This window comes from Globicephala melas, chromosome 16, assembly GCF_963455315.2.
Source record: "Globicephala melas chromosome 16, mGloMel1.2, whole genome shotgun sequence".
In the NCBI taxonomy this organism is placed as follows: Eukaryota; Metazoa; Chordata; class Mammalia; order Artiodactyla; family Delphinidae; genus Globicephala; species Globicephala melas.
Genome location: NC_083329.1, coordinates 53,658,439 through 53,760,276, shown reverse-complemented (window position 1 = coordinate 53,760,276; position 101,838 = coordinate 53,658,439). Strand labels below are relative to the sequence as shown.

Here is a 101,838-nt window from a genome sequence, read left to right as displayed (position 1 = left end):
TACAGCGGACGTCTGTCAGGCTCTCCTTCTCTGGCTGGCGCCCATCCCTCCAGTGCTGAGGGTGTTGGCTGCCAGCAGCTCACTTCTCTTCACCAGACAATTGTCCTCAGCAGACAGGGACCTCCTTGCCTGGGATGTCACCCACTCCTGCCCCCACACATGCACCCCTGTCGAGGGTTCCGCAGCCAAAGACTGATTGTTAAAAGCTGCCAGATGACAGCCTCTTTGCTGCAGTGTGGGTAGCGTTCCCTGTGGATCGGGTCAGGGTTGGACTTCACCTAAGGCCAGATGCTTACCCTCCCCTTTCCCCTTCTCTTCACCCTCACTGTCTCCTTTGTAGGTTTCTCCTGAGTGCACTCCCTCAGTAAATCACGGGAATCTGAAGGCCCATTTCAGGCTCTGCTCCTAGGGAACCAGACTAAGATAGTGGGTGCCAGGAGGGGGCCTGGGAGGCAGCCTCTGAGAATAAGACGCTGGAGGCGGGTCACTGACCAGATGTGAAGGAGGTACCATCACTGGTGACAGTCGCGGGCATGGGGTAGCCGTGCCTCTGCTGTGATCTTCACCTGTAGTGACCTGGGGTGGCACATGGGTCAGGGGGCTGTGCCAGCTGATGCAATGTCTCTGGCATTTGAGAGGTGGGAGGAAAGAATAACCGTTAGGACTGTGCAACTGAGTGACTATTGCCAAGTGTCACTGATTCATTGGAAAAAAGGATATGACAGTCCCAGATCTCTTCATCAGCCATTCAAAACAAAGTGTGAGTGGGAATTCCCTGGCGGTCCAGTGGTCAGGACTCCGGACTTCCACTGCAGGGGGCACAGGTTCGATCCCTGGTTGGGGAACTAAGATCCCGCAAGCCACGTGGCAAGGGCAAAAAAAAAAACCCAAAGTGTGAGAGTCCACGGAAACCTCTTGGCAAGAAGCACTGAGCTTATCTTCTGCAGCTGGAGGCCAGAAAGAGCAAGATGAGGCGTAGACTTCATCATAGGCAGAAACTCAGAAAGGCTGGATGCCCCACCGAGGCCGTTCTCCTGCACCAAAGTCAGGCCCCTAATAGGGAAGAAGTGAGACCCTAAGACTCGGATGGTGTGGTGCCCCAGCACCTCCCTTTGGCAGGTATCTATTGCCGCATGGAGGGCTTGTTATAACCAGCTGGCAGACAAGGAAGAGTCCTGAGCGTGGTTCACAGATGAGGCCACTTTGTATGTTGGTGCCAACCACGTGTGGACGGAGCCTGCACTACAGCCCCACTCAAGGGTCAGAAAGACTCCCGTGAGAGGGCATTCTTCCAATGGGCAGAGATTTGGACAGTGAGCCTGGTCTTCTATTCTGCACGGAGAGAGAAGTCACTGAGAAAAGATGCACACGTGCTCGTGGGCAGGGGCAAATAGCTTAGCCAGCTGGTCAGAGGCCTGGAGAGAGCAAGCATGGCCTATCCGGGATGGGAGGACTGGGATAGAGGCATGTGGTTAGACCTCTGGGAGTGGGCAAAGCGTGAGGGTCCACGTAGCACATTTTAACAGATGCCAGGGAGTGTCCAGTGCAGAAGAGGCACCAAACAACCAAGCAGGCAGGGTGACCTGGCCAGTCTCTGTCCCCACCCCTTGCTCTCCATCTCGTGATTACACAATATGGGCCTCCAGGGAGTGCCATGGAGAACAGAGTATCAGGAAGACAGAGATCAAGTTAGATATGAGTTAGATATGAGCCCACAGCTTGGGCTCCCTGTCACCAGGGCTGATCTAGCTACTGCCACTGCTGAATGTCCAACCTGTCACCCACAGAGACCAAAGCTGAGCCCCTGATACAATAACATCCCACAAGGAGACCAACCAGCCACCCGGTGCAAGCTTACTACATAGGACCCCTTCTATCATGGGGAGGGCAGTGATTCGCCTTGACCCGAATTGATACATCTTCTGGGTATGGGTTTGCCTCTCCATCTTATGGAACCTGAGGACAGCACCCTTACCTGAGGGCTCACAGAGTGTCTGATTCACTGGCATGGGCTCTCATGCAATATCGTTGCAGAACAGAGGTCCGAATTGCAGAAAAGGTTGTGTGGCCATGGGTCCATAATCTTAGGTTCCGCACCACACAAAGGCTGCAGACCTGAGAGATGGTAGAATGGCCTCATAAAGATGCAGCTGAGGTACCAGCTTGGAGATGACACCCTGTGAGGATTGCCTGCTGTCCTTCGTGTTGCCCTATACATCCCAAACCAATGACAATTCTTGTCTGTCAATAGGCAGGTGAGATCAACTTAACCTGAGAGGCAGGTGGGTCTGAGCAGTGCAAGAACTGTAGGAAACACTGTGGTGTTCTGCCCACATCCCTCTTCAGGGTCGAGGCACCCACCCCCAGCTGCCATGAATGTGGGCTCTCAGCCTACATCCCCCCTTTCTCTAGAAAAGAGATGGTTCTGAGGCAACAAGAGCTGCCTCATCTGGGAACTTACACCCCTTAGGGGCAGCCCACAAACAATGGATAGTACAGAGTATAAAATGCTGGCCCTCTGCCTTAAGGGAAGACGTCACTGTGGTATAGTTTATGCTCCAAAGCCCTTGATCTGTGACCAGGCCAACGCTAGCCTCTCCCTGCTTCACCCCTCCCTGTCTTTCAGGTTGTTCTGAATAGCAATCCCTCAATAAATCAACTTCACAAGGATCCCAATCTCAGGCTCTGCTTCTGGAGAGCCCCACCTAACACAGCAACACTGGGTTCTCTAGATGTTGCTCTTGTGCCCTTTCTCCGTCAGCAATTTCTTCATCCCACCCATGACCTGAACAACCGAGTCTTGATGACTTGACTTCCTAAATATCTCTTTAATCTGACGTCTTCTCTCCATCCCTGATGCTTTACGGTAATTCAAGACCAGAATATAAGTACCCACGTCAAAGCCTCAGTTTTGCCTCTTGGCCCATAAAACATAAAGAATGTATTATCTGGCCCTTTAAGAAAAAGTTTGCAGGGACTTCCCCAACGGTCCAGCGGTTAAGACTTGGCCTTCCAAGGCAGGGGCAGCAGGTTCAATCGATCCCTGTCAGGGAGCTAAGATCCCACATGCCTCACAGCCAAAAAAACCCAAAACAGAAGCAATATTGTAACAAATTCAATAAAGAGTTTAAAAATGGTCCACATCAAAAAAATCTTAAAGAAAGAAAAAAAGTTTTGCAGACCCTGGCTTACACGGTAGGGCTCAGGCACCTGGGTACATTAATTTACAAACTCAGAAGCTGTAGTGGGAGAAAGATTTCCTCCAAAGGAAGTCAGAGTGTTGTTAGGAAGGGGAAGAATTGTGGGAGGCCAGACATGACAGAGGTGTGTATGTGTGTGTGTGTGTGCCTGTCTTCAAACTGAGATGTCTCCCCATCAGTTCTGTGGTCTAGGAAGAAACTGAGGAATTAAGTGAAGTGATTTGGACAGGATGCCCTTCATTGTCGTTGTCAAGTTAACAGAAGACATGTGTTGCAATGCAATTCATAGTAGGAAGGAGTGGTAGCTCCACCTACAGCAGGTGCCTAATAATTACTTGATGAATAAATGAATGGGTGAATGAACAAATGAATGCGCAATCAGAAGAGGGGTGAGAGAAGGCTGTCAGGTGAGCTGGACCATAAAGAATGAGTCAGAGTGAGGAGGAACAAGGATTAAGAAGAAGACACAGTTTGTGCACAGGCTCAGAGGTGTGACAGTATATAGCACACCTGGAAATGGCAGAATTTCCACTGCGCCTGTAGAAGAGGGAGAGGATGTTGATGAATCTGGGTCTTTACCTTGAGGACACTGGGGCGCTGCAGGGGGCAGCTGGCTAGTTAAATGTGGTGGGCTTTGTAAACAGCTTTATGGAGATACAATTCACAGAACATACAATGCACCCATTTAAAGCGTGCGATTCAATGGCTTTTAGTGTATTCACTGAGTTATGAATCATCACAATCAACTTTAGAACATTTTCATTACCCTGGAAAGAAATCTTATGTCCATTAGCTATCATCCCTCAGCCCTCCCATCCCCTCAGCCCTAGATAAGCACTCCACTTTTTGTCTCTATAGATTCGCCAGTTCTGGACATTTCAGGTAATTGGACTCATACCATATGTGGTCATTTGTGACTGGCTTCTTGTTTTTTCTCTTTTAAATTTATTTATTCTATTTATTTATTTGTGGCTGTGTTGAGTCTTCATTGCTGTGCACGGGTTTTCTCTAGTTGCGTCAAGAGGGGGCTACTCTTCTTTGCGGTGCACGGGCTTCTCATTGCGGTGGCTTCTCTTGTTGCGGAGCACGGGCTGTAGGCACATGGGCTTCAGCAGTTGTGGCACGTGGGCTCACTAGTTGTGGCTCATGGGCTCTAGAGCACAGGCTCAGTAGTTGTGGTGCACGGGCTTAGTTGCTCTGCGACATGTGGGATCTTCCTGGACCAGGGACTGAACCCGTGTCCCCTGCACTGGCAGGTGGATTCTCAACCACTGCGCCACAAGGGAAGCCCCTGTGACAGGCTTCTTTCGGTTAGTATAATGTTTTTAAGGTTCATCTGTGTTGCAGCATGTATTGGTGCTTGATTTCTTTTTGTTGACAAATAATATTCCATTGTATGGATTTACCACAGTTTTTTATCCATTCATCAGTTGACAGACATTTGAGTTGTTGAGATGCGGTTTTTAAAAAGATCCTCTGATGGCTAAAATGAACAAGACTGACAACATCAAATGTGGTGTGAATATGCAGTGACCAGAACACTCATCCATTACAGGTGGGAGTTTATAATGGTACAACCACTTCAGAAAAGTTTAGCAATTTCTTATAAAGATAAATATATATCTACTCTATATCCCAGCAATTCAACTTGTAGACATTTCCTCAAGAGAAATGAGTATATATGTCCACACAAAAACTTATAGAATTTTTCATAATAGTAAAAAAAAAAGAAAACACTGCAAACAGCCTAACTGTCCATTAACAGGAGAATGGATGAACAGGTGGAGTTATGTTCCTAAAATGGAACCTTATCCAACGAGTCCAAAGACGGAGGAGGGTAAAACATTATGTTGGATAAAAGAAGCCTGACATATAGGAATAAGTCGTGCATAATCACTATGAAATTCCATTGTATGTGGAATTCAAGAACTCACAAAACTCATCAGAACAGAGATTGTTTTGCGTGTGGGACGGCTGGTTGAAAGGGAGTACGAGGGAACTTTCCAGGTGGATGGAAATGTTCTATACCTTGACTGGGGCTTTGGTTGCATAGGATTATACATTTGTCAGAGCTCTTCAAACTCTACTCTTCAGATCCGTGCATCTCACTGAATGTAAATCATACTTGAATAAAGTTAGGGGTGGTGTGGAGGGCACCTCCTGGAAGCACTGAGGAGGTTTGACTGAGGTGCTCAGGCTGGAGCACGTGGAGAGGTCTCCTCCAGTCTCTAAGGTGAGGGGCTGTGGCCTGGACCTGGGGCAGGGGTCGTAGAATGAGGAGGGAGGGTGGGCAAGAGGGATGCTAAGGAGGTTGATAGAGCAGGATGGAGAGGACACCCCTGATTGACAGGAGGGGGGCAGTGGGGAGAGGAAGGAGACGAGTGTGACTCTTGGGTTCCTTTCTCTGTACCTGTGACGCTTTGGTCATCAGCCTATTCCCGCTCCATCCCTAGGGCTTCTAGCTGCCACCTGTGTCACCATCTTGTGATGCTCCCTGACTCATGGGAGAAGAAGCTCAGATGACTTCAGCTCTGTGAGGTCCACAGAGGGGGGCCCTTGGGGCTGTCCAGATGTACTTGCGGCACTGTGGAGAGGAGGGTGCAGGCCTGGCAGGCCACCTCAGCTCATGAGTGGTTTGGGGCGCCCAGGGAACCATCAGAACTTCGCCCAACCTCCCCATGTAACCAAGGAGGCAACCAAGGTCCCAGAGGGCAGAGGAGTAGCTCAAGGCCTGCCTTTCTCCCACCTCCTCCTGAAATGAAGCAGGACCCTATGGTCCATGCCCCACATGTCCTCAGGCTGCCTTTTGTCTGTGGGAAAACTTTAGCCAAAGAATAAGTTTAATCCGAGAAGTGAGAAAATGCAGAAACAAAGGAAATCACTCAAAAGAGACCAAATAATAACAGTTTAGTCAGTAAGCACAGTCAAGGACCTTTAGTTCCTGCTCAAGGGCTATAGATAATATTCTGAGCCGTATCCTGTGAGCTGTCTTATAGATACTGAAACCCCCGCCCCCAGGAGGAAGAAGTTAACTACGTGATGACCAGACTGTAGCCGCGACATAAGCTGCCGCAATTCTGAGAACGGGCCTCAAAGAAATGGGAAAAGAACGACCCTGGAACTGAAGACTAAATGTGCTTAAAGCAATCAAGATGATGCTGGTCAGACCACCGATGACCAATTTCAAGATGACTGTCAGCTGACTGTGCTGTTTCTTCTTGTAGCCCCCTCCCTCCGCCTATAAAAGCTCTTGCCCACTGATTGTCAGTGGGGGCGGAATTGGCTTTACATAGGCGTCTGCCTCCCCCGCCAACCCCCCCGGGTTGCCAGCGTCCAAAATAAAGCAAACTTTCCTTTCCACTAACTTTGCCTCTTTACTGGCTTTCGAGTGGTGAGCAGCCGGACCCCACTTTCGGTTACACTCTCATGCACCTCTGATTTCAGCTGGGTAGGCAGCTGCCGGTGCAGTGGCCAACACAGACCCTTCCCTCCCAGAGACCGTGGATGGGAAGCTGGTGAGGAGTTACCCTACGCCTCGGAATACGGTACAGGAGGGTGGGGAGGCACAGAAACCCAGCCCACTCCCTCTGTGGGCCTCAGCAGGTGAGGTGCGTGATGGCCTGGGGCGGAGCTGGCAGGAAAGTCCCAGTTGTGTGTCACTCTGTCGTCATCTCCCCCACCCCTTGGACTTCCCTTAAGAGCAACCTCTCCTTGTCATCTGACCCAGCCCCTGCATCACCAAGGACTCCGTCTCTTCTCAAAAAATTCCTCTGAGATGATTTACTGAGTCCCAAGAACTGTACATATTTGAAGGGCCATGAAAGGGTTCCCTCTGGGTTTCTCCCTTTACCCCACGTCCAGGCAGGTACACTGAATTCTTCCAGAACCAAGGAAACTTGGATATATTTTTTAAAATGTTTTATTGAATTGTACCATAATAATATAATGACTATAATATAAACACACACCCTCAGTGTAGAGTTTGATGAATTTTACACATACATCCACCACCCAGATCAAGATGCAGAGCATTTCCAGAATTCCAGAAGGCGCCTTACACCCCTTTCCCGCTAACCTGACCCCAAAAGTAACCGCTATCTGATTTCTCTCACTTTAGATTAGTTTTATCTACTCTTGCACTTCCTATAGATGGAATCATACAGTAGACACTCTGGCTTTTTTTTTTGCTCAATATAATGTCTGTGAGATTCACCCATGTAGTTGTATGTATCAGTAGGTTGGCTCTTTTTTATTTCTGGGTGGTACTCCATTGTACAGATGTATTCCAACGTGTGTATCTATTTCACTGTTAATGGGCATTTGGGTTGTTTCTGGTTCGGGGCTCTTATGAACGTTCAAATATAGTATTTGTGCAGACGTACATACTCACTTCTCTTGGATATACGCCTAGGAGTGGAATTTCTCCTGGGTCATAGGGAAGCATGATTTTATCTTTAGTAGATAAGTACCAAACAGTTTTCTGAAGTGATGGTACCAATTATACACTCCCACTAACAAGGTATGAAATTTCCAGCTATGCCACATCCTCACCAACCTTTTAATTCTAGCCATCCAAGTGGCTGTATAATGCTATCTCACTGGGGCTTTCATTTGCTTTCCCTTAATGACTAATGATACTGTATGTCTTTTCATATGCTTATGGGTTACTTGGATACCTTTTTTTTGTGAAATGCCTATTCAAGTCTTCGGACCACTGTATACCAGGCTGTTTGCCTTTTTGTGTTGATTCATAAGAGTTCTTTATATTACTGGATATGAACTTTTGTCAGTTATATGTATTGTGAATATCTTCTCCCAGTCTGTGGCTTCACTTCTTTAGTTTATCTAGTTTTGAATTTTGTGGGTTTTTTCTTCCAGTTTTATTGAGATATAAGTGACATACACTGTATAAGTTTAAGGTGTACAGAGTAATGACTTGACTTACATACATCATGAAATGATTATCACAATAATTCTAGTGCACATCCATCATCACATATAGATATGGCTTCACTTCTTTTTTTTTTAAAGATCTTTAAATTTATTTATTTATTTATAATTGGCTGTGTTGGGTCTTCGCTTCTGTGCGAGGGCTATCGCTAGTTGCAGCAAGCGGGGGCTACTCTTCATTGCAGTGCGGGGACCTCTTACTGTCATGGCCTCTCTTGTTGCGGAGCACAGGCTCCAGATGCGTAGGCTCAGTAGTTGTGGCTCACGGGCCCAGTTGCTCCACGGCATGTGGGATCTTCCCAGACCAGGGCTCGAACCCGTGTCCCCTGCATTAGCAGGCGGATTCTCAACCACTGCGCCACCAGGGAAGCCCTGGCTTCACTTCTTTATTGCATTTTCTTATTGATGTCTTTTGCTGAACAGAAGTTATTAATGCTAACGAAGCCTAAGTTATCCATCTCTTATGTTTTAATGCCTTTTGCGTCCTCTGTAAGAAATCGTTGAGAAGCCTAGGTTTTGTGCTGATAAGGGCAGCTTCTCTCTGGCCTCCTCCCAGGGCAGGATTCAGACAGTTATTACTCAGCCAGCCCTGTCTGCGAAGTTGGCTGTATATCAGTTCACCCACCCACCTATCCATCCACCCACCCACTCATCCCCCATCCATCTATCCACCCACGGGTCTATCCTGTGTTCCTTGCCATCACTGTGAGCTGAGCGATGACAGGGAGTGAGAGACTCAGATGGTGGTGGAATTACTGAGATGAACAAGACCCCCGAGGAGCTTATAATCTGGTGGGAAAAACACAACCTACATGAAATCCTTGACAGATTTCTATTTATCCTCACGCTGTCCTAAAATCTGTAGCTTTCATTCATTACTCTCTGAAACGTCCATTTATTTGTCTTTGTTCTGTGACGCTTCTCATATCTGGAAATAGTTCTGTTCCCACAAGTGTGAGCTGCAAATAGCAAAGGTGATTCTCACCTCCCTCATTTTAGGTACTTGGCCCTTATTGATATGGCCTGAGATAGTCAGCAGCCCTGGCCCACCGTTGGCTTAAATCCTGTTTGTGACCAGCCTATACACAGAGAACCGTCCCCTGTCGGTAGGTGGGGACCCCTTCCCCAGGGCTGACAGGCCAGCTATGGATATTTGAAGTCTGGCCCTGTGGGACCAGCAGGTGGCCCAACCTAGCAGCAGAGAAGTGGGCAGCGGGCCCAAGCAGGAGTTTCAATAGTCTGCTGTGCAGACGGGTGGTCTCCTTCCTGGCTGAAGGGGGTGGACTCCAGCTCTCTGCTGCTGGTCTCGGGTTGAGCTGGGGCCTGGGGCCAATAGTGGGGAGGGTAGAGAATTTACACCCGTCCTGGGGGGCCCTCATCTAACCTGTAGCCACCGACTTGGCAAATATACCTCATCTCCCCAGCCCAAGCCTATGCCTGCCTCCCTCTCCGAACTCTTTCTGGGGCAGTGGCTCAAAACCAGAGAAAACAATGAAGAGCCTGCCAGCCCTGGCTCCAACTAGCCAGACCCTGGTCACACTCCTCTGTGATCTGACTGCCCAGAATCCTGCAGGCCTGGCTGCCATCCTGCCTGCATAGCACCTGCCCTCCCGACGACACTGGTTCTTTGTTGGAGGAGATGGCTTGTGGGGAAAGCCCTGGGGAGGGGCACAGCTGAGTGGGCCAGGCTGGCGCCAGGCGGGACTCGGGGGCCCCAGCAAACAAGGCCTCCTAGAGAGTGGCCTGCAGGCCGTGGGCAGGATTGGGCAGTTAGCAGCCGTCCAACCTCGGCGCCTGATGGGGCTGGAACAGGGATTGAGGGTGGGAGGGCGAGCAGTCCCGAGCCCCAGCCACACGACCTTCCCCAGACACACACCCGCAGACACACAGACCCCCTCCCTCTCCCTCCCTCCACCTCTCTGCTGGCGCTCAGCCCTCAAGGTGACTCTGCAAAGTCTGGCTCAGGGGACCACGTCCACTCCTGCCAGGGGTGACTGGACCCGCCTCTCTGATCCCTCAACAGGCAGACAGAGCCTGAGGGTGGCCCTTCTGTTCATTCTTCACTCAGAGCTTAGGGGTGACAGAGACCCCCTGACCTGAAGTCAGTCCTTCATGGGCTCTGTGGCCATGCTGACTGAGAGGCAGATCTGAGCTGAAAAGATCATTTCCACCCTCTCTCTGTGCCAGGCAGGGCGCTAAGTGCTCGACCTGCAGCATCTCATCAGACCCCACAACAACCTGCAGAGGATGTACAGATCGTCCTCAACTTACGATGGGGTTATGTCCCCACAAACACATCTTAAGTTGAAAATATCGTTAAGTCGAAAAGGCATTTAAAAACACCTAACCTACCAAGCATCGTGGCTCAGGCTAGCCAACCTTACATGTGCTCAGAAGGCTTACATTAGCTTACAGTTGGGGAAAATCATCTAACACAAAACCAATTGCATAATAAAGTGTTGAATCTCATGTGCTTTATCGAATACTGTACTGACAGTGAAAAGCAGCGTTGGTTGTACGGATACAGCATGGCTGTCAGTGTATTGACTGTTCACCCTCGTGATCGCGTGGGTGACTGGGAGCTGTGGCCGCCCAGCGTCACAAGAGATGGTCACAACACATATAAACAGCTAGATTAAAATTCAAATTAGAAGTATGGTCTCTCCCAAATGTGTATCAATTTCACACCATTGTAAAGTCGAAAACTCATAAGCGGAACCATCGTTAACCTCCTGTTCTAATAAGAACCATGTCAATTTAGTCCCCTGAGACCACCCAGAGAGTCAGCAGGGAGCCCTGGTGTGAGCTCAGGCTGCCTGATTCCCGAGCCCATGTCCCTAAATAGTGGGTGCAGCCTTGGACGGTGTCAAGTGGGAGGGCGGAGACCTTGACGGTCAACTCAGAAATCTGCTCCTTATCCTGGAGGAGATGGAAATTATCAGTGGATTTCACAAGGGAGAGATGTGTGTTTTAGAACGATGGCTCCAGACGCAGTTTGGGCAGAGGGACCAGAAAGCAGCCTGTCTTAATGATCCAGCAGCCATGGAGGGCGCCCTGGGCTCTCCCTTCAGGAAAGAGTTCTCGGCTCATTGGCAAGGAGTGGGGTGAGCCGGGAGGCCACACTCCTCTAGGCAGCCGCAGCAACAACTGTGCAGAGTGGGATACGCCGGCCTGGCCACTTGAGCCCGATGGGGCTCCCGCTGGGTGGGCCCAGGCTTGGGCAGAACTACGTGGGTTGTTGGAGAGATCAACAGGAAACCAGGAGACACGGCCCAAGGACAGCCTATGGTCAGAGAGAGCAGCCTTCCAGGAGGCTGTGTCAAAGGGTGCCCGCGGCTGCAAGGCAGGGGAGCAGCCGCCGTGGGGCGCCCGCAGCGGGCAAGAGTATGGAGCTCCGTGGTGGAGCGGTATTTTGTTAGAGTATCTATGGCAGCTCTGGCAAACTAACATGAAACCCCAAAGGAGTGAGTGGGAGGTCTGCCCAGACACTTACATGGGGTTCTGGTGCATTGCTGGGGGCACTAGGCAGAGCAGAGACAGCCCTCAGCAGGAGCACACCGGCTCGGGGGTCCACGTGATACCTCCCAGCTGGCAAGGGGCAGGGGAGCTTGAGGGGAACACGGCTGCCGAAGGTCGCAGGACTTGATCAGCAGGTAGAGCGGAATCTGAGACATCATTGCTGCTGTAATCCCCTTTGGCCGTCCTGGTGAGGTCGACATCCTAACTGTAAGTACACAGCAACACTGTCGCTGTTCAGGGAGGGAAGAGGCTACATCTGCGGCAGTGGACCCATGAGGTAAGAGCCCAGTCTGTGTAGGGGGTGTTAGGGGCCTCTAAGAAGCAGATGCCAAGCCAGGATTAGCTGGGAAGGAAATGTATTAAGGGAAATACCTGTGAAAGGCAATGGGACAGGAGAAGGGGGAGGATGGGAAAGCTGTCAGACTGTCAGTCAAGTCTGACCTTGAGTGAAGGATAGAGGGAGGGAGGGAAGCAGGCAGGGGGGAGGGAGGAGGGTTGGTGGGATGGAATCCTCTAGCCAAAATCGACCATCAGAGGGGTCCGCGTCTCACAGGAGAGGGGCTGCCGCCGTAGCACCCCTTCCACACTCAATCAGTCTTTCGCAGGGATGTGGCTCAGGGGTGGACGTGAGAATGGATTCAGAGGCCAGCAGCCTGGGCCAACCCCACGCCTTGCAGACAGAGATCTGAGCCTTCTCGTGGCTGCCATATGAGGCAGTCAGGAAGGGAGGCTGGGCCACAGTGGAGAACCACAAAAAAGCACAAGGCATTAGGGGTAAATGATGGACCGATGCACAAGACTGATGGTGCTAAAATGATATCCCATAGCTCTCGTGGACATTCCTTCCACAACTTCCAGTGCATTCGAACATCCGTTTTCTTCTGATTACTGGCCATTTCTATTTTGCAGTTTGTGACCAGCCTAATCATTTCCTCTATGTGTTTTCTGTTGAGATGCTAACGTATTTCTCGCTAATTTTCATGAACAATTTTTCTCTTAAAGTTACACATACCACATTGATATTCTCCCTGGTTGTTTGAAAGCTCTTTAATCATGTAATGCCTATGAATTCTGGTCCACAAGCCCACGTATGCAAGATACACAACTAAATTTACTTTTCTATAAGTTAATTTCTTTTTTCAAGCTCCTATTTTGGCCCAAATGTCGGAAGCAATCTGAGTAATTTGGGGAAGACCCTTCCCCCATCCTTTCTCTCAGCATTGCCTCTAAGTTCCTGGAGGTTACAGAGTGTCAAAATAGGGGTCAGGGCATCTGTCAGAGCTGTCTTTGCTGATCCCTTGGTGTCTACTGACATCCTTATTTCCATCTGACTCTTGTCCATGCCCTACCATGATCTCCTCATTCAACTACAAGACCTCCAGGTCTTCAGACTTACTGCATCACACTGTGCTCTCTTGGGTCTCCCCAGGAAATATGTTCATTGCTCCTTATGCCACACCACGGCTGGAGGAGGGCTGGGGGACTCACTTGCTTGGACACACCCAGTCCTAGACCCACCAGGGAAAGGGGAGCCTGGGTTCTCGTTCCTTTCTTGGACTCAAGAAACATGGCTCAAAATGTCCCTGCTTCCGGATTCCCCAAGCTCATCTGCAGGTTCTCATGTCCCTCCACGGGTCTAAACTTACGTGCTTCCCCTCCATAGCCTTCCTCCTCCAGCCCCCAGAGTCCCTTGTTGGTTGGGAGTGGATCAAAGTCTTGTGGAAAGACTGGATGAGCAATCATGCACATTTTCTAAAACAACAGGCTGTGTCCTGAGGGTTTTTGGAAACCTCAAAGCCAAGTATTGATTTCTTTGTCATTATTTCTGAAGACTGTCTGCCCCAAAGCATGGAGGGAAAGGACAGCAAGAGATACCTGCGAAAGAAATAGAGGTCGCTTTGCCCCGCTGCGCCCATGGTGCCTTTGGCAGGGCAGATGTATAAAGTATGCCTGCCTCAAAACAGTTCTGTATCTTTCTTTACAGTTCCTCCCATCTGCTTCTCTGCTTCAAAGCTTTTGACCACTTCGAAACCGGTAACCATACGCCAGGATTCTCTTCTGCCTGTCACGGTTTCATGTTACACGTAACTCACCAACATGCCAATCCATGAATTTGAGGTTGCGCCCTGCTCTTTCTGCTCCCCGCTAGCTGCTCCACTTTTGGGGTCTAAATCGCAGAGTCTCAAAATGGAACAGAGCCTCATGGGTTACCTGGTCCACCAACCACCCTGAGTAGGACTCCTCTCTGTGGCATCTCTCCAGTCATGGGGAGTTTACTACTTCAAAGTATCATTATGTGATATCACTGATTGATAGAAAGCTTTCTTGTCCCCAATCTAGCCCCCGCTGGTCCAGCTTCGGGCCAAGGGAGCCCCACTGTGTTCTCTGTCTGTGACAGTCCTCATCACTCTGGAGATGGCATCGTGCCCACCCCATCCTCTAGTGAACAGCCTTGCTAGAGCTGTCCCCTTGATTCCCCAGGTCCCCTGCTCTACTTCCTGGCTGCGTCTTCTGCTGAATTAGTGGGGCCTGTCCACGTGCAACTGAGGCCGACACTGTGATCTCCTGATGTGCTCGGGCCAGCCCAGTACCAGGGCATGTGATACTGACACACTGTCTTAGGAACACAGTCTGCCAGTCTATCAATTTTCCAAGCCCCTGCTCATCTAATATCTGAGATCTTTGTTACATAAATTGAGGCCTCTCCCAGCCTGACCTGTACCTGCTGACCTTTTGTACTAAAATTCAGTGACAACGGAGATTAGTTCTGGAATTAGGCCGAGCTGGGCCAAATACAGGCTGCTCGGCCACTTACTTAACGCCAGAGAAGCCCTGTAACCTTGGACAACTTTCATAACCTCTGCCCGTGGGCCTCTCACTGCTGTGTCCTCTCCCGTTGCGGAGCACAGGCTCCGGATGCGCAGGCCCAGCGGCCATGGCTCACGGGCCCAGCCGCTCCGCGGCATGTGGGATCTTCCCGGACCGGGGCACGAACCCGTGTCCCCTGCATCGGCAGGCGGATTCTCAACCACTGCGCCACCAGGGAAGCCCTTGGAGACCTGATTTTTAAAGAGCAGTTACACTAGTACCTGTTCTTAAGGGCCATGGGAGGATTAAGAAATAATGTAGGGAATTCCCTGGCATTCCAGTGGTTAGGACTCTGAGCTCTCACTGCCAAGGGCCTGGGTTCAATCCCTGGTCAGGGACCTAAGATCCCACAACTGAAAAAAAAAAAAAAGAAAGAAAGAAAAAAGAAATAATGTAAATTCTTACCATGTGCAGTTTATTGAGTGCAGTAAATGATGGCTATTCTTACTGTTATCAAGCATCTAAGACTATAGTGCTCCTCTTAATTGGAAGAAAAAACCAACACGTGGCATCAATGGTGGGCAATCTTGATTACACAGAGGGTAAGTGATGTCGATTCGAAGGGATTCATTGAAATGGAGGAGGAAGAGGTATCAATGTTAGGTAGTAGAGACTGAGGGTCAAGCCAATAGATTCAAGAAAATTACACAGGTCAACAGGAGAAACAAACAGACCAGAAAAAGGAAAAGGGACAGCAGAATTGCAGACCTCTTTGTCTCCTTGCAGCCATAGAGCAGAGACCAGAGCTCAGACCAGGTCTGCCCAAGCAGCAGCATAGTCCTGGCAAGGACTCAAGTCCCACCTTTGGGGAACCTGGCAGTGAGGGCCCCTCCTTAGGATAATGATGCCAACCTGGGCTGGTCAGCACAGGTGGGGGTGGGTTGTGCATGATGGTTAACCTGGACTTCCTTGGCAAGCTCTTGAGTCCTGCCGGTGGCTCCTTTTCTTGCTGACTCTGGGCAGGGACTGCGTGAATAAACTCTGTGCCCGTGTTTATACATTGCTCACCTGTGCTAGCGGACGCCACCCCTGCAGGGCTGAAAGCCAATGGTAGATTCTCTAGGGCAAGAAGGCCCAGCCAGTGGGGGGACAGCACAAGCTTTGAAGTCAGCGAGACCTGGGGTCAGACCCTGTTCAGCCACCTGTTATCCGTGTGGCCTTGAGTAAGTCATTGGCTCCCCGCTCAGGCGTGGAGCTGTCACCACCACGTGGGGACAGAAGCCTCTCCCTTGCGGAGTTATCACAAGGACTAGATGAGATTTCAGGTCTAAATCACCAAGCACAGTGTCAGGCCAGCTGGAAGAAGGGCTGCATGGAAGGGATGGTATCTGGCGTAATTCACCTAAGAGATGCCACTTGCCGCCCACCAACTCCTGAAGGAAGACACACAGCCAAGGGGAACTGGGAAGAATTCCAGTCTCCACTTCACACTAGTGTGACCTTGGAGAAATCATTTACCCTCTCTGGACGCCTATCCCTTCATTTGTCAGACAGGGATAATCCCCGATTTCCAGGTTCCTCCTGAGGATTGGGTTCCTCCTGGGGTTCCTCCTCCTTCCTAGACACGGCGTCTAGGAAGTGCTTAGTTCAGAGCCCATCACGGAGTCATCAAGTGAGGTACCGTTCCTTCCCCGAGGCCACCGGCTGCCCTGGCTAAACCGTAGCTCAGGCCCTCTCGCCGAGGGCTTCCTCCCAACTCCCTCTCTCTCTCAGGCTTCAGGCATTCTCCTTCAGAGGAGTGAGACAGAAACAGCAGCCCTGGGAATTCCCTGGTGGTCCAGTGTTAGGACTCCATGCTCTCACTGCCAAGGGCCCAGGTTTGATCCCTGGTTGGGGAACGAAGACCCCACAAGCCGTGCAGCGCAGCCCCAAAATTTTTTTAATTAAAAAAATACCAGGGCTTCCCTGGTGGCGCAGTGGTTGAGAGTCCGCCTGCCGATGCAGGGTACGCGGGTTCGTGCCCCAGTCCGGGAAGATCCCACGTGCCGCGGAGCGGCTGGGCCCATGAGCCATGGTCGCTGAACCTGCGCGTCCGGAACCTGTGCTCCACCACGGGAGAGGCCACAACAGTGAGAGCCCCGCGTACTGCAAAATAAATAAATAAATATATTAATTAATTTTAAAAAACCCCAAAAAACAAAACAGCAGCCCGGTCCACATCCTCACCAAGACCTGTCAGGCCTGTCTCTCAGGACCGGTTGTCCCTGACGGTGCCCGTGAGGTCTTTGCCAAGAGCTGCTGGTGACACAAGCCTGCTGAGATGGCAGGTCAGTGCTGGGCTGTGTGTGGAGCAATGGGGTCGGAGCTGGGCTTTAAAGGGCCCTGGCTGGGTGCAGGGTGCTACAGGTATTATCTGTCTATTAGTTATCTGTGCTGCATAGCACATGACCCAACACCAAGGGGCTTAAAGCAACAAGAATCTATTATGTCAGGCTTTCTGTGGGTCAGGTGTCTGGGCGTGGTTTAGCTGGGTGCCCTGGCTCAAGGTCTCTCGGGAGGTTGTAGTCAAGGCGCCAGCTGGGCGGCAGTCACCCCAGGGCTGCCCAGATCACAGTGGACAGTAGGTACACTCAGAAGCGTGTTTCCTCAGCTCCACTCTGTGACCAGGTGGCTGGGGGGTGAGCCCTGTCCTGCCCTGCTGGCTGCTCCCCAGGGGCCCACAGCAGCCTGGATTGTACAGGTGACCTTTATTATTATTTTTTTAATTAATTAATTTAGTTTTGGCTGCGTTGGGTCTTTGTTGCTGCGCACGGGCTTCTCACTGCGGTGGCTTCTCTTGTTGCAGAGCATGGGCTCTAGGCGCGTAGGCTTCAGCAGTTGTGGCACGTGGGCTTCAGCAGTTTTGGCACGTGGGCTCACTAGTTGTGGCTTAGTTGCTCCGCGGCACATGGGAATCTTCCTGGGCCAGGGCTCGAACCTGTGTCCCCTACATCGGCAGGTGGATTCTTAACCACTGCGCCCACCGGGGAAGCCCTGCACAGGTGACCTTTAAAGCCCAGCTGGACTCTGAAGAGGAGTTTCTCCAGACCTCCCCCTTGAGGCCGCTCTCTGCTCACTGTGCCCACCACCACCCTGGGCCTTGAGAGAAACCTCCCCTGCCCACCTCTTCCTGACTCCCACAATGCTCTGCTTCAGACCATGCTCGGGACCAGACACACCCATGTTTCCTGGAAGCAGCAGAGGGAGGCTGATGCATTGAGAATGACTTCGAGAAGCCTGGGAAGGCCTCGGGGGAATTCCCCCAGAGAATGACGCGATCACGGTGGCCTGTTAGCAGGCTCTGGTTCACTTTTTGGGTTCTCACCCAAGAACCTCTCTTCTGGGCTCCCTGTCAGCTTCCCATGACAGATGCTCTCCTGGACCCCAGTCCCTCAGATGGAACCAAGATAAATGGAGTCCAAGGCCTCCTACCTAAGGCACATTGTCCCAGGGACAGACACTGGCATTGATCGTTCATGAAAACCCCACCCCATGACCACAGCAGGGCCTCCTTCACTCCCAGCCCCTCCTGGAAGGCTCTTCAGGACCCCTGTAACTTCATACCCTATGGCGACCACAACATTCACCCCTGCCCGGCACACAGGCAGCCTGGGAGAGGCTGGAGGTATTCTGTATCTGAGGGCAAGGCTCAGGCCCGGCATTTAGTAGGTGCTCTGAAAACATGTCTGCCGAGTGAATCTTGTAGAAAGGGCCCTGGCAAGTGTGAAGAGAGGGGTTTGACCACAGTTCCAGTACTTTGAGGCTGTGTGACCATGGGCAAGCTTCTGTCCCTCTCTGAGCTTCAGTTCTCTCATTTACACAGTGGAGATCAGAGCTTATAAACTATTGGCTCAGAGGCCCTAGCTGGGTTGTAAATATGTTGTTTAGGGCTCATTCAGGGTTTAATTTTATTTTAAAATGAGTTCCCAACATTTAAAAGTTGGGAGATTTCCACTAAACATAATGTTTTTAGTTTTTATTGAAAAATGAAAAGATCTGGCTACACTGGACCCATTGTCCACATACAAAAATTGACTGGCCTGGGCAGGAGCTGCCCCTTTAATTGTGGTGTTTGGACACAGTCCCACGTCCACGTATTCCCTATAGCCTTGCCCAGCACACTTCACCCCAGTGTGTCTCTGCCTGGCCCCAACCGGTATATGAGTTTGCAACCCCTGGATGTCAGCATGTCCTGACTGTTCTTTGGCTCTGTGAGGCCTAAAGATGGCATTACAGGGTCCCTGAGTGATGAAATCCATTAACACCCTGGATAAGAAGCCACTCGGGCTGAGTGGAGAGAAACTGCCATTTCTGAGGATGACACAGAGTCTATAAATAGCCATAGAGGCTGAGTGGTGACACCTACCCCATCTCACCTGGGGATGGGCATGTTTCAGTTCATGGCTCAGCCCAGAGACAGTCCTTGCTCCTGATGCCACTGAGGTCAGCACAGGTAGAAATGATTTCACAGCTGAGCCTGTGGGGAAGGTGGAATTTTCTCTGGTTCAGGCAAGAGGGAGTGATGATGTTTGATTTTTCAAAGAGGGTAGAAGGTGTAACATGGTGGGGATGAAGGATTGCACCATCCCTGTCTCCCCAGTACTACCCAACAATGTTAGACCTCAGCCTGGCCTTCAGGATTTTCTGTGATTGCCACGCCCCTTCCCCTGCCAAGCTTTCAGCTCATGGTCAATATTGTAGCCTTTCTTTGAAGATGACCTGACCTCTCCTAGCTCTGGGCTGGCTTTGGCTTATTCCCCCTGTGGAATCTCCTCTCTGCATCTTTTTGTCTCTGCCCCTCAAATGCAGTTGTCTCCAGGCTGACCCCTTAGGCAGAAACAATTTCCCCTGTCCCCTGAGTTCCACAGTCCCCCAGCTAACTCAGTTTCTATCTTGTTGTGTCGTCTGTCCAAGGTTTGTCTCTCTTGCCCTCCCCACCCTGTCCCAATTACCAGCTCCTCAACGATAGTGACATATGCAAACCCTGATCCTGGAGTCAGACGGATTCCTCCCAGCTCCAGCACTCTGCCCTTGGGCAACTCACTCCCCAGCTCTTGGGGCCTTGCTTCCCTATCTGTGCAATGGAACTGCTTCCCAGGCTGCAGTGGAGAGCAGCCAAGCTAAGGGCTAGGCAAGGGCTTTGGGAACTAAAGTGGTTACATGAGTGAAAGCAGTTCTTCCCTGGGTTAGGGCTGCTCGTACTCCATTGGGTGGGAGATAAACTGAGGCCCTCCAGGAGCCGGCTTGAGAGACAATAGGGGACCACTAATATATTTGGCGTAGCTAAGGGCTATGTGAGCCAAGGGCCTGGAACTGATATGTGGGGTGATTCCTCTCTTCTTCTTTTGAATCTGCAGTATGCACTGATACAGGGGAGTATCTGCGAGATGTGCTGAGGGCCCAGATGGGGCAGGGAGCAAGCCAGCTTCCTACTCAGGCCTGTTCTACTTCAGGGAACAATCACAAAAAAAGGAGAAGCCATTCCCCAGAACAGAGTGAGGCCCCGTCCTGGGCTGGGACCTGGGGAGCATCTGGGCTCCAGGATGCAGCTGGAGTATCATTGAGTGCAGGCCCCTCCTGGGCCAGGAATAGAGAAGGGGACTGTGGACTTCCAGAAAAGGGTCAAGCCAGCATTCTCATGAGGTTAAGACACTTTGACCCCTTGAATTGGCTTGGGTCAGCATTTTGCTTCCTGACCCCTTCCCAGGAGTCAATTCAGAGCCTGGGGCAGGTCAGTTTAGAGCTGGTCCCAGCTGAAGTCCACCTGATTCCAAGGCCCAGACCCCACCCTCTTCTCTGGCCCCTCAGAACTCTGAGGCCCTGCAGCTGAGGCCCATTACTGACTGAGCCCCAAACCCTGAGCAAAGACCATCTGGATGGGACTTCCCCGGTGGCACAGTGGTTAAGAATCCGCCTGCCAATGAACTATTCGGGTTCGAGCCTTGGTCCGGGAAGATCCCACATGCCATGGAGCAACTAAGCTCGTGGGCCACAACTACTGAGCCTGTGCTCTAGAGCCCGCAAGCCACAACTACTGAGCCCATGAGACACAATTACTGAGCCCACGTGCCACAACTACTGAAGCCCACGTGCCTAGAGCCCACGCTCTGCAACAAGAGAAGCCACCGCAATGAGAAGCCCACGCACCACGACAGAGTAGCCCCCGCTTGCCGCAACTGGAGAAAGCCAGCATGCATCAACAAAGACCTAATGCAGCCAAAAATAAAAATTAAAAAAAAAAATGACACATACACACACAAAAGAATCAGAGGTTTAAAAAAAAAAAGACCATCTAGACTCTGTCCATCACTGATGCTCATGGCACAGTACTTAACAGCTGACAAAGTCCTCTCTCTCTTCATCTTATCCTTGGAACAGACCTGGAAAACAAGCAAGGTAGGGATTAGCAACACCCCCTATTCTGTAGAGGGGAAACTGAGGCCCAGAAGGTCTGGGAGGACTGGCAGAGGCTGGCTGCGGAGACTCCAGGGTTCCCCTACCTCTAGGCAGTGCCTTCATCTCTCTGGGCCTCATTTGCACATACGGAGAGTGCAAGGTGTTGGCTCGGATGCTCTCTCAAGTCCCCTGCCTGTCATTCATTTCCTGTGGGCCTCCCATGCCCCCAGGCTTCTGGGAAGCCCACCTCAGCACGTGGGGTAAATCCCCCTCACTGTGGCTTCTCCCGCTCAGTTCCCCTTCTCTTCCTGTCTTGCCTTCTGGCTTTTCCTTGGACTGGTCCCTGTGGTATGTTATCTGCAGGTGCAGTTTTGGGGTGAGTGGGGGTGGGAGGGGAGCTAGCAGCCGTCTGTCCTGGTTGCTGGGGATCAGGGCTGTCAGTCTATGGGGTAGGGGAGGAGGAGCCAGACCCAGTCCTGGTGGAGGACTGGGGGCCTGGTAAGAGCACGATAGGCCCAGGCTGAGTCTGGAAGAGGGACTGGTTTCTAGAAGCATCTGGAGACAAGCCCAGGATAGGACGAGGAGGCCGGTGGTCACCATGGGAGGTGCCTGCCTGCCACCTCTCGCTCTAATCCCGCTTCTCATCTCCACCTTTCTTTGACTGACTCTCAGTGACACGGTCTCTCCTGGTCCGCCTGTCTGTCTACAGGGCCTATGGGGCGAGGGGCAGCCGTACGAAAGTCTCAAACGTAGACTTTTGTTATATTCAACGAAAACATATGGATGCTCGTATTTTGGAGTTAACCACGTTTTAGCATTTTCCCCTTTTTTCATCTATTGGGACCCTCGCAAAATGGAACCGGCCTCCTTTTGCGAAGTCTTGTCTGCCCCTCAGGTCTCTGGCCCTGGTTGGGGTATGTTCAGAAGACTTCACGCCCCACCGCCCCACCGGCCGGGCTGCGCTGTCCGCTGGGGCCAGCAGGCGACGCCCGCGGTCAGCCCGGAGGGGGCGGGATGGAGGCGGGGCCACGAGGCCGGCTGGGCCAATAAAGGCGGCTGCACGCCGCTGCGGCTAACTCCGCCCTTTGGGCGCCCGTGACGCTCGCTTCTGGAGTCTCTGTTGGCCCGTGGCTCTCCTGCCCGGACCCGCACCCACGATGCTGGCGCTGCGCTGCGGCCCCCGTCTGCTCGGCCCCCTCTCCGGCCCGCGCTCCGCGCACCTGCGCCTACCCGCGGCCCGCGCTTGCAGCAGCGGCTCCCGAGACCCGTCCTCTTCCTCCCGGAACCCGCTCGTGTACCTGGACGTGGGCGCCGACGGGCAGCCGCTCGGCCGCGTGGTGCTGGAGGTGAGACCAACCGGACAGGACCGTGCTGGACTGGGCGTGGGGGACGGTCGCGGAAGAGCTCTGGACCCCGGGCCGGCGCTGTGCCTGGCTCGCTGAGTGACCTTGCTTCCTGCTCCTGGGCTCTGGGCCTCAGTTTCCCCATCTCTAAGGAGGGGCATCAGATTGGTCTCTCCAGGCCTCCCCTCAGAACTTTGGACTAGTGGAGGCGGGAGGGAGGCCCCTGTGGAGGAGAAAGCTCAAGGTCAGATCGTAGGCTAGGAGGGCCCGCCCCGTTGACCGGGGTCGGGAGGGGCTCCGAGACTTAATGGGGCGGGATCCTAGGCCCGGAGCTTCGAGATGGGTTTCGGGGGCCTCCGGGGTCCGGGCGGCGGGCCCGGCTGGGCGCTCACATTGTGGCCCTTGCAGAAGGCGGAGCGGGCCCCAGCCCCGCCCTCGCCATTGGGCTCTCGGCGTAGCAAAGGTGGTTTCGGGCCGCCTCCTCTCCCAGCAGGGCGGCTGGCCCGGCCTTGGGCTCCAGCCACCAGAGCAGGCATAGAGCTCCTGGAGTCGGGGCAGTGTGCTCTGAGCTCATCGCCACAACTCCATCCCCAGCCACCCTTCCGAGGTGACACTCTGCGTCTGCCCTGGCTCTTTGGGCCTTTTTGAAAAACAGAGCAAGAAACATACCTAGTAGTCCGGAAGGTAACAGAGGAGAAGCCTGGGTGTAGCCTTCAAGCCCATGTTGAACAAAGGGGCCTCAGTTAAGCCTCAGTTGACTCTTCTGGAAAATGGAGAAGACCTTTATTTTAAAGGTTCGGTGCCAGTGTGGCTCTTGCAGCTGGGAGGCAAGAGGCAGGCTTAGATGGGCCTCCAGCCTCCCCTTTCCCCCGCCCCTCCTGCCTCTCTCTGAGCCTCGTTTCCCATCTGCCCATTGAGGAGCTTGGACTGGCTCCTCCCCAGGGCCCTCTCTCCAGGCCTTGAGTCTCTGATGCTTTGGGCCCAGCTGAAGTGGCTCTGCCAGTTCTGCCCCTAGAAGTAGTCCGGGATGGTGTTGGCATCTCTTCTGACAAGTTAGGAAATCGAGGCCGCCTCCTCCCAGCCTGGAGTTCAGGAAGCAGCTGGCAGAAACGATAGCTGCTTAGGTGGCCTCCCACGGAGGGCTGGGAGTGACAGGAATGTGCTTTCCCCCTCTCCTGGGCCGCCGTGCGGGTTGGGTCCCTCTTTCACCTGCCTCTGGACTGACCGTCTTGTCCCTCTTCTCTCCCCACAGCTGAAGGCAGATGTCGTCCCAAAGACAGCAGGTAAGTCAGGGCCCAGGGCCTTCTGAGTCCAGTCTGGATGGAAGAGAGAGGGGCAAGGCAAGGTGGGTGGGGTGGTGAGAGCAGTTGGGGCATGAGAACCGTGACTAGATGGGAGTTCCACGTGTGGCTCAGCTGCTGAGTACCCTGGGGCAGCCACTGGTCCTCTCTGAGCCTTAGGGTCGGCCCCGCCCACCTGTGCAGTAGCAGCCTCTGAATCAGGAGAAGATACACATACATGTCCTCTGGGACAACTTCCTCCCTCCTGGTGCCCGACGGGGCAGGCTGGTGGGTTCGCAGCCCTTGCCTGGACTCCCTGCCCCGCTGACCCGGTGCTGGAACAGCCAGGAGCATGTGTTCCTGCCACAGTGCTCGGACACTGAAGTCAGGGCGCCAGATGACTTGTCCCAGGTCACACAGCCAGCGCAGACCCAGGGGCGGGGGTCTTTCCATGTCCCGGCGGGGCGTAGGTCGAGAGGGCGCCGGCTGGAACAAGTTGTGGCCCCTGGGTTGAGGCCTGGCCCTGCTGACCTGCCTCTTCCTTCAACCCTCAGAGAACTTCAGAGCCCTGTGCACCGGGGAGAAGGGCTTCGGCTACAAAGGCTCCACCTTTCACAGAGTGATTCCGTCCTTCATGTGCCAGGTAGCGGGGGCATCTCCCTGCCTTGGGTTCCTCTTCTCTAAATGGGAATAGTGACGGGGACACCTCGGAGGATTCTCATGAGGAGTAACCAGTGTGCATGTGCCTGGAAAGTACTGAATGGAGGGCAGCTGCGGTCACTCGCTCGGCCTGTCCTCTTACTCCGAGAGGCCGGAGCTTTTCCTGGCTGCCACAGAGCCTTCCCTGCCCCAGGAGTTAAGCGACAGGGCAGGCGGCCGGACGGGCCCTGCCTGGCGGGGTCGGGAGAGTGAAGCAGTGGAGGGAGAGCAGGCATCGGAGTGTGGATGTGCTCAGGGTTAGATCTGAAGCCTTTGGAGGACCAGCACATTCAGACAGTCTCTGCCCATGCCCCACAGTGTGTCCCACTGAGCACTTGGCATGGGAGATAAGGCTAGAGAGGAGGAGGAGGGAGGAGACTGGGCACAGACAAGAACACACAGGTCTGGACTTGGAGCCTCTCTCCAGAGAAGGGCATCTTTCCCGGTTAAATGAGTCTGTTCTTTAGTCATATGTTCTGCCTCTTTTCAAAAGCATTAGTTTTGCTGTGTCAGATGTTTTGCAGGTAGGTGTTGAAAGCGAGAACTTCCCCCAGGGCCAGGACGGGGCCAGGACCCGAGCTATGCTGGGGGTTGTCCTGTGTGAGGTCAGACCCTGCTAAGACAGGGGCTAGTGTCTGAGGCCAGCAGACCTAGAGGCAGGGGCATGGATGTCATGACCTCTTTGAAGTCCTTTCAGCCTGGAATTCTCCTCCCCCCTTCCCTCCACCCCGACCTGGTGGCTGTCATCACATCGTGGTGAGTGGCAGTGGGTTGAATGTGACAAATTCAGGGAGGGGTGAGGGCTGTGGCTGTGAGACAGGCCTGGCCCCGCCCCGTGGCTCTCAGCTGGGCGGCTCCCGGCTCTGCCCGAGGCTGTGGATGAAGCAGGAGCTGAAGTGGGTGTCCCAGCCGGGCTAGGGTCTTCCTCGGAACCACAGCAGGCAAGGGCAGAGACTCCAAAGCTGGAGAGCTCTCGGAGGCATGGGATGGTAGCACCGGGACGCCCAGGCCAGGGTTTGGAATCGTCCCTCTCTGGGGACACGTTGGCATTTGGGGATGCTTCAGCAGGGCAGGTCAGGTCACCCGTGTCACCTGAGGATCCCACCTCAGGAAAACAGCAACGTGACCATGGCCGGGGGCTGGGGCTCTGCCGCAGCTGGCAGCCCCTGGGCTCTTCTGGCCGTGGCTCCCGTGGAAGCCTCAGGCGAGCTGTGAGGAGTGACGCCAGCCCTGGCAGGGCTCTGTCCTGGGCCTGGTGAAGGGGAGGTGCTGGGACAGGGAGGGGGACTCAGTGTGGGGAACTGGCTCTGCTGGCTGCTGCCGCTTCCCACAGACCACACTTGGGAATGAGGGTTCCTGGTTTTCTCCCTATTTACCCTCCAAGAGTTGTGGGTAGAAAATTCTAGGTCACTAAGAAGCATCTCAGAATGGCCGAGATGTTTTTAAGGATGATTTAAAAACTCGCTCAGACAAAAATGAATCATTCGGAAACCAGGGTAGTTATTGTGGCAGAAAATATCTAAGCTTTATCTTATTGTTGCTTATTTTCCTTAGTATTGTATTAGTCCTTCTATCGTTGGATGTTTTCTGACCTCTTTGCCTGAGGGCTTCCGGCTGGGTGGGCCCTGGGTGGGCTGGGGGCTGCGTCCTAGCGCTGGAGTAGCACCCCTCTGCCAGCTCTGGTGGCGACGTCTCAGCCGATGCTCTGTGCTCGCAGGCCGGGGACTTCACCAACCACAACGGCACAGGGGGGAGGTCCATCTACGGGAGCCGCTTTCCTGACGAGAACTTCAAACTGAAGCACAAGGGGCCAGGTGAGTGCAGGTCGCCAGTCCCGGGGCCATGTGCCCCGAGCTATGACCCTGCCTCTGCCATCCCAGCAGGCCTGGAGGCTACAGCCTGATTGCCCAGTATGATTGCTCCATATCTGACGTTGCTCCTTCCTTCCTTCGATGCTCTGGGTGGGCTTGTTGGGTTTTCCTAGAGCTTTTTCATCCTGAGCTCTCAGTTTCTAAACCGAACCTTCCTTTGAGAACCTGGGGGAGAGAGCTTTTAAGCAAAACCCCAGCGTTGTGTCAGACCCGAGGCGCGACATGGGAAAGTCTAGAGTTCAGGGCTGGGGGTCCCGCTCCAGCTCCACCACTGAGAGCTTCCACGAGGCCCTTTTCTCTCGTGGCGGCAGAGGCGGACAGGCCCTAGGGAGCTGCGTCCTCTGGGCCCTGGTTCCCTCTTCTGAGCCCCAGGATCTTCCGGCTCAAGCATCTTTGATGTGGTTTTCCCCATCTGCTCATCTGAGTGACTCCCGTGTGAGATGCCTCCTGGGGGCAGCCTGGTCATCCTGCTTGTGTTTGCAGGTGTCCTGTCCATGGCAAATGCAGGCCCCAACACGAACGGCTCCCAGTTCTTCATTTGCACCATAAAGACAGACTGGTGAGTTGCTTGCTCCCGGCTCCAGGCCCTCTGGGAAGATGGGGTGGCCTTGCAGCTGGAGGGGGAAGCTAGTTTGAGGCTGGACTCTGCTGTGGGACAGTAGCCCTCACCCAGGCTGTGTGTCTGTATGAGAGAAGGAGAAGGTTTGTGAAAGGATTGAGGGAGAATTTGGGTTATTCTTGTAACTGTCTTTATTAAGCTTCCCATTGTTACTGTCAGATGGAGTTTTCTCAGTGTGTTCTGTGCACATGTGCGCGCGCGCGCACACACACACGCGCACACACACGCACACAGAGGAAAGGATTCTTTTACCAAATATATTTGTGAAATGCTGCGGAACATACTAGGCCTCGAGATGGCCTGTGGCAGAAACCTGTTTTCTTGGTCTAACACGCTATTTCCCTGGCTTACTTGACCTTGGAATGCACCGTGGAAGATGCTGCAGGAGACGTTTGGATATCACACTGGACTTCTCATCAGGCATTAGCATGGGCCTGCAAATAGCTACCAGCCCCTTGTATTTTAGGGATGTTTCCCAAGTAAATTTTCCACTACCTAGTAAGTTTCTCTGCCCAAAGTCCCCTGTGTCCTAGCCCTGAGGCATCTCAGGGAGGTGAGGGGACAGCAGCTGGCCTGGAGCTCAGACTAAATAAAGCCCATTTCCGAGGACTTTAGGGAGACCTGGGTAGTGGGGGTTACTAGTGGTCTCTACCCTCCGAGCCAGAGGGACGTGGATGTCAGGGTGGGCAGGTTGGTGCTGGCTCTGCCTGCCCTCCTTCCGTGGAGCCCCTGGTGGATCCTGAGGTGTAACCAGTTTTGGCCTTGCTGGCCCTGCCTTTTAGATTCTTGGGACTGTCTCGGATTGAGAGCCGCTTGGGACTCGCATCGGTTCACCACACGTATTATCTTGGCTCTCACCTCAGAATTTATGACTGTTAAGATAGTTCCATTTACACAGACCTCTTATTTCTTCAGAGTAGTTCAATATCCCTTTATCTCCCTGTGCAGAACGAGAATAATTCGCTTTTTGTAGGTGAGGTTCCCAGGATTCAGGTGCAGTGGCCTGGGATTAGGTCACACAGCAGGCGAGGCAGAACGTAGCCTGGGAGGGAGCCGTCCTCTGATGCGTTCTGGGGGGCTCAGCAAGGCTCGATACCCGAGCTGTGAGAGGCGGGGCCAGCTTTTCGGTGTGGGTTCCTTTCAGAACTGCTGTTTTTGGTAAGTAGTCCCGTGACCAAGGGGCTGTGACCCTGGGCGACCCTGCACCACCCTCGCTTCTGCTTACCTGGCTCACCTCTCCTCGCAGGCTGGATGGCAAACATGTTGTGTTTGGCCATGTCAAAGAGGGCATGGATGTCGTGAAGAAAATAGAATCTCTCGGCTCCAAGAGTGGGAAGACATCCAAGAAGATTGTCATCACGGACTGTGGCCAGGTGAGCTAACCCGCCACGCCAGGGCTCTAGGCCAGCGGCAGCTGCAGGCAACAGGGAGTTGACTCACCCAGGCGGCCGTCTCGGGCTCCCAGCGCAGGGGCCCCTTGGAGTTGCCTGTGCTCCCTCCACCTTCTCTGTGCTTCCGGAAGGCCTCTCAGGAATGTCAGACCTCACAGGACCCACCGGGCTGCTTCCCCAGTGCCTGATCTTCCCCAGCGCCCTGTTTCTGGACACGCATCACGGACACTGTGTCCCTGCTCCTCGTCTGGCGTCTCCCGTGATCGCCCGGCCCAAGTTCACCTGCGCCTTGGACGTTGAGGGTGGTGACGGGTTAGCTCCGAAGGCAGTTTCTGCCTTTTCTTTGGCCAAGGGGGAAAGCCGGTTGCTGTAAAGAGCTGTAATAGCTGTTTAATGTCGTCTTCCTAATCGGAATAATTTAGCAAGACTCCCTGGAGCTGGAGCTGTGGCACTAACTACTCCAGGCTGTGGTGTGACCTCAAATTGGTGGCACAGGCCACGAGCTTGGCCTTTGGAGCACAGTCTGAGCGTTTGTGAAGGTGCCACGGCTGAGATCTTTTATCCCAGTCACTGTGAATCCCATTGGTTTGCTGTTCTTGTGTTTGGGGAGAGCCCATGGGGGTAGAATCAGCTGAACCTGGGGACAGACCCACTGCGAGCTGTGCCTAGTCAATGTGAATTCCCCAGTTGAAAACAGAAATGACTTGTAAGTGCCGTGCGCTCTGGAAGGAAGTCAGTGTGTCTTCCCTGGTGGGCTTTGATTTCTTCTGTGTGTCTTAGAAATTATATCTACTGATTATATACACAATAGACTTCTGGAACATTTCTTTGTGTTGAGCTTAAATGTGAAAATAAATCCTGTTTTCTATGAAAGACTGGGGTCCGTGCTTTAGGAAGCAGTGTCTGTAACAAGTATTTGGAGCTGACGTTTTTTGTTACCACTGTCACTCAGTGCTCCACGGAGGGCCTTTCCGTGGACTCTCAATCCCCCTAGCAACCTATGAGGATGTTCTCATCATCCTGCTTAACAGACAAGGAAATGGACTCAGACAAACTGTCTTAGCGTTCACAGCCCATCAGAGCCCTGGTGCCGCCTCTGGGTGACGGAGCCTCAGTTTTGCTCAGCTGTATAATGGGGTAACAGTGCCCACCTCACAGGGTGATAAGGGTCAGACGTGATCTGTGTAAAGTGCACAGCACGGGCCCTGGCACATGATCTGGAGTGATGAGCACAATATTTCCTGTGTGTCTGGGTCTTAGAGGAGGAGGAGCTGTGATTATCTCAGGCTAGACGTGGACTTTACTACCCTCGAAGTGCCGTTTAAATTTGGAGTTAAGTTACAGGTGTTTCTGAATTCACAGGGAGAGCAGATTGGGGCGTGGGAGGAGGGCTAAAAATTTCCTTGAACAGCCAAGGGAGGCACAGTCCGAATACCAGAAGAATCACAGTGTAATTAGCATTGCCTCACATTGGAGTTCCCTGAGTCTGATGATGTGTGGTCACAGGTCCTGGAAGGCATTCTGAGGTCACAGTGGCTGGACTTGGGTCATCTGGAATATGGGGTTCCCTGAGTTATGTGAGGTCACAGATAGATGTAGTCACTCTGGGGTCATGGCTGGAGTTGGGTCATTGGAGTCATGGAGAGTTTCCATGAAGTCAGTTCAGCTACATGGGTTGGGAACTCAGCCGGCCTAAAAGTTTTCAAACCGTTCTCAAGAGCCTTGGAGGTCGTCAGGCAAGGGCCCCTGAACCCCCTTTGAATCATAATACCCTCTGTTTTCTAAAAGGGATTTCGTTTGAAGAATGGGCTCCTAGGCCAAATAATAATGGGTTGTGGCTCGACCCTTCCAAGCAGCATTTTACAGATGGGTAAACTGAGGCCCTGAGAGGGGACACGGTTGCCCAAGGTGACCCCGTGAGTCAGTTGGCAGAGCAGGGGCTAGAACCCCGGACCTGCCAGTCCAGAGGGTTTTCTGTTGGAGGCCTTTCGGGATGCACAGACCCCTTTGTCCTCAGATCACATGCAGTCAGAGCTCTTCTGATTTCTGAGGTCAAAGCCGTGATTTTGGTCCCAGTGGAGTTTCCTCTTGACCTCTGGGGACTCTAGGGAGGCAGTGGTGCTGTTGACAAGTGTGAGGGTCACCTCCTTGAGGTGTGGCCCACTGGCCCCCTGGTGACTTCTGAGGGGTCTCGGGGTCACAGAACATGTGGGGCTTGTGTTTAGTTCACAGAGCATTTCCTTTCCAATGAGGAGGAAGCACGTGTGCGTGCGTGTGTGTGTGCGTGCGTGTGTGTGTGCGCGCGTGGGTTTGTGTGCGTATGTGTGCGCGCACGCGTGTGTGCACGCACACGCGTGTGTGTGTGTCCGTCCGTGCAGAGGAGTCTAGTGTGGGCTAGCGGAAGAAAGAATGCAGGAATTTCCTAAAAACAGTTTCCTGAAGGTGGGGCTGTTCCCTGCAGTTCTCTTCCCAGAACTCTTGCACAAGGGCCTGAGACTGGTCTTACTACATAAAGCGGGAGCCTGTGTAATATACAGATAGGATATTGACTTCTTGCTGGTACACGGTGCCTAATGCATGAAGGAAGCAGTGAGTCATACGCGTGCTCTCACAGATGGAATCATATGTGACGCCATGTAAATTCACCATGTGTTTAAATATCTGAAATAGCATTTTTATGAGACAACACATGATAGCTTTTCAAAATGACTTCACTGAGGTATAATTTACATACAATAAAATTCACACATTTTAAGTGTGCAGATCAATCATTTGACAAATTCATGCACTGAGTCACCACCACCAAATTAAGTTATAGAACATTTCCATCTCTCCAGAAAGATACCTCTGCGCCTGTTCTATCGCTGTAGATTAATTTTGCCTGTTCTAGAACTTTGTGTAAACGGAATCCTACAAGATTTACTTTTTGTGTCTGACTTCTTTCGTGTACCATGTATGAAGACGTGGGAGAATTTAACACGCTTCTGGGCTTTATAGAATGTTGCTCCGTGATGAGGAATGTCAGTAAATGTTTCCAGGGTCTGCTAAGGCCTAAAGCAGTGCTTCTCCTAGGAATCATGGGGTGCTGGGAAAGCATGCAGATTCCTAGGCCGCGGCCAAGCCCTGTTGAATACCAGTCTCTGAGGGTGGGATCTAGGAATCTGAATTTCCAAATAATAATAATTCAACTAAAGTTTAAGAATTTGAGTGTAGGCCAGAAGGGGCAAGATTGAAAAGGGAGACCACCAGACCACTGGAGTCATTGCCGACGCGCTGAAACATCTGTTCTGGATGCTCCGCCGCTCGTAAAAGATGCTTCACTTGAGGAGTCTGGGTGGTGGGTGGGGCACCCTGTGCAGCCCAGGCTTCGTGGGGGCTGGTGGGAAGCTGTGCTCTTCCATAACTGCTTCCCAAAGCCTCAGCCGATGGAGAGGCCTTTCGGGGGGGAGTTCCCATGGTGTAGCCCTCGGTTCTTCATTTCTCATCAGGAGGAGGGTCTGGCTTTGGTGGGCCCAGACTGGAGAACATTTCTCAGTGAATAGCTTCTGGAGGCCACGAGTCAGATCCATGTCCAAGGTCCACTGGAACAGGGCGGATAGAGAAAGTCTTGGTTCCATGCTGTGTTCTGCTGGTTGCATATATCTGTGAATATACTAAAAAAAATTGAATTATATACTTTAAGTGGGTGAGTTGTATGACACGTGAACAATATCTCAATAAGTCTGCTTAAAAATATGTGTTAGTAAATTCTCAGAATGCTGTGGGTGTGTAAGCTGTTTTTCTGAAGTCCTGTCCCTTGGGAAAATGCTGAGATTTGACCCCGTTGGTGGGTCTTGGGCATTGCCTTTCAAAGCACCTGTCCCAGGTGAAGTTACCACAGTGTTTTTAGACAAAGAAGTCTGTTCTTCTCAGAGACAGAAGGGCAAGCTACTTGCACAGGCAAGGGGGGCATGGAGTGACTGGAGGATTCGAGTTGTTCGTTTCATTTGGACCCAAACAGATGTCTCCATTACGAATTGCAGGATCCCACTCTTTCCCACTGATGCCCTTTCACACGAAAAACTTAGTGAGACTGTGAATTCACATGTTATTGTAATTCAGCAAGCGACACAATTAAATTTTTGTTTGATTTTAAGTGATTATCAGTCTAGGGTCTACAAGAAGTGAGAGATGTTTTAGAGGTGTCACGGAAGCTTTCTGGTTCTCAGACCTTAACGTAAGCTGAGAATTAAAAGATATGAGTTTGTTAACGTCTTTTGGTAAACAGTCAAGCATGCTCAAAATAATTCACCCCACGCTATTGGCCTTCTGGCCATCGATACTGCCATAACTGTCAAGTGTACAGCCACCTGGCCTCCCAAGGCACATGCTTCTCTCGTCACTTAACCACAGGTGACAGCATGAGTAATTGTGATGTCACTGCATGCCAAAAATTACCATCATCCCACTTCCAATTGGCAGGTAGTTCAGCCCTGCCTTCAAGCCCAAGGGCACAGCCAAACAAATCTCGAAATCCCATCTTTGTGGGGTTATCTCCTAGGACCACTGCCTGTGTCAATTCTTTATTGATCAGGGTCCAGACAGGATACAGAAACAACAGAGTAATTCTAACAGGGAAAGTTTATTATCAAAAATGATTAACCGGGGCTTCCCTGGTGGCGCAGTGGTTGGGAATCCACCTGCCAAAGCAGGGGACGTGGGTTCGAGCCCTGGTCCGGGAGGATCCCACATGGCACGGAGCAACTGGGTCCGTGTGCCACAACCACTGAGCCCGCGTGCCACAGCTGCTGAGGCCCGCGCACCTGGAGCCCATGCTCCTCAACAGGAGAGGCCACCGTGGTGAGAGGCCCACGCACTGCAGTGAGGAGTGGCCCCCGCTCGCCGCAAATGGAGAAAGCCCGCGCACAACAAAAACCCAACGCAGCCAAAAATAAATTAAAAAAAAAATTACTGACCATAACGTAGGTTAACCTACTAAAGGGAAACAAGAACTCTGAACAAAGTGTCTCTCCAGTGCCCTCTATTGATAAAGCTTAATATAATTCCAGGTGGTAAGAGAGAACTGTTACAGTATCACAAACAGGGCAACGAAGGGAGGATTTAGAGCTAAGAGACGGACTCATAAGTGGTGGCATTGCTTTCTTAAACAATCTGACAAACTCTGCCATTCAATTAAATGTTTAGGCCACGTATATTTAACTTAATTATCAATATAGTTAGATTGAAATTGACCACCTTGCTATTTATTTTCTCTTTATCCCATATGGTTTTTGTTCCCTTCTCACCTTCTTTTGGATAGAGTTTTTTCCTCCCAAATGATTTCATTCTACCTCCAGTACTGACTTATTAGATTTAATTCTTCATTTTATATTTTTAGTGGTTTCTCTAAGATTTACAATATATAGTTTGACTTATCACAGATTACCTGAAAATAATATTGTACCACTTTACATATAGTGTAAGAATTGCTGGGTTAAATGCCAACTTCACGTTTACCGTTTTGAGGAACATCAAACTGTTTTCCAAAGTGGCTACAAAATTTTAGCTTCTCACCAGCAATGTATAATCATTACAATTTCTCCATGGCCTCACCAGCACTTGTTATTACCTAACCTTTTTTTTTTTTCCTTTTCTTTTGGCCACACTGTGTAGCATGCGGGATCTAGTTCACCGACCAGGGATTGAAACTGTGCCCTCTGCAATGGAAGGGTGAGGTCTTAACCACCAGACTGCCAGGAAGTCCATATCTATCTTTTCTCTTTTTTTTTTGGCGGTACGCGGGCCTCTCACTCTTGTGGCCTCTCCCGTTGCGGAGCACAGTCTCCGGACGCACAGGCTCAGCGGCCATGGCTCACGGGCCCAGCCGCTCTGCAGCACGTGGGATCTTCCCGGATTGGGGCACGAACCCGTGTCCCCTGCATCGGCAGGCGGACTCTCAACCACTGTGCCACCAGGGAAGCCCCCCAAAAGAATTGATTTTTAAAAACGAGAATGCCCGTACTCTTCAATAGGGAATGGATAAATACATTACCTAACAAAAGAGTACAATCAGCTGTTAGTCCAATGAAACAGATTTCTGTGCTAACAGGGAAAGATGATGATGAGAACAAAGCAGGTTACAGAACGGCATGTCAAGTATAATCCTGTTAGGTTAGTGTGTGTGTGTGTGTGTGTGTGTGTGTGTACATTAAACACAAATATATTTGTACAAACAAAAGATTAGGGAAGGATATGGCCAAACTCTGGATAGTGGTGTCTCTGGAAGAGGTTCGGCTACTGAGAATTTTCACATCCTACTTCCTATTTTTGTGTTGTTTCCATTTCACATTGTGCATGCGTTATTTTTATAATCAAGAAAGGAAAACCCAGATATTACCACTTGACAGTTTTACTCAAGTAAAGGTGCACGAGGCCTGGATAGCACTGTGTTGGGGAGATCAGGATTCATTTCAGGTTTGGGAACAAGAACAACAAATTCCCCTTTTGTCCCCTATGCAGGCTTGCCGCCGGCAGGAAGTCGCAGTTCTCAGATTTAGCCACCAGAGGGCAGCAGGGGACCAGCCGATTCCTGCGAGAGGAAAGCGGGGGGATTTTGAGTTGGCAAGGATGTCGGAGGAGAGAGATCTGGGCCAAACTGTTTGAAGCAGTCTCCACCGTGGGGCGGGGCTGGGTCAGGTTCCCAGGGAGAGGAGGACCAGTTATATGCTAGGCAAAGGTCCCTTGCTGCAGCACAAGAGGGAAACTCAGGCAGAAACCTAGTCAGAGCTGAGCTAACACGATGTGGGTGCGTGGAGAGGGAGGCGGAAAGGCCTACAGGCCAAGGACCAGACAGATCAAAGGCCCTTCCTGGGGGCAAGGCGCAGGCTCCTCATCTCCTGCCACCTGGTTGGGATGAAGTTTCCAGAATGCATGGCTCAAGGGCCTGGTAAGTAGGAGGCAGAGGCAGAGAGAGAATCATGGCGGGGGGAGGGGGAGGCCGCAGGAGCTGGGGGGCAGCGTTTCAGAGGCAGCACAGGCCCAGGGGACTGGCACCCCTCCATGAACAGTGCAGTAGCTAAAAGTTCTTAAGCATGTCCCAGGTGTTTAATCGTGACAGTGACCCTCAGGTGGTGGGCAGGCAATACCATTCCCATTGTACAAGGGAGGAAGCCGGGGCTCAGGGAGGGAGGCGACTTTCTCAGCTCAGGATGACAGCTGGTAAGTAGTGAAGCTGCCGTTCAGTGTCCAGCCCATCTGACCCCAGAGCCCTTGCCAGGATGACAGTGGGGAGGCCGAGATGGAGGTCGCGGCAGGTGCCATGATCCTGGATGAACGAGGCAGGACTTGGACCCCAAATTGCCCCACAGGCTACAGAAGCTGGGTGTGGAGGGGCGGTGGAGGCTGAGCCCTGACCTCCAGGAGTGACCAGAGAGGGAGGGGGGATGTTGAGCGGGTGGTAGAGGAGGATGCTGTTCAGCTCCCAGGGTGGAGGGCTCGGGTGGGAGAAAGACCCCCTTCCTTCCCTGGACCAAGAGGGAGGATGTGAAAGGGGGACAGGCCTGAATACAGGGCTCCAGCGGGGGAGGGCCGAGCGCCAGGGAGAGAAGGCACAGGTATCCGGCCTGGCTCGCCCTGGAGGCAGTGGAGGTAGGAGCTGGGCTCCCCCTGCAACTGGGAAAGGGACCCCCTGGGAAGTTTTCAAGGATAGAAGGGGGCTGGGGGCTGTGTTGGGGGGCTTGGCTTGAGTTCCAGCTTCTGCACAAGCCCACGGTAACCACCATGGAGCCTGCACTAGGTGGTTATTGGCTCTGGGCTACCATAGGAAGGCTGGCGGGTTCGGCTGGGCAGGTGTGAGGGGCCCAGGGAATTGGGGGCTGAGGGCAGGACAGCCCCGCCAGCTGGCTGTCTTGGGTGGTTCGCACAGCTGCCAGAGGCAGGGACTAGGCCCTGGACCTGACACTGGGGGGTGAGGGGTGGGAAGTGGCACTGGGAGGGGGCACAGGGAGGGGCTCTGCTTCTCTAGCTGTATGATCTTGGACAAGTCACTCAAACTCTCTGAACCTCGGCTTCCGTCTCTGTGAAATGGTACTCATCCCAGCACCCAGCTCACAGGGTCGTGGTGAAGATCAAGAATGATGATGCATGTAGATCACAGAGCACAGCAGCTGGCGCACTGGACGTTGGCCATTTATTCCACATTTAACCCTGTGGTGCACCAGGCCACACAGGCACTGCAGACACACGGACGGTGGGGGGCTGGGAGTGTGCGGGGTCGGGTCTGGAGGCGCCCTCGGCTACCTTGCCCCATGCACCTCCCTGGCCCGGCTCCCTTGAGCTCGTCTCCTGCCCGGGAGCGGAACACACACAAGTAGAAAGTGTCTCCTCTCTCAACACCATGTGGGAGGCGGGCCAGGGAGCCTCTGGGGTGGCGTTTGGATGCCTGACCTTGTGCGGAGCCAGGGTCCAGCTGTTTGAGGGCAGACAGGGGCCTGACTCCCCACCCAGGCCCCGAGGAGACGCCCCTAGTGCCTTGCTGAAGGCCTGAGAGCGCTGGTGGGAATCCACTTGGAGTCTCTGGTAGGGATCAGAAAAAGCACAGAGCGTGGAGATGGGAGGGTGCAGTGGAGGACCTGTCTGCCAGTCTGGGGCATTAGGGCCTTCCCTGGACCTCAGTTTCCCCACCCGCCATATCGGTCTCTGCCCTGGCTCCTGCCAGGATGGTTAGGAGCATACACATAAGGCCAGAGGAACAGGAGAGACTTGGGCCTGTGGCCAGGGCCCAGGGCAGAAGCCCGATGGCAGCGGGAGCCGGGGAGAGGAGAAGCAGCCAGCACAGGGCCTCCGCTGCAGCCCGGCGTCCGCTGCAGCCTGCAGTGGGTCCCAACTGCTCCAGCTCACAGGTAAGGACACATTCCAAGAAGGTGGTGGTGCTAGGAGCCTTGTCTGGGCCCCACGAGGAGCCCTTGAGTCCCCAGGGGTTTTGGTGCTGAGGTGGGAGAGGGAGTGGTTGAACCCACATGCCTCCCCCCCCCGGCCCCCAGATCTGAGGCACTGTCCAGTCTCCCCTCCCCGTGCCTGGTTCCTTACACCAAGGCCTTCCCGGGCTGGAGCTGCCTGTCCCCCCAGACCACCCCCGCCCCTGGGGCCCTCACTCCTTGCCCCACCTTTGCAACTGTGGGCATAGCACGCTGCCTGGGGCCGAGCCCCAGCTCTGCCTCTGAACCACACACGGCACTGGGAGGTAAGAACTCAGGGTTCAAATCCTGTTCCTCCCACTGGGTGACCTCAAGTGAGCCCCCGCCTCTGGAGGCCTCAAATGTGGGGTTAGGGTGGCGGAGGACACCAGCTTCGAGGAGGGCGGGCAGGGGTGGACCCAGAGTTGGGCCCTCCCCTCTGGGTCCCCCGACACCCCTTTCCGCTGTGGATTCCGCTCTCTCTGCTCTCAGCCACCGCCGGCTGCCCCTGGACATGGACATTAGGTCCAACCGGAAATCCTTCCTGTCCAGGGGAATTACTGGTCTCCACGGCTGCAGATGTCGAAATGCAGGCTGTGTTTGCCTTGGGTTTGTTTTCTTTCCACGGAAAACAAAACAAAACAAATACGGGTGCATGCACACGACACACAAGGGCAGAAAGTCGAACATTAACCTTGACACCTCAGCCCTAGCACAGGGGGTACTCAGCCAGTGAGCAAGTGAACCACGTTCCTGGGTTGGCGGCCTGGCACCCCCTCGGACTCCCTGGGTGACCTCTGGCCGGAGCCACAGACAGTGGGAGCAAGAGATCCACAGCCCCTGGCCTGCCACCCGCCAGCCAGGTGCCAAGCTGTGTGCTGGGCCTTGTGTTCACTGGGCCGGCTTATCTGCACAGTATCCCTGCGGAAGCCGGCGCTCAGAGAGGCCAGGGACTCCGCCCAGGGTCGCCCAGCCAGGGGAGGCAGGGCTGATCTGGAAGCCGGCACCGTGGGGCACAGGCCACTGAGACAGATGGGCTCTGTGTCCTCAGACCTGTACCAGGAGCGCAGCCCTCCCTGGGCTGTGGGTGGAGAGGCCCTCGTGGCAGTGTTTATTCTCTCCCCCGCCCACTCTGCTGGGCTGGGTCCCCTCTCTGCTCACTGCTTGGCTTCACTGACACCCACCTGCGCTCAGGCCAACTCTGGCCCTGCCCACCATTTCATGCGGCCTGAGACCAGGCACCCGGAGGTGAGTCCTTCCTTTGTGCCAACAAGCAGGAAAGGGCTTAGATGGCTTCCAGGACTCGCTGTGCACCCCAAAGAAGACAAGGGGTCCTGCTCCTGGAGTTGGGAGCCTCTGTTCCTGCCTGTTCGCCACCCTTCCCCCATCCATGATCCCTGATGCCCAGGACTTACCTTGTTTTCTCTGCTCCATCTCAGGGGCTGCATGGAGACATGGGTTGGTCCACAGACATGTAGTTTGGCTATTTAATAAACTAACTGCCAAAGTTTAAAGATTGGAGAATTTCACATAACAGCCTAGTCGCCCCCCCACTCCCCACCCCACCCCAGGTGGTGTGTTCTTAGATGGTAGCAACTGGCTGAAGCCGAGGACGGGATGTCTCCCAGTGAGCTGGACGCCCCCTGCCCACGGCCTCCTCCCGGCCATCACTATCCACCCCACAGGACCCTGACGACCATTCAAAGCCCAGTGTTTCTCAGCCGTGCACACTGGACTGATCAGGGACTTTAAGACCCTGAGGACACCCAGGCCGGTTTCTCAAGCGTCTCTGGGATGGACCAAGGCTCCCGTAGGCGATTCTGGTGAGCAGCCAGGTTGAGAACCACAAGTGCGCGGATCCTGGGCCGCAGGGCTCCGTACGCAGGTGGCTCCTTCAGGCCTGCTTCGCCGGGGCTCCAGGCCCTGCGAGCCGTGACTTCCCGTCTGTGGCCCCGGTCAAGAGCCCCACCTTGAGACAGCCCAGACAGGTCCTTGCTCAGAAGAAGGGCCCTCTGTTCCTTCTCCTGGGGACTTTCCAGGAGGCCCTGGACACTTGAGCTTGCTCACTGTGGGATGCCCAGCGTCTGAGGCCCAAATCCCTGTCTTGGCAAGAGGGCCAAGTGGGAGCTGCAGCTGCGAGGCCTAGGGCTGCTGTCTCCGAGGAAGATTCACTCCTATATATGGTCACCAGCAGTCTCATCGCAGAGCTAACTGTGACCTAATGTGCCGACAATCTTGCCTAGTCTGGGGCCCCGCTTAGAGAGGGCCCTCGCCCCGGAGAGAGTGTCCGTTTGGGGACAGGGGGGCTGGGTGGAGGCAGGGCCAGGACAAGACATTCCAGACGCGGGAGAGCGGAAGGGCAGCCCCAAGCCACCCCTACCCAGCTCAGCACCTCCGAATCTGTGAAAACGTTCAGCTCCCTACCGATGCTCCGTGTAAACAAGGACACCCAGGAGCCTCTCTTGCTTTTAAAAGTTCTTTTAATACAGCATGAAAAGGCTATATTTCTATAGGTAGGCCGTATACAGATTCTCCAGGAATAAGGCACACAACGGAATGCCATCCCAAGGGCGGCCCTCGGGAGAGGTCGGGAGGCTTCTCCACGCACCCTCCGAGCTGGCCCACGGGTTCTGTTTGTCTTTTTAGCTGGACGCACACGTATTAACAGATACAGACACGGACAGGGTCACCACACAGGAGTGGAGGAGGTCGAACGGTGAGGTTGGCAACAGAGAGCGATGAACTCCCCCGAAGGCCGGACGCCTCCCAAACTCCAGGGTTAGTTGTCACACTGGGCTACGATGTAGTGATGCTGGATTAAATATTCGTTTAGAGTAGATTCAAGTCCATTAGATGTTGGAGGGCAGGTGTAAGGGCTCTGGGTGACAAATCCAAGTTCAAAGAGCATAGGGCACCAAGGCATGGCTCAGATGGCAAAGCTCCAAAGGGGGCGGCTGGAGAAGTCCGCCTCCTGCTTCCTCTTCCATCCTTGGGCCCTGCTGACCGGGAGCCCTGGACCAGGCCAAGGAGACCATCTTTGGAGCTGGCCGACCGTGGTGGGGCTAGTAAGTCACACGCCCTCTCCTCCCCAGGCACACTCCTGCCCCCCACGAGTTTAATAACCATAATAACAAGATAATAATAAGAAGGTACAAGAGAATGGATTATAATGCTGTGTTATCCTCAGCTGAAGAGGCTCGAAGGGCTCACCATTCCCTTTTCACTAAGTATCTAATAATAGCTTCCCTTAAAAAAAGGCAGTACTTTCCCAAATACACATATGTATAAATACAGGACAAGAACATATTAATAATAAGTCTATGCACTTGAATAATATGCTGGCTACTTAATACTGATATTTGTATCCAGGGATAACAACAGAGAATAACAATAATATGGCTTAAAGAATTGCAAAGTTTTTTTTCCTCATCAGAATTATGTACCAACTTCATATAATAATCTATGTAGACAATATTTCCTTCTTAATGTAATTCAGTTGCAGACTTTTTACAGACCAAAGCATAGTAAAAAATCAACCCCCCCAAAAACACCAACAGGAAAAAGAGAATAGTTCTCACCATAAATATTTTCTTGCAGCTCAACCAGAAGGTTTGCAAAAAATACTTCCAGAAATCTTCATTTGATATTCTATTGCCCTCCTGAAAGCTCTGAAGTTTTGAAAATGCCTCTCTTTTTGTTTACTTTAATCTCAAAAATCAGGCAATCATATTTTTCTTTTCTTTTTCTTTTTTTTAAAAAAGCCCTCAAATATATACAGACAAAAATCACTGTGAAGATTTTTCGGGAGAAGGTAACAAATTCAGTGTTGTGAGAAAAATTGGAAACCATGCAGAAATTTTAACATCCATGAATTTTCGTTTCAAAATACACACATAGTATTTTTTCTTTAAAAAAAAAAAAAGGAATTCTGTGTCAAGTATAACTCAAAATAAATACAAATTCACAAGTAGAACTATTGAATACTTCTTATGGGGTAAACACCGTTCTCTCCCAACTGGATCGCTAGATCTACTAACTGCAAGCGATTGTCCCTTTGAACATACTAAAACCACACAATTTCTTGTCTCCTGGGTGCCCAGGCCCTCTGAGCACTTGATTCTCACAGCACCAGCCTGGACAGCAGTGGCTTTCGCTGAGCACACAGAGCTCCCAAATTCAGCCAAACAGTGCGGGAGGGGGCGGTGTGGAAGGGCTGCCTCATAGGGAGGGCCCAGCCCCTGCGGTGGCCAGCTCTGCACAGATGGCGGGGGCTGCCAGCTGGACAAACCCACTGCAAAGGTCACTTTGGGGTGATATCCCTTCTCCTCTTGGCCTGTGGAAGGCCCTGGCCTCCAGGGGTCTGGAGCCTGGGTTCTTTCTAAGGTGTGGGCTTCCCCCATGACTGCAGCCCAGGTACCTGAGGCCAAGGTCCCCCTGTGGAGCCAGGTCCCTGGAAGGGTCGAGACCTGGTCCTTGCAGCAGAGACCAGCACACTGCCCACCACTGCGAATGTTCTCGTTAGCAGGGCACTAGGATGACTGACAGTAACAGCTTCTCCCTGGGGACAGAGAGCCCTGGAACAGGGTGACTCTGGCTCACCTTGACACCCTGGAGCAGGCAGGGAGCAGCTGGGAGGGATTCCTCAGTGGGCGGTGAGCGTGTTCACAGTCAGGGGCAGGCCGCTACAGGGCTCAGGCTGGAGCAAATACACCCTTCTTAAATGCTCAGAGGGCATGGCCCCCCCCCCACCCCCCTGCCCAAATCTACGCTGCAGCCCTCTGGCTGCAAACGCACTCACTCCGTCTCTTCGACTCACTCCCTGGACCCCTGATTAACACTTTGCTGTAACTCCTCAGTTGTACAAAGCATTTTCATTTGAAAACAAAAGGCAACTGGACACGGGTTGGGTGTCCTTGAGCCGTGGTAAACACTGAATTTCAGGCCCATTTCGTGGTCTGATTTTTTTTTTTCCACAGAGGCATAATGTTGGGGCAAAATCAAGTGACCCAGCTCTGACAGCCGGTTCCCCTGGGAGAAAGGAAGGGTGATACGACAATAAAAATAGGACTTCTCACTGGGGAGGGAGCAAAGAGGAAGGCGATCCCCCCACTAGCCAGGACAACGTCGCCCTGACCAGTGTGAACGCCAAGAGGCCTCCCCCCACCTCGGGAGGTAGGAATCATTATCCCCACTTTGCAAACGAGAGGTTCTGTAGCTTGTCTTGGGGTGGGGGTAACCCCCTCCTTCACGTTTGCAGGGTAGGGGACAGCAGGCAGGGCTGGGCCTGCAGGGGCGACAGGGGAGGACGGGAGCCCTCCGCATGACTTCTTAAGTGACCGACTGACGGGTGATACTGGGGGCACGGGACCTGGGGATACTGTCCAAATAAAGCTTTCTGCTCCAGGAGATGGCACACAGCCAGGCTGAATCCCAGAACATCAGAACAGAAACGGGCCTCTCGGCTCTCCGCTGTCACTCTCTCACTTAACTAGTAGCGAAGCAGAGAGATGAGAATCCTTCCCAGGCTCCACAGTGTGTCGGTGGTGAGGCCAGCATTAAAACCGGGGTCTTTGATCTGCCTGGCCTGTGTCCTTCCTGCCAGAGTGGCTTCCCTGCTGGGTCCTGTAGCCTCCATCAGGGGGTGGGCCCCTAGCGTGGGTGGGAGGGGAGGGAGAGGGGAAGGGAATGGGGCTGACAAAATCCTAGCAAGTGGGGGTAGTAGGTGCTGGGAGAGGGGGGAGGCATTGCCTGATGTGCCCTAGGTCACACCTTGGAACACTGTCCAACATTCAGTGCCTCCCCGTGCCTGACCTCTGGGTCTACGGTGGGGGGCAGGGTGCGGCGCCCAGGTGCAATGCCAGTGACGGCAGAGGCGGTCAGGTTTGGGGCTCAAAGTGGCAGGGGGCAGAGATGCCCGCTCCCCAGCAGCTGCGAGAACAGGTGTCAGCTTGCCATGAGTGCTGACTTAGACAGAAAATTAGGGCTTTCTAAGAGTGGCTTTTCACACGGGGCAAACTGGAAGGTTCTGGGTGGGAAAAGGCGGCCTGGCCGGTCTTGGGGAGACAGTCCCCTGCAGGCTCTGGGATTCACAGTAAATTTAGTGCACTCGTGGCCAATACAAGGCTGCTCACCCCAAAGGGAGTCTCAGAGGAGAGCCTGCGGGAACACCAAGGGCTCTGTGTGGTCTTGTGCGCTGACCTCTGCTTGCCCTATTCCCTCCACACAGACCCAGGGCCCCCCGTAGAGAGTCGCAGAGACCCGGCCTTCTGGGGGCGCAGCTATGTCAGTAACACTGTTTGTCAACATACATGAGCCAAGAGCCCACCCCCTAGACCTGTAAGCCTGCGAGGACGCCCCCGCGCACACAGGGGACGCGCAGGGGTGTGGCGTCTTCTCTGGCTGGCAGGAGGGCGGCGGGGCCCAGCAGGCGGCCGGGTCATTGCACGCGCCGGCAGTAGTAGCCCAGCACCTTGCACTTCTCGCACAGGTGCTGGGGGTGCTCCTTGCTCTGGTCGGACACGTCCAGGCCATCGGGCTTCTCCAGGGGTCTCTGCAGAGAGGAAGGAGGAAGCGGGCCCAAGGGTGGGGAGGAGGGGGCGGAAAGAAAGAAATACCAGAGGAGCAGTGAGAGTGAGGCAGGTGCGGAGAGAGGCAGAGAGTGCTCGAGACAGACAGGAGGAGGGAGACAGACAGGGAGGGCCCAGAGAGAGAGCGCAGGCGTCTGTAATCAGAGGTTGTTTCCCAAAGCGCCCAGGACCCTTCCTGCTTCTCGCTTGCTGCAGGCGACCCGAGCGTCCTGAGTCCTACAGCCTGGGAGGCATAGGCTGAGGCCTCGGGCTGGGGTCAGGGCTTTGGGAGGAGGTCTTGCACACAGAGCCCCAGGTCTTCATGCCTCTTTGCCCCCCAGCTCCACCCCCGCCAGTACTCTCTGGGCAGCCACCACCTGAAGCTCACGAATGCCCGAGACGGAGGCAGCGCAGCGGGGCACAGACATTATCCAGACGAAGAAACTGAGGCCCAGCGCAAGGGAGACCCAAGCCGCATCTCCTGATTCCCAGCATCCACTGCTTCTTCCCAGGCCACTTGTCGCCACCACACCTGCTCCTGCGGCCTCAAGACTCAAGGGGAGTTTAACCTGGACGGGGTCACAGTGTTTCAGGCTTCGGGTAAGCGAGCCCTTAGCTCTGTGACGTCAGCAGCCAGTGTTCTGATGCATCCCACATCCCAGGGCCCGGCACAGTGCCTGCCTCGTTAGTGGAGTGGCTAGGTGTTTCTGAACAGGGAAACTGAGGTCCAGAGAAGGGAGGTGACTTGCCAGACCTCTGAGGCTACTCACTCAGAGCGTGGCCTCAGAGAGCCTCGGTTTCCACATCTGTAAAGTGGGCCATTGTTGCAGCTCGTGTACAGGGCGGAGTCGGATGTCTAGATGCTTGTAAACTGGCGTTCGGCACATGCAAGCACGTTTCTGTTACACAGGGGGCTTCCCTGCTCCCTCTGTACCTCGCATCCTGGCTCTCAAAAGCGAGCTTGTTTCTCTGGAAAATGTACGGAGGTTATTAGGCACACCTCCCGAGGCAGACGGTTTCTTGGCTGGCAGCCGTAGCCCCAGCCCAGAACCCCTACCTGTAGGAGGGTCCTCTGCATGGACTCGGGGGAACTCAAAGGAAGCTGATCAGGGCCAGCTGGGAGCCACTTGCCGAGGACAGGGGGCAGGAACTGCAGGCTGGTGTGGGCCAAGGGAGCCTTGGTGCCAGTGACCAGGGCCCAGAATGGTCCTGGAGGGGAGCTGAGCGTGAGCGCTACCCCCTGGACAGGCTGCAAATTGCTCAAAAGTAACGCACCAACTTTTCTGCCTGATTCTGCAGTGCCTGGCCTGAAGCTGACGCTCAGAGCAGAGAATGGACGAGTCAGAGGGCTCTAGAAAGCGAGTGTACGGACTGTGGGTGGGCAGGTTCTGATCCAGGGTCGTAAAGCCCATCCCTGTGCTTCCAGGCCTAAAGCCACACTGGGAAGACATGGAAATAGGGCAGGAGCCTTGGCTTCATCTCAGTAAGCTTTCAATGACTGGCTTTCCTAGCCAGGGGAAAGGAGAAAGAGTTTGGCTTCATGTCAAACCTGGACTCAAACTACCTATGAGCTGTGTGACCTTGGGCAAGCCACCTGACCTCTCTGATCCTCCACTTCTTCATCTGTAAAAGGAGATGTCAGTAACACTTTTCTCACGAGACTGTTGTCACAACTCGAGGGAGATCACAAATAGAAAGTGCATAGCACATAAAAGTTATTAATGTTGTTTATTATTGTTACTAATAGGAGGGGAATACCAGCTGGTAGAAGGCCACTGAAAGTTGAAGCCACAAGTCCAAGCTGAAAGACCTGGGAAGGTCACATCCCCTGCCCTCCAGACATCTTGATACACACCTACAGTATCCCAGGGCATGGCCTACACACCCCAGCGCCGGAGAGCTCCCTGGCGGCTGAGCTCACCGGCTCAGCCCATTGCCTGCACTTCATGATCTTGGGCTGAAGTCTGGGTCCCTGTACGCCCATCCCAGTGATCCCAGCCACACAGGGGCCATGCAGACTCTCTGCTGGTCCCCATAGGTCCGATGTGAGCAGCTCTGAAGTCTTCCCTCCCCCAGACCAAACCCAGCCTGATGTCCAGCTCCCCTCCCGGACTCTTCATGCTGGCCCGAGCCCCTCCCTGAACCCGTCTTCCAAGTGGGGCCGGAGAGACCAGAGCCAGCAGGCCTGACACCACCCTTGCTCCCTGTGGCTTACACTTTGCAAAGCACCACCACATAAATCACACAACCTAACGTCCTGTGAGGGGCATCTTATCATCCTCATATATTACAGATGAGGAAACCGAGGCTCCAAGACATCAAAGGCCCTGCCAGAGGCCTGCAGCTTTACCTACCTGCCAAGGGCTATTGGGAGAGAACTTTCTCCTTTAGAACCTTAACTTGCCCTTCTGTAACTTGGGCTGGGGGGGTTTAATAACATTTGCTGTACGTGTGATAGGGAGAGAAGTAAGTGAGATGACTGCCTTAAGGTAGTTTCTAACCATAAAAAGCTCTGTAAGACTCTATAACTGCTGTGTGACCTCTTGCAAGTCACTTGACCTCTCAGGGCCTCAATTTTTCTCCTCTACACAATAGGCTAATAAGGGTACCTACCTGATAGGGCTGTTGTGAAGAGTAAATAAGTTAATATATGCCAAGGTTTTAGAACAGTGCCTGGTACATAAAGAGCAGTGTTGATCAGTATTAATATCATGTATTATTGCTATTATTATTATGTAGAGGGAGCAGGCTGGGAACAGGGGAATCAGCTGAGTCCCTGTGGAAATGCACTTGCAACATCCTGGCCATCCCCGCTCCTTGGCCATGACCCTGTCAGCGCCCCTTCCCTCCACGGGTCCTGGCTCAGCCCTGCCCAGGCACTGGGTGGAGGAGCTGGGGAAGCTGTCAAGGCGACTCCCCTCTGCGAGGGAAAAACAGTCAGCAGCTGGGATTGATCACCCCAGGGCCATCCCCACCCCCCGCAGTGAGGCAAAGCCCATTAGTGTTTTCTTCTCATGGGGGGCAGGGCTGGCAGGGGGGAGCCGCAGCTGGAGACTGACGGGAAACAGATGTGGTAGGGGAGGGAGGGGAGGGGAAGTGGAGGGTTCTCAGGAGATGGATACCACACAGGTCAGAGCTCAGGGCGCAGTAGAAATAAAGCAACCCCTCTCCACCGTGGGGGGCAGGGAGAGTATGGGGGGACAGAGGTTCTGAGCCCCTCCTCTCAGCTCTTCAAAGGCTCCTGACTGCTGGGGAGCTCGGCAGGGCCACCACTCCCTCTGCCCTCAGCCCAGCTTGCCACTTCCCTGAGGGAGAAGAGCCCTGTAACAGGAGGTTGGGGGTGAGGCAAGGGGAGACCCGGTCCCAGGCCCCCCTGACTGGCTGAGTGACCTTGCTCAAGTCCCATCTCCTCTCTGGGCCTCAGTCTCCCCGCTGCACACAGTAGGTGCTCAACAAACAAGGGCTGAATGACGAGGAGAAGGAAAAGCAGAGCCACACACACTTGGAAGATTCTTCCTCACTGGGCCTGAGAGACTCTGATCCTGAGTGTGGAGACGGGGAGGTGATGGTCAGGGAGGCTGTGCTTGGACTGAGCTTCGCAGGATGGAGACGAAGCAGGAGAGGCCACTGCCAGCCTGGGGGATGGGGGTACGGCCCAGCATCAAGGAAGGGGCTACGGCAATACAGGGGTGTGGCCAAGGAGGCTGGAGCCACAGTGGAGAGTTGGGTCCTGGTGGACTTGGGTGCGTGGCCTGGGCCCTGCCTCTCTGATTAGGTCACAGAGGTGTGAGAGTCATAAGGACTGAGCCTCCCAGACCCTAGCACAGCCCCAAGCACCATACGTCTGAGCCACTGCAGGAACTGGCCCATTCCCAGCTCCCCTCCCCAGCCAGCCACCCTGACCTGCCCTTGCTGTTCCCCCTGCCCCCGCTTCCCCCAGGCCACTCATCTGTCCCTTCCAGGTTCCATGTTTTCCTCCAGCCCCAAACTTGATCCCTCTTCATGAGTTCCAGCTTCTCTACTGACCTTGGGTAAGTCACTTATGCCCTTTGCCTTAGTTTCCTCCTCTGTAAAATGGGGAGACAATAGAGCTGACCTCATGGGGTGGCTGAGAGGATGAAGGTATAAAATACGCAGAGGAGTGCCTGGCCACCGCACACTGCTGTCACAACTTCCCCAATTCCTGCCAGTCTCCAGTGACTGAGACGCACCTACAGCACCCCTCCTCTCTCCTGTGCTCGGAGCCCAGCCCAGCGCTTTACTCCAGCCCACCGGGTTCAGAGGGCGCGAGCTGGGACACCAACGGAGGCCTGCCTGGCCTCAGGGCCGGGCTCCAGACACAGGTGCAAGTTCAACGTCGAGGCACCACTTCCACCTGGGGGCCCTGGAAAGGCCACGTGGCTTCTCAGGACTGCACGTTCCCTCCCAGTGAACAGGACAGCCGGTCTGAGGGCAGAGAACACATGAAGGGTGTGCAGGGGCTCAGCACACCTGCGACTCAGAAGAGGAGTTCTCTGAACGCCAGTTGCTAACCCTGTCTGATGGAATCCTGTCCCTTGGGTTGCAGAGGAAGCTCCTGGAAAGCCAGGCAGCCCCCTGACCTTCGTCTTCCTTCAGAGCCTGCACAGACCTGGCGAGCAGCCGTCAACAAAGTGTGTCCAACGAGAGAAAGTAGGAACCCCTCTGCCAGCACGGGCCACGCACAGGGGCCCTGGGGGAGCAGAGTTCAACGAGGGCGAGCATGCTGACAGTCAGACATCTGGGGAGGTGCTTTTGAACCGGGGCTCCCGACCAGCCCAGGAATTGCCAGGAAGACTTCAGGATGCAGGTGCCGTGGCTCCTTCACACTGCCCGCCTTCAGCCCCAGCCCCGACATGCTCCTACCACACTCTGTGCATATCGCGTGCCCTGTGCCCAGCCACTGGGTCATCGAGCCTGTCTCGGCGCTCCAGGGCCTTGGTGTCTCCCTTGGTGCCATTAGCTTGTGGGCCAGGCCCCCTGCACTAAGGAGCCCCTTGTCCACTGGGCTGCACGGCCAGCTTCCCATCTATTTGCCTGTGTGCGACAGTGTGGGTGATGGGAACCACGGAAACCCTTGGGGGCAGGAGGATGGAGAGTCTGCAAACAGAGGCAAAGGAGGCCTGCGCGAGGGTCATAAAATCACAAAATGTTTCAACCACAAGAGTCCTCTTGGACAACTCCCAGATGCTCCTAGTAGGATAAAGACCAAATTCCATGCCATGGCCTCTGAGCCAGCCCAAGGCAGCCCGGCCCCTCCTTCCGCACTTTGCTTCACCCCTCAGCTCCTCCAGTGCTCGGCTGGGCCCTGTCCTCTCCTCTCTGCACGTGCTGTTCCCTCACCAGAAGCGCACCCTCCCCTCTCTGCCACTCCCACCCCAGCCCCCTTCGTCTGCTGACCCTCCACTGCCCCTCGGAGCTCAGCCTGACGTCACTGCCTCACTGCCTCGGCGGATCCTCCCCCATCCTCCTGCCTCCCTTTCCCTGTAGCCTCCTCTGCCGCCCCCCCGCCCCGCCCCCGCTCCTGCCATCCGTCTTGGTGACTCAGCTTACACAGGGAAGGCTCGCCCCACCCCCGCTCCCCGTACCCCAACTACCTCACCAGCAGTGACCGTGTCTCCCACCATCCCCTCAGCCAGAGCCTGGACTTGGCCTTCAGAAACCTGCTCTCTGTCCGGCTCTCGGTTCCCGCACTCCCCCCAGCCCTGGCCCCGCCTCTCCATCAGGGCCCCTCTGGCTTCCCTTCCCAGCCGTCCAGCTCACAGCCCAGGACCACACTCTTCCAACATCACACCTGACTCTTTGAACTCTTCCCTCTGAAACACTCATCTGGCACACCTCTGTCCCCGAACCCCTGTAACACCATCTCTGGCCCACACCTGTGCAGTGAACACTACTGGCCAAGTCACAGAACCGGGCTGACGGCTTGGGTGACAGTTATGATCTCGAAGCTCCCCCTGGGCTGGCATGCTGCTTGCCAGTCCGGCTATGTTTCTCTAGTAGGTTCGCTTCCTCCCTTGTCCTTCCCCAAGCCCACCACACCCCTCCTCACTCTGACTTTTAGCTGAAAACCTCATGTCCCATTTCACTGAGAAAACAGAAGCCCTGGAAGTGAGGTCCCCCTTCTCTGCCCCATCAAACCCACGCCCCTCCCCAATCATCCCCCACCTCCCTCCCTCCTGGGCTGATGATAAGGCATCTCCCTCTTGTCCCCTTATCACCAGCCTTTTGCTTTCTTCTGGGTCATTCTCATTTGCCTATAATGTGCTCCAGGCTCTCCCATCTTCAGAACACCCATCTCAACGCCACCGTCCCTACTCTAGCTACTGTCCCATTTCTCTGCTTCTCTCCACAATCAATGCCCTTTGCAAAAGTGGACAGTGAAGGTATTTCCTCTGCGGCCTGGCCCAGGGAACCTCCACCACCATGGACACTGCCCTGGCCAACAGATCCGCTGTGAATTAACATCTCCCGTCCGCCTCACGTCCGACCTAAAGGGCATCGGCTTCAGTGGTTCTCAGAGCTTGGTGGCAGCTCAAAAAGTCCTCCAGGTAAAAGTGATGCCCTCCAAAGTTTCGGGACCACCTCCTTATTACCAAACCTCCAGGGCCCTTCTCCACGGTCATTACACCCGACATCTCAGCGCCCGCCACCACCTGTGCTGCCACCCTCCCACCCCCAGGACTCCACGCTCCTTGGTCCCCCTCCTCGCCGGACGCTTCTCCTCCATCTGACCTCCGAATGCTGGGATTCCACAACACATGGTCTGAGGAATCCCTTCGCTACTTTACCCACATTCTGCAGGCAATCTCATCATTCCCTAAACACCTTTAGGCCAATGGTACCCAATTCCCGGTGAACCACCTTGACTTCTCATATGAGCTTCAGAATACCAAACCCAACTGCCCTCTTGACGTCTCGACCTGGATTTTCAGGAACATCTCAAATGTAGCATGTATTAGAGATCTCTTGCCTTTATCTAGAACACCTCTGTCCCATCCCAACTGCCCGCAGCCCAGGCTGCCCACCTTGGTAACGACCACCTCCATCCACTCAGGAGCTCAAGCCAGAGTGTGATTGTTCTCATTCCTGGATTCCTGGGCCCCCCTCACCTTTCACATCCGACCCCGTGATGCTCTGTGTTGGACCCAAATCCAGAGCCACCACCTTAGTTCAGACCTCCTTCGGTTCGCCCGGGACTATGGCCATGGCTTTCCTGCTGGTCTCCCCAGTCTCCCAGCCCCTCTAGGCCAGTCTCTACACACAACCAAAGCAATCATCTCAAAATGAAGCCGAAAGCCCTGTTGCTGGGGGCTTCCTTGTAGGGCCCCCCGAATTCCTCTGGTGACTGCTCCATTTAGCTCTCCCGTATCTCCCACTCCACTCTCCTGTTCCTTCACTGAGCTTTCAGCCTTGAGCATCTCCAGTCCAACAGTCTCAGGGCATTAGCACTTGCTGTACCCTCTTCCCAGGATGACCACCCTCCCTCTGGTGACAGGTCTAGCTTCCTCCCCTGCTTCAGGCCCCAGAGTAAATGCCGCCTCCTCTCTGCAGCCTGCAGTAAGTGAGTGCTGCCTGGGACGAGCTGCCTCAACCCCCTCCCAGCAGGGCAGGCCGGCCCTTGGCCACCAGCCCCGTTGCACAGTATCTGGCACCCAGTATCCACCTTGTACACATGCGCCAACTGGGCGAAGAACCAACAAAATGCACTTTTCTACAGCATCCCGCCGCCTGCGTATCCCTCTTTGTGTCACGGTTGCAGTTCGTTACTTTCAAAATTCACTGGGGTCTGTGGTCTCAGGGTCTTCGTACAGTTGCCCATTTATCTTCCTTCCCTTCCTTGAGAAACAAGCCCTCTCCCCCCCACTTCCTATGAGACAAGGAAAGAGAGGGCTAACTTGGATAGATCTGGTCCCATCCCCATCGTCTGAGGCTCAGTAAGGGAAAAGCTCCCCCTCCCCTGGTCCTTCTGCCTCACCTGCTCCCGCTCCCCCGCCCCTCGCCCGGCTCACCTGCTTGTGTGGGTACACGTTGATGTGGCACTTGATGCACTCCTGCCCCATATTGGCCCAGGAGTTCCCGCTCATCCATTTTCTCTTGCACTTGGGACACTTGTACTCGCCAAAGCAGCGCTTTTTGCCCTGGTACGGGGTCAGACCCTCGCCTTTGGGGCGTGCCTAGAGGACAGGAAGCAAACACAGGGATTAGGATCCAACAGGCCCAAATGATGCCCCACAGGGGTCCTCATGGTTTCCCTCTTCAGCCTTCATGCCCTGTGTCCCCGTGTGCCAGATACCTTTTGTCCTCAGTCCAGAGAACACCAGAGTCACCCTCAGAGCACACATGGGAATCCCAAGGCTGGGAGACTCGTGTGGGGACAGAGAACAGAGGAGGTGGTGAGTGGCGCACATCTCTTTTAGATTTAAGGGAGCAAAGTCCTCGATGGTGGCTAGGAACTACTCCTTTAACTCTGCCGTCATGAAGGGGCAGCTGGTGGTCACATGACCTCACACAGGTGCTCTCTGGCCCTGGGTGGTGTGGTTTAAATGGCTACTGAAGAGACAACACAGGCAGAATACAACCTTGTACGCAGCGAAAGTGTGTCTCCCCTCACCCCTGCTCCCAGCCATCTGCTGCCTTACCTGGTGGCTATCTGAATTTCCTTTAGACCACCCCAAAGATGGGCTCTCCATTTACAAACATATACACCATATACATACGTACGTGCAGCCTTTCTTTTCCCTCACTCGTATGGAGACAGATTATATACTTGGTTCTACATCTTCCCTTTTCACTTAATAATATATCTCAGACATATATATAATATTTTCCACCAGATCAGTATAAACAGAGCTGCTGTATTGTGTTTGAGGGTTGCACAGTATTCAAATCTATGCAAGGTTCGTAGTGCTTTCCCATCACTACTGCAAATGTCTAGATTGTTTCCACTCTTCTATTACAAGCAATGCTACTATGAATAACTTTGCATATATGTGTGTATGTACATATATAATTTTGCACAGGTGACAGTACATTTGTTGAATAAATTCCTAGAAGTGAAATTGCTGGGTTGATGGGTATGTACAATTTTCATTTAAAGATGACAATTGCCACTACCCGCTTCCACGCCTCCAGCTGCAGGTGTACCAACTTAATGTCCCGTCTCCTCCCTAACAGAGTTTTCATCTTTGCCAACCTAAGAGGTAGAAAATCTTCTCAGAGTAGCTTTGACTTGTACGACATGTATTATGAGCAAGTGAGATTTTTTTTTTTTTAAATATGTTGTCTTCTGCCATTTTTTAAAAAAATTTATTTATTTATGGCTGTGTTGGGTCTTCGTTTCTGTGCATGGGCTTTCTCTAGTTGTGGCAAGTGGGGGCCACTCTTCATCGAGGTGCGCGGGCCCCTCACTGTTGTGGCCTCTGTTGTTGCGGAGCACAGGCTCCAGACACGCAGGCTCAGTAATTGTGGCTCACAGGCCCAGGTGCTCCGTGGCATGTGGGATCTTCCCAGACCAGGGCTCGAACCCGTGTCCCCTGCGTTGGCAGGCAGATTCTCAACCACTGCGCCACCAGGGAAGCCCAAGAGAGAATTTTTGCATTTAAGAACCACTTGTGTTTCCTTTGTGAACTGTTAGTTCATATACTTTGTGATTTTTTTTTTCTGCCGGGGTTTGGTATTTTTCTTGTTGATCTGTAACTGCACTTTATATATTAAAGAAACTGGCTCTCTCCTATATGGTATTTTTTTTAAGCAGGTTTATTGAGATATGGTTCACGTACCCGACATTTCACCTATTTAAGGTGTACAGTTCAGTGGGTTTTAGTATATTCACAGAGTTATACAACCATCACTACAGTCTAATTTTAGAACATTTTTCATTACTCCCCCGAAGAAATTCTGTATTCATTAACAATCACTCACCATCCAACCCCCCACTTCCTCACCATACCCAGCCCCAGGCAACCACTAATTTACTTTCTCTTTCTATAGATTTCCCTACTCTTGACATCTCATACAATAATTGCCCTTTTGTGTCTGGCTTCTTTCGCTCACTGTAGTGTTTTTAATGTTAATCCACATTGCAGCATGTATCAGTATGTCATTCCTTTTTGGTGCCGAATAATATCCCATTATATGGTCGTGCCATATTTTATTTACTCATTCATCAGAGGAAAGACACTGGGTTGTTTCTAATTTTTGGCTATTACGAATCATGCTGCTATGAACATTCATGTACAAGCTGCCTAGTGTTTTAGAGAGTTGAATTTGTTGCCCCATTATTTGAAAGTGCGAGATTTCACATAGAAATATGACCACATTGGTCCAGAATCCTTGCTGGTGATGAGCAGCTGAGGTTAAGGAGTGGCCACCCCATCAGACCGACTGCAATGCATTCTCTGTGTCACCTCTGTTCCGACCAACTGTGCCCTGCATTATGTCACCTGCTTAGCACTCACAGGATTTGAGTTTGAGGCCGGCTTAAATGCAGGCACTACACTGTGACTATCAGTCATTCCTAGACTGGCATCCTGAGCATTGCCTGGGAGCTCATTAGAAATGCAGAATCTCAGGCCCCATCTTCGATCCACTGAATCAGAATCTGCATTTTCACAGGAGCCCCAGAGAATTCATACACTATTAAGTTTAAGAAGTACTGGTCTACGAGGTGGTCTGTTTCCATAGTAATGTTTCCCTGGGTATTTGCCCGTTTCTGAAGTAGTGTATAAAGGTTAAGAACACCAGACTCTGGATTCAAATCCTAGCTCTGTGATCCTGGGCGAGTCACTTCACAAGACTAATGATAGGAACTACCACGAAAGACTGTTCTGAGGATTAAGTGAGGTAAAACACTTAGAACAATGCCTGGCAAATCGAACAGGAGTATTAATTATTATTATTTAATAATATAGAACAATAGCGGTATATAAAATAATAATTTCTTCCTTCAGTAATCATGTCTTTCTTGCCCAGCCACCATTACCACCACTTGGTGACAGCCTACCAGAATTACAGACAAAACCCTAGAAATGGACGTACGTGCTGAATGTGTAAATCTAAACTTAGTGACAACGACGCCGTGCTGGTCTTCTGGGCCCACTGCCTAATGTCTTTTGGATCGTTGTTGGCCTTCCTGGAAGCCATCATATCCTGGGGAGAAGACCGAGCTCCAAGGCAGGGCTGGCTCTCCGCACTGGTCAGGTCCATGAGAGAGGCTAGTTATGCCAAGGGGAGCACTCGGCGTGCAGCCAGGGCCCAGGGTCCAGTCAATTTGCAGTAGACAGGCCACCTAGGACTCTGAAGGCCCTTCGAGTTGTGTTGGTCTCAAGATACGGGGTGTGCAGTGACCCAACCACTTCTGGTGGCACGTTTTTCTACCTGGTGCCTGGTACCCCCAACTTACACAGCCTCCGTTCTGCAGTAATCCCGAAATAAAGTACTAGATGAACTCAGTTTCCTGGTCCCTGTTCTTAAAGTCACTTACATTTTAAAGGGGAACAAGAGACAGGCATGCGGTGCCTCACTAATGGTAGGATTTGAGACTTCTTGGTTGAAGTGGGAAATGTGGGGGCCATCACCAGCCAGACCCACTCTGGGATCTGGTTCTGCAGGCCTCTTGGTTCAGAGACTGATGGGACTTGGCACCTGGCCTCACACAGCCGGGTCCAAGGGCAGGGGTCAAGGCATCTCGGGACACTCAGCAGAGTGAAGGGTGAGAATTGGGGCAAGACTGACAATTCAGTTCCCAAAAAGTCTCTGCTTCAGAAATGAACAGGAAGGAAAGGTACACAAATAAAAAGACACAGCATGTGCAGCAAAGGGAGAAGCAGGAAGGTGAGAGAAGAGCAAGGGGGTGAGTCGGAACGCATCACCACACCAGGTAATTAGAAACCTGGACATTCTGGAGCCTTCCATCAAGGACTGGGAGCTTCTGGGCAGGGACAGGGGCTCCAGGCTCCTGCAGTATCAAACATCTTCAGCACACCATTCCCACACTGCTGTCAGGCCAGGCACTGGGAGGGCCCAGCTCTGACACCCCCCCACAAGATACGTGGCTCAGATCTTAGACTTCAGGGCCAGATGCCAGTGGTGGCATTCTACCTCTGCCTGTGACTATCTGGGGGACCTTCAGCAAGCTATGCAACCTCTTTGTGACTTGGTTTCCACAGGAACCCAGGATGATGGTAATGGGCCAGCTTTCCCAGCGCTGTTGGAGGGATTTGATGCATTCACGCAGATGAAGGTCTTAGCTCGGTGGGTGGACACTGCAAGTGCTCAGTAACCATCAGTGATTTCAGTAGCATTCGCTTCTGGGGCTTGTGCAGGGAGAGGGAGCAGATGTGTTCCAGGTGATACAGAGGCTGGGGCTGAGACCAATGGGCATAAACCGTAAGAGGAAAGTCCCAAAGATGGGAGGGAAGCCTGAGTAGAGGGTGGGCTCACCACCCCTGTGTTGCCGGGGGGGGTGGGGGGGTGGCAAGTAAAATAAGAACAGCATTAGGTGTCTTCACCTTCTGGAATCCTCAGGGGGAGCCATAAAGGTAGAGGAAGGCTGTGGAAGCTCTGAGGATGCTGCTGGCAGAGGACAAAGGGAAGAGTGAAGAGAACAGACTTCTATGAAGGACCACCTGTGAGCTAGGCTTTGTGCTACAGCTCCACGGCCTGTCAGGCTCCCATTCAACTCTCCCCATAACCCTGTGGGGCAGGGAGTATCATCACCCACTTAACAGATGGTGAAACTGAGGCACGGGGAAGGGGAAGCACTTGCCAAAGAGTTTCTAGCATGTGAGGGGCAGGAGGCCAGGCCCAGCAGGCTTTTCCACAAGGCTACACCCTTTCTGTCTGTCACCCCCAAGAGTGTCCCCACCATGAAGCTGAGGCCTGTGCTCAGGAGAAGAAATCCCCCAGGCCCCAGGGCCTCCAGCTCAGCCTAGCCCAGTGGCTTTGCCCTCCTACGGGTCAGAGGGGAGAGATGCCTGTGGGGCAGGGGCAGAGAGGCAGTGGTTGGAGGGAGGGCAGGCCAGCAGGCAGCTCTGGGCAGCGAGCAGCAGCTTCCCGGAAGGGCTCAGTCCCATCATTCTTACGCTTACAGACAAGAGCAGGGCCAAAGGGAGTAGGAATTTTTGACAGAAAGAAGGCTTCTCTGCCCCCCACACTTTCCCCCTGCCTCTCCTCCCAGAAAGGCATGGCCTCTTCTCATAAACGTCAGCATGAAGCAGACAGTGACTACCAATGGCCCTGCAGGGACCACTGCCCATCCCGACTGGGAAGCAGGCCAGGCCTGACCAGGCTCTCCTGACCCGGGTCCCTGCCACACACCCCTCTGGGAAATCACAACTGCCAGGAGCTCAGGCAAAGCTCAGTGGGGCTCAGAAACCAGCCCTCTTAGTACAGACAGGCCCTCTGGGGACCAAAGAGGCCAGGGAACTTGCTCAAGGACACATAGCAAATCAGGGACTGAGCTGAGACGAGGCATCAGGTCCTCTGTCCTCCAGATCAGGCTAGAATCACCATGGAGGGGAGCCTGGGAAGTGAGAGATGGTGGCTGGCATGGTGGTGGGAAGGAGGACTTGTGCCAGGGAGTAACCAGGGCAAAGCTGGGCGGGGAGTGGAAGGAGACATCCGGGCAAGCCAGCAGCTTGGGGAGAGATGTAGAGGATGCTGACACTACCTGGGCACTTTTTCGGGATGGCTCAGTGCTTTCTTCCCAAAGGCTCATGAGATTTCTTGTGGCTGGACGCGAGGTAGTGAGCTCCCTTTCACTAGGGGTATGCAAGCAGAGACTGGGTGAACAACTATCAGGGACATTGCCAAAGGGACTTTTGCCCTGGTCAGACAATTGGACCAGGTAACTCTGAGGGCACTTCAGCTCTGTAATCCTCCCAACTCTTGTTGCTGGTGAAGGCCAACCAGGCAGGTGTGGAGAGGGAACACTCTCAGACGCTGCTGGGGGTGGGCGTGAACAAGTACATTTCCTACTGCATTTCTATAGTGCAACTTGGTAAAGGTTTCAAACTTTAAAAGTTCCATTCCTTCCCTCCCAGCAAATCTATATCTGGGCGACCATCCTAAGGAAATAAAAGATCAGAGGTGCAGACCACAGGGATGTTCAAGGATATCCATCACAGCATTGTTTATGACAGCGACAGGCTGGAAAAAAACGAATGCCTTGGTTCCCTAAATGACGTTACACCCATTGGACAAATGACAACAAAGCCATTGAAATATTTATGAGGTTTTTAAAAAAGGTTTGGGAAAACATTTTAAAAAGAAAGCAGGATAAGCGATTGAATATAGACTGCTCCCAGAGTAAAACTGTAAAAAGGAAAAATGTGCAAGGAAAGGGCCGGCAGGAGATCAGTCAGAAGTGTTCAGAGGTTGCCTCCAGGAGACAGGATGCTCTGCTCTAATTAATGAATTGTCTTGAATGAGTAGGTATGACTTTGATGGAGAAAATTATGATGGTCCATCAGCCGACTCCCTGGCCTGCAGGCCCCTCCTGCCCACAAGGGGGAGCCCTGTGCTTTTCCAAGGTGGTGGGAACAGACAGAGATGGCAGCTCTGTCCATACTTGTCCCCTGGGGCCTGGGTGCCAGGCAATGGCCAACCTCTGGCTGCTGGTTCTGTTGGACCACGTTCATGTCCGTAGAGCTGCCCTCCCCGCCCCCCCGGCCATGGAGTGGACTTCCCACCCCCTGGATCCCATTTGCTCCCTCAATTTTGAGGACAGCTGGAAGTATCCACACCTATCACATGACATAAGAGTCTGGCTGGCCACTGTGCCCATCAATTTCCCTGCCCCTGCTTCCTGAAGTCCCACCAGTAGTGAGTCAGGCTTCAGAGTGAAGTTTGTTTTCCTCCTGGCCCCTTTAAGACTGTCTTTTTTAAAAATTTTTGTTTATTTATTTATTTGGTTGCGTTGGGTCTTCGTTGCTGCGCGCGGGCTTTCTCTAGTTGCAGCGAGCGGGGGCTACTCTTCATTGTGGTGCACAGGCTTCTCATTGCAGTGGCTTCTCTTGTTGCGGAGCATGGGCTCTAGGTGTGTGGGCTTCAGTAGTTGTGGCACGTGGGCTCAGTAGTTGTGGCACGTGGGCTCAGTAGCTGTGGCGTACAGACTTAGTTGCTCCACGGCAGGTGGGATTGGGATCTTCCTGGTCCAGGGACTGAGCCTGTGTCCCCTGCATTGGCAGGTAGATTCTTAACCACTGCACCACCAGGGCAGTCCCTAGACTGAGTCTTTTTTGCAGGGAGATGACATTGTCATCGTTGGTAGCTTGAAGGAGAGCATCCCAGGGACGCTGGCCCAGGAGGGGGCAGTGAGGTGGGGTGCTGAGGACCTGAGGCCATGCCCTGTGCATCATGGCTCCACCCTGGCTTCTGCCCCAGGACACATGGCCTCTGCTCTCTGGATCACGGTTTTGGCTATGGGCCCCAGCTGCAGGCCTCAGCCCCAGCCCTGGCCACACCACCTCTGCCTGCCTGCGCCCGGCCAAGCTCTGGGACACAGTAATAGCCATACTCGTTGGGTGTCTTGTCAGAGCCAGACCCCCTTTGTACAATCACCTTATGAGTCAAGTATGCTTAGTCTCAGGTTTCAGATGAGAACACCGAGGCATGAAGAGGTTAAGTAACTCACCCAAGGATATACTATCAGCAGGCGGTAGAGTCTGCACTTGAATCCAGGCCGCTGACTCAAGCCCATCCTCTCAATTGCCCCGCAGTGTGCGAAGACGATATTAAGATGAGGAACCCATCCGGCCAGGATGGTGAGAAACAGGAAAGTGTTGCTACTGTCACAGACCCTGGCATGCTGGGTGGCCCAGGGGGCATCCCTTCCCCTCTCTGGGCCTCAGTTTCCCCATCTCTCGAATGAGCGTGGCACTGACCACTGGGCAGGCTCACTTTCCTCCCTGAGGCCCATAGGACAGCCTGGCAGCCGCCCTCACGCTCCCACTCTGCCAGGGAACGCTAGGCTGACCCCACAGTGCGTCCAGCTGACAGGCACTGGCCGGGCCAAGAGAAGCAAGGGAGGAACAAGGAACAGACGGGCTCCTTGCTGGATCCCTGTGCCCCCGTCTGCATGCTCTCCTGTGGCCAGGCGGCCGAGGTTATCCTGGCCTAGAGTCAAGAGGGAAAGAGCCCTGGATTTGAGATGCCCTTTCCATAGATGAAGACACAGAGAATGAAGGGCCCAGGACTCTTTGTGCGTCCCTGCTGGCCCTTCCTGGAAGGCCCAAGAGGGTTCTGGGGACCCTTTCTAAGGGCTGGGGGCTCTCCCTGGAGGAGGCAATGCCCCTCTCCCAGAGTCTCCTCTCTTGAGCCCCCCTTCCTCAGGCCCACAGGTACCCCCTTGCCCTCCGTGCTGTCTCTCCTCTCAAGCCTGGACCCATGGGGAGTAAACAGGGGCTGCGGTCAGAGGCCGGGGCTCAGCCCTGGCTCTCCCAGGCCCAACCTGGAACTTCATCTGCCGAGTGTAGGAGCTGGGGCGCTAACATTTCATGAGCACCTACTATGGGCCAGTCACTTGCCAACCTGTCACTCCAAAGCTCTTCCATTCTATGGGAGAGCAAACAGAGGCCCAGAGAGGCCCAGCAAACTGTGCAGGGCCCCACAGCCGTGGAGCCAAGACTTGAACCCGGTCCGCTGACACCACAGCAACACCCCCCCACCTCATGCACAACCGCTCCTGAAATGTTTGTGGGAAAATGAGAGAACAAGCCTGCTCCTAGGACCACGACTCCACCTCTGAGCTCCGACCCTTGGCTACCCCTGCAATTATTCATTCATTCAACTAACATTTATTGAGCACCCGCTCTGCCCCAGGCTCTGTGGAACATTCCAGGAATATGGAAATAAGCAAGACAGATGAGGAATGCTCTCACAGTCTGGGGCCTTCCAAAGGGACCAGCCCTGTGTGACCCTTTCACCAAGCGTGGTCCACACCTGTCACAGACACCCTCGGACACACATTTTCAGGCTCTGGCCCAAGTCAGACTCACACCTGCAGAAACACTCTTGGACCCACGTTCTCAGGCAGAGGCTGCTCTTCACCCAGTCCTCCTAGGTGACAGGCATGGGGCCAATGCAGGACACGTGAAATGATCTCTAATCAATGCAACAGCCCTATGAAATCAGCACTCTGAACCCTACTGACAGATGAGGAAACTGAGGCTGGGGACGGGGTAGCACTTGCCCAAAGTCACAGAATCAGTAAGCGGTGGGGCCTGCATTGGAGCCAGGATCCGGGCTTAAGCCTGTTCAGTGCCCGGACTCATGCTTCTCTTTCCCCTGCGCCCTGTGACACTGCTTTAGCCGCCCTCCAAAGACCTCCACACTCACGTGTCCACACACACGGCCCGGGGAGGTGGGCAGGAGGGCTGCTTCAGCCTCTGCAGCCTGGTCCCGGCAGCTGCGGGCTCGGCGGAGGCCCCAGAGGAAGCAGGCGATCAGAGGGACAGGTGGGCTGGACCCCGTGGCCTGCAGGCTGCTGGGAGGGAGGAAGGACGCGGCAAGAGGTCCCCCTGGGTTTCCTCCGGAGTCTCAAGGGCCCCCTTGTCTGAGCACAGGCGTCCTGGCCCCCTCCCCCAGGCCCCCTCCCCTTTTCTGGGTTCCTGCCGCAGCCCAGCATGAGCCCAGAAGGCCCAGCCTCCTCATTGCCCGCCCCCCCACCCCGGCCCATTCCCAGCCCAAAGCCACCGCAAAAATGCCATCCTGATTCCACAACACTAGGGTTTGTCCAAGTGCAGGGGAACAATGACGCTTTCACAGTGCCAGGAAAAGGTCTCAGGAAAACCCTGGGGAGGGGGCATGGAGTGGAAGTGTGGAGACAGGGAAAGGGCTGAGATGGAGAGGAGAAGACAGGGGGAGGCTGGGAGGCAGGGGCAGAGCAGTCAGGAGTCAGGGGTAGGGAGCCAGGAGACTGAGAAGACAGGAGGGCAGGCGGGGGGGAGGAGTGACAGACGAGGGGAGAGAGGAAGCAGGAAACGAACCAAAAGGGAAGGAGAAAACAGATACAGGAGGGACGCCCCGACAGAGGCCAAGAAGCCCCTCCAGGACCCAGAGCGGTGTGGAGGCCCCTGGCACCCCACAGGCCTCTGGGCACTGTGCCCCTAGGAGCCCCTCCCCACCACAGGAACCCCTCTCTCTGAATCCCACCCCAAGGCCAGGCAATTGGAATTGCTCTGAGGCAAAACTTTTTGGAAAGCAGAGACTTTGTAATCACATGAACAGCCACTCCCTAAGCTATCTGCTTCCTGCTTCTGGCTTTCCTCCATTAGCAAACCGCACGGATCAGAGCTCAGGGGCGGGAAGGGAAGGGGGGGGCGTCCAAAGGGGTGGAAAACATCCGAATCAGAGCGATTGCAAAAGGCCTGGGTTTTCCTCCCCTCCTGTGACTGAGGAGGGAGACAGCTATCGCTCGTCCTGCCACCGCCACAGGGAGTGGATGTGGTGGACGGAAGACCTGCAACCACCATGCGGTTGGCCCAGAGCTGGATGCAGCCCTGAAAACCATTCGTTCTCCTGAGCGGGTTCCCGGGTCCCTGCTCATCCCTGTTTGGGTGGCCTGTTCACCCAGCAAACCCTTTCTTCCGACGCTGCTTCCTCCCCAGCCATGGCCACAGCCCAGGTCCAGCCAGGCTGAGTCACCCCCAGGTACTTTAATGGCCAGGCTCCCCGGACTTAGGTAAAACACTCAAGGCTTTCGGACCCTTCCCCAGCTGACCTCACCTTCATCGTTGCTGCTCCCTCCTACAAAACTCGTGCTCCAACAGAGACAACAAAACCATTTCCTGCGAAGGACACGCCCCGCTCTGCCCCCATGCCTTGGCTTTTGCTGTTACCTCCGCCCATTTCTCCACCCGGTGAACGCTCATGTATCCAGGGCCAAGCTCCAAGGCCACCCCCTCTGGCCTCCCCCATCCCAGACAGGGTTAACTGCCCTCCTCAGGGTGCTCACGTCACTCTGAGTCCCAGGCTCGAGCGCTAGCTGACAGCCCTCCCACCGCCTCCCCCAGAGAAGGCGCTGGCTCCCCACGCTCCCAGGGGACTTTGTGGTCGGCACCACTCGCTCGGCTGTGGGTCATGTCCCGCCCTGACCCGGCCTCCAGCATGCTAGAGATTTCATCCTGAATGTAAAGAACTTTTGAAAACTGCTGTTTCTTCGGTCTTGTTTCCCAGTAGTCTCTGAGTGTGCTGGGGCCACGCAGGGCCCTCCACATCTCCTCGGGGCACCCTGGGTGGGGCTCAGAGCACATCGACAGCTGGAGGGGACAGTGGTATGGGCAGTGCCGGTGATGGGTGAGGTGTGTGGGCCGGAGTCGGGGTCACGCAAGCAGGAGGTGGCAATGCTGGGGCTGGCTCACTCTGAAGACGCTCCCCCTGGGCTGCGCTGAGCACCCTGGAGGGCCGCCTCAGGCCACCAGCGCCATTTCCACAGACTGTCTGGTCCCTGGCTCTGCGTCTGAGGCCATCCCTGTGAGGCCTGGCCAGACATGACCCGGCTGGACGTGGCTGTAACCAGCCCAGCTCCATCTGGCTAGAGGGAGGCTCTGCACCAGTCCTGGGGGCAGAGCTGGGGGCAGGAAGGCGGTGGGTAAGCCTACAGTGATGCTTTGGGTGTGAGGGTCACAGCCCTGGGAGGAGAGGACAGGGGAACTCAGCTCAAAAATAGCGATGGGGGAAGGGTGTGGAGGGTGGCCAAGCGCCAGAACAGAAATCTGATCTGTCCTGGCCGATGAAACGCTGAAGTCGGCAGTTTGGGGCCACTCTGGCAGGAGCTGGGGCTGAGGCTCCCAGGGCTGCCTGGTGAGAAGCTGCAGGCCCAGCTTCCAGCCTCGGCTCTGTCCTCACATCCATTGCTCCTCTCCCTGGGCCTCCATCTCCTCCTCGGCTCACAGCGGGTAGGAAGGGAAGCATGCTGTCCACCTCTGAGAACTTTCATCAGGTGAGTGTTGGAGTTTGAGACACTTAGGAGATGGCGACAGCCACAGGCGGGAACCGCCCGTGGGGAGTGTCCACTGAGCACCGCGCCGGCCACGCGCCTGACTTGTAGGTGGCTTCATTGTGACCCTGTTTCCAGATGAGGCAACAGAGGCCCAGAGAGGTTAAGTCACCTGTCCAAGGTCACAAAGCAAGTCAGTGGCAGGCCTTTGATCCCAGTCTACCTGGCTGTCATCCAGTTCCCTCGCTGCCGAGTGAGGGTCAGAAGGCTGTGGACTGGGTTCAAGGTCGTCTGTGGCAAGTGTAACTGGGCAGAGCAGGGGTTAAGAGGCTCCTGGAGGCCAGCCCAGGCGTCTGCCCGCTTTTACCATGGTTCCACAGTGTTGGCCGGTCCTGAAACTCAGAGAACGGGCCTTGGGGAGGAGGGTGCGCATGGCTGTAAATGCATGTGTGTTTGTGTGCGTACAGGCATACGTGCACCTCTCATGGTCACTGCAGGGCAGCAGACCATGGCACAAATCTACCCGTGTTCTCCCCTTCAGGGCTGGGGCCTGGCAAAGGAAGAGCCGCCCTTCTGCGACTTTTCTAGGGGGTCACGGCGAGGAAGCCAGGCACTTCCCACCCACACAGCCCAGGCTGCAGTTGACCTTGCTTTTTCACCCAGGGGCAGGAAAAGTGTGCAAAACCATCCCTCCCCCACCGTCTCCAAGAGCAGGGGTGCTCAGCACAGCGGGCTCTGTAGCAGTCAGGAGGACAGAGCTGTGCTGTACAGCCCCAGATGGTCCAATACCCTCCCTGGGCACGGCTCTAAAACCCTTACAGCTCCTGCCACGTGCAGTGTTACCTTCACCAGCCATTCCATCCTCCCTACAACCCCTACAGATGAGGAATCCAAGGCACAGAGAGGTTGGGAGATTTGCCTGAGGTCACACAGCCGGGAAGCAGCAGAGCTGGGATGCAAACCCAGGTCTGGCTCACTCCCACAGCACCACAGCACCTCTGCTATGGTCCCCAGCTCCGACCTTCCGGGGTGTCCTCGCCCTTGTCTGTGGGCAGCCCCCGTAACAATAAACCTGCTCGTGTGCCGAGGAGGCGGGGAGGGGAACGTGCCCATTACAGGAGGGGGGCCGGCTGGTGGTACTCGTTCTCACACCACCTCTGCACGCCAGTCCCACTAACTGGCATCTCCCATCTCCCAACAAAATCCCGTGGAAGCTGCACTTCCCCCTGGAAGCCTTCCTTGACTGCTCCTGCTTGCAGGGACCACTCTGTTCTCGGCCCCCTCTGCGGCTCATCCCGTGCACTCTGTGCCCACTATACTCCTGTGAGGGCAAGCAGTGCACACATGCCCCTTTGTCAGGGTTCTGAGGCAGCTCCTTTAAAGTGCTGACGGTGGTGTGAGCCAGGCAGGCACGGGACCTGCCCTCACGGAGCGTTTGTCCCAGAAGAGCTCTGGTGTGGGAGCTGGGCTGACCAAGCTATGTGCTATCTGTCTCATTTAATCAGCCCAGTAACCCCACCACACACAGTATAGCAACATCCATCCATTTTCCTTACCAGGAAACCAAGGCTCACTTCCAAAGCCACAGAGCTGCGAAGTCTACATTCCATCTTTCTGACTCCAGATGCCCAAGCTCTTAATTCTGGAGCACAGGTTATTACACTTGAGCGTGCATCAGAACCATCTGCGGGGATCGTTATCACACAGGCTGCTGGCTCCATCCCTAGAGCTCTGGAATCAGCAGGTCTGGGGTGGGCATAAGAATCTGCATTTCTACAAGTTCCTGAGTGACGCTCAGGCTGCTGGCCCAGGGACCCACTTTGGGAACAACTGCCTTAGGTGATACTGATGACAGTCTGTTAAAGTAGGAGTGTCAATCGCATACTGTCTTTTCCACACTGCCCCCTCCCCTCATGCCCATTCTACAGCCCAGGAAACAGAGGCACAGAGAAGGCAAGTAGCTAGCCCAAGCCATACAGGAAGATAAGGTCGGAGCTGGGAATGGAGCCCAGGGCTCCTCATCCCAGCAACTGGTCTGGATGCAGGACAGTGAGGCTGCTAGGCTTAGCAGGACAACGGCCCAAGGTGAGGAGAAGGGCCATCCCTTTAAAAGTGGAACTGGTGGTGGAGGTGGTGGTGGGGTGCTGGGGGAGGGCTGGCCTGGCTCTCCTGGCCCAGCCCCAAGCCTGTGACTCCTCAGCATCTGGAAAGCATCACAAGGAACAATGGAGGGAGCAGGGGGCCTGGCTGCTCGGGGGCTCTGGCCCCCGACTGTTCAGGAAAGCAAAGGAACTGGGGCCCTGCAGCCCTCTGCCGCACACACCCCCCCCCACCGCTGTTTGCTTTGGCCCCGGCACACAAAGATCCCAAGGGGCCCAGCTGTCAGGAAAAGTCAGCCCCGGAACTACAGACCTGGGGGCCGGTGGCCAGGTTGGGTGCCCAGGCAAGGAGTCAGGAGGCACCGGCCAGCCCAGCTCCCGCTCAGTGGGCAAGACTCCTGTATTACGGTGGCTCCCCGGGCCTCGGTTTCCCCCCAGGAAGCTCAGGTACCACCCCGCCTGGGCTGGCTGCTTACCATGTACTGGCACGGATCTGACCTGCTTGGCGCCTTGGCCCATGTTGCCCCCAGGGGCCCGCTTGTCCTCTGCAGGCCAGTGGGGGCCAAGCAGCCAGCCGTGGAGTGGGGAAGAGACGGGGACAGTTACTGGGTGCCTTTACCCCGCCTGCCACCAGCTCTTCCACTCACGCCCTCAGCACATATGCACTGAGCACCCACTATCTATGAGGCACCACAGCAGAGCGGTTAACAAGACAGATGTGATGCCGGACCCCACGAGCTTCCAGTCAGGTGGGAAAGGAAAAACGCCAAGTATCTCATTCAAATAATTATAGCCATGATGAAAGCTATGAAGGAATGGGATGCTACGACAGAGACGACTGACAGGGATCCCGTCTTCAGAGAGGGAAACACTACTGTGGGGTCTGTCCCAGCCTCCAAGGTTTCACAACTTAAACTGTAAGGTGGGTGTGTCTTTATTTTTAATTTTTATACAAATTTTAAAGGTTACTTTCCATTTACAATTATTACAAAATATTGGCTATATTCCCCAAGTTGTACATTACATCCTTGAGCCTATCTTACACCCGGTAGTTTGTACCTTCCACCCCACAGCCCCTATTTTGGCCCTCCCCCCACACTGATAACCACCCGTTTGTTCTATCTGCAAGTCTGCTTCTTTCCTGTTATATTTATCAGCGTGTTGTATTTTTTAGATTCCACATATAAGTGATATCATACTGTATTTGTCTTTCTCTGTCTGACTTATTTCACTTAGCATAATGTCCTCCAAGTCCATCCATGTCGCTGCAAATGGCAAAATTTCATTCTTATGAAATGGCTGAGTAGTATTCCATTGTGCGTATGTGTGTGTGTGTGTGTGTGTGTGTGTGTGTGTGTGTGTGTGTAAAACCATATCTTCTTTATCCACTCATCTGTTGATGGACACTTAGGTTGCTTCCATACCTTGGCAATTGTAAATAGTGCTGCTATGAACATTGGGGTGCATGTATCTTTCCGAATTAGTGTTTTTGCTTTTTTTTCAGGTATATACCCAGGAGAGAAACTGCTGGGTCATATATCAATAATAACTCTAGTTTTAGTTTTTTGAGAAAACCCCATACTGTTTTCCACAGTGGCTGCACCAATTTACATTCTAACGTGGGTGTTTCTTAACACACCCCACCCCTACCCCAGCCCCAGCATGCCGCCACCAATGTGCTCTGTGACGTGGGACAAGCCCCTTCGCGGCCTGGGTCTCAGTTTCCCCATCTGTCAATGAGAACATGACGGGAAAGGCAAATACTTCATCTTGCGCGTCCAATTACTTGCTATCGGAGCACTTTGTTAAGAGAGATGCTGTGGCAGCATCCTAGCTCGATAGGCAAGAATAATGTAATTTTGGTGCTATCTGCCTTGACATGGCCGTGGGCTGGGGGTGACGGACACACAGGACTTGTGTTGGCATTCCAGGCCTAGGCGATCGCCAAAGATCCTTCCTGTGCAAATGTTCCACAAGCAGACAGCACACAGGCTGAAGAAGCAGACAGTGGTTGAGTCTGGCGTGGCATGAGCCTTGGCTTGCCCTAAGGCAGAAATCACTGCTTCCTTCCACCTCTGGGCCTGTAACAGATGCTAGTCTATCCCCGCCGGTGCCACATGGTTTCAGAAACACTCCTCTTCCAGCCAGCCTTCCTGGCAGACATCCCCCTGGGTCGCAGTTTGCCCCCTGTACTTTGTGCATCTCTGTAGGAAGCACTGAGGTACCCCACTCAGTCTGTGAGCCTGTTGCCTTCTCCCAGGCCCCTCCCCGGGGACAGAGACCATGTAGGATTCCGCTCTCATCCTCAGGCCCAGCGTGGGTCTGGCGCAGAGCAGGGAGCCTCTGGGGAGGAGGTAAAGGACAAAGTGATCATTTTGGACATGACCATCATCCTGAAATAAGTAGCTAGAGGAGAAAGTCAGGAGGGCTGGGGAGGCATGGGGAGGGGGGCAGGCAGCAGGCTGGTGACTTCCTGAACAAGCATGCCGCCGATGTTCCTGGTCCTCAGTGTGGCTATTGTCCCTGCCGGTCCGGAGAGCGGGCTCAATAGGGCCTCTGTCCCTCCTCGGGCAGGCTGGCCGGCTCAGTGGCGTCCCACCCGGGCAGCTGGGAGGCAAGGGCCGACACTTCCTGTCCCTGCCGCCGAGTGTTCCGAGGGGCAGTGAGAGGGGAGGGGGACCCTCGAGACAAGCACCCATCTATGTCCCCCAGGGGAGGGCTGCCCAGCTGGGGGAGGAGGCGGGAGAAGGGAGAGCGGAGCTGGGGATGTGCTCACCCCTCTGCCTCATCCCTTCTCCTCCCAACCAGCGCTGCCTCTGAGCCACTCTGGCGCCCCTGCTGTTGCTCAGACAGGCCAAGCACATCCTCGCCTCATCTCAGGGCCTTTGCTCTTACTGTCCCCTCGGCCAGGAGTGCCCTTCCCCCAGATCTCTCCGCATTGTTCGTTCCCTGCTTCATCTATCTCTATTCAAGTTGCTGCTGCCTCGGGGAGACTGTCCCAACAAGCCTTCTGAACACAACCTAACACCACAGCGCACCCATCTGCACCTACGTCTTTACCGTAGGTCGTCCCACACCGCGTGAGCTGTATTCTTCCCTTGTCTTTCCTGTTCCCTATGGACTGTCCCCGGTGCCTGGGGCAGTGCCTGGCACACCGTAGGTGCTCCACAAAGACGTGCTAAATGAACAGATAAAAGTAACACACTTGAACATCCATCTACACACCGAGAGATGTGCTCTGGGAGAGCAGAGCCCTCTGTGTCGGGGGCATGTGGCCAGGGTGGCTGGGGAGGCGGCCCCGGGAAGTACAGGAAGAGCCAGGTGAAGATAAAGCAGACAGGGATCCACGTGGACCGGGCAGCTTGCGCAAAGGGCTGGGATGGCAGGAAGCGTGGAGGGCTTAAGGGTTAGAGGCCCGCGGAGGCCAGCCCACACCGGCCCTGGGACCACGCCGCCGAGCTGGATTTTAGCGTGGGAGTCAAGGGAAGTCAGGGAAAGATTTAAAATCAGCGGTGGCAAGGTCAGCCTGGCGTTTCAAGAGGTCTCTGGCTGCGTTTAGAGAATGGATTGAATGGGGGGAGGGGCACATGGAACATGAGGACACTTGGGGGCTGCAGCCACATGGCTAGTGAGAGGCGATGGTATGGTCTGGGGAGGGGTGGCAGAGAGGAGAAGGGTGCAGGGACTCCAAAGACAGACAGGAGGTACCGTCCACAGGACTTGGGGTGGCCCTGGGGGAGGGCGAGCCAGGGGTCAAGCCTCAGCCCTCCTGCCTGGCTGTGAGGGCTGGGCCAGGGTCCCCCCCTCTGCTGGTGACAGCCCTGGTTCTAACTGGGGGAGGGCAGGCAGGGGGAGGTGATGGACGGAAGGAGGACTGGGCAGCAGGCAGCAGCGATGGATGGGACAGCCTCGTCATAACTACCTGCCCAGCTCCTTCCCAGGGCCCTGCCCTCAGAAGTCAGGAGTTGCCCATAAACCTGTCACCTGAGCCTGTACAAGCTGCCCCCCGGGGGAGGGGCCACCACAGGTCTGATGTGGAGGGGGAGCCAGATACCCTGGTGTGGTGCTGCAATTACACACACACACACACACACACACACACACACTCCCCTGCAGGTGAGCAAAAGGCTCTCATTACAGGAAGGAGCAAGCTAGAAACGCCAAGGTTCAAGGCTTGCCCACAGTCTCGAGTTGCCTCCTAGGCCCTGGAACGACTCTTCAGAGCCCAGAAGGAAGAGTCAATGGAAAAAGTGCTGAGTCTTAAAGAGGGATAAAACTCAGGAGGAAGGGGAAGAAGCTGGAGTCGGAGGGAAAGGTGCCCTGGGTTCTCCGTGGTCCAGCCTCTCAGTGTGCACAGCAGGTGATTAGCAGGGTCTCCGGGGCAGGCAAGGGGACCTCCAGCATCACACAGCCCATGAGGGGCAGGACAGAGCTCAGATGTCCCCAATCCAAGTCCAGTGCTAGGGGAAAGCCTGAGGCCGATGCAGACAGGAAGGAGTGGAGGGCACTTCCAGAAGCTCTCCTAGCACCTTCTCAGCCCTGGGACCCAGCCATGCTCCCTGTGAGGGTCTCTCAACCCCAGAGGAGCACCATGCCACCTGATACCAGCCACGTCCCCAGGCGGGCACATCTCCTCCCCAGGGTTGGCACCAGGGCAGTACTCAGTTCAGGGACCCAAGGCAAGCCCCCCGGAAGCCCAGCGTCTCCAGTCCCTGAAGCCCACCCACATGTGCTCCTATGGGTCCTGGCCCATCTCTCCCACCCCTGCCTCACTCCCAGCAGCCCATAAGGTCAGAATCGCGGGAATGGAAGGAACGGTGTGGGAGACTGGCATGTGAAGGCCATGGAGCAAAGCCTTCTTATTCTGCCCACAAAAGGGCAGTGAGCTTGGGCCCTGAACTGAGCCTGGGCGGGCACGTGTCTGCAGACTGCAGGTGCTCACGTAGCGCCCAAAGGAATGACACGCACAGGTGTTTCTCCCGGGCACACACCTTAAGATGAGGCGCCAGCTCCATTTTCAGTCAACTGACAGGGAAGCAGGTGGTCAAGAGGGTAGCAGAGGCTCCTTAAGCCTGTCTGGGACCCAAGGGAGGCGTGTTCATTGAGCTTCCCATCAACCTGGTAGCTCCCTGGGGCCCAGCAGCGGCAGAGCCTCTGTGCGGGCATGTGCACTGCATACTGGAGAGGGGGGTGTGTGTGCAGGGCGCACACTTGGAGCTCCGGGTATGTGCGCCACGTGTGTGGCTGCACACAGCCCCTCGCTCTGCACCCAACTCTACAAGCTGCAGTGGGCCAGGGAGAGGTCGGGGAGGTCCAGGGCTGGGCAACCACAGGCAGCTCTGGATTTCTCAAATCCATCAAAATAACTTCATGGAAAACTGGGAGAATCATGCTGAAGGAAGAGAAAAATGCAACCACTCATCTCTCCTGGAAAATGTCTTTCTAGTCCCTGGCCACTGTCTATCCCATGACCCCACATCCTCTCAGCCAGCCAAGTGCCAAGTGAAAGAGCTCTGGCTGTGCAGCTCTGAGACCTGGGTTCGAATCCTGGCTCTGCCATTACTGGCGGCAAGAGCTTAAGGAGGTTTCTAAACCTCCCTGAACCTCAGTTTCCCATCGCTCAAGTGGGAATCAGTATCCATCGGGTGGGGAGTTGAGAAGAGCTCATGAGCTCATGAATGCAAAGTGCCTGGCCACAGCTGGAACTCAGTAAAGGCAGACCTCGTCGCCTTCCTCGGCATTATATGGACGCTTGTCTGAAATTTCACATGCCCGAGGCCTTTATACTCTTACCCCTCTATCTTGCCAACTTTCTGAAAATCCAGGAAAGTCTCTGGAATCCCAAATTTCATCCTCTCAGCGAATATAAATAAACCCACTCAGTCTCCCTCAACAAACACAAGTTGCTGTTCAGAGCCTGGCTCATTGCTGAGCATGAGGAACTGGCCGTGGGTGAGGCTGGCCTCTGCCCCTTCCTAGCACATCAGGTTTTCCCATACAGGGTCTCGTGTAATCCTTACAGTAACTGGGAGTTGCAACGCACGGGCCCAGAGAGGAGAAGGGACTTTCTCAAGGTCACACGGTGAGTAGGTGGCGGCCCCAACCTACACCTGCCTGTTCCTGGCTCCCCCCCTTCTTCCTGGTCTCTGAGCCTGCCGTGTGCTGGCGCATGTGGCACCAGTCCTGGGGCAAATGAAACAGAAGACGGTGTGGTCTGGCCGGCAGGGAACAGCCAAGGGAGGTCACGTGGGGCAGGGAGAGCCGCTCTTGGGCCTGGTGAAATCCACCAGGCTACAGGCTGTGCATGTGGGATCCTGAGTCGCAAGACTGGTCCCTGTCCCTTCAGGGGGACCCAAAAGTTGACTGGCTGCTATAGCAAGTTGATGATTCTGTGCAAAAAGCAAGGCCTTAGAAGGACGGGATGGAAGACACATGCAGTAGCTGGACGCTTAGTGAGGAGGCCTGGGTTTGGGCACCAGCTCTACCAGGCAAGTGACCTCCTATTTCTGGGCCTCAGTTTTCCCATCTGGAGTCAGGGCGTGTGTGGGTTTAGAGGAGATGCTTTGGATGCAATAACCTCTAATGTCTGAGTCACAGCTGACCTTCTGGGAACTGACCGCTCTGCTGTGAGACAGGGCCAATGCACTGAGCCAACAAGAGATGCTGCAACATACCTAACCCATAGCCCTTCCTGCAGTGCGGTCAAACACGCCCCTCATCCTTGCTCCACCTTCCACTCCTCTACTGACAGTGACAGAGCAAGAGCTAGAGCAGAGAGAGCTCTGTGGGGTCTCTGCTCTCCCCACCCCTGCTCTTCCCCCCAGAGAGGCCATCCAGGCCAAGCAGGGGAGGGGGCACGCATCCAAGCTTACACAATCACCACCTTGTCTGGGGGAGACAAAGGCCAGGCTCTGGGTCTTGGCGGCCAACAGCCCGGATGGAATGACGGATCACAGAGTTGCTGAATTTAGAATTTTAAAAAATGTTAGTACCGTAATAGGTTCGATTCTTAATCTCTAAAATTCAGAAGAATAATGTGTTAGAATCATAGACATGGAGAATCTTCATTTCAAAGAACAAGAATAACAGCACGTTGAAACAGAAAACGTGGGAGAGTTCAGAATCCCACCATTGAGATATGGAATGATTACAGGAACCTCAGACTCTTGACAAACTCAGAACAACCATGTGTCAGTATCACCCCACGTGGGAAGCCTCGTTTCCCAGAATAATAAAATTTGGTAATCACAGGATCTAAGAAATCTGGGATTGAACTTCGTACAGCATTGGAAGCAGGAACTCCTGGAATGTTCATTTCCATCTCATGGAACCTTCTAATCTTGAATCCCCAGGACCTCAGAAGGACCAGGACGGTTTTACTCACCTGCAGGGGCCCTCCCCCACACCTGCCTGAGCTCCACTTCAGACGTGGGCAAAGGTGCATCAGAATCAGTTGGAGAGCTGAAAGCATGCCCATGGCCACGCCAACCCAGGATCTACTGAATCAGAATGTCCAACACCAAACTAAAAAAAAAAAAATCCCCAGGTGATTCTGCTGTGAAGCCCCAGTTGAGAAGCACTGATCTGGTAAACCTCACCACCTTATCACAGACAGGGAAACAGAGAATGCAAGTAGCTGGCCCAGAACATACAGCAGTGGTCTCTAGCCTCTACACCAAGGTCAGCCCCCTCAGGCCGTGCTCTACCTCCACCTGGACCTTTTGGGCTCCAGGGACCCTGTGCCCAACTCTCTGTGTCTGCCGTAGAGTCCCCCTGCTCCAGGGACATCCCCAGTGGTCTTGGGGACCAAGCAGGCCAGGACAGAAACTGCTAGGCTCACAAAGCCAGCCCCTCCCTTCCCCCACCCTCATGCTTGAAGTCCTCCAGGTGGTTTCCAGGGGGGCTGGAGGAGTACTGTGGAGGTCATCAAGGTCAATCCCCAGCCTCCAGGGAGGCCTGTAATGAAGGAGGGTCCCGGGAATGGGGAGTCAGAGGCCAGGAGTCCCTGCTGCACTAGCACGCCGAGTGGCCGCAGATAAGTTCCTTGACCTCTCTAAGTGAAGATGGTCTCAAGACAGAGGCTGGACAGAGAACCTCTGGGAATCCTTTCTGCCTCTGCCTCTTGACCTCACCCAACATGGCCACACATTTAAGGGAATGTGAGCCCTCTGCAGCCTTAGCCAGATTGTTCTCAATCAATTGGGAAGTTCTTTCTTTTGTCTGACCTGAAACACTGCAGCTGCAGTGTTAGCCCTTTGCCCTCCTGCATGAAGATGGAGCCTATCTGGGCACAAACGCGCTTTATTTGCTCAGAGGAAATCCCTAGTCCTCCTGCACCTCAGCTGAGGGTGCCCCTCTCCCCGGTCCCTGTAGCAGGTCTGGCTGGCCTTGCAGATTCCTGTGGGAGCTGAACTCCCAAACAAATGATGGGGGTGGCACTCCTCAGAGCCCGCCAGAGCAGCAGAGGCTCCACAGCTTCTGCCTGATTGCAGTTTTAATCAGATATGCCCACAGCTCCTAAGCAGTCTAGCAGGGCAGGGGTCCTGCTGGTCCAGAGTGTTTCCTCCAACGAGATGGGGGATTTCCAGCCAAGAACCCCTAACAGGCTATGGAAAGAAAACCCAAAAGGCAGTCTCAAGGAATGGGGAAGTAGGAACCCAGATGGTCCTTAGACCAGTGTTTCCCAAATTTTAACATGCCCACGAATCACCTGGGAGCTTGTGAAAATGCCAATTCCGATTCAGCAGGTCTGGGATGGGGCCCGAGGTCCTGCATTTCTGATAAGCTCCGGATGCTGCTACTGGTCCGCGGACCACACTTTGAGAAGCAAGCCTTTAGATGTTCATAAATAAAAATTTTTTATTCCTAAGAACACTTTACTTTTGTCTGGCTTGGTTTGCAATTCATTTCCAGCTCTGTTAGCTCATGAGATCCACAAAGCAGCCCTGAGGGGCAGACAGGATGCATATCGCTGGGTTCATGGCACAGAAGGGGAAACTGAGGTGTAGCAAGGGCAAGGGGCTTGTTCAAGGTCACCCACCTGGCTACAGTGCCTCCTCTAAACTCTTCCTCCGTGGCTGGTCAGAACCACGCACACCTTGGCAATGAGTGGCCTGACACAGCAACTCCCTATCCTGCCTTCCACTCAACTGTGTGGGCCTGGAGGCAGAGGCCAGACAGCTCCTGTGCTCTCCTGAGGGTCCCCGGGGGGCCCTCACTGAGCTGTGCTGGCTACTGATCTGGCTCTCAGTGGCCTCGGTTGGTGGACCAGAGGGTTAGGAATCAGCCAGGCTATACAGCCAGGCTTGCTGGGCTTAAATCCTCGCCCTGCCCTTGGCTCCTGTGTGACACTGGGAGAACTGACATCCCTGAGGACGTGGAGGATGCGCCAGGACTCAGCGTGGTCTCTGGCACACGGAGGTTGCTCAGCCAGCATTCACTCCCTGCCTCCCTTTCCTTTCCCACCTCCCAGCTGAGTCTTGTTTATTTCTCCCTTCCTCCCTCACAGACTCTGAAGCAAGAATGCTTGGGATTGGATCTGAGCCGTGTGACCCTGAGCAAGTCACATACTGTCTCTGTGCCTCAGTTTCCTCCTCTGTACAATGGGGATAATAAGAGCCTACAGAAGGCTGGTGTGAGGATTAAACGAGTCAATATGTGTAAAGTGCTTAGAGCAGAGCCTGGGACATAGAGAACTCTCCCTGTAAGTGTCAGCTACTGTACTGTTAATACCATCTCCATATGATGGCCCGGCTCTGCGGCAGGTGCCACGGCCGATGCTGGGGGCACAGTATCGAAGCAGCACTTTCATGCGCCAGGCACTGTGCTAGTGATTTCATGGACTTCCTGCCCACTCCCCCCACCCTGACCCTGACCCAGATCATAGTCAAAAGAGAAGACAAAGGCACTAAGCTGGTTGTGCGAGGGTCCTTTGGGAACACACAGGAGGGAGGGACCGGCGAATGGGAGGGCTCAGAAGGCCTGTGGGGGGAGGAGACCACGGCCCTGTTTAAGCTTCACACTCCCCGCCAAGGAGCAGGGCAGCGGGCGGGTGGTGGAGGGGAGTTTGGGCTTGTGTTTGCTTTTACCCCTTGTTATCCTGCTTGAGGACACGCCTCTCCTTAACCTGTGGGATGAGAGACACTCACCTCCCCGCACAAAATGCAGACACAAGGCAGAGAGGAAGCCTCCCGCAGCCTGATTTCTGCCTGGGCCAGAGCACAGCCGATGCACAGCATGTCCTGGTGGATGGGGCTGTCCTCAAGGATAGAGAAGACAGTGGAAAAGGCTGGTTCCTGCGATCAGACAGACTTGGCCTGATCCTAATCGACTGTGGAAGCAAGGGCAAGTTGCTTAACCTCTCCGTGACACTCGGTTACAGATGGACCGCAGACACGCCCAGGCTAGAGTGAGCATTTCTATGAGATGATGAGATGGAGACGCTTGGCAGGCCAGGCATGGGGGGGCGCACTTCTCCAGGCTCCCCACCCCGCTTCATGGGCGCAACTTCCCTGTATCTGCTGCCTGATTTCTCTGCAGCCCAAACCTTAGATGTGGGACAGGGGTGAGAGGAAGGAAGCCCAGATCTTAAAGGCAGGCCAGGTCGATAGTACCGAGTCGTGGAACCCAGAGACTGAGCCACCTCTCACCCCAGACAAGCCATGGGGTGCAGGCTCATCCCGAGGGGCCACCCAGATGTGGTGGGAAGGGAACCTGCTGCCATCAAGGTGTGCCTCCAAGACCCCCCAGCAGATGAGGGCAGGAGCCACGGCAACCCCCGGGCTCACACCCACCCTAGAAGCCCGCTTGCTCACCTCTAAGCAACTCAGCACACATTTTGCGAGCGCCTGCTGTGTTCAGGGCCTGTGCTCAGCTGCTCACTGGGCAGTGGGGCAAACAGTACAACTTTATAGTTTTCAAAATGGGTTTGCCTGTCCCATTGTTTCTGGATCTCACAGAAGCCCCGACTGATGGGCTTAACGGCTGACCCTATTTCATGCACTCAGGGGGCGTGAAGGCTCAGGGGCAGGGTCAATTTGGCCAAAGTTGAACAACTACTGAGCCATAGGCTTGGGATAAGAGCTCAAGGCTTTTGACCCCAAAGCCCATGACCTCTTGCCAGCCAAGCAGACACAGACCCTACCTGGGGTAGGCACCCAGGAAGTGGAGAGACGGTTGTGTGAGGATCGGCCCCAGGCTAGGCAGGGCTCAGCAAGGCAGGGTAGGAGCCAGGCAGGGGGCACAGGAGGCCGCTCCACGGGAGAGGGCACATTTGGGCTGAGCTCGGAGGAGAAGATGGAGAAACGAGAGTGAACTACCAGCCGAGGGCACAGCACAGGCAAAGCCCTGGGGTGTGAGAGTCTCAGCAGAGCTCAAACGGCAAATGGCCAAGACCACCTCCTGGGGCCCAGGCTGAGGCCACACTCCAGGACCAGGGCAGGGCACAGAGCCATACAATGAGCGGGTATCACCTGTCGTCCGGGGACAAGGTGGGGAGGCAGGACAGGTGAGAAGCCACCAAAGGCCTTAGAATCAGGTCCTGGGATAGGGGTGCAGATCATGGAAAGTGGAGCTCCAGAGGAGAGCTGGTGGGCCTGGAATGGCTGCGGAAGGCATCTCCAAGGAGATGAGTTCAAGCTGGGCTCTGAAAGGGGGGGTGGGAAAAAGATGTTAGTGAAAGGCACTGCAGGCTGGGGGGACGGCATGAGCTGAGGCACAGAAGCTGGAGGGCCCCGGGTGCACGGTGCACCTGAGTGTGTGGTTAAGTGGCCTGGCCGGGGTGGGGCGGGGAAAAGAAAAAAGAGGCTTCAGGGCCCGTGGCATCCCAGGCTGCCTCTCACCCACCTCACATCAAACCCGTAAAGCCAGGCTCGTGAGCCTCCCTTTATAAATGAGGGCAGATAAGGCTCATGGAGGCCCAGCAACCTAGCGAGAAATACTAACAAGAGCTGCCATTGACTGAGCGCTTGTGGGATGCCAAGTACAGTATCAGCTGCTTTGCCCACACATTTCCCACAAATACCCAAGAAGTGGGTGAGCCCATTTCACAGATGCCTGGGTGATCTTGTGCAACATACACAAAGATACAGCTGGGGAAGGGCAGAAGTGAGCTCTGAGCCCAGCTCACTGAGACTCCGGAGGGTGGTCCCTTTGAGCTTGGAGGAAAGGGGAAATCAGAGAAGGCTGCCTGGAGGAGGTGACACCTGAGAGCTATTCAGCACAAGGATGCAATTGCTCTGCTCCAGCCCTCCATCCACTAGGCCTTGCACGTGGCTAAAGGACCAGGGACAGGTTCTGGCTCCCAGGCTCTGCCAACATCCCTGTCCCTCAGAGACCAGAGACAGATGATTCAGAAGGTGAAGCCAACTGACATGGCGAGATTCCTGGGGACCCTGAGTCACCACCTGTGGTCCATTTAAAAGAAGAACTGGCAGCTGAGGATGTGAAACTGGCCCTCTCAGACTCTTTCTTGCCAGGCTTGGGGCAGCAGGAAGGATGTAAAAGTGACTGCCACACGAGCCCCCACGCCCTGTCCCTCCATCCTCCCAACAGCTGCTCCCACTTGTCTCTGCCAGGGCAAGCACTTGGCGGGTCCATCCCTCTGCCTGGCCAGAGGGGAGCTGACAGCCCACAGGTGGCACTTGACACCTTCCAGCCATGGCCCATCGTCCCTCCTCCCAAAGCACCCACCCTGGGTAGAGTGGAGCCTCCAGGACCCAGGTCCTAACTTCTCATCCCTCAAGCCAACCTACATGACCCAAAGTCATCAGAGCCTGTCCCAGCCCCCATCCCAAGGCGCCTGGGGAAGCCCAGCCTCATCACATGGCCTTCCTGCAGCCCATCCCAGAGGCAGCCCATCCTGTGGGATGAGGGTGGGATGGGGGGATCAGAGCCCTCTCGGATGACCCCACAATCCTGAAACGTTTTCTTAGACCTCTAGAACTTCTCAAACCAGTTTGGAACAGCTGAGCTGAGGCATAACAATAATGATGGTCAAACTGGGGGTTGAATGCAGGCGGGTTGGCTTAAGGGCTATGCTTGGAACCACCATGCCACAAAGTGAGGGCCTCGGAAGGGGAGGGAGGAAAGACCGAGGTCACAACATAGGGTTTGGGGGGACCACCCCAAAACCAGCACCGACACCAACTAGCAGGCACTACATCGTCCCCATCAACACCCGTCCCAGCTAATATCCTCCAAGCGCTCACGACATCCCAGGTTCTGTGCTGAGCACTGGACTATCAGAGCCCAGACCCCAAGATTCGGAGCAAGCCCCTGCAATGATACTTGTTACATACGATGCAGGCCACCTGCCCTGGGCCCAGTCCTTCCTCACTGGAATCGTAAAATGACACTGTTTGTCCTCCCCTCCTTCCTTCTCTCCCCTTCCCACCCTTCCTTTCTTCCTTTCTTTTCCCTCTCTCCTTCCCTTCCTCCCACTATTAATCTTTCATAACTTGTAGTCCTGGCCACAGCCGTGAGAAAACCTCGGTTTCCCCATCAGTATATGGATGTCTCTGAACTAATCAATGGTCCCTGCCCAGAGGTTCTGCACAGGAAATCCTGCATACCCTCAGTCCCTCTCTGCCTGTCCCCTCCCCAGGCTCAGCCACTGTGGCCCCATAGGAAACCCAGGCCTGTAGGGAGGTCAGGGCCACAACAAGGGGTTGGAAACCCCAGGCAGAGGCCAGACATGGGCTGAGGGCCATGGCCCTCCCTGCCTCCTTTGGACACCCCACAGGGACCAGCCTGCTCTGGCCTGGGTAGAGGTGCAAGAGCTGGGGTCCAGGGGCTGCAGAGACTGGGATGGGGACGGGGGGGGGGGGGCTGGGCCAGCCTTCACTTTCCCCCTGCCTCCTGCCCCTCCCCCAGCAAGACCCTGAAACTATTCACATCCCACCTCTAAGGTTTCAGCTGTTCTAGGATTGGATTCTCTCACTGCTCTATTTTTCTTCTTCTTTTGCAATCTCCAAGAAACCCGAGCTGCCAGATGGGTGGGGGCGATGACTGTTTTCCGTCTGACATCTGGATTTCATTAGCAGCCCTGGGCATGCTGACTCAGGAATGGCAGCTCCCCTGGGCTCAGACCTTCCCCAGACCCCTCACAGTGCCCGGTCCTTAGCTGGACACAGGAGACACAGGTGATGACACCCCTCAGACCTCCCTCAAAGGGGCAACCAGCCCCCCAAGAATATCTTGGGAGTGGTGGAGGCTGAGGGCTTAGAGAATTCCTGCTCCCAGCTCAGCGCCTGATGGAGGGCTGCCAGCTGGGTGTGGCTGGGCCTGAGCACCATGAAGGGTGACAAAGGGCTTAGGGAAAGTGTTCCCCATCCGTACCCCAGTCTCCATCCCTAAAGGGATACTGAGTGGGCCATCAAGGCAGGGAGCCCTGCACTGGCCCCAAATAGCAGACATGTTTTGGAGATGAGGAATGGTGGCCCAGAAAGGTTAAGTGACTTATCCAAGGTTGCACAGCTGGTAAATAGTAGAGCTGGAACTTGAACTCTGGTTTTGGGGTTATAAACTTGAAGCTGTTTCCTTTGACCTTAACAAGATGTCCCTTCACTAACATCAGGGTCCTTACTGTCGTCATATGGACCCTCAACCCTGTCTGAGCTTCAGAGAAAGGTAGTATGTGGGGTTTTCACATTCTATCATCCATCAGAGAGGCCTGCAATGGTCACCTGACCCAAAGCAGGCCCAGACCCTCTTCAAGGCCACATTAAGACACTTGTGGGCCCCCTCCTCCATAAAAAGTGATTAAAAATTCTATTTTATGACTGTGTTGGTATAAAAATAAATATTACCCAGGCTGGATTCATTATTATATACTCATTATTATTACTTTCATTTTTTTCTTCTGGTTTTAAAATAAATGAAAATCACAACATTTCTGTGGGCCCCTGAAAGAACAGTGGGCTCTCAGCGTGCCTGCTGTCTCTCCCAGAGAAGCCGGCCTGGCCCTCTAGGTCAGAGCACTCATATTCGGCAGGGCACTCCTTGCCATGTCACAGCTCCTTCTTTTCTTACTGATTTGTGCTTATCATCTGACTTCGCCCACTGGAACATTAAGTGGGAAGCTCTCCCGGTCTGTTCACAGTGGCATCCTCAAGGGCCTACCACGTGCTTGGCACATAGTAGCGTTCAATAAATGTCTGCTGAATGATGAGATGAACAGGAGTCTATCTTCTCAGGCAGGTGTATTTTTATACCAGGCAGTGGCACCCCACTGGCCCAGGTGGCCCCTTCAGCGATCTGGTAGTCCTCCCTGACACTTTACCCCTCTCCCCCTCACCTGCCTGCTCACCATGCCCCACAGATGCTACTTTCTCATCATGTCTGGAATTTGTCCCCTCACCTCCAACCTCTGCTTGCCCTTGTCTTATATCTGGTCTTATCATCTATCCACGTTCCTAGACTGGTTTCGTCTGCACTCTTGCCTCTTCCAGCCGGGCCTCCCAACTGCCACCAGTATGATCTTTCAAAATGCCAATCCGAGCATGTCACCTAAAAGCCTTGGATGGCTTCTTCTTGCCCTCCAGAGAAAGTCCAAGTTTGTGCAGCCTGGCACACAGGTCTTTCACCACCTGCTGCAGCCACATCTCCCACCCCTCCCCTCAGGCACCCAGAGTGCTAGCCTTTGCCAAGAGCTCGGGGTTCCCGGAAGGCAAATTCCCACTATTTACACGCTTCCTTGGAAACCTTCCCTGCTCCAGACTCAGATGCCTCCTCTCTGAGGTCTCCCATGAACCCCCAGGCAGAGGTGGTATCTCACTGCAAACCTTAACCGCGGCCCTGGTCACCCTAAATGGTCAACAGCGTTTCTGTTGTCCACTCTGTTCCACTGAGGACGAAGGTAGAGCTTTATCCGGCACAGGCCTGACACACAGTAGGAGCTCAGGAAAGGCTGGGCAATGGTACTGAGTGCTGGGCCCAGCTCTGTCCTGGCAGATTGTGTGTGCTGGGCACGGATGTGGCAGTGAGCCAAGGTCCCACCACAAACACACATACCCATGCAGGCAAGTGCGGCTGACGCGGAACAGGTCCTGCCACACCAGTGTGCAGAAGCCAGCATGAGACACACAGGTGACCCTGCAGGCAGGCCTAACAGAGAGCACCCATGACGTCCCTACAGCCACCTGGGATTTCTGCAGTCACCAGAGCTGGCAGCCTCAGCCACAAGTGGCCTTCTTGACTGCACTGGGGCAACAGAAACCCTGGGGCTGGACCAGCGTTCGACTCTAACAAGACGCAATGACTTGGCCAGACCAGGCCTGATATGGCTTTTGCCCACATTGTCTTTGTCCCTCTTTATTTCCAGCAACCCATTTTCTAAAGAACCCTTTCTGAGAATGATGGTGGAGATCAAAGTCTGGACGCTAAAGCTGATGGTAGAATCTAATTTAAAAAGCATGGGCTCTGGAATCAGGAAGGCCTGAGTTCCGATTCCAGCTTCGCTGTTCATTAGCTGTGTGACCTTAGGCAAGCCACACAACTTCTCTGGGCCTCGGTTTTATCATCTGGCAATTGACCTGATAGAGTTTTTGAGACAATTAAATGAGCTAATGCATATTACACACTAAGCTCAGTGGTAAACTCAGTGCTGAGAGACTATTATTATTGTTGTTCATATTATTGTTACCCTTGAATTGACACCTGGCACACTGTGTGGGGACAGCAACAGGGACAGATTTGTCAAGAGCTGAATGGTAGACATTCTTGAGTCCCAGTCTTCTTGGGCCAGTGCTGACATTGGTTGGAGAAAGACCCTGGCCCAGGCACAGCCTCACCCCACAAAGAGGGGCTGCCTTTCACCAACACTGGGAACTTGTCTCCAGCACTTTCTGCCTCTGCTTTTGGGGCTACCCCTCTTCCTGTAGTGCCCAATCCCCTTGCACTGCACCTGGTACCTATGAGAAGCCTCATCAGTCTGATGAGCTGAACTCTGGACACCTCTCTCCACCCTTAAGGTTGGAAAAGAATCAATTAACAGGTTACCAACTTCTGGTTCCTGTATCCCACTACCCAGGCTGTTGGCAGTGAATGCTTTAACCACATTTTCACTGCTACCTTCTTCAGAGCCTGGGGCTCCATGGGCAGCTTCAGGACCCAGGCAGGGCTGGCCTAGTGTTCTGCACATTCCACCCCCAGTTAGACCATTTAAGAGTTTAAAAGCATTAGACCATGTAAAAGTCATTCCACAAAAAGGAGAGGAGAGAAAGGAGTAGAAAAGTTATTCAAAGAAATAATGGCTGAAAACTTCCCAAATCTGATTTAAAATTTTAATCAACGCATCCAATCAGCTCAACAGACGCCAAGAATGATAAAGATGAAGAGATCCAAACATGGACACATCATAGTAAAACTGCTGAAAGCTAAAACAAGGAGACAATCTTAAAAGCAGCGAGAAAAAAATGGCATGTCATCTACGATGGATTTCCAATAATATTAACTGGCTTCTCATCAGAAACAATGGAGGACAGAGGGCAGTGGGATAACATATTTAATGTGCTCAAATTTAAAAATATCTGTCAGCCAAGAATTTTATACCCAACAAAGAAATCTTTAAAAAATGAAAGTGAGATAAAGACATTCTCAGGTAAATAAACAAAAACAGAGAATTCACCGCTAGCACGCCAATCTTCCAAGAAATACTAAAGGAACTTCTTCAGGCTGAAAGTAAGGGACCTCAGAGAGTAATGTAAATACACATGAAAAAAAGCAAGGAGCACTGATAAGGTGGTTATGTAATTGTAAAAGACAGTATAAGTGCAGATTTCTTTTCTTCTCTTAGCTGATTCAAAAAGCAATTTATAGGGTTTCCCTGGTGGCGCAGTGGTTGAGAGTCCGCCTGCCGATGCAGGGGACACGGGTTCGTGCCCCGGTCCGGGAAGATCGCACATGCCGCGGAGCGGCTGGGCCCGTGAGCCATGGCCACTGAGCCTGCGCGCCCGGAGCCTGTGCTCCGCAATGGGAGAGGCCGCAACAGTGAGAGGCCCGCGTACCGCAAAAAAAAATGGAGAAATGCCCTGTGATAAATGAAAATGAAAACACAACATACCAAACTTATGGGATGCAGCTCAGAGGAAAATTTATAGCTATAAACACCCACATTTAATTAAAAAAAAAATGATGTACAATCAGTGTCCTAACCTTCCACCTCAAGAAACTAGAAAAAGAAGAGCAAACTAAACATAAAGCAAGCTAAAGAAAGGAAATAATAAAGATTAGAGTGAAGAATTGAAAGCAGGACTCAAAGAGATATTTGAACACCCATGTTCAGAGCGGCATTATTCACAATAGCCAAAAGGTAGAAACAATCCAGTTGTCCATTGATGAATAAATGGATAAACAAAATGAGGCAGACACACAGACACACAGATACACACACACAATGGAATATTATTTAGCCTTCAACAAGGAAGGAAATTCTGACACATGCTATAACATGAGGGAACCTTGAGGACATTATGCTAAGTGAAATAAGCTAGTCACAAAAGGATAAATACTGTATGATTCCATTTATATGAGGTACCTAGAGTAGTGAAATTCTTAGAGACAGAAAGTATAATAACAGTTGCCAGGGGTTGGGGGAGGGAAGGGGAGGGAATTATTGCTTAATGGGTACAGAGTTTCAGTTTTGCAATCTGAAAAGAGTTCTGGGGATGGACGATGGTGATGGTTGCACAACAATGTGAATGTACTTAATGCCACTGAACTGTGTACATTGAAACATGGTTAAAATAGTAAATTTTATGTTATATGTATATTGCCACAATTTTTAAAAAGGTTAGAGTAGAAAGTAAGGAAATAAGAAGAGAAAAACAATAGAGGAAATCCACTAAACCAAAAGTTGGTTCTTTAAAAAGTTCAACAAAGTTGACAAACCTTTAGCTAGAATGACCAATAGAAAAAAGAGAGAAGACTCAAATTATAAGAATCAGAAGTGAAAGAGGGGGACATTATAAAACAAAATGAAAAGGATTATAAGGGAATATGATGAAAACTGTATGCCAATAAATTAGATAATTTAGATGAAATGGACAAATTCTAGAAATACACAGGCTACAGAAACTGACACAAGAAGAAATAGAAAATCAGAATAGACCCATAACAAATAAAGGGATTCAATTAGTAATAAAAAACATCTACTCACAAAAGAAAGCCCAAGCTCAGATGGCTTCACAGGTGAATTCCACCAACTATTTAAAGAAGAATTTATATTAATTCTCCACAAACTCTTCCAGAAAATAAAACAGGATGGAATACTGCCCGAATCATGGAACTGATAAATGTTATTACATGGATGAACCTTGAAAACAATATGCTAAGTGAAAGAATCTGGTGACAAAAGACCACATATTATATGAATCTATTTATATGAAATGTCCAGAATAGGGAAATCTGCAGAGACTGAAAGTAGATTAGTGGATGTTAGGAGATGGGGGTTCCGAGGGTGTTAGCTAAAGAGTATGAGGTTTCTTTTTGAGGTGACCAAAATGTTCTTTAATTGATTGTGGTGACGGTTGCACAGCTGTGTGAATATGCAAAGAATCATCAACTTGTATATTGTAAATGGTTGAATTATAACTCATTAAAGCTGTTACCAAAAATAAGCATTTCACTTTTAAATATTATAAATGCTCAGCTCTTACATAATAGTTCATTTGAAACAAAGATTTCCACCTGTTCCTTCATTCCAGAAGACTTGTACTAAGCACCTGTCGTACTGTATGGTACCTGGGCTGGCAGAGATGAATCGAGCCCAGCACACGCCCCCGGGGCCTGCGGTCATATTCCAGCCTCTGCTAAAATACTTACCTAAGTATGTGCACTCTGCATTGTGATGCAAGGGAGATAAAAATAATGCTGGCCAACAGTTATTGAGGGCTGACTGTGTGCCAGGCATTGTGCTAAGCACTTTTCACGCATTACTTCATTGAGTCCTCACAGCAGTCTTCTGTGTTAGTGTTCTCACTAGCCTCGTTTTACGGATGGTGACCCTCATGAAGGGTGAAGGGAGATCCTTGGGTCTGCAGGAATCCCGGATAGAATCAAGTCTGAGATGGGGCCAGAAGAGGGGCTCTACCAGCTCAAGGGAGAAACAAGCTCCACAGGCCGTGGAAGTCTCAGCCTGGAGCGGTGTGGATGCTCAAGGAAACAAAGAGCACAGAGGCCCCAAGACCAGGGTTCTGCCCTCTCCTCAGCACGTCACCTTTCTGAGGCTCTGTTTCTCCGACTGTAAAATGGGGCTATTACTCCTACTTCGGCCACAGAGTTAAGAGCCCTGCACAAGATAAGCGAACACGCTGTGTAACCCATATAAAGGAAGGACCGTGGTTGGCACAGTGCTAGAATGTGAGAGGCACCTAGGAGAGGGGCCCTCCTACCCCTCACATTGGGAAGAGCTCTGGCCCCATCTGGGAGAGCGCAGCGCATGCGCAAATACACACACACCTTCGCCATCCCTCCACCTCTGACTCATCATCTGTTGCCTCTGGATACTGGTCACCCTTGTCCCATCAACCTGCCAGCCCCACTCAAGCCCCTCTCCTCCTGGAAGCTTTCCCAGGCTGTCTGCCCAGCACGAGCACACCTCCTCAGAGCCCCTGAGAGCCCCTGCTTATGTCTGAGCGTCACCTGCCTGCGGGGTTGAAATCTCCACTCCTCCACTGACCGGCTTGATGGTCCAGTGTGAGATCTTCACTCACACAAAGCATCCCGTAACAGGAGGCTATTAAAAGCACTTAGCACACCAGGCAGAAGTGAGCGCTGAATGAAATGCTTGGAGAGCACTTAGCACACTGCCTGTCTCCTCCTTAAACCTGGTGGAGTTCTGCTGTGCCCTGTAGGCAGAGTGCCTGAGAGCTGACAACCCCTGTGCTGGCGGCTCAGCTGGGGAAGGCTCACTGGGTGGGCCATGGGCACATCTCTGAGCGCCAACCAGATCCTCACCCTCTGCCAGGATCTCCTCATGCAAAGGGCCCCTTGCTTACTGTGTACACTGAGGGTAGACAGGGCACAGGGGAGTGCGGATCTGGAGGGCAGCCCATCAGTGGGTCCGGCGTGGGTGGGCCTCTCTTGGCCAGGGCTGGGGAGAGGGCTGAGGTCACCGGCTGAATCACCGGGGATCTTACTAGAACACAGTTCTGGGCTGGGCCTGAGATTCTGCATTTCTAACAAGCTCTGGGGTGATACTGATGCAGCTGTGGCCGGCCGTACTTGAAGCAGCCAGGACCTGAGGCATGGCACGGTCATTTCTGAGAAGAGCGGTGATTGGCAATCGCACCTCGACCTCCCGCCGGTCCTGGAGGGACCCAGCCCTGCCCAGCCACACCCTCGGCTGCCAACATCTGGAGGGCAAGACTACACGGATTTTCTGAGTTTCCAGGATTCCATTTCCATTACACGTACAAAATAAAAGTAGTACCACGTTCTAAAAACAGTGGAAAGTATGAAAAAACAATAGGGAGAAAAAAATCACTGATAATCTCGTATGGTGTTTAACACAACTCTTAACCTCTCTCTCCCCAGGATTCCAAAGCCATGTCGGTCAGAGAGTCAGGGTCGCCTGGTGAGTGGGGTCTGCCCCCCGGACCCCCACCCTGTCGTGGCAAAGCACCGGGTGAGAGACGGGGCTGCTCCTGAAGCCTTGGTCTCCCAACCCCCTTCCCACCCCAAGGGAGCGACACAGCCCACGGTGCCCGAGGCCTTCACCTAGACCTATCCCGGGGACACAGGGCGCGGGCAGGGTGCCCCCTCCCCCTCACGGAAGCAGGCTGCAGAGGAGGCAGAGGCGGGGGCCTGGGGGAGGGGGGCGCACATCTGGATCCCTGGCCCAGAGCCCACATTCCTTCCCTGTGAGCGGGAGGCGGCGGGCTCTCGGGAGAGCCGTGAAGATGCTGCTGGCCCCCTCCTGCCCCACGGTAACAGGACCCACCTCGGCAGGACGACTGGGGGGACTCGAAGGCCCAGAACCTCATTCTGGGGTCCCCCACCCAGATTGCTGACCGGCCAGCGCAGCACCAAGCTGGGGGCTCTGTCCCATCCATACCAGCCAGCCTGCCTCAGAAAAACCAGAGGGGACAAAAGGGTGGCGACCAGCAGCCCCGGGGCCAGGCGCTCGCGGAAGGGGCCCTGGGGGGACACAGGGCTCCCAGGTCAGCAGGGGCCCTGAGCCCCACCGGGCCGGGCTGCCTTACCTGGGGGCAGTCCTTGATGTAGTGTCCTTTGTTGAAGCACAGGTGGCACAGGTAGTTGGGCGGGGGCCGCTTGCTGGGCTTGCGGGTCTCAGAGGTGAGGGTCAGCTCGGAGAAGTGCTCGGTGAGGGAGCTGAGGCCGTCGGCGATGTTGTTGAGGGAGCCGTAGGGCGAGGCGCTCTTGTACACGCTGCTGCTCAGCGCCTGCAGGGGACAGAGGCTGTGAGGGCTCTGGAGGCCTGGCCACTTACGGCGCTGTGGCCTCCTGGGAACCTCCACAGGCCCGTACACACACACGCACACGCACACGCACACACACGAATTCATAGTGACCCTTCAGCCGCCTGAGGGCTCCAGCTTCCTGGAGGCTGCATTCAAGTCCTACCTCTAGTTGTCCATCCGAGGACAAGCCAGTTAGCCACGCGGGGCCTCAGTGGCCCCATCCGGTAAATGGGAATAACGATAGCTACCTCCAAGGGTTTCTATGAGGCTAACGTGAGGCCAAGAATGTAAAACCCTTTATTTCCTGCCGGGCCCTGAGGAAGCACTCAGTATATGGGGATGGTGATGACAATGATCATAGCTCTCTACACACTGCCAGGGGTAAGAGGTACGGCACAAAGCAACCTGTTAGAGCCGGGGCTCTGCCACGTCCTAGTGGGGTGACTTGAGACATCAGCTCGCAGCATTGTTTCCACAGTACAGAAGAGGAGACTGAAGTGCAGCATTTTGCCTGGTCTCCTGCAGCCCCAGGCCTGTGCACACTGTGTTCCGGGGAGCCCTTGTCCCGGCCCAGGCCAGCTCTCTGGAAGCCCGGGGAGGAAGTGGCCCACCTCTCTCACCTCTCCCACCTCCAGTTGACAGGAACCAGATGTCTTGCCTGGCTTCAAAGTAGACGTGGCCCAGGCCCCCTCCTGGTGTATACAGCTTCTATTTATGGGAGTCACGGGCTCTGGGCGGCCGGGCACACTGGAATTTAGCAAAGGTGGGGCCTGTGGTGAGGCTGGCAGGGAATGGCCGTGGGCCCCTCTCCTGGGGCCAGGCCAAGGCTGGAAAGAGGCAGCTTCCCCAGGAGGCTGATGACATACCTGGGCATGGGGCTTGGGCACACCTGGCCCCAGCTAAGGTGTCCAAGAACCCCAGCAGTGAACTACAGACCCTGGGGAGACTTGTTGGAGAGACAACACAGCCTTGTTCTTGGGGGTCCCCAGGCTCACAGGGGAGGAGAGCCACCGAGAGGAAGTTGCCTCAGGCTCCCTTACAAAGATGGGGCAGAAGGAGCCCAGGGTAGGGACAGTGCTTTCTGTGTCCCCTCAGTGTGGGAAGGCAGGGAGGTGAGCTGAGAGCTGGCCCCAGGGGATCAGACACCCCTCGTCCAACCAGGACAGATCCCACCCCCACACATGTACGCCTCTGGGGGGTCCGGCACTCCTCCCTAGAGGACACAGCCGTCACTCTTCTTGGCTCCCTGGACACCCTGCTATGTGACCCTGGGCCAGCCCTTTCCCTCTCAGGGCCTCTGTTCTCTCCCATGTAGGTTTAGACCACAGCCTGGGATCTGGAAGGAAAGACAGAGACACCACATCCAGGGCAGCCAGGCCCAACACACAGTCAGTTTGCAGTGACTGGGCATTGAACTCAGAGGGTCCTAATGACCATTTCTGCTCTACCACTGCCCAGGGCTACTGTGGAAGATCCCACACAAACCTGCATCAAGTCTCAGGGCAACTCTCCAGCTCGCAGATAGCCCCAGATGGTCCATCCTGAAAGGCAGAGGGTCCCCCATCCCTGGAGGTATGCGAGCCAAGACTGGACAACCTTAAAGGATGTGGGGAAGGTCCCAAAGGAAGTGGGATTAGATGATAATAGTAACATATACCGAGCACTTGAATGTCCCTGGTGCTGGAAACTTTACACGTGTTAAGATAGCTGACACTCACCACAGCCCTATGAGCCACTGTCCCCATTCTACAGATTAGATGAGTGTGTCCAACCTTGTATTGAATGGCCTGGGACACTTTTAACAAATACAGTTCTCTGGGTCCCACCTCAGACCTACCAAAGCAGCCACCTAGGAATAAGGACCCCAAATCTACTGCATTGTTTCATTGCAGTAAAATATCCATTACATAAAACCTACCCTTTTAACAATTTTTAAGTGTGCAGTTCAGTGGCATTAAGTACATTCACACACTTTATCGCACAACCCTCACCAGAATCCATCTCCAGAAATTTTTCTTTATTCCAAACTGAAACTCTGTCCCTGTTAAACACTAACTCCCCGAAGCCCAAGTCTGCATTTTAAAGCTCCCCTGGGGCAGCTCAGGTACAACCTGTCCGGCCCTACCTGGCCTTGGGAGCACCTGGACTTTCCAGCTATCAAGGTCTCTCCTTGGCTTGTCTCTAGACCTCTCCCCACCAGAACTGGTCTGGGGGAGGGCAGTATCGCTCCAGCCTCCCAGAGAAAAGTTCATCCAAACAAGAAACTTGAAGCTCCAAAGGGTGTGACTCACCCTCATGGCTGGGAAATACAACTTCACAAATAACAACCCTCTTATTTTTTTTCTCTTTTCTTTTCTTTTTTTTTTTTTTTTTCTGGATAAGATTGAAGCAAGTCCACAGGAATCAGGGCTGTTTTGGCAGCAACTTGTCAAGAGGAAGGGGAAGTTTGGTGGGAGCCAGAAGAGAACTAATTACACCCTGAAAAAACCTCTCCCCCATCTTGTGGCCACACACCCCTGCCCACGGTGGCCCCGTGGGTATCCCTGGGCAGCCAGAGGCCTCCGAGCAGGCTGTCCTCTCCCCGGCAGCTTGACATCCCCCCCATAGCCTCAGATGGCACAGCTTTGCCCCTCAGGAGGGTCACACAGGCAGCTGCGGGTCAGAGAAGCGAGGCCAGAGCTCCCCTCATCGCCGACCAGTGTGCTCCGGCCTGGCCCTCACGGGCGCTCCAGCTCCCTTCCCCCCGCCACCATTCAAGACGACACCACGAAAGGACGAAAGGCGGAACAGTCAACTGACCCAACCTCACTCTCAAGTTACAATGGAGAAACTGAGGCCCAGCGAGGCCCGGGGGCACAGACCAGAGCACACAGCCAGGCCTAAGGGCCAGGAGTCCTGCTTGCCGGCCGGCTGGGCAGGCAGGTGGGGCAGCAAGCTATTTCCTCTCCAAAGCTCCAAGGAGCTCGGGCCATGGAGGTGAAAGGCAAGTTGGTCTCTCGGACATTTCCACGGCCTGTGGGGACCGGCCAGAGCAGAGGCCAGGACACACAGAGCTCCCTCCCTCTGTCTGTGGAGCCAGGGCCCTGGCCTTTTGGGTTTCCCACGTGTAAAATGTAACACGGACCAGGGGAGGAGTGCACACTTGATGACCTCTGCCAGCCTGCTTCTTCAAGGTCCAGACTCCAGGTACTGAAAGATGCCCCCAGAGCCTGGTCCACAGAAGGCACTTCATCCACGACGTCGCCACCTCTCCCAAGTCCTGCCGTCTGTGGCTGGAGGGCAAGGCTGGGCAGGGCTCCCCTTCGTCAGTCAGCCCCTAACTCTGCAACAACGAAGCTGCTCCCCTTACTGTCCCACCCGCAACTGCTCTTTTCCCTCCAGGCCTGCACTTGCTGTCCACCCCTGGGATGCCCACTCTGGGTCCAAACCCCTGCAGGACCGGGCTCTTGGCCATGGCTCTAACTCTAGTGGTGTGGCCTTGAACCCACCCCTTCTTCTTTCTCAGGCCTGGGCGCCAAGGGACGGTGTGAAAAGCACAGGTTCAGGTGCTACTGAGGCCCCACTGGCCACAGAGTCCCCAGCCCCCTCCAGGGGCCTCCTGACCTCCCGGCCATAGCCCTGTGCTGTAGGCTGGGGTGGGGACCACCCTGTGACTCCCCTGCCCTTGCCTGAAGGGGCTCTGATGTCTCTCTCTAACCTCTTTACACGGTGATACCTCCTCATCTCTCCACAAGGCTAGACATCCCCCAAGGCAAAGATTCTGCAACCCTCCGTTGTCCCAGAGACCAGACTGTTTCTGGTGTCCCCTACGCCCATGATTGTCCTGTGTGCAATGATCACAGGCGGGAAGGGAGCTCCACTTGACAGATGAGTTCCCACGGACTAAGGCTGAGGGTGATTTCACCTCAGATGTAGCTGCTCTGGCCAGTGGTTGTGGGCAGCCCCACTAGTGTGTGGCTCTGGGTAATCTGGGCCCAAATCACCAGCCTGGGGGAAGAAACCACCCCTCCTTCCTCCCTGGGTCAGCGACCCCAGCAGCTAGTAGGAAGCGTGGGATCCTTATGCCACATGTGGGGAACAAAGCATCAGATTCCTGTCCATTGCTGGAACTCCTCCAAGGTTCTGGCTTGGCTGTTGGAGAAAGTTAGATGGGAAGATACTACAGTTTATTCTCATCCTACTTGTGTTAGATACTTGACTGGATCCGTTCCCTTTCTTAGTCTCATCCCTGACAAGAACACTCTGGATGGGCATTATTGGTCCTATTTTATAGAACTGGAAACTGAGGCTCAGCGAGGCTGTGTAACTTGCCCAAGGAAACACAGCCAGCATGTGGCTGAGAGGAGAGTCACACCCAGATCTGTTGGCCTGTTGTATTTCAGCCCCCGAATGGCCTCCAAGGCTTGGCTTCCCCTACGGGAAGGGGACCCAGAGTAAAACACCTGGCATGGACCATCCTCCTTGGCACAGAAGCCCCTCAGCCCTGGCAAGATGAGACACCAGCTTCTCTGGGCTGCTTGAGGGCTTGGGCCCCGGGGTTGGTGGTTCTGTTGAGGGGTTTGGGATACACAAGTGGAGATTTCCAGGGCTGACTCAACCTGACAAGATGTGCTCCCCCTTGGCTGCCCCGCCAGGACAGAAACAGGGCACAGTGGCAGGGGGGAGGCAGGAGTTAGGGCAGGTGGGCAGAAGCTTCCGAGAGCAGACCAGAGGGAGAAGCGATGGGTGCAAGAAAAGAAGAGGGACAACAGGCAGAGGCGGGAGCAGCCCGGCAGGGAAGGTCATGGCAGGGGCAGTGGGCAGCGTCCGAGGAGGTCTGTCCAAAGCAAATGCTGAGTCCTGCTGCCCCTGGGCCTGAGACGGCCCTGGAGGAGGAATTCTCTGGTCCCAGTCTCAGCTCTGTGGGGGCTCTTTCATCAGCTGAACAACTGCTTTCTTATCCCCAAAAGCCACCCCCATACACACACACAGACACGCGCACGCGCACACACACATGCACACACATACACACCCACACTCCCCTCTTTGGGACAAGAAACCATTCATCTCACAAATGAGTCTACCCCTTCTCCAAAGAGATCTGCACTTCTTCTACCCGCTGGGGTCTAACTGGGGCTCCGGCCCGCAGGGTCAAACACAAACACATCCTATACACACAAGCAGGGGCGGATGTGGGCTGGGCTCAGGGACAGAAGGAGACAGCCATTGTCAAGGCTGGAGCTGGCCGATGGGAGAGTGAAGCCACACCTGGACCGAGGGTTTCCCTAGCCACAGTCAGACCCCAGCTCTGCTCCTGTTTCCAAGGTCCAAAGCTGACCTGTGGGCCAAGAAGGTGGCAGGGTCGACCGTGACAGAGGTGGCAATCCCCCCACTCTGGACCCCCAAGGGCACCATTGCCTCCTAGAGGCCCATTCACCCAGGGCATGCAAAACACAATTCCCTGGACACAGCCAGAGCTTGATGGGAGATTCAGATTTAAATAAGCAGGCTGTGCTCTCCTTGGTAGGGGGAGTTGGGAGAGAGAAATGGGGAGAGAAAGGACCAGGGGATGCAGGAGCACAGTGGCAGCAGGACAGAGCAGAACAGACACAGGGGAGGCTCCCCATCCCCACTCAGTCCCTCCTGCTCCCCCCAGGTCACCACTCACTCAGTAGGTGTTCACATGTCACAACCATGTGCCTGCTGCCCAGCTACAGCATAAGCACTGGGGACCAGGCTGCCCCTCGCTTCTAGAATATATTCACTACATCAAAGCAGAAAGCATGGATCCAAGACCTCGAGGACTAGAGGTCCCTAAGATTTACCCAGTCTGGGGTGCCACTGAGGCTGGCAGCTTCTACAGTAGGGGGCCTGGATTTGGGATCCACTGTTGACATGATCCCCTTGAAATTACATGCAAATGCGAGTTCTGCGTGTGCACGCACTTGTGTGCTATGTGCATGGCACTGAGGAGAGGAATTCGAGCTGCTTTCAGGTTCTCAAAGAGGTCCATAGCCAAAGAAGGCCAAGAGCTGTTAGCACACCTACGCTTCTGCTGGGACCCTATCTCTAGGGATAGGGTTTCATGATTCCCAGGTCAGCTCTTTAAAATTTATCAAGCAATCCATAAACACTTCTTCTGTGCGATAAAACAAGAGGCTAAAAGACTAGGAAAGCATTCACAATAGTCACAAGTCTGGGGAAGGAAGAGGAGGAGAGAGTCCAAGTCATCCATCCACCCATCCACCTAGTGAATGTTAACTGAGCACCTAGTCTGTCCCAGGCACTGACTAAGCATCAGATGCTGTGATTATGAAGTGGAAAAAGACAGGATTCCTATTCTCAGTGTTGAAATGTAGCTATGGAGACAGACACATATTTCACAGAAATACCGATTGTTAAGACATGCTTTACCAGAAGGATGTACCACTCATCTGTCATGGGACACGGAAGCTGGAGGGAGGTGTGCTCCCCATGACAGCCAGGTAAAGCCTTCGGAGAAGAGACATCCACTGGTGTCATAAAGAAGTAAGTTGTAATCTGTCAGTTATACAGGGACAGTCAATAGCATTAGAAGCAGTAGCAGCAACAGCAAGTGCAAAAGCTTAGAGGAACGGGAGTGCTTGTTGTTTTCAGAAACCTCAAGTGGACCAGTATGGCCAGAGAAGGACAGAAGAAAGATTATACAACACCTGGGACTTCTCTGGTGGTCCGGTGGTTAAGAATCTGCCTTCCAAGGTAGGGGACGCGGGTTCGATCCCTGGTCAGGGAACTAAGATCCCGCATGCCACGGGGCAAATAAGCCCGCACATGCCACAACTACTGAGCCCACGCACCACGACTAGAGAGAAGCCTGTGCGCCACAACTAGAGAGAAGCCCGAGGGCCACAACGAAGAGCCCGCACACTGCAAAAAAAGATCCCGCGTGCTGGGCTTCCCTGGTGGCGCAGTGGTTGGGAATCCACCTGTCGATGCAGGGGACACGGGTTCGTGCCCCGGTCCGGGAAGATCCCGCGTGCCGTGGAGCGGCTGAGCCCGTGAGTCGTGGCCACTGGGCCTGCGCGTCCGGGGCCTGTGCTCCGCAACTGGAGAGGCCGCAGCGGTGAGAGGCCGGCGTACCGCAAAAAAAAAGATCCCGCATGCTGCGACTAAGACCTGACACAGCCAAAAATAAACAAATAAATAAATAAAAAGATTATACATCACCACCATACACACATACACATACACATACACACATGTGCACACACACACTTATATGACAGACCAAGCATCCTGAGATGTCCCTAACTCTATCTTCCTCCTCTTGAAGAGCCTTAGTTTCCCCATCTGCACAATGGGTTTGCGGCACACAGTGGATGCTGTGAGACAGGAGTGCTAGGAAGTGCTCAGTGTCCATCTCCTTTGCCTCTCCCAAGCCAGGCCACCATTGGACTCACATCCCACAGAGCCCCATCCTGGAGCAAGGACATGACAGGAAACCCAGAACCCATGACCAATGCCTATCACTCCTCAGAAGGGTTGAGATCGGGGACAAAACATCCAAGACACTGAGGCTTGACAGAACACCCTGCACTGGCGTCCAGTGAATGATCCAGGCGAAAGCCAACTGCACCAGCTGGACGAGCCACAGAGATGACTGTAGTTGGGATGGAGAAGACTGCTGGATCTAGCTCTGCCACTGTCTTGCTGGGTGACTTGCCAGGCCTGTTTTCTCTTCTGTAAAATGGGAGCCACGAAGAAAAAGATGCCAAGAATAAAGCATCACCAAGAGTAAGAGACGCTACTCGAGGGCCGCCTTCTCCACGGGGCCCTTCTCTTGGTGCTGACAGTGCCTGGCTCTCGGCCGCTGCTAATTCCTTATTACTAATGCTGCCTGCTTTCCTCCCTCCCACCTGACTCAGACGGTCCACGAGGTGTGGTCTCCCCTCTGAGTCTAGGCCCGCCCAGTCAACTTAATTTGATGGAGGGAGGGTCAGACCACCTCAGCCAACAGGCCCTCGAACGATGGTCCCCCTTGCCTGACTCAGAGCTCAGCTTTCCAGGGCTGGCCAGAGGGAGCTGGGCATCCTCCCAAGCTCCCAGCTGGGTTGGAATGGCCATTCCTCCCAGGCCCTGGGGCTGCCCCCCACCACCCCACACAGACCACAAAGGCCGCTGGGAACAAATTTCAGTTCCTGAAGCCCACTCAGCCCCAGCGAGGCAAACTCCCACCCTCGAGCAGATAGGTGGCTTTGCTCTACACTTCCAGGCAGCCTCTCAGCTCAGCCGCACCTGGGGAGAGCACAGTCCCTAATACCTGGGAACCTTTTAAAGCAGGACACTGTGGTCACCCCTCTATGGCTTCTAACACCCCTGTGTGTGCCAGAGCCTGAAGCCCTGTCTGGTAAGCCTCATGAGACCTTTGCTGCTGTTCTCAAATCTCCAATGAGACCAGAGCTGCAAAGAGGAGGGTGTCCTCAGTGCTACAGAAGATAGTACTGGGACCCAGGAGGGCAACTGGGTTAACAGCTCCAGGAAGAGCCTCCTACGGTTTGAAGAAAGAGGTCTGCTTTGACAGAGCATTCTCTGAGCCTGGAGATGTTCAGAACCCTGGCACGTGTTCTGTGCCAAAAATGTGATCCAGTCAAATAGGTATGCAAAATGTTGGGCTGAAGAAGAAAGGTTAGCAGGTTTTGTACTGCAGGACTTCTCAGAGCCTTTACTGTGTTAGCATGGTGTGTTTCCAAGGGAAGGACAGTATGCTATGTTTCCCAAATGTATCTGACCCCAAAGCCCTTCCCCCAACCTCCACAAAGTATCACTTGACAGTAGGGCCACATCTTCAAGCCACATCTGGCCCTGGAGGAAGAGGGAAGGAAAACAGTTGCCTTAAGCATCTGACCTGGAGTGGGACAGCTACATCTCCTTTGAGGGGGTACAGGGACTACCCGGGAGGGGCTCTCGGCATCCCTCTGAGGTTCCTGAGAGCTAATGCTCAACATGGGGTAACTCTACTTTTCTGGAGGTAGAGTCCCACAGTCCCCACACTGCTGTGAATTTAAATTCCAAACAAAGCCTGGCAGGGAAGACCCCCCCCCAAGCCACCCACCCCCCACTCCCTCTAAGATCTGGCTTCCTTAGCCAAGGGCCTCACAAGTTTCCCTCCAAAGACATATAGTTGTTGCCACAGATCAGGGGTTGAAACAGGGGTTCACAGGGCCCGGTTTCTAGACCCACAGGCCTTTTAAAAAACTGCGCCGAGTACCTGTGTGTGCTTCGGCCTGGCAGCCTTACCACAGACTGAGAAGCCAAGGGGTCCCCACAGGCATCCGAGTTGCCTCCTGGGGTCCGCTCCTGCACTTCGCCCGTGAACTCTGCCATCTCCCCCTCTGCTCCCAGGGCCAGTGCTCCACTCAGAACCCTTGGCTTTTCTTCAGCTTCCAGAGCTGAGGTTCCGGGGCACAATGGGCTTCTGTGCCCCCATGTCCTCACACCTCCCCCTGCCCAAAGCCCAGCTGCATTCATGGTGTTTTGCTATTGTGGTGGGAGCAGCCTGGGGTGGTGCAGGAGGGGGTGGGCCCTTGGCACAGGGACCGGTGCAGACAGGCCGTGGTCAGCGGTCAGCATGCAAGTCACATCCGCAGGCACTGCCACCAGGCCTGCCAGGCTTTGCACAGAATGGCGACGCTCCTGGGCCCCTGGGTCCCTTCGTAGAGTCCCCTCCAGCCCACACACGACTTGCTTCCTGCCCAACAAGCCCCTTGGTGACATTCAGGTGGGGGGTATTTTTTCTTGTTCTCTCAACCAGTTGCTATTCTGGAGCCATATTAGGTCACCAGCTAAGCCCTGGACACAGGAAAGGCCTGTCCCCAGGAGCACAGCTGGGGCTTCAAGAGGGTTTAGGAGGCAAAGCGGGTGGGGGGTGAGAGCGAGTGAGTCTGAAGCCAAGAGAGCCTTCCGGAAGTCAACAGGCCCAGCCCTCCAGCCCCTGCAAGGAAGCCCCTCTTACCTCCCTAACCCAGCCTGTCTGTAGGCACATCCTCTCCTGTACAGCTCTCAAATCCCATACACATCACCCTGGGGGAGAGCAGAGACTACATTTTACAGATAGGTAAACTGAGGCCCAGACAGAGACGAGGGTTCCTCCAAAGTCAGATCGTGAGAGACTTTCTTCCACCACCGCTCTAGATAACCTTTACCAGCTCCTTCTACAGTGGCCCCAGCAAAGGAATGTGCCTCTTCATGAGGACATCGAGGTAAACAGCAGTGAAGTGACAAAAGGCAGGTCTCACTGAGACTTGGGTGGGATCCTGGATGCCAGAAATTTCCAAGAGGAGGCACAACAGCCTACCCCCACAGGGGACTCCTGATGGCCCCAAACTCCCAGGCCATCTTAGCAGAGACCCACATGGTGGAACAAAGCCGCCGTAGGGTGGGAACAGAGGGAAGCCAGTAGAGGCTGATTAGGGGACTCTGACTTGACCCGTGAGTCGTGGTCACCCTCCTGCCTTTGAGCTCCCACAGGACCCCCATGAAACCACCCACCCTTCACATGGGTCTGTCTTCTAATCTGGGGCTCCCGCGAGACTCTGGCAGAATCCCCAGGGGGCCACACAGAGCTCAACAAATGTTTGGTAAGAGAACAAACAACCGACAAGACCCAGGCACCGTCCTGCAAAGCCCCTGGTCACAGAAGCCATTCCCTGAAGAGGCGGCAAAGTCTCTTACAAGAAAGAAGATTCCCAGCCAAGAACAATTCCTCACGTGGAGAGAGTGCTTTACAGTTTACAAAGAGCTCTGGCACACAAATGCTCTCGCCTGGCACCAAAGAGTGCTTTCCAGACTCATCTCCCCCAGCAATGCCTGACTAGCCCAACACAGGTCAACCAGCCCTCCTCTCTGCTGGCCTGCCATTGGCCCATCTCTAGGCCTCAGGCCAGCGATTTACATGTCCATGTCTCCCCTAGTCAATAACGGCAGAGGGGCACACATTATGGGGCCAGAAAGGGCGACCCTCTGTCTTCCCCACCTCCATCTCCAGCACACTGGTGTATACACAGGCCTTCTCCCACAAACTGTCAAGTGTTCTGACTCTCCCGAAACTAATTGGTGTGCCCAGGTCTAGAAGGTGCCCCTCGTGTGTGTCCTCTCCCCTGCCCCTTCCCCCTGCACTTTTGCAGAGAGAGCTGCCAGAAGGAGAGTGAGTGAAGGCCACAGAAGGGTGTCTGCAGTTCCCAAATGAGGCAGGAGTAAGTGGGAGTGGGGCCCAGGAGGAGTCCAGCTGAAGCCAGAGAGGGTGGTATTCGGAAAGGCTCTGAAGACCTCTGAAAGGGGCTGGGAGGTCCTGGCAATCTGTGTATTTATCTAGCCGGGGGAAGATGCACTGCCCCTCCGATTCTGTAACTGAATCCACCCAACAGGCAGACTTTGCAACAGCAGCCGGCCCAGGTTTCTGGAGAAGGCACTGGGCAGCTGGAACCTCTCCCCCTATCTAGCCCCCCTCCCAAGAGCTCAAGAGGATTTCCCTTTCATTTCCTTCCAGGCTGGGAGGGCGGGGGACAGCGCAGTCTGTGGGGTCAGGCCCTCAAAAACCACTTCCTATGTGGCTGGGGGAGGGCGAGCGGCTGGAGGATGTATCAGGGGGTCCCTGTGTGAGAAGAGAAGAAAAATTCTCCGGGCTAGTCACTGCTCTCCAGGGTGCCCTTCGGATCGGGAACCACCGAAGTCGGAGGAGAAAAGATTTTAGGCCCCTCCGGAGGAACTCGGAGCAGAATCCACACTCTCCGTCCCAGCCAGCGGTGGCCGAGAGGGGGATGGGGTTGGGCGTGGGAAGGACACTTGGAAGGGGCTCCCTGCACAGGCCGCGCCCCGGCTGTCTGGAGAGAATCCGGAACCCACCCTCCCAGCCGGGCCCCCCCAGTCCCCTTGGAGCAGGGCGCCCCGGGCTGGGAGAGAGGGCAGGAGGGCCCCGCCCGCGCCTGAGCAGCTCCGGGCCGGGCTCAGCTGGGAGGTGACGCGCTCCCGGCGCCCCGGGGACTTCGGGCGGCGAGTTTGGCAGAGCTGAGCGAAGCCAAGCCAAGCAGGGCCGGGCAATACGGAGCCGGGCCTGGGCCAGGCCAGGAAGAGCCGGGCAGATACGAAAAGGCCCGGCACGGTCGACCGAGGGCGGGGGCGCGCAGGGGCACCCACCTCTCCGCGCTGCAGCTGGAAGAAGCTGTTGAGATAGCTGGAGTGCAGGGGCGAGCCCAGCTGCTCTGGGCGGCCCTTGCCGAAGGCCAGCTCTGGGGGCGCGGCGCCGGCGGGCGGCTCGGGCCGGAAGGCATCGAAGGCGCTCGCCTGGTGCGTGTCCTGCAGCGACAGGTAGACCCAGTTGAGCAGCTGGGCCGGCTGGTACACCGAGGCGGCGCTCGTGTCGATGGCCGACAGCAGGCTCATTTTGCGGCGACGGTGCCGGCCCCCCCCCCCGGCCGCCCGCTCGCGCCCCCCCGGAGCGGAGGGGCGGGCACCGGGGAGCCTGCGCCCACTGCCGCCGCCCGAGCCCCGACGGCGATCGCCTGCACCCCGCGCTCAGCCCACAGCCGCCGCCGCCGCCGCCGCCTCCCCCCAACTGCAGCCGCAGAGCGCGCGGGCGGAGGAAGGAGGCAGCGAAAGTTGGGCAGGAAACTTTTGGGCCCGCCCCCTCCGATCCGCCCGCCCCGCCCCACGAACCGCTATCTGCCTCAATTCTGACCCCTTCAGCGGCCGCTCCCGGGGTGGGGTTCTCCGAGGCCCCGCCCCTCCTGGAGCCGTCCTCGCTCTCTATTGGCTGTCTCATTGAATATAGAGTGATGGGGGCGGGGTGGGCGGGGAAAGAGAGCTCATCTACATATGTAGCACGGTGCGGGCCCGCCCATTGGGCGGCCCCCTAGCAGGCCCCGCCCCCTCCGTGCGGCCAACCCAGCTCCCCCACCCTACAGGAGCTCAGTGCTGCCCGGGCCTGATCAATCCCGTCTCGCCTTGCTCTCAGCTCTCTTCTGTCTCTCTTTCTTTACAAATCCTTTCCAATTATTTCATTTTCACTGTTTTTTCCCCTATTTTCCTACCTTCCACATACTCTATCCTTTCTCTCAGACTAACATCTCCTGTGTCTGTCAGTTTCGTTGTCTGTCGGTTTCGTCGTCTTTATGGATCTGTCTCCGACTCTGTCTCTGTCTCTGCCTCTCATCTTTTCTACTTTCGTCTAGTCTGATGTGTCTCCCTCTCCTTCCCCTCTCAGGCCCAGAGACACGCCCGCGCGCACACACACACACACACACACACATACACACATCTCCCTGCCTCTCCTCGCTATCATCGAAGGACCCTCCCCCTCCCACTTAATTCCTTCCATCTGCAGAATCGCTTTGCAGGTCGGCTCAGCCAAGGGGGGCCTGGGTTCCTGTCCCAGGAAGGACTCCCCGCCCCCTTCCCTCGTTCCCCCTCCCCCTCTCTCTTCTCCTATTTCTGCTCTGGGTCCGCCTCACTTCTCGCCCTTTTCCTCAGCCCGGACCCCCGGCCCCAGGCCGCCCCGGTGTTTCTGCGGGTCGCCAGGACCCTAGATGGGTCTGGGGGATCTGGGGAAGACGACTGCCACTCACCGCCCCAGCTAGTCCAAGTATGCCTGAGGGGAGCCCCCGCCCCAGCCTCCGCCTGCGCCCAACACACCCCGAAGCTCCAGGGGGACTTCACCCTCTCAGACTGGGGTAGTCTTCGGGCACCTGCACTGCGCCAGCGCCAGGAACCTAGCGGCGAGGCGCCCGGAGGG

General features: G+C 54.3%; 2 protein-coding genes and 1 long non-coding RNA gene across 3 annotated transcripts; 2 read left to right on the top strand and 1 right to left on the bottom strand.

Annotated features, from left to right (window-relative positions):
• Positions 1–22,003: 22,003 nt before the first annotated feature.
• PPIF (peptidylprolyl isomerase F) lies at positions 22,004–28,988 on the top strand. The gene is made up of 6 exons (XM_030862734.2): positions 22,004–22,258; positions 23,508–23,538; positions 24,090–24,178; positions 25,952–26,048; positions 26,589–26,664; positions 27,971–28,988. Exons 1-6 carry the CDS (start codon positions 22,070–22,072, stop codon positions 28,104–28,106), a joined length of 618 nt encoding a protein of 205 aa, XP_030718594.1. The 5' UTR covers positions 22,004–22,069; the 3' UTR covers positions 28,107–28,988.
• Positions 28,989–34,857: 5,869 nt separating this feature from the next.
• Positions 34,858–49,037, top strand: LOC132593583 (uncharacterized). Its single transcript, XR_009559234.1, has 3 exons — positions 34,858–35,040; positions 43,956–44,214; positions 47,577–49,037. It is a non-coding gene; the product is annotated as an uncharacterized lncRNA (long non-coding RNA).
• On the bottom strand, positions 39,511–100,650 carry ZCCHC24 (zinc finger CCHC-type containing 24). The gene is made up of 4 exons (XM_030862738.3): positions 100,245–100,650; positions 87,876–88,076; positions 51,645–51,809; positions 39,511–43,598 (listed from the first exon to the last, which is right to left on the bottom strand). The coding sequence occupies exons 1-4, from the start codon at positions 100,488–100,490 to the stop codon at positions 43,485–43,487; spliced, it is 726 nt and encodes a 241-aa protein (XP_030718598.1). The 5' UTR covers positions 100,491–100,650; the 3' UTR covers positions 39,511–43,484.
• Positions 100,651–101,838: the final 1,188 nt, after the last annotated feature.

What these genes read in the sequence shown, in the direction of transcription:
- PPIF (XM_030862734.2), top strand. Translation starts at nt 22,070, where the DNA reads ATGCTGGCGCTGCGCTGCGGCCCCCGTCTGCTCGGCCCCCTCTCCGGC. An exon ending in ACTGAAGCACAAGGGGCCAG is followed by an intron (nt 26,049 to 26,588) that starts GTGAGTGCAGGT and finishes TTGTGTTTGCAG; the next exon opens with GTGTCCTGTCCATGGCAAAT. An exon ending in TGCACCATAAAGACAGACTG is followed by an intron (nt 26,665 to 27,970) that starts GTGAGTTGCTTG and finishes CTCTCCTCGCAG; the next exon opens with GCTGGATGGCAAACATGTTG.
- ZCCHC24 (XM_030862738.3), bottom strand. Translation starts at nt 100,490, where the DNA reads ATGAGCCTGCTGTCGGCCATCGACACGAGCGCCGCCTCGGTGTACCAG. An exon ending in ACATCAAGGACTGCCCCCAG is followed by an intron (nt 51,810 to 87,875) that starts GTAAGGCAGCCC and finishes CCTGTCCTCTAG; the next exon opens with GCACGCCCCAAAGGCGAGGG. An exon ending in ACGTGTACCCACACAAGCAG is followed by an intron (nt 43,599 to 51,644) that starts GTGAGCCGGGCG and finishes TCCTCTCTGCAG; the next exon opens with AGACCCCTGGAGAAGCCCGA.